This window comes from Cololabis saira, chromosome 15, assembly GCF_033807715.1.
Source record: "Cololabis saira isolate AMF1-May2022 chromosome 15, fColSai1.1, whole genome shotgun sequence".
Taxonomy (NCBI): Eukaryota; Metazoa; Chordata; class Actinopteri; order Beloniformes; family Belonidae; genus Cololabis; species Cololabis saira.
The window spans coordinates 31414116-31546793 of NC_084601.1; the positions used below are offsets into that span (position 1 = coordinate 31414116).

Consider the following 132678-nt stretch of genomic DNA (forward strand, 5'->3'; position numbering starts at 1 on the left):
GCGGGGAAATCAAAACCTATTTATTTGGACTACAAGTCTTTAAATATTTTTAAGACTTCAATTCAACAAGAAGGTCAACGGAGCTTGCCTCACCATTGGAGCCCCCAGTGGTCATTTGATGAACTGCAGCCCCCTGTAGGAGCAAAGTCGGATGTTGCTCCTCGCTTGGCCTTCAGCCAGGAGTTGTATTAGTAAAACACTTCTGAACAAATACAGTTTTCTCAAACTAGGTGCTCCGCATCCTCCCTTAAGAACTCATATTATCTAATTATTAGAAATATGAATTAATTATCATCATAATGACCTTTTAATAGTACACCTTTGACACTAGTTTCTTTTTCCATCCGTACGGGTGTAAAGCTCGTATCCTGCACAGAAATTAAAATTCAACTAGACTAGTAGTCAAGACCACCTAAACCGAGACCAAGACCAAGACCAGAGAGTATCAAGACCAAGACTAGTTCAGCTCAAGACCGAGACCAAACAGAAACCTAGTTATTTCCTGATCCTGCGTGATTGTAGAACATCAGCTCCATCCTGGTTCGGCTAGTAATGAATAGTTAATCTAACTGATTTAAATTGGACTTAATTTGGAGATGAAACCTGAGTTTTAAATATTAAAGATACAATTATTGACTTGAAATTACATTATTTACCATTATAGTAATCAGATTACACCGTATATCAGCATCACTGAAATGGACCTGATACTTAATCAATCACAACGATATGCAAATATTATTCATATATTTATTCAAACAAGGCCGTTATAAACACAAAACTGTAATTAAATACAAACACATGCAGATGCACCAAAACATTAAATCAGATGCAAAATACAAATAGTTTACAAAACTGTACATTAACAAGAGGAAGAACTGCTGATCACCGGATTCAGTCACCTTGGTGCAACGGCATCTCAGTTATCACAGTCCGAGACCCGAGACCAGACCAAGACCACAAAAAGTGGTCTTGAGACCAAGACCGGTCTCCAGAATTACAAGTCTACATTCACCACATATTTCACAGACAACGACGCGGCGAGGCCACGGACGAGTCACGCTTGACCTTTCCTCGCAGTCCCGAGCCAAGAGGAGCAGACAAGGTGAAGAGAGGGAAACCCGAGACGGCAGGCAGACAGACGGAGCAGGAGGAGGCACCGGGGCGAGCGAGGGATGTGGGGGTGAGAGAGAGGAGCAGCTGAGGTGAGGCATGTGAGGAACGGTGTCGGCCCGGATCCTCCCAGTGTCTCTGGAGGGTCTTCCTGGTGCTGCTGGCAGCCGGCAGCACTTCCTCCCCCGATACGCTCCACAAATACGCAGACGACTGTGTCATCTGTCCGTATGGAGGGACGGTGCACGCCGGAGGAAACCGGACCCGTGTGTGTGATCCTGGCCCGGCCCGGCCGGCCCGGCTGGCCCGCTTCGGTGTTGATTTACTACGTTTCCTAGAATCGCTTCCAGCGGTCCCCCGAGGACACGTCTGCACTTGTTGGAGCCCGTCGTATAAATAAAGCCCGGGGTTCATAAATAAATGTTACGACTGATGTAACACCCAGATCCGTGTCCCGCTCGGAAACTGATCCGCAGCAGAATTATGTTGTTTGTTTAAAGGGGACCTATTATGAAAAACACGTTTTCTCTTGCTTTAACATATATAAAGTGGTCTCCCCTCAGCCTGCCAACTCAGAGAAGGAGGAAAGCAACCAAATTCTGCAGTGTCTGTACAGCGTACAGTGTGATGTGGATCTACGAGCCGTTCAGATTCGGAGCGATTTACATAGGTTGGCCTCCGATGCGTGAAACCACGCCCACAACTAACTCCGCCGGCCGGAGCTTCTGCCATTTTTCCGTAGTGGTGTATCGCGTCATTCAGGCAGCCAATCAGCACAGAGCCTCATTATCATAGCCCCGCCCACTCAGAATCCCTCATAGACAATGAGGTTAGCAACTGTAGCCACCCGTGTGCAATAAACTTGTCTCTTTGTAAGTGCAATAACCGCTAAATACCTCACGTATTTTTTAAAATATTTGTAAATATTTTGTAAATATTATCCGTTTTTTGGTGTTTACTATTTTTTTTTTCTCTCTTGTACATACTCTTTTTCTACTTTTTATATTGCTCTTTTTTATTATTTAACTATTTATTGGTTATTTTTATTTTAAATTTATTGTATAAACCGTTGAGCGTGTGTGTGTTTTGGCTGCTGCACGACTGAATTTCTCCTCTCAATAAAGTCTTCTATTCTATTCTAGACTGGGAAGATAAAGACATGGCTCAGAGGCAGAGAATTTCTAATTTATTTAGCAAAAACAATCAAAAGCTTGTTTTTAAGACATTCAAGGCCTGTTTAAAATAGGTATTAGATTCCATAATAGGTCCCCTTTAAATGTTGTTTAAAATAAAAATAAAAGAAGTAAAAAAGAGCGAAAGAAACTGGAGAAGAATTGTAGGATTATAGGACTGATGTTCTGTTGCAGAAGCTTTTGAGTCCATCAGTTACTGTCCTCTCAGTGAGATGCGTCCACCTGTAGACAGGTGTTCTGGTCCTCATGTCCACCTGTAGACAGGTGTTCTGGTCCTCATGTCCACCTGTAGACAGGTGTTCTGGTCCTCATGTCCACCTGTAGACAGGTGTTCTGGTCCTCATGTCCACCTGTAGACAGGTGTTCTGGTCCTCATGTCCACCTGTACACAGGTGTTCTGGTCCTCATGGACAAACGTTTCCAGGTCTCTCAGGTCTGAAGGGTTTGTTCTCCAGCTGCAGGTTCCAGATGTTTCCACAGATGTTCAACAGGAGGTAGATCAGGACTCATAAAAGGACACTTGTGAACAGTCCAGTTCTGGTTCTGAGTTGTTCTAGTTGTCTGTTTTGGGTCCTGTTGGAGGACCGTGACCTGAAACTGAGACCAAGTTTCCTGATACTGGACAGGAGATTTGTCTCCAGAACGTCTTGACGGTCTTGAGATTTTATCAGACCTGTGCAGATTCAAAACCCCCGGTACCGGACGGAGCAAAGCAGCTCCAGAACAGAACCGAGCCTCCTCCATGTTCCACAGCAGATCCAGTCTCATTTGTGTCTGTGAGCATAGAACTGATGGGACTGGTCCAAAAGATGCAGGTGTGTCTCATCTGTCCAGAGGAAGTTCTCCCAGAAGCTTTGTGGCTTGTCAACATGCTTTTAGACAAATTCCAGTCTGGTTTTGTTTCTGAAGTTCTTCCTCGGTGGTCCACCTCGGTTCCAACAGTGATAGATGATCTGACTCTGATGGACCTGGACCTTGGAGATCGTCTTGAATCTCTTTGGAAGTTGTTCTGGACTCTCCGGTTTCCATTCGTATCATCCGTCTCTTCAGTCTTTTCAGTTTGTCCTCAGGTGTCCTCTTGTGTCCACGTCCAGGGAGGTTGTCTCCAGTCCTGAGAAGCCTCAACTGGTCTAACTGTTGTCACGGCAACATCCAGCTGCTTGGAGACGGTCTTCTGGTCTTCAACACGCCGGTCTATGAGGTTCCTCCTGGTCTCCTCTACTGTCTCTGGTCCAGGTCCACATGTCAAGTTATTCTAAACGGGTTTCAGCTATTTTGTCTCTTTTATTTTTTCTTTCAAGGATTCTGTTCGACCACAATTCAAAGTAAATTATTTTAGTCGGTTTCTGGTTGCTCCGGTGACCATTGTGAGGTTTTCATTCTGTAATAGAACCATCAAACAGATCCGTGTAGTTTCGGTTCCTAACAACAGATTTCACCATCTAATAACAGACGTTTAACTCTGGAATGTTCTTTTAACTCTCGTTTTCATTTCTCAGTGCAGACTTTCCACGCCGGCGCTCCAGCTCGCGGATATTCCACCCCATCATGTAGTCGCTGCATTGCATCATGGTAAATTGATGGTTTTAACCCATTTTTAGTGAAATGGTGCTAAAGTAAGCCAGAAGGTTTGAACTCTCGGAAAAGCCCCGCCCCTTTTAGCTGCATTATGGGGTTTCGACTTGAATCCGGGGTCAGATGCCTTCTTGAAGGTCACAGTCCGGGACGCAGGACCTGAATGGTCCGCTTGTCACTCAGCGGGCTCAGTTACATGGAAGCGCTCGCAGTGAAAGTGATGTCTCACAGTGGCTCATTCATGTGATTTCTGTCCCCGCTGACAGCGGAGACACCGCGACAGGCCAACCAAAACACAAACGAGCTGCTTTACTGTTGATTTAAATGTTTGTGGCTTGGATGCAAAGCGCCGGGTTTCGGGCTCGGGAGCGTGTTTTTCCTGCTTCAGCCACTCTGGTGTGTCTCTTATCTCCCGGTTGCTGCTCTCTTTTCCTCAGGTCCTCTTGTGGCTCTGGTCTTCATCTCTCCGTCCCGTTTCCTCTCCTTCTCGTACCGCAGCCTCGGCAGCTTTCTCCCCTCATCCTCGCCGCCGTTATTGTTTGAGCATGTTGTATATGTTCAGACTGACATGTATAGTCTGCCGTCTCGTGCTTTAGGGGCCCGCGAGCTCCGTCTGCGTGTCATCACCCGTCTCCTGAACTCGACGGAGATATCTAGACCAATGGTTCTCCATCCCTCCTTCATCACAAGTCGGGACCCAAGTCAAAGACAATTTTCTAGTTCTCAAATTCATTGAAAAGGTAGTGTAGCTTAAGCCTCAGATTGTAGATAAATAACAGTGTTTTCACGTACAAACGTGTACGGAAGAGTATTAGGGCCAGGCAGGAGAAAAATAAAAATAATAATAATGAGATATTTGGATTGTCACATCAGCTTGATTAATGACTGAATAACTTCACTCCTACTGTATTTGTGCATTTAATTAGTGGATGCTCAGCTAAAGCCATATATTTTGAGAAATATTTTTCAGTTGCAATTTTTTATTTCACGTGTACGGAGGAGTATTGCGGCCATTGAGGAGAAAACATATTTTAGAGGAGGAAGATTTTTTTTTCATTATGCACTTTGAGAAAAAAGTTGAAATGTCGAGAAAAAAGTCAAAATGTAGAGAATACTGTTGAAGTACAATTTCGAGAAAAAAGTCGGAATGTTGAGAAAGAAGTCAAAATTTTGTGAATAAAGTTGAACAACAAGGTTCAGAATACAAGAATTGGCCTTACGATATTGATTTGAAACACATATCAAACATATGCAGTTGCATAACTTCAGAAACGTACCCTTAACGTTACACTCCTAGGATGTAAGTTAGTTAGTTAGTTACGGCTGCTGCTGCATAGCTGTCAGTCGCTCTCCTAACTGGATTTGATGGGCCAGAGGAGACATTTCCACTTTATTCACGAAATTTCGACTTTATTCACAAAATTTCGACTTTATTCTTGAAATTGTATTTCAACATTAATCTCGACATTTCGACTCTTTTCTCAAAATTGTATTTCAACATTATTCTCGACATTTCGACTTTTTTCTCAACATTTCGACTTTTTTTTCCGAAGTGCACAATAAAAAAAGAATCTTCCCCTCTCAAATATGTTTTCTCCTGCATGGCCCTAATACTCCTCCGTACACGTGAAATAAAAAAGTGCAACTGAAAAATATTTCTCAAAATATATGGCTTTAGCTGAGCATCCACTAATTAAATGCACAAATACAGTGGGAGTGAAGTTATTCAGTCATTAATCAAGCTGATGTGACAATCAAAATATCTCAATGGCCACTTTTAACAGACTCAGGTGGTTTTTTTCCTGCAAATACAAGTATATCCAAAAAGGCAGAAAATTATGTAGGTTTACCTGAGAACTTTACCATCATCTGACTGAAGATGGGTCTGTGACTCTAGATGCATTTTTTTCGTTAAATAGATTGAGAGGAATCTTGGATAATGTTTTTGTAGAGAAATAACAGTGTTTTCACGTACAAACGTGAAATAAAAAAGTGCAACTGAAAAGTATTTCTCAAAATATATGGCTTTAGCTGAGAATCCACTAATTAAATGCACAAATACAGTAGGAGTGAAGTCATTCAGTCATTAATCAAGCTTCAAACAGGAAGCTGATGTGACTATAAAAGTATCTCAACAGCCACTTTTAACAGAACCAGGTCTTTTTTTCCTGCAAATACATGAAAAAAGGGAAATGTATCCAAAAAGGCTGAAAATTATGTAGGTTTACCTGAGAACTTTACCATCATGTGACTGAAAACGGGTCCGTGACCCACTTCTGGATCCCGACCCACCAGTTGAGAATCACTGATCTAGACGACTCTAAATGCATTTTTTTCGTTAAATAGATTTAGAAGAATCCTGGATAATGTTTTAGCGAAGACCCATAAAAAACACTTTTACTCTTCATTTGTGGTTTTGAGCGTTCATCAGAGTGTCTGTTGCCGAGTGGGTTTGTGGTTTGGTGTCTCGCTGAGACGCTTTGGCAGGAGACCCAGAGACAAATCAGGCCGCGATACGATCGAGTGTGTGACCTCTCAGCTACGAGACGCTGCCTCTCGCCCACAGAGGGATCCTGCCACCCACAGTCGGGATGATTCCCGCCACTGTTTGAAGTTCCTGCCGCTCTGGAGGCGAGTGTTGGCGTAGGGATGTCTAGAATATAAAATATCAAATGTTGGGGTTAGTGCAGGGTGGAGGGCGGTGGGCTTGGCTGCACGCAGTTACGCTCGGGCGGGTTTGGATGGAGGCTGAGTTTGTCTGAGTCGGGTTGGGATTGGCTGGCGCCGTGTTTGTGTAGGTTTGGGTGGGTTTGCTGGGCGGGAAGCCGCCTATAGGCCCGGCGGCATCCCCGAGTCCTGCAGCCCGGCAACAGACATCACACCAGGGCTGCGGCGGTCGGCCCAGCCAGACAACAACAGCCATCCAGCCGACCGCGAGCAGCCGGCCACCTACCGCACACGCCCTGGGAGCAACGTTTGGTTTCTATAGCTACGGATGGGGGTGCCTGCATCACCGCGGTTACCAGAGGGACTGGAGCTCGGGGAGACGGTCCAACGTCAGACGTGGAGACGTGTCTTCAGATGTATTTACGTTGCAGGCGAGCTGCCATGTGCTCTCACGCAGAGACCTGCGGGCCGGGAGCCAAACCCGGAGGTCAGGTCACGAGTTTCACATGTTTCTGAAACTTCTGGCTTAAAAATAACTCCAGAAACTTTAAATACTAGACTAATTTACCCCTTTTCCACCAAACCGGTTCCAGTGCTGGTTCTGGTTCACAACGCCTTGGTGGAAAAGGGGTCATGGTCCCACTTGATCCCTGAGAAGTACGTTTGTAGGTCACGTATTATTCTAAAAGCACTGTTGAATGGTTATCTGGATATTTAAAGGCACGGTATGTAACCACAACCAATGCAGACCAAAATAGGTTTCTATGTCCGCCAGTAGTGTTAGACACAAAAGCTTGTTGCCTTGATTACAGTGTCTCCACCTTGCTCCATGGGATTCTCTATCGGCCTTTTTCCTGCGCTCTCATTGGGTGTAGCTTAAACGAGGATTCCTCCAGCTTCTACTGGTCTCTGACATGCCAGACAGCCGTTAGTGGTCGGCGACGGTTCAGTAATATGTTGCTAAGCATCTCTGATACACCTGAGCGGTTAAATCTGACTTGTTGGTCTCATGTGAAACCTGCAAATAAAGAAAGTTTCTGTTCCTCTACATGCCAGTAGGGGTCGCTGTTAACCTCCACGTTAAAATATCCAACTCTGCAGCAGAAATAAACATATTAACAGCCTGGTTCAACAAGGTTTTGGACCTAGATTTTGCTCTTTGATAAGTTCTACTTTTTTTAAGCCATGTCAGCGGTTTCCTTGGGTGTTGCTTTGGTAACGACACTTGAAAGTAGGACTTCTGGACATTAGCTAGCGCCATCATTTATCACAAACCCAGCCAGTAACCGATCTAAGGTAGCTAGGTTCCAACTTTGTCCATTTTTGGGTTAACTCGATTCAGTTCTCACCAACGTGGTTCTTTGCAATAATAAGAAAAAGTACTTTTACTCTTCTTGTGTATTTATACTTCATTTTAAAAATGAACTTTGACGTGTTTATTTTCCGGCTTTTCGTTTTTCTTAGAGCTTCTCCACGTAGCAATACCATTTCTGACCTGAGGGGGGCAGCATGTCACAAGAAAGTTGAGGTTTCAGCTCACAAGACATGCCAGGCCGTACCCAGTCAGTAACACGGTATTGTCTATGGCGCTTCTACAGATTCGTCGGCCCCCATGTGGTCGGAAGTGGTATTGGTACATAGCGTGTCTTTAAAGATGTAGACTTTACATCACAGATTGAGGTTTTGCAAAGTGAGTAGGATGCATCGATTCAACCTGGGTCAAGGTTAAAGGGGTTTTTAGATTAAACCCCGTTATAATCTCTGAATTAAACATTTAAGTTTCGTTTCTTGTCATTTTAGTAGCTGGAAGCAGATTACTTTTCTGTAGTATGTTGATTTATGGCGGCTCTGAGGATGAGAAGCACCTGGACATGGTGTTGAGATTAAAGATCAAACCAGTTACTTTTTACTAAATAGTGGCAAGAAAAGACAAAAAAAGGACACCAACCGGTTTAACACGGAAGGATAAAATCTCCATATCTATCAGAGTTTCATCAAGCGAAGCGTGCAAACTTGCAATTTTATGGTTAACTTGAGCAAACAGAGCTAAACAAACACAGACTCAACAGTCCGGCTCTTGAAGGCAGATGGTGTGACCCGTCATTTTAATACTTATTCAAAATACAGTAAAGAAGCGTGACATGCAGCGGTTTTGCAGTGGAAACGGCTTTAACTGTTGCAGGTGGATTTACATGTGAAATGTTGTGAAACGGCACAATGCGGATCTCACATTCAAAACAAGGAAATGCTTATTTACATTATGAAAAGTCCTGAACGGAGAGCAGATAGAGCAGATAATCAAAAAAGTTTGCAGCACACATTAAAATACATAAATTACTTCTTAAACTTGACCAACGAGCGCGTCCACATGCAACATGAATCAGCAATATCCACCTCTCGCTGCTGACTTCTTGATCTTAGGTGACTTTGGCTCCTTTAAAGAATAATAATGGGTTGATTATTGGCTGATTTCTTGATTTAAATGATAGTTTCAAATACTGTATTTGTGCTATTTTTATTCTTATTAATATTCTTCTTATTATTATTATTATGTCTCCTCTCTTTGTCCCAGCAGTCCGGCAGTAAAGGAACGATATACGGCCCAGAGTAAGTCACACGGTGCCAAAACAACAGAAAAACCTATATTTTAGCTGGGGTTTTTTTTTTTTTTGAAAACTGGACAAAGGTTCGGATCAGTTCTGTTTCACATAAATTTTAAAACTATGATTTCAGCTGGACTAATGCAGTAAATCCATTTTCTGTTTTTAAATGCCCTGAATAAGTTTTACAGTCAGATGTGACGGCGTCAGGGTACGTCTGGCTGAAATCAGGACAACGACCACAAACACAGCAGCAAACCTCCGACAGAGAGCAGACCGAAGGCGCCGGAGGTCCAGTTAAAGTCCAGACCTTAACCTGACTGAAATGCTGCTGCAATATCTTAAAATCAGGATCAACCCGGACCAGAATACAGTTGTTTCTAATGATCTGTGACAGCTTCAGAAAATATATCGGAAAATCGCAAAATGCACCTGTTTTTTTGTCTACTTAAAGATTTTTGATTAACTTTTCACTAAAACTTGAAATATGGAAAAAAGTTTTCTCTTGTACATTGTCTTGATTTAAAATTCTGCTATTAAGGTTTCTTGGATTACATGATTGCTGAAGTAATTTATCTAAATGATTTGTAAAAAGCAGTGAAAGCAGAAGTTGTACTAATAAAAAGATAAAAACACCTATCTGCAGTTACAGAAGTAGAAAAAGGCTGTGTTGAAGTCTTTCCGTTGTGAACGGCGCCCCCTGGTGGCGCCTATAAGACCTGCCCCAGTCCTGGGCTGCCCACCCTGAGGTGCTTCCCTGCTGCAGCACGGCAGCTCAGATTAAAGAGTTGTTCACAGACTCATGGAGATGCTAATGCCGAGCAAGAGAGGGGATCCATTCATCAAAGGTGTGAAACCTGCAGGGGGGTCCTGGAGGGCTGAACTGAGAACCTCTGTCTCTGTGAGAAGACGCTCACCGAGACCGGAGGGGAACTTTGATGTGCTTGATGAGGATATTTATCACATCACTGCGTTTTCATGTTTTGTTTCGTCCAAAAATTTATTTTTCCTTCAAAAACTGTGTTTTATCTAAATCAATTTATTAATTATGACCTTTTTCATTGTCTCTGCTGGACTTGTACTCAATTGCATTTATAATAAGACTGTAACTGCACACTATTCCTTTATACTATATTAGTATAACACATTATTTATTATACTGTACTTACTATGTTTATAGTACATTTATTCAGTTTACAGTACACTTGTTCAGTTTCTTTTTTACTGTATTTTTTATTTTCTATTTTTCATACATATAATTTATCTTTATCGTTTATTTAGTCTAAGTTCATAATAATAATAATAATAATAATAATAAATTTTATTTCTAATGCACTTCACATTACTGAAAATCTCAAAGTGCTACAGTTTGATAATTAAAAGGCAACAGAAGTAATACAATCAAGATAAGAGATAAAAGGCATAAAAAGTCAAGACATGGCAGAAAAGAGAATAAAACAATTCAAAAACAGCAACTAGGGAAAAAAACAACAGCATTGTTTAGTAATAAAATGCTTTGCTAAAAAGAAATGTTTTTAGTCCTTGGTTTGCAGGTTGTCCGACTTTGAGCTGTAACACCAGAATTTCCCCTCTGGGATCAATAAAGGACTATCTTATCTTACGATCAAAAAATATATAAAATTTGCCTAAAAAAAACGAACAAAAATGAAAATCACCTTTTTACTTGAGAGAATATTTGGGCGTCTGAAGTGATCGAGATTCCCGGGGTTCTGTGACATCACAGACCTCACCTTTATCACCCATTCAGCTCCATTTCTGCCCCTCTAAAGTGGACGATACGGAACTAGGAATCTGGATTTCGCCCAGATAGTGGATCATCGTGGTCCAGATATTGATCTGGCCTCGGTTTTACATTAAAATGTGAGAAAATTGTCCCCCAGCGCTCAGCATCGGCCTGGTGGTCGGGCCGAGGCTGCGGGTTTCAAGGCTGCTTCACACCTGGCATCTTGTTTGGGTTTCCAAACATTTGGCCGGCTCACATCTGGCTGGCAGGGCGTGCAGAGGTGTCGACATAGAGGTTCATTCATAGTTTACGGGGCGGGGCCGAGGGACCCGGAGTCCGGGGCTCCTCTGCAGCGAGGAACCTCTGTGGGCTGCAGCTCGGTGGTTCCCAGAAGAGGGACCGGCGCTGCCTGGAAACACACGTGTGGACCGGGCCACCCACATCTGAGCCACCCAGCACCAACAGCAGCATCATTCTTTAACGAGGCAAGTGGCTGCGTATCAAAACGAGACTGACGTCTCCTTTCTGCAGTCTTTTATTTCACCGCAGCTGGCAGCTGCGGAAAGAAAACGACACAGAGGAAAAGTCTTGTAACTGCAATAACTAATTATAATAAAAAATAAAATAGGACAAATGAGCTCCAGATATCACACATCATTTATGTCTTATACTATTAGACGTTGACAAACAAGAGCTGGATCCACCAGCATCACCTATGGATGGAATATGGATCGCCTGGTCTGTGACATCACAGATCCTCACCCCATCCTGGATCCAGCTCACAAACATCAGGCAAGAAGCAACTGGAAAGCAGTGGTTTTCAACCTTTTTGGACCCCCTGCAAATTTGTGATCAACTCTTAGGACCCCACCCCCCCTTTTATTTCACAATAAAAGCATTTTAAAGAAATGAAGGGCGTATGCCCACTGAAACTAGGGGGCTCTTAATTTGAAAAGGATGCAGATCGTGTTACGTTTGTATCAACAGTGTCACGCAGTAACTTCAACAATGCCAACAGTTGCAAGATTTCTTATTAAAATCCATGAATTACACTTGTAAAGTGTAAAAGAAGGTCATGTGACACTGAAGTTTAGGTAGATAAAGGTCTCGCCACATTTGAGTAAAATAATAATCTATTTCTATAAATGTCAGAGGATCTTAAAAAAAAAACAACTTTATTATCACAGACCCCTTGCAATTTCACCACAGTCCACCAGGGGTCCACAGACCCCCGATTAAAGGACCATAACGGAGTTAAGACCTACGTCTATTATTAGAAGCTCACAACACTCAGTGATGGAGGGAATAGGGATAAATTCGACTTTGTATGTGTACAAAAAGTCCTCAAAAAGTGTATTCAAAGGACTTTTTGTACAGGCATCTCCTGGTTATAAGTCCGGACAAGTCGACTCCTTTTGCCACGGTAACTACTGAATTCATGGCACCTGCTTCCTTAGATCCTGATCAGCTATTAAACATTTATGAGGAAGAGTGTTAAATTGAGAGGCTTGGATTCACATCATTACTCCTTACCGTCTTAAAATAGGCCGAGGTTTATTTAAGGTCTGGGACAGAAACGTGTTTGTAAAGGTCCAGGAGTTGTGAGGGACAGGGAATCAAGAGCAGCGCCGGGAGGAAGAAAAACACATGTCGGTGTTTTAGAACTAAATTAAACTACTCTTCACAAAAATAAGCAGAAACACATTTACATGGTCACCTGAAAAAGAAGACTAGTTTTACATATGAGGGGATAAAAATGATTAAATCCTTACCTTCTCTTCACATGAAGACAAGCTCAGATGATGAATGACAGTCAGTAGAGACGACGTGTCTGCAGGCGCCCCCCAGTGGCCATTAGAGGAACTGCAGCTTCTTTCTCATTTCCTTGTTGTTTCCTTGAAGTTGGAAAGCTGCTACTTGGTGCTACCTGCTGCTACTTTCTGCTATCTGCTGATACCTGCTGCTAGCTTGTGCTACCTGCTGCTACCTGGTGCTTCTTGCTGTTACTTGCTGCTACTTGGTTCTACTTTCTGCTACTTCGTGCTACCTGGTCCTACCTGCTGTTAGTTGCTGTTACCTGCCGCCACTTTCGGTGCGTCCAAAATGCCATACTAAACAGTATATACTAAAAAGTATAATTAAGTTTGGCACACTTTTGAGTAAATATCAGTAGTATGCATTAATTTGGTCGTACTATTAAGAGCGCACATGTCACTTCCTGCTGTTGGGAGTAAGTGACGTGTCACAGCAGCAGTAGCAGCGCACCGCTCCGTTCCTTCCCGTTTATCCTGGTCTAAACAAGATGACATTATATAATATTATTATATATGAATATTTTACTATTAATATTATATAATAATATTATTATACTTAATATTATACTTATGACATATGTATCTGCGCAGCACCTAGCAACCAAACACTGCTGCATTGCATTGTGGGAAGTTTCTGCTTAGCTAGTGTCCATCAATCCACACTAATACATTTCTCCGGAATGAGTATGGATAGCGCATACTATTGAGTACGTACTAATGTTTCGGACACACTAAAAAATCTCACATACTGTTTTTTGCATACTCTTCAGGGTATGCAATTTCGGACGCACACTTGGTTTTACTTTCTGCTACCTGCTGCTACTTGCTGCTACTTGCTGCTACCTGGTGCTAGCCTTGCGTCATTTCTGTCTTCGCGACACCAACACTTCCAGGCCCCAGGGCGGCCAAAGATGCGTGAAAACAAACAAAAAAGTATACAAAGGAACACAAGATGACTTTGGTCTAAATTCGCACTTTATTTCTAACACTTACAGGTTTGTTTTGTCCCCGTTTCCCAGGTACCCCCCTCCCCAAAACCACAGGCACACAGATAGCGATGAGTTAAGGGACAGTCGTAGAGAACAGTTCGAACCCAAACGTCTCCAACAGAATCGGGTTTCAGAATCAACTCAGACAGAGCGCCTCGAGCTCAAAGACAGCATTTCGTAAGCTTACTTTTAAACAGAACACAGGGAACCCCTCCCACCCCCACCCCGTACCCCCCCCACACCCAAAAACAGTAAACAAAAAACCCAGAACTGATGCTTAAATTCACAGAGTGGTGCTTGTTAACGTCTTCTACGTCCGTCACCACCGTCGTTAGAGTATGGTCAAGAACACTTTTTGGAGTTTACATCATAAAATCGTGGTTGTACAATGCGGAGAAATCAAAGTGAGAAGATACAGTGGAGCTCTTTGGTTTTCACTGTTGAGGTTTTTCTTTAGCAGTAAAATCTATCTTGTCCTCTTAACCTTTGGATTTAAGCTGCATTGTAGAAAAAATAGAAAGGAAAGCATTTTTTTTTTTTTAACTTTCTCCTCAATAAATCAACAACACGGGCCAAATGATACTGTCCGATGTAATTCTCTCATTTGTTTTTCACTCTGACTGGTAGTAAGTTTTACATTTTGTGTTAACAAGTCAAAAAAACCCAACATCTTTTAAAGTTCATGGTGACTTGAGCAGTGTCGTAAAATTAACATTCACAGCCACAGAAGACTTACGATAGAAAAACTGCCAATGCTTGAAGTGCTGTCATCGTCTGACAGTTTATTTATATTAACATCAGACTCTGGATATCCTTTAATTCATCACTTACAGTCCCAATGAGAACCCTGAATGTTTATATACACATGGAATGAGCGCGTGTGTTGTGGTGGTAGTTCAGCGTCTCGCCGCGGTAGTTTTAACTTTGGTATCATTCTCGGTCCACCGCGGACGAGGCTGACTACACAGGCACACATACAGACAGAGCTGCACTGCTGTGGGAGCAAAAGAACACACATGGTTAAATAATAATAATAATAATAATAATCAAGTTGTGTTAAGTTTGACATCTGCTCAGTTTTTAAGCTCCACAGTGGACTTTTTGCACCTGCGAGAGGTGAAGGACACGCTACGAACCACAGAAAGTGTAAACCTGGAGTTCAGACGTTTTCCTCCGACAGCAGTGATGAGTACGCACACACCTTCATCTCGATGAAACGCTCTGAACACGGTCGCGCGCCGCGCTGGCCAGAGCCACCGGAGCGACCGGTTCAGGACTTCTTTGTATTTCCCGCCATCAAACCAACTTGCAAGAGTCAGTTTCAAGTCTCTCACTCCTGAGTTCAGACAAGTCACGTCTTTTTTTTTTTAATGTTAGTATTATTTTTTTCTCCATTAAAGGTTGAGTGTCTATTTGGTTTTTCAACAGCGTTTCAGAGGCGTGTGTTGGAGCCTCCATCCTGCAGTGGGACAGAGGGAATCAGAAATCAAAGAGCAGAGGAGCAGATGTGAGCGGAGGAAATTAATTCACAGGGATGTGCGGTCATCCACACACGCTGCAACGACCCACCGTTTACCCACTGGTAGGAAATATCGATTTTATTAACATTTCAGAACCAGTTCAACGACTACGGACAGTCCGAGCTGCTTCAAGAGCTGAGCAGTGATTACTCTGCAACAATTTACTACAATACGATCATATCTTTTTCCTCGTTTACTAACATTGTTTGGTGCCTTCATGCTGCAGCGCTTAAAAAAAATTATAATTGTCATATCAAACATTGCTGTAGCGCCTGAAATGGCCCATTTATGTTCCCGCCTCTTTAAGGGTCCCTCCAGCACCGCCCAGTTGCTCTCGATTGGTCGGCTGATGGCAGGGAGGGAAAAAGCTCTTAGCAATCAAACGGTCGTTAGCTGCTTCTCAAGAAGTGTAGACCTGTGTACGCATATCAAAGTTTGATCGATGGCGTCACAGCTCAGCAAGGCGACCAACGCGTTCTACAACTAAAAATAAAAAAAATCAAATAAATAAATAAATAAATAAATAAATAAATAAGTAAAACATCTACAGTTTAATTGACCTAAAAGCGTTGATAAAGCGTTGATAATCGTTACTTTGTGTGACGTGTTTTTGAATGGGTTTATTCTGTTGATAAGCACACATTTGAAGTTGGAAGAACTACATTCTTGTATGAAAGCACCTTAAAACTTGTAAAACCCAACAATTTTACTATCTCATATCTAGACAAGTCTCCACTGGACGCGTCCTCGATTAAATGGGCGGAGTGGGAACTCTTCCGGAATGAATTGAATTCAACCGTACCCGACCGGATGCGTGTCTGGAGTTGGAACAGAATATCTACGTTTTTGTAAGTACAGATAAGAAATCATGATCAAAAACGGCTTCAAGGTGACCTCATCAAGTCAACATCAAGATGTTTAGGGAAAAATAAATATTTGATGTGAACTTTGGCCTTTGTAATTTTACAAACATTTTACTGACACCCTGGAGGGAGCACAAAAAAGAGAAAAAGTCCATTGTAAGGCTACAAACTTTTCATCTGTAATTGTTTTTCTCTAACAAGGTCGGCAGGAAAATTAAGCTTAAAACTCTAAATTGTGGGTGATAAAAATATGAGACTTTGATGTGAAAATGTTCCTCCGTCACAACAACCTCCTCTTTCTCTCCGTCTCTGGTTAAAACAGTCGTTTGGTTTTGCTTTTAAACATTCGTCTGGCATCTTCTCGTCTCGGTCTCTCTGCAGATAAAAGCCTCACAACAACCCCTGACAAACTAGTACAAAGATCAAGAAAGATTCAAATAGAATCCAATAAATACATAAATTAAGAATCGATAAATAAATAAAGGTGAAAGTCAAAGAAGTTCATAAAATACAGACTATCTTCCCCCCATTCCCATAACAGCACAAAGCTCCTTCGTACAATAAATACAAATAATTCTCCAACAAAGAGCCTGTGAGAGAGACTTTTAAAGCTTTTGGTTCTTGAATCGTCGTCTTCGGTCTTCGGCCTTCGGCCTTCGGCCTTCGGCCTCTTTAAACATGAGCGACAAGTAAGAGAAGGTGAAGATTATTTCCCATAAAAGAATTAATGTTTAAATTATGTTAACGGCCTTTCCTGTTCCATGTTCCCACCCGTCCACTCCTCCCACGATCACGGTTCTTGCCGGTTGCTTTCATTTTTGAGTCCGTTTAAATCAAAGCTCATCACTAGTTTCAACCCGGGACTTGTTTTCACTTTATCCTATCACTCTGATCAGATCTCACATAAATATCAATGAATGCTTCCCTGCAGATGAATCATCATTGTATAAAATTTCAGACCAGTAATTTAGAATAAACTTTAAAAACTTGTTTTTTATTGCAATGTTTTTAACTGTGTTGAAGCCTATGATAGGAAGATTAAATGAATCACTAGGTTTTTCAATTAAAACAAACCCTCCTCTGATTGGCTGGATCAATATTTGTTTTGGTAGGGGGGCGGGATGACGTTGCTCTGTTTCTAGATTCTAGGCTAGTTTCTGCTCTATTTTCATGCGTTCATACATTAGTCTTTTCCAAATGTTTTTTGCATCACTACCGAATACACGTCCGTGCGTCGTTTGCCTTTGTACGGTTGTTAAACAACACGTCCACTGGGGGCAGCGATGAGACAATCACACACTGGGTAAAATGTTTTATTTGCGCTAATTTGTAACTTTTTTTAAATTTCAGTCCAATGCCTACAACTGACGACTAACATAATTTTCAATACTACTGTTCTCGCATTCATTTTAATAATTCCCTCAATACTGCCCCGATGGCTTATGGTGGTATTGCTCAGTTGTGTGTACATTTGTGGACAGTTGAAAATGACGCAGGATACGGTTTATATTTGAAGTCTTTTTTCTTTCTTTTTTTTTTTTACATTATAGTCAAAAGATGTCCAGCTAGCAGATGGCTAGGATATACAGTACTGTAAAACGTCAAATAATGGCCCAGTCCCAATTATCCGCAGGGTGTAGCAAAATATTTTTTATATTAAACGCCCGTCCCAAATAAAGGCCGGGTCAAACAGCCGGGTCAAACATTGTTTTTCTGGTGGCCAAAAAAATATTCTACCATATGCAAATATAACCAACCTAAACACAAACAAATAACCTTAAACGAATTGAAAAATGTGTTACTTTTTATTTAATTTTAGAGTGACCTCACTGATGATGTGTTATGAAGTTGAGCGGCTCGTGCATCAGAGAGAAACGTAAAAAACAAAGGGAGGGAAAAAGAGGTGAGCTCGTAGCCTATAGCTCCTCGCCCACCTCTTTTCCCCTCCTTCTTTTGCCTCTCTCTTTTCACTTAGCTTGGATACTTCACAAGTGTGCCTGACACCAGCGTGAGTTTCTGAAGATTATACGAATGATGGGAAAAGAGTTGTAATGTGACCACAGCTGACAACGAGAAGCCGCTTGCGGCTAGTGCTAGCTGGCTAGATCAAAGACGAACAATAAGATTTGGGTTGAATAGAGATACACAATTAATAAAGACAGGTCCCTAATAAGCGCCTGTTGATTTGAGCGATTTAAGCAAATAAACGCCTTTATTTGGTGTTTTGCGGTATTAACAGAATGTGTTCTGGATTTGAAATTGCGTAAGAGCCCAGAGAGGGGGCAGGGAGGAGGTCAGTATGAGCGGGAAACTGTGAAAACACGTCCGGGTTAAGAGCCATCATTTACTTTCAAAAATATTTTTTTTAAATACTGAGATGAATCTGTGGGACGAATGTTGGTCGAGCGGTTTGGTCGACACTCACGCATTCATGCTCCTCTCACACTTCCTCTTGTGCATTGGTTTGGTCGTTCTATTTGGTTTGGTTGTGTATCTAAAAAGTTTTGCTTTTGGTTTTCAGTTTTGGCTTTTTCACATCGAACCTTCTGGATGAATTGAAAAGCTTTTTTCTTTTCTTTTTTTTTCTCTTATTTTAAAAAAAGAAGCTACAGTTTCACAGTTATTTCCAAGCGTAAAGTAAGATAAAAAACCCGAAGCACAACCAAAGAGACGAGAAAATATATGAAAACAGATCCTCCAGCGCCCCACCCGAACCCTGCCGTCCTCCGTCCCTCCACGAAAGAAGTAAAAAAGCAATGAGACAAAGTCCATACATCAGGAACAGACACACTAATGAAAGCAAAAACCAAATATATATATATATATTCTCAGTCATTTCGTTGAGGTTATTCATTATTTTATCCATCCAGGAAAAGAAAGTGAGAAAAAAAGCAGAGGATGTTGTTTGAGGGAGGGATGGAGGGAGGGAGCGGTTCTGTCTGTCGATACAAGAACAGCAATCACAGTTAAAGACGGACAGACAGACAGGGCCGCACTCGCCCCTCTCCTCCCTTTCTCTTCCCCTTTCTTCGTATTTGGTTTTGTCACAGTTCAGTCACTCCGTAGAAGTAGCTTTTGGTTTTGGGTAAATTTTTGGTTCTTTTTAAAATGTTATTTTCTCTCTTTTTTTTTGGTCCACGGATTCAAATGCACCTCCTCCTGCTCCTCCTATCCTCCGTCTTCTCTCCTCCATCCTGCGCCCCCCCCACCCCCCCGGTTCCCGCTTCGTCTCCGAAGCTTTTTGAACTTTGGCTCCTGGTGCTTCTTCTTCTCCTCCTCGTCTCTTTGATCTGCTCTTTGGAGACAAAGCAGAGGGGCAGACGGGGGGGGGGGGGGGGGCAGGGGTTTGGCGTTTCACCTCTTTCTTTTGTTCCTTCTTTTTTTTGGTTTTGGTCTTATGCCTACTAGAATATGTGTGTTTGTTTCCCCCCTTTGACACTGCTGAGGTTTTGTCTGGACACTTGTCTCGCGGGCGAACGCGGAGACAACGCTGCCAGGGGCGATGCTTTGGTATCCGAGAGCGACTGTCTGGTGGTTGATGAGCAGTCTGGAGGATGACATGGCCGTGTTATGGGTGTGTATGGGGCGATGATAAATCAAAGAAGGCAAATAATGCAATAAATACATAAATAAATAAAAGGGGAGCTCCCAGATGGCCCACATCTGCCGGTGGTGGAAGTGAATCCTCTTTGTGAGCTCGGTGGATACTGTTGAGTGGATACTTTGGTTTGCACATGTGAAGGTAGCAATGATAATGATTAAAAACAAACAAAAACAACTGATCATCCCCCCCAAATTTGACTAGTTAAATTTAAAACCGGCCTGGGACGGATTCACAGAAAAGCTATCTGGACTCGGCGGTAGATTCGTACTGGGTCACTTTGGTAGTTCCGGCGGTGAAAGCCCCACCGGTGAGTCGCTCCGGGTCTGTCGTCCTGTAAGGCGGGCTGATCGCTGGGAGGTAGATATCCTGCATGTGGAGTCAGCACTCGGTAAGACCACAAAGAGGTACGAAATAATAGAAAAATAGATGTTTTTGTAAAAGCTTCAACTGAAAATGGGAAAATAAATCCTGAGTGAAATGGGAAATGTTTGGCATGAATGAAGAACTACGCTGATCTTTGGCCAGACCAGAAGTCAAAAGTCTTTTTAACTAAAGCTTTTCTCTCCGTTTGTTGGTTGTTTTTTTAAATCTTTTTTTTTTTTGGTTTTCGAGTTTTTGGTATTTGGAGATTTTGGTTTACATCTTTTGTGTGTGTTTCTTTGAGCGTAACCTTCCGGGCTTGTTGAACAAGTCTTTTCTTTGCCTCCCTCTCCTCACACACAGTTCTCGTCCCTGCCCTCGTTAACTTCTCGTTTTTTTTAACTCCAGCCTTTAAAAAGCGTGACATTGGTTTCCCCAACGCCGAGTGGAAACGCTCCTCCGTCTCATTATTTGGTTTCAGGTTCCCCACCTTTGTTCTGCTGTTCTCTCCTTCCTCTCTGTCCCTCCTCTCTCGGTGCTTCCTCCCCTCATCCATCCGGGTTTTATTTTTGGCTTCAGATGTCTTCGGAGGGGGAGACACGCGGAGAGAAGACCAGAGAGGGATCAGAGAGGGAGATGGCTTTGGTTGAAAGGCGAGGTTGTACATTTGGATTTTTTAAAGCTCCTTGGATGCTCGTCCTCCTCCTCTTCCTCCTCCTCGCCCGGCTCCGGCGGGGTTCGGGGGTCACTCAGCCATGGCCCCTCCCAGGGCGGGGGGCGACGCCTCGCTGAAGGAGCAGAAGGAAGCGGGACTGGAGCAGGGGGACACCGACTCCTCCGGGCAGGAAGTGGGGCTCATGAGGTGTCCGGCGCCGGCGGGGGGGGACTGGCAGAAGGAAGGCCTCAGGCCGCAGCCGCCAACGCTGCTGCTGACCAGCCCCATGGTGGGGGCGGAGGTCGTCACCATCGGGAGGAGGCCCGGCCGGTTGAGGAACAGAGACGGGCGGAGGGACGGGGGCATGCCGGCCCCCCCTGGGCCCCCCAGGAGCATGTGACCCGGCCCCCCCTCCAGGCCGGAGATGGGCAGCTGACCGGTGCTGGCTGCCAGCGCTGGGCGGGAAAGAGACAGGCCGAGGATAAGAAGAAGGAAAGGTGCAGAAATACAAGAAGAAGTGAGTTTATTCAACGTCATGTAAAATGCTTAACCTGTTCACCCCGAGGGATTTTGGAGGTGAATTTCATCTAAACAGGCCTATCAAAATATGCATAATCTTGGTCTCAATGGATAGCTACGACCTCACAGCATACATTTCCAGTGTCAGAAAAATTGTGAATGTTCACCTGCCTGAGCAAATTGTTCTAAACCAAAGAAAAAAAATGAAATTTTTACTCTCGTTTAATTTTCTTTTAGTTTGCACAGTGGAAAACACCATGATAACAATGCATATAATTATAAAGACACCACTGTCTGGATTCAGCAACTCCTTGACTACAACTGTACCAAGTTACATGAGAATAGCTTAAAGCACATAGATTTTACAAAGATTTTATAAAGGTTTTAGTGTGGATAATACCAGGGCGACTCTCTTTTTGGGCACTTGGATACCTATACTGGGCCAAAATGTGCCAAATGTGTTTTTTACCCTTTTGGAAGGGAATATGGCTATAAAATACTTTGATAATTTGATTATACATGATTTCGTAAATGTAAAATCTCAATCTAAAAATCACTGGCTCTTCTCTGTGGGTATCGCTCTCTGCGCTGTGCAGCTGTGCGTCACGGAGCCAAGATGGCTGCCGTGCTCCAGAGGCCTGGTGGATGAAGTCTTGTTCAAGTGTAATATCTCGTTTGAAAGCTAGCAACATGTAGAATGTCAACAAAGTTTATGTAAATTCCCAAGAGCCTCGAGAAGTCAACAAAATGGCCGCGACCGGCAGGATATGAGATGACGGGGGATGAAGCAGCTTCACTACTACGAAGGATTAAGTCGTGAATTTTGGTCAAATAACAGTTTGGATAGACTGAAAATGACAACGAAACGCTGAGGAGATAAAATAAACTGCTTTTGGTTGGAATAGTTTTGGCATTTGCTGTCTGTATGACAGATTATACTATCATTTTGCTCACCATGGTTACAGTACAAGAATTACATCAGGAAGGAGGTTCATACTACCGAGGGTGAGAACAGGTTTGATACAGAGAACTTCTTTTTACAAAGCCATGGTTGGCTGGAACTCTATACCAGTTCCTATTTCTCATGCAGGTAGCAAAGATTGGTTTAAGATTCAGTTGAAACTAGGGTTGCCACCCGTCCCGTAAAATACGGAATTGTCCTTTATTTGAGAAAAAAAATGTTGCGTCCCGTATTGAACTAATACGTGACACGATTTGTACCGTATTTTCATTAACTTTTACACCATATTCTAGTTGAATTATTGAAATAAATGAACCTTTACACCATATTCTAGTTGAATTATTGAAATAAATTTACTTATACACCATATTCTAGTTGAATTATTGAAATAAATTAACTTTTACACCATATTCTAGTTGAATTATTGAAATAAGTTAACTTTTACACCATATTCTAGTTGAATTATTGAAATAAGTTAACTTTTACACCATATTCTAGTTGAATTATTGAAATAAATTAACTTTTACACCATATTCTAGTTGAATTATTGAAATAAGTTAACTTTTACACCATATTCCAGTTGAATTATTGAAATAAATTAACTTTTACACCATATTCTAGTTGAATTATTGAAATAAATTAACTTTTACACCATATTCTTCACCTGTAGGCTATATTATACATCTGGGCTGATGTGGACATACGTAGCATAGGAGGATATTTCAGTTACTAGTATGGTTGTCTGTCTGTACAGTCATGCACGTTCAATGCTATTAAAGCACTTTAAACTTTAAATCAAAGCATTTAGTTTTTTCATATAAAATAAACACATTTTTATTCAGTTTAGAAGTTTTGGGGCTTTTTTTTTTGGCTCCTGCGCTGCTGAAATCAGGGCGTCCCTTATTTCTATTTCTGAAAGGTGGCAACCCTAGTTGAAACAATATCTTTTAAAATGTAATGAATTATGATCTGACATTTGGAAGGAACAGAATGAAGTTTGAATAGAATTACAGGTAGTGTAAACCTTATCACAATAAAGGTGAAAAGTGGTCAAGAATTCTAAGATAAGGTCATTTCAGGAAGGTATTGCTTATGAAGGTGTTTTATTTGATTTCATTTCTATGTATTTATGTCTGAGAATGATGGGGATTTAGTTCTCCTCTGTTTGTTTGTGACTAAGGGAGTTGTGTCTATTATTGTTTTGTTTGTCATGTATAATGTATGTCTGTTATATATTAAGTGTTAATTTGTGTGTTGTGTGTATGTCGGAACCCCAGGAAGAATAGCTAATGCTGTTGCTAATGCTAATGGGGATCCTAAATAAAACAAAAGACAAACAACGTCATGTAAAGTGCTTCAGAAGTTGCAGGTTTTTAAAATATAAAGAATAATAATGAAGTAAATGCTAGAATTGAGTCTGTTTCAGAGGATAACAGAGGGAAGAGGAGGATAACGTGTCCATCATCCGAACTCTGGACCGAGCTGCCGCTGCACAGACGCCCGGATCCTTCTATGGCTGCTTTTAAATCTCATCTTAAAACTCATTTTTACTCGCTAACTTCTCACTTCACCATGATTGTTGTATTTCATTTATGTGTTTTATGTTTTCTTTTTCTTTTACTTGTCCAGCACTTTGGTCAACTGTTGTTGTTTTTAAAGTGCTTTATAAATAAACTTGAACATCATCTTACAAGCTCCTGGAGGGAGAAATGTCGGTCGGGTTCCAGCAAAATTAAACAGAATTTAATTAAGTTTATAAAACATTCCCACAAAACTAAAGCTGCTCTAACAAAACATTACAACTTACCTTTTTGTTTCCATTTGTTAGTGATGGATTTTGGTGTTAAAATGGAGACGAATGGAAGTCAGTAAAGTATGAAGATGATTAGCATCGTGATAAGTGAGCGGGGGAACAGGAATAATGGTTTCTGCTCCTGTTGAAGTGTTATAAGCAGACAAATGAAGAATCGATGCTGTAAGGAGGGTTATTTCTTACACGACGAGTTGTCAGAGGTAACGTCTCGACCGCTCGCTCAGCTGAAACTCGGCTCTAACAGAACCTGACAACTTCTGGAAGTCTCCATCCGAGCTGCAGCTTCCCTAACAGGCTGCATCCTCCTCACCAGCGCTCGGCGGAGCTGCGGATCGCCGCTATAGGCAGATTCAAAGCTGTCTTTTGAAGCCTAAATGCTGCGGCTGCAGATCATCTCACTCAGAAAGGGGGGAGTTTTGAGTCCAAACGGGTTATTTTAGCTGTCAGGTGCTGATATTGTGAGAGAGGGGATTGTGTCGGCCGACTCGGCCTCCTAAGCTTCGCCATGAGGGCCCTTGTCAGCCCGGGATAATAGCGGGGGCCATTGTATGAGAATGAAATTGAATCTTTCACCATACCAAATGATTCAGAAAGTTTTGAGGAGGGGGGGGCTGCCGGCTACTGTCATCTGAGCTAATTCATTTTGGACAGAATGGATGAAGGGTGAAATGGGAAGAAGAGAGCTACGAGGCTGGGGTGGGAGATGGGGGGTGGTTGAGGGTCTGCATGCTCGAGCTGCACACACACCTTGCATGGTGGCCAGGGGATTACTGCCAATGAGGGCCTGGCTCATCGCTGTGCTTACTCCCATCATTGTGTTCCTGAAAGGTGGACAGACCGCAAGTTCACACACAGACAGACATCCGCGCTCGCAGAGACACGTTTACGGGGTTGAATCATGCTTTCAAAGCTATTCTGAGCTGGAAGTACATGTTTTAATGCCTGGTGGTGAAATCTGTTCCCACAAGCGCCTCACGGTTCAGATCCACTGGTAGGACAGGAAACACGTTTCTGCAAAAGTCACCTAAACTTTGTCAAGAATGTGTCGTATAATCAAGAGCAGCTTTACTTCCCGACTTCAAGTGTTGCCCAAAGCCACAGAGAACGAAAGGTAAACAACCTTTTCTTTGGAGGTTCAGCTTCCCTCTAAACCTCATCTTCTTCACATCAACCAACCCCAGAAAGCAAATGAGGATAAATCAATGTTGAATTATGGTCAAAAAGGTTGATTTTTGGTTAAAGTCGACAATTGATTGTGGATCGACCATCAATCAATCATCCAATTCTAATTGCTTTAGGTTTTTCTCCCACTAGGGGAGTTTTTACCCGCCAGTGTTTATGTTATGTTTATGTAATAATTGCTCAGGGGTCATGTTCTGGGTCTCTGGAAAGATCCTAATACAACTTCTATTGTAATAGATGCTATATAAATAAAATTGAATTGAATTGAATTAATCAATGTTAAATCAACATACTGTATTCTGTTTGTCGCAGACATGGTTCAACAGGGATTCAAAGTTTCTGCCTGACCGTATTTCAACATTGATTCACTCATATCTTGCTATCCGGGCCTGCACATCCTCTTTCTGTCTCTTTCTATCCAGAAAGCTCCTCTCTGGTCTTTATCATCCTCCTACCGACGAGTTCACATCCCCCCTTTTTCCAAACCATCTCAATCTGACCTGTCTTATCTCCAAAACCTGCAACTCTGGCTGCTCCTCTGATGCGCTCTTTCCCAATGCTGCCCACCCCTGACCCCCCCAAAGAAGGAGAAACAGTCAGAACAGGTTGAAACAAAAGGTTTTAAGAGATTTGAGGTGATTCCATCTCCTAAAACTGGACGCTATGAACAGAGATGTAGAGGCATGGTTAAAGACGGAGCCGTTTTATTTTCCCTGGTATTTTAATCGCAGCATGTCACTGACGCTTCATTAAGACCTCATGAGCTTGAACAGTCGGTGTGAAGAAAAGCACTTTTTACACAAACGAGCAACTTGATCCACAAAACAAAAAAAGAAACCTGTAAACTAACAGACATCAGTCGTGCTCAGTCCAGGAAACTCCAGGATCAGTGTGTATTTCAGGACTTTTGTGGAAAAGGGAGATTTTCAAATAGAAAGTCCCGAGGCTGCAAAGGTTGGATGTGTTTTAAAACAAAGGTTTACGTACATTTCTGAATTTTACCGGCAGAAATGAAGAGAAATGTGACCTGATAGTACTAGTAGGTTCGATCCCAGCCTGTTGCTCTTTCGGGCGAGTCCCCCCCACCCTCTCTATATCCCTTTCCATCTACTTTGAATAATAGGTGGAAAGTCTTTAAGCTTAGGGTCCTGGTACCCCTTCCAACCTGACAGCCATTTCCACGGTAGGGAACGTACCGCGCTGCAACAGAGCAACTTCCTGCGTGAGGCTGCAAGCCAGGAAAGTTTATTTTGTGTTAAAGATTCAAGACAGCTGCTCAGGTTGCAGAAATATCACATCTGGGGCGAGACTCATCACAAGGCCACCAGGGTCTGGTCTCATCGCCGACACTCACCCGGCGTTGATCCCGGACGTCCCCATGCTGGGCGGGGCCGGGCTGGCTGTGCTGTGAGGAGGCGGAGTCGCGGAAGAGGAGATGGCGGCCACGCTGACCGGAGTCATGGGGCAGGAAGCCGACGGCGACAGACTGGCGCCTGACGGGGAGAAGAAGAGGAGATGAAGAAGGTGATGATGGAGGGACTCGGTTTGAAACACGCTGGCGGTGCCGGTCCGGGCGCCGAGCCGCTTCCAGCAGTGTTCATTTCGTTGAATGATTTTTTTTTTTTTTTATTTTGATCTGAAGATTTATTTCGAACATGCATGTTAAAAAAATAATACAAAAAAGTGAAAAAATAAAATACAATACAAATATATATATATATGTATATTGTAGGTTTTTTACGTTGTGTTTAGTTGCACAGTCTTAGTTACGCAGCTTTGCTTGATTTCAGTTGAGCTGACACTCGTTAGCAACATGCTAACGTTTTGCAGTGCATCATCTCATGAACAACAGAAAAGCTAGGTCTAGGACGAAAACCAAAATCATTAAAAGTAGTGAATTTTCTGTTTTTAGATACTATGTGCAATGGCTTTACAACCAATAGTGTTTATTTGAGAATTGCACTTTATTTTTCTTAATCTTTTTGATTTTGCACAGAGTAACAGACAGTAGAAGACAGTGAGTTCAGAGTTATGTGGTTTTCTATTTCAAGAATATTGTACTTAAGCTTGAAAGAATGAAATTACTGAAATGTAACCAGACTTTTGAGCATTTGTATCGCTTGGGCGCCACGTTCACTATTGAATGCTGGCTTACGCATGTTGCTACGCAACATACGTAAACTACACAGAATATGTAAGCTACGCGACGTGCGTGATGACGTCATTTGTGCCCCCTGGAATCGATAAGGGAATCGTTTGCAAAATTTGCAAATGATTCCAAGAAATCCAACATCAGGCACCAGTTCTGAACAAGAACCGGTTCTTGATTCTCATCCCTACTACCTAATATGACTGAAACTAAATGGTGTGTTATTCAAAAGACTAATGGTGCGTCCGAAATGCCATACTAAACAGTATATACTCAAAAAGTATACTTAAGTTTGGCACACATCATACTGACATGGCAAATGTCAGTAGTATGCATTAATTTGGACGTCCTACTCAGAGCCACACGGCACGTCCTGCTGTTGGGAGGGGGAGTTGTTACCATGGTAACAACTCCTGTCACAGCAGCAGTAGCAGCACCACTCCGCTCTTTCCCGTTTATCCTGGGCCAAACAAGATGACATTATATAATATTATTACATATGAATATTATAATATTAATATTATATAATAATATTATTATACTTAATATTATACATATTTGCGCAGCACTTAGCAACCAAACAACGCTGCATTGCATTGTGGGAAGTTTCTGCTTAGTTAGTGTCCATCAATCCACACTAATACATTTCTCTGGAATGAGTATGGATAGCACATACTATTGTGTACGTACTAATGTTTCGGACGCACTAAAAAATCTCACATAGTGTTTTTGTATACTAATTAGGGTGGAAGTATGCAATTTCGGACGCAGCTTAAGACTAAATCAGAATTTGCTGTCAAAATCAACACTGGTTTCCAGCCGTCTCAGACTGGGGAGAAGTTTGATGCTGGAAAGCTTCAGGTCATGAAGCCCATAAATCCCCTGCTGTTTGTTAACCGTCAGGTCATCCGTCACACCTGTGACGCCTGCGACGGATCAAACTGCAGCCCGGCGCCATAAATCAGGAGGATGAGTCATGGCTGGCAGAGGTAAACAGCTCCAGATGAGAGCCGCGCTCCCACATTGTTTTCTATTTCTCTGGCAGAAATCACTTTTTAAGTGATGATTTTCTTTTGTGCTTCATCAAATGAGCAGAAAAGCTCCGGCAAACACAGACACACCGGTTTCTCCCAAATAACGCCGGGACCGGTTTAATCTTCCCTCCGACCAACCTTTGGACTGGAAAACACAGCTGAGAAGCAAAGTAATTACAGCTCACCTGTTGTGCTGAGGCTGCTGGTGACCTGGGACAGACCCTGACTCGATATCTGGACGCAGACGGAGAGAAGAGAGATATTCCTAAACCAATATCAGGTCAGCTCCGAACCATCGCGCAATTAAGTGCTGGACCGGCGCCGTACCATGTGTGGGCTGTAGCAGGGGGCTTTCTGCATCATGATGGGCGACGTCTGCGAGGGCAGGGGGGGGGTGGTGCTGCTGGACGGGTTGATGCGCTTCTCCTTCTGCCGGCGGTTGCAGAACCAGACGCGGATCACCTCCTTCTCCATGTTGAGCTGCTCCGCCATCAGCAGGATCTCCTCCGACGTGGGTTTCTGGTTCTGAGGGGGAAGAGACTCCGGTGAATCTGATATCTGCTAGACGGTTGGAGTTGTTTGCATGTTTATTGCATCGATAACGTGAAAGCTGAAGGTCAGCCGCCACGACCCGGCGGAAACTTTCAACATTTAGCGGCCGTCGTTAGAGAGGGAAATTGATACGATTTTTATGATTCCAATTCCATTTTCGATTCTGCTTACCGATTCGGTTCTTTAACAATTCCCTTATCGCTTCCCATTTGCAAAAAAAGGACAACAATGAGGCAAATGGCGCTAATATGATAGGTAGGCCTGTGTTGAAAAAAATCGATTTTCCGATTCTAAATTGATTCTCATATTAATTCCTAAAAATCGATTCGTATGTGTAAAGATAGATTTTTTTTTCATCATTACATTACATCTTTTGGTATTTTCTTTGTTTATGCCCAAAAAAGGAATGTTTTGTTGGACATGAGAATAACTTGTGCCATGTTTTTGCCTTTAAATATGTTTAAAGGTATGAAAACATTAGTTTTCAGTTATAATTGTATAAATTGTCTATATTTCATTACTTTATATACTGTCTTGTGGTTACATTTGCATAAAATGCTAAAAACCAAATTCTCAAAAATTAAAAACCGAAATAGACCGAAAATGGAAAGATTTTAACGGAATGTGGGAAAAAATAAAACCGATTTCATACGTACTCTTTTTGCTGCCCTGGATCTGTTTGGTAATTCTGCCCCACAATGTTTCTGAAAGCAGTTCTATCAGCATTCTGGGAGCTGATTGGTCCTTACAGCATCATTAGCTGCCAATACTTGCTGTTGAATCTCAATATAATACTAGTAGTAATATGTTGCATAACTACAGTGATATCATTCATGCAACAGCTCAAAAAACTTACTTTTAATACTTTTAATAACACTAACCCAAATCAATATCGGAATCGAATAAAATCGGATAAAATTTTGATAATCGATTCTGAATCTTAAGAATTGGAATCGAATCGATTCTTGACATTTGAATCGATCCCCAGCCCTAATGATAGGGAGTGTTCATTAGTTAATTAGTTATCTGCAGTATTATTAGCCAAGGTCATGCTAACGTTGCTGATGCTACTGGAAAACGCAACATTCCTTGATCGTTATTGCTGCTGTGTGCGCAAATATTTTTGCATGTTGGTAACTTTTCCTCACTTTGACGAAATATTCTCTTAGCAAGTATTGCAAGTATTGCAAGTTAGCCTGTTGTCCTCTTTTTTACTGAAATATAACCATACTTTTGTACGTCTGCATCGCTTGGGCGCCATGTCTACTATCGACTGCTGGCTTACGCACGTCATGCAACATGCGTGATGACGTCATTCATGCTCACTGGAATCAAAGAGGGAATCGTTTGAAAGATATGCAAAACGATTCCAAGGAATTGAAACACTGGGAACCGGTTGTGAACAAGAACCGTTTCTCGATTCCCATCCTTAGTCGTCGTGCAGTGTGCAGGCGGATCCGTCTCCTACCATGCTGAAGTTGCGCTCCAGAGCCACCCGTACGTTGGTCTCGATGCTGGTGCGTTTCTTCCTGCGCCGGCCGGGCATCCCCTCGATGCCCATCATGGGGGAGGAGAGGGAGGACGGGCTGGGCAGCATGCTGTCCACGGCCATCGTTTCTACCAGAGCAGAGACAAATGTTCGCAGAAAGGATCAAACTTTGCATCCAAATTACATCTCCACTAATTCGCAAAGACAAAATAAATGCTAAAAATGTTTGATTTGGAAAACTTTCTTCCAACTACAGTAATCCCACGTTTTTCGTGGGCGTTATGTTCAAAAAAGAACCTGTGATAAGTGAAATCCACGAAGTAGCAACCTTTTTTTTTTTTTTTTTTACAATTATTATACAAGGCTTCAAATTGCGGAGATCAGAACCGCCCCACTGCGACCCGATTAACTGGATTTGAACGGGAGAAAATGAAAAATTATTATGAAAAAACATACAATAAGTAGATTAAGACAAATTGTGACTGGTGCGTATTTCAACGTTGCATCCTGACTTTACTCCGCTCTGTAGCGTCTTTTTCTTCTAAAGCCCGCAGTGCAGGTGTGTTGTTTCGAGAGAAGAACATAATTATGGGCAGTTGTCGCTCTTTTTTCTTCTGGGCAAAAAGATTCTTATGAACTGACATGCCACCATCGATTATATCTGAGAACTGTAACAATGCAAATCCGTGAAGCAGCGAGATGTGAAAGGTGAACGTTATAGCGAGGGATTACTGTACTTAAAAAAAGGACCTGCATCTCGACTGATGACATGTTTCCTTCTGTATTTCCTTCCTGAGTATTTACCTGTTGGTGCTGAGTGAACCTAGATTCTGATGTGCAACACGTGGTAGATTCAGGCATCGGTTTCATGATCACTTTTTGTAGTGGAGCAGCAGAAGTCGTACTGCTTCAAACCACAGGGACTGACTTCAGAAAGCAGGTTTTGTGTAAACTCCGATTAAGTTAAACCCGAAATTATGGAAAATCTGGGTTTTCCATTCAGGTAGTGAGGTAACTTAAACCCGGGGCCGACGGGTAAAATCAAACCTGCTTCAGCCTTGAGCTACCTGGAGTCTGTTGGTGAAGATGCTGCACTTATGTTAGCAAAGGATCTTAATCTCTAAATTGATTGTGTGGCACTTCCTGAGGATTTTTGTTGGAGGACTGGACGTTACATAACTACATACGTGATTTTATCCATCCATGCATCACAAAAATCACCTACACCGAAGTCAATCTTAGCTATATGGAGAAAAGAATCGTCTTAAATCATTTTTGTGTACGTAACTTGGTCAAAGTTACAGACAAAACGTTCATTATTAATTCAAAAACCCTCCTTCACACACAAATTATCGCACAAAGCTACAGATACACACATATGGTTTTGAGACTCTTTCACGCCTCCAAGAAGCCTCACAGATTCGTCAGTACATGGTGCAAGTATCGAGGGAAATAACGGTTGACTCAGATGAAAGCTCAGATGTCCCACGTTTCCACCAGTCCTTAAATGCACCATGTACGAACAAATCTGTGAGGCTTCTTGGAGAAAAGAGTCTCAAAACCATTTGTGCATATCTGTAGCTTTGTGTGTGTGTGTATCCGGTGATTTGTAGGAGGCTTTTTGAATTCGTAATTATCGTTTTGTAACTTCGTTTTGTAACTGTTTCGTAACTTCGAGCACAAATCGGGATAATACACACACACAAATGTTTTGAGTCAATTTTCTCTCCATGTAGCTATAATACACCTGCACTTGTCACTCATGCAACATTATAACATTCATTACATTTTTAAATGTCGTACTCACTTTTTAATTTGCTAAATCTTTTTGTCAGACAAGAAATGTTTATAGAAACAACTGGATTTTGAGTTTTTAAATACCTGACATGTTTCAGCGATTCCTTTCGCCTTCATCAATCACAAAATGTATCATTTGATGGTAGAAGGAGGCGTGACTCACCTGTCAGATCTGACAGGTGAGTCACGCAGGTATTTAAAAACCTCAAACTTTCTTGTCCGACTACAAGAATTACCGTATTTTTGTGACCCTTAGGCGCATATATACGTCTTATTTGTTTAAAAAAATGTGCCGCGCACCCAATGACGCAATGCGCCCATTGTATTATTGTAAGGCGGACGTAATTGAGGCCACCATGAGAAGTTAAAGGGGGAAGGGGGGGCGCGTGAATTGCCTGTGATTGCCCGGTGACGGGCTCCGTAGCGGGACACCTGGGGCGGACGGGGAGACTCGGGCTCGCTACCGAGAAGGAGACGCGGCTCCCGGGGGATCTGCGCTGCAGAGGCGGGCCCGAAGGCCCGAGGAACCTCCCGACCGACCGGCAGCCGACGCGTCCCCCGCCGGGCGGCCGTGCAGTCGGCCGCTTAGTCGGCGGGCTCCGTCGTTTACTGTTGATGGATTGTAGATGCGTGGACTGACGTGTCTGCTGGGACTGTTGTTCGGGCTTTCGCAAAAGACGGCATTTCCGAGGAGCCGCACGGCAAGGAAAGTGACTCTGACAGCGAGGAAAGTGGGACTGGCACAGCGGATTTAGCGCAGCTGTTTAATGCAGAAACGGAGGATGAAGATTTCCATGGGTTTGATTAATGTTATAACTTAAATAAAATACAATCAAACTAAGTTTTGCTCCCGCTCTATTTTTAAATACGCAAACTTGTATGCTTGTGTGTGTGTTTGTTGTTGTAAGGCGGCGCACCATATGTGTGTGTAGACGGCGCCTTTTTGCGTTTGGTGCGCCGTATGTGTGTTATAAATACAGAAATGACACACAAAAGTGAGGGTGCGCCTTTCCACACGGAGCGCCGTATGGTCGCGGAAATACGATAGCTGCAGCCGAGTTACTTTCACACAGAAACACGACTACAGTAAAAGCTCTTCACGTCTAACTAGGGTTGTTTCTGGCAGCCTGTCTCAATTTTAGTCTTAGTCTAGTCTTTGGGTCGAGCTATCATTTTAGTTTTTAATAGTTTTAGTCACGTTCATTCTCCTTTTAGTCGTGTCAAGTTTCTGTCGACTAAAAGTCTGAGAATTTTAGTCAGAATCGTCCAGGACCATTTTAGTCTAGTTTTAGTCAAAGATTGAATTTAGCCAAACCCATTTTACAATTTAAACAAGATTATCTTATTATTATAATATTATTGTTACCTTATAAACTCAAGAAGACATTCATTCCAGATACAGAAAAGACTCTAATTTGAGTTTACAACATATTTATTTTTCTGCATTTCTCCCCATCTTTTTCCATGACAAATTGGATTTTCTTTTCCACGTCTATGTAGGAAAGTGTATCCAAAGATGGATCTTCTTCTTCTCCCAGCCCCAGAGAAGATCCCCACGTTTCTCTATGTAACTTTGTTTTTAATTGACGTGAAACTGGAGCTCTGCGTTAACGGCATCAGCCTCTAACTCTGCAGCTGCATCTTCTGGATCTGATTCCCCGCTGCAGCGACTGGGATTGAGGACGTGACGTGACGTCACCCAGCAGCAGAACTAAACCAGAGGAAACTACTGAAAACATGGAGATTAAGGATCTTTGGTAGAACATTTCGTCTCGTTTCGGTCAACGAATATGAAGACACATTTTAGCAGAGTTTTTATTTTGTAATCTACATTTTAGTCTTGGTTTTTATTTCTCTAGGATATTGCATTATATATTTAATCATCGTTATCGTCACATCAACAACATTTTCGTTGCGTCTCGTCTCCTTTTCCTCAGGTGATAAAGGTTCGTTGACAACGATATTTAGTCATAATTTTCGTTGACGAAAGCAACTTCACGTCTAACAAAGAGAAGTAGAAGGATTTCTTTTGTCTGGCTGAGTCTGTTGAACCACTGCAGGAACTAAAGTGTTCACCTCAGTAGAGGTTGTACGTGACACTAGGAAGTGTTACCCCCCCCTTCAGCTCACCTGCGTCGCTCAGCCACTTCTCCAGTAGCGGCTTCAGCTTGCACATGTTCTTGAAGCTCAGGTTGAGAGCTTCGAAGCGGGAGATGGTGGTCTGGCTGAAGTCGTTGCCGTAGAGTTTCCCCATGGCCACGCCCACGTCGCCCTGGAGGAGGCAGGTGATCAGGATTACTAACCGCACAGGTGTATCTCCACCTGCACACACTAGCCTCCACTACCCTTCACCTGCGTGAATCCCAGCTTGATGCGTCGCTGCTTGAAGGTGCGGGCGAACTGCTCCAGCTCCTCCAGGTCGCTGGGCTCCTCACCCATGGGTCCCTGGCCGCCGCCCGGGGTCAGGCCAGAGGTCAACGAGGAGGCCATGGCGCTGCTGGAGGCAGAGGAGCCTCTCACAGACGTCACAGCGCCGCTGCTGGCAACCATCGAGCCGCCGCCGCCGACATCAGCGCTCTTCTCCCTCTGCCAAAATACATGTTTGATCTGTTAGTTCCCTATGAAGCTCCCAGACCCCTGAGGTTCATCTGGATCTGGTTTGTTGTTTCCCAAGAACCAGAACCAAGCAAGGTGAGGCAGCGTTCAGTTATTCTGCTCCTCACCGGTGGAACAAACTTCCTGTAGACCTGAGGTCTGCTCCAACTAGGGCTGTTCGATTTTGCCCAAAAATAAAATCTCGATTTTTTTCTCTCAAAATCCGATTTTCGATTACGATTACGATTATTTTGTGAATTGACAAAAGGCAAAGAAATGATTTCAAATATGCAGTTTTTTTATTGAACATTTGCCCCATTGGGCTTTAAGTGCAAACTTTGCTCTTATTAAACCAAAAATGAATGAATAAAGTGCAAAACTCTGTAAAATAAGTTGAAAAAAAGTTTTAAAAAATATAATAAAATATAAAGTTTTATCTTTGAAAAAAAAATCAGCAAATCAGCACTTGCAAACATACAGTAAGTTATATTTCCAATTAAATAAAACAAGACATTTTCTAATTAAACTAAACTGGGTCTTTGCATGCTAAATAATAATCCAACCCATGAAGGAGGTAGAGGTGTGTAATGTCAGTCATTACATTTGCTGTTCACATTTGCAAGTTTTTTGCAAGGAACACGAGCCGGTCTACCGCATCTGGCTTGAGGGATGCCCGGTGGCATGTTACAACGCCCCCTCCTACACTAAAGAGCCTCTCCCATGGGGCACTTGTCGCAGGTATTGAGAGGTATTTCCATCAATCATTAATATGGTATCAATCATTAATATGTGTGCAGACAAGGTAAAAAAGATAAATAAAAAAAGTGAAAAATCGATTTTACGAGTTTCACGTTTTAACATCGTTCAAATTACATAATCGCGATTACGATTTAAAATCGATTAATCGAACAGCCCTAGCTCCAACTGTAGATCCTTTAAATCAGGCCTAAAAACATTACTGTTTACTCAAGCGTACTCTGAAATTAAATACTTACCTGCGGTACTCTACTGCCCTTATTTTTAACAACTCGTGCTTTTTATTATTTTACCTCTTTTCTTAACATTTTATTTCATTTATTTGGTATTTAAGCGTACTCTTAAATGAAATATTTTCTGAAAACTGCGGATGAGATGTGTACCTGCGGTACTCTACTGCCCTAAGTTTTAACAACTCGTGCTTTTTATTATTTTACCTCTTTTCTCATAATTTTATTTCATTTTATTTGTTATTTACTGTCTAATTATGTCTTTCCGCTTTTAATGTTGATGTAAAGCACTTTGAATTACCTCGTGTTGAATTGTGCTACAAATAAACTTGCCTTGCCTAAACTGTGTCAGGGTTCCCACTTGTTCCCTGGAATTATTTTCCAGGACTTTTTAAGCTGAAATATTAATTCAGGGTGCTCCTCTTCCCTGTGGTCTCTGGGAGCATTCACTCTGTTGACTTTTATTGGAAATTAATGAGGTTAATTCTACATGAAAAGTCATTAATCTTTTAACACAGTATTTTACAGAATTCATAAAGTTGTTTTTCACTAACTTTCTATTTTCAGACAATAAAACAAGTATGAGATACTTGATAAAGTGCAGCCCACTGAAGATTACCTGTTACCTGTAATTAGCTCCCCTGTGATGAAATCAGCCAATCCAGTAAAGGACACGCCCACTACAGCTCTCCTCGAGTGATGTTTCATACCATTCATTTCCTTTCCCAGCCGATATTGAGTAAAATTCAGGCTGGTATCGGCGATACCGATTCGATACTGACACATTGTGCCTGATAAATCTAAAAAAATTGGTGTATTTTAGATAGTCTAAGAATACAAGACATCAGAGTCACTTATTAAGCTATTTATTTTAAGCTTAAGTATACTGAGGTAGCAGCTGAGATATTACAACAACAGGAAAAACAGTGTTTGAAAAAAGTGTTTCCATCACTAAAAAAGATCTTAAGTAAAATAATAAAACCATTAAAATAAATAAGATAATAATAACCAAAATAAGAAATACTATAAAAATGAAAATGAAATGAAAATGAAAAAAAGTAGTTCCTACCAGCAGCGTGTCATTTAGACAAAAATAGTTTAGTTACTTTCCACCATATTCCTGATAATGATATACATTACCACAAATGACTGAAGTATCAAAAGTAGCCATATTATTGTTTGAGAATCGATTTTAGAGCGTATAGATCTGGTATCGGAAGTATTGATATGTCAGTATTGATCCGGACATCACTACTCTCCTCTGCCTGTCACTCAACACGGGAGAGGGAGGAGCTTGTGGAGAGAAAAACCTCACATCTAACGACACTCTTCAACTTTCAGCCACTAGTTTTGTCTCTAAGTGTTTTGTCCTTAATGGCGTCTGAAAAGTCTCTAAATCCAGCTATCGTCAACCGGAAGCTCTGGGTCGGAGAACCGCGCTGAGCAGAAGAAGCACAGAAGCGCTTCTCCTCCATGGCGCCTGAATGTTGCCTGATCAGGTGACAACAGATGAACATACAAAGAACTTTTAACCCGTTTACGATCACTAACAAGGCCTGGGGGCGCTTTTCCAGGAAAACGTAACCGTTTCCAGGACATTTGACCTTTTTTTCCCATTTTCCAGGTTTTCCAGGATGCGTGGGAAACCTGTGTGTCATATTCTGACCAAATGAGGCCCAACAATTAAAATAAATCCATAATCCTGGAATTTGTATTGAAGGAAAAACAATACTAAAGTGATTTTAGAGGAAACGAGATCTGGAAGGTGGCGATCAGACGAAGCAAACAAGGTTGTCTTTTTCAACAAAGGTCACATGAAGGTCTTTCATGTGACCCTCCCAATCTGAGCCACAAATATAACTGCTGAGGACAGAAGATCCAAACCTCATCGGACCAGAACCATTATGATTGTTGACACTTTTTGCTATAAATTTCACCTTTTTGATGTATTTATAACACCTAAAGTCTGAAAAAAAAAATCAAAAAAAGCTCAAAGTTCCAGTTTTAACTTGATTTACGGGAAGAAAATCGTCTCATGTTGAGGTAAATAGCCCTACCACTCTTTCTTTTTCCTCTTGTAAATGTAAAACACGCAAAAAGAGGTTGTACCTGTGCTTGGAGTCCGATACGAGGCGGGCTGGTCAGCAGTCCCCCTGCGCTCTGCTGAGGTAGCTGGATCAGATTTGGTGTCGAGAGCAAACCTGACCAAGGAAAAGCAAATTAAAAACAACAGCAACAACAACTGCACATTGAGGTTCTGAAACCGCATTTACAAAGCAACACTTTTATATCTCTGCAGAGACGACACAACAAATGTTGGGACATCAGAGCTTCTACCGGTTTGTAACATGGCCATTCCTTCTCACGAGACTTAAAAGACATTTTAGCATTTGACAGCTCAGCACGATGAAGCATTTCAGTCGTTATTTAGTCCTTGAAGCGAGCCTTAACCAACGGTACAGGAGCGTTTTCTGCTGGGGACAAGTGAGGACTGCAGGGAGGCCAGTAGTAAATGGACGTCTGTGGAAATACTGTGGTCGTAAAGGCAGCTTTTAAAATCTCTGGGTATCTTTTCTGTATTAACGCTGCCCATTTCCTCAAAGAGAGGCCGGCGGTATTAACTCAGCAGACCACACTACGACTGACCCAGACGCCTCCGAGCCCAGAGACATCAGCGTCACATCTGGACAAGGTTAAATTAATCCCTTCCTCTTTTGATTGCATCAGCTATTGATAAATGATGGTTGTTATTCAGATTCAGACGACTTTATTGATCCCTTTGGGAGGTTCCCTCGGGGAAATTGACATCTCCATCTCACTCACTCAGCACCGTCATATACAAATAAAACACCCCAAAAACCAAACACCCATATAAAGATAAAAAGATTAAAAAAATAAAATAAAATCAAATTACAATTAAAAATAAAAGATAAAAATCTAAACAAAAGTAGAAATAAAAAATAAAGTAAAAACAAAAACAGAAATAAAAAAATAAAATTGAAATAAAGTTAAAAATAGAAATAGATAAATTAATTAATTAAAATAAAAATTAAAAATAAAGATAAAAATAAAAACAAAAGTAGAAATTAAAAATAAAATGAATAAATAAATAAATTAAAAATAGAAATAAAAAAATAAAAAAATAAAATAAAAATAAAAAGTGCAGTGCCAACTGATGGCGGGCTGCTCACCCTGCTGGGGCTGCTGGGCCTGTGCTGGCTGAGGCAGGAGGAACTGGGCGGGAGACTGGAGGTGATGACCCGGCATCAGAACCAGCTGCTGGAGCTGCAGCAGCTGCTGGATATCCTGCAACAACGACAAACTTCAGCACAGAGAATGCTACCTTTGAAATTATGTGAATGATTAAAACGTGCAGAAAAGTGAGGACCTGTGCGGTAAGCTGGATCGGCTGCGACAGCGTCAGCTGTGGCGCCTGCTCCTGCTTGACCGGCTGCTGCTGCTGCTGGGATTGTGATGCATTCTGCTGCTGCTGCTGCTGCTGGTTGGCCTGCTGCTGCGCCGCGGCGTGGGCCGCGTGGACGGCGTGGGCGGCATTGGACTGCTGGACGGCCGCCGCCAGGAGCTGAGCCTGGGCCTGTTGGAGCAGCAGCTGCTGCTGGGCCGGGAGGAGAGCGGCGAGCTGGTAGAGACGGATGAGACCGAGGCGTAAGCGGGCATAGAGGAGGGCGGCAGGCGACAACCGAATGGCAGAAGGGCGAGGAGGAGACATGAGCGGGGCGAGCGGAGAGGATGAGAGAAGAGAGAAGTGTCAGCCGAGCTTCGCGGAGCAGAGGAGTTGGTGAAACTGCAGACGGTCGCGGCAGCCAGAGCAGGACAAGCGAGAAAAACCACCCACTTGACGTGAAGAACATACAGATCAGACAACTCACTCCGGAGCTAATGATGTACTCTGCTCAACTCAACTCAACTCAACTTCATTGTATTTTCCCCCAGAGGGGAAATTCGCTTTACAGGGGGGGGGGGGGGGGGGTAAGACCAAGAAACATAAAAGGCACAAAAACACAGAGCACATTCACACAGCTAGGACACAGGACACAAAGTACACACAAATACCATGGGGGGGGGTGACTGAGGATGTAGTGTGGAGAGTGGGGAGTGGAGTTCACAGCTGTTCATTTATTGAGTTTTAAATTAAGTTGGGTGATGGCGTGAGTTATAAAATAATTTTTCAGTCTGTTTGATTTGGTCCTGGGCAATCTGAAGACGTTCAGTTACGCAAATGTTTCCCTTTTCTGTGAGGCACATTTCAATCCACGCCCAGTTATTTCTGTTCTGTTCAAGCCTGACTACACACTCAACTCTGGAGTTTGACCCGAGGCGTCTCTTCATGATGCACCTGCAGGCCTTCAACTTTATTCACAACATCATTGTCATTGTCATTAACCTTTATTATTATTATAATATGTATTTATCGTTTCTTCTTCCCAATCTGTTCCTCTTTCTCGTCCTCTCAACCCCTACTGTCTTTCCACAGTCACCTGGCGCTCGCTCAGTATCGTATTGAAGAGAAGTCTTGTGCATTCTGTCCTTTTCCTTATTTTCTAATTGGCTCTGCATTAATTAACTGTTACAAGCTGAACTGGATCCTTGAAGTGACTCAACCCAACTAGTTCTGCTGTGAAAACTCGTTGATTGGAGGCGTTATTAGTATTTCTAGTCTGCCTCTGCCTGTGATTGGTTCGGTACGTTCTGTACCGGTGGAAATGGCTATGAATAAGACGGGTAACAGGCCCATTTCATGCTTAATTAACTGAATTAAGCCTAATGTTCCTTAAATTTAGTCAAAATTGTCTTATTTTAAGCAACAAAATCGTTTCCAATGGGGGAAGAAAAATTTTCCAGAATTCTTTTGTCATTGCATAAAGTCTGCCTCGCCCCGTTGTGATTGGTTAGGTACATTCTGTACTGGTGGTAATGGTTATGAATAAGACGGGTAACAGGCCCATTTCACGCACTGCAAAAAAAGCCCCTCTCGGATTAAGCCTAATGTTCCTTAAATCTAGTCGAAGTTTTCTTATTTTAAGCAACAAAATCTTTGCAAATGGGACAAGAAAAACTTAAAACAGTCATAAATAGTCCTCTGGTCTTCTTGAAACAAGGCTTTTTTTTTTACTTTCCAGGATCATGAGTTTTTGCAGAGGGGTTTTTACGAAGGGCATGAGTTTGGAGCTGCCAAAGGTCAGAAAATGTGTGTTTTTTGTGATTATTACTTTTTAAACAATCAGCATTTTTGCATGTTTTTGCATGTTCTCACCCCTGCCAGCTGACTGCCAGCGAGCATCAGCTGCGTGTGATGGTGTTGCTGCTGCTGCTGCTGCTGCTGCTGCTGCTGCTGCTGCTGCTGCTGCTGCTGCTGCTGCTGCTGCTGCTGCTGCTGCTGCTGCTGGGAGGGAGGAGGAGGAGGAGGCGGAGGCGGCGCAGGAGGAGCGGCGTTGGTGTGCGTCATCTCTGAGTTATCTTTGCTCTTTCCCTGAAAGTCAAGACAAATTCATCTTGGGACTTGTATCACCGTAATTTAATGAGCTGTCTCCGCGTCGCGCTCGTAGCTCAGAGCCGGAGTCTGCAGCGGCTGTCGTCCGTCACCGATAACCGGACCGGCGTTCATGTTTTCCGTTGCTCCACCTCCGTCCGAGGGTTTTATAACCTCACGGTCAGAGTCAGAACATCACTGACAGAGAGTCAATGTCAGACCTGATGGGGAGCCTGCAGAACCCCTTCCTGCGATTTCAATCTTTACATTCACAGACAGCTTAATGCACCAAACTTCCAAAAATGTCGCCATTTTTATACATGAAAATGAAGATGCTTTATCACACTTCAGAAGTTCTTTAAGATCCACTCTGACCTACTTTCACCAAGGAACAGGTTTCCCGAAATGCTGCAGCTGTTTTACAGACTAAAACGTTTGCACAGGGATGGGCCGCTCTTTACGACTCCTCCAGAAGGCCTGACCTCTGACCCGCAGCCGTCGTTACCTGCTAACATCCCTGTCATTACCCATCCATCACGGCTGCAGAGGGCTGTTTACGTCTGCCGATCACTGTCACCGCAGGCACATGCCTTTTTCTTTTTCTCAGTAAAGGAGGCGTGGACTGTGTGATTGAAGCTCGGATGCAGCAAATAAAACGCTATTAGTCCTTGAACATGTAGAGTTGACAAAGTGTTGTAAAGTAGGAAACTTCTGTGAAAGTGAAAAGCAAAAACACGGCTCACCTTGCTGCCGGCCGGCGTGGGCGAGAGGCTGTAGGGACTGGTTTTCATTGTCTGGACCTGCAGAGAGTTTAAAGTAAAAATGAAACTAAATCGCACAAATTTAAAGGATCAACATGTGATGACAGAGTCAGATTAAGCAGAAGCCTGTGACTAAAACAGGTCTTCCATGAATCAGAGTAAACGTCCAAGTCTGCAGAGCTTTTCAGACGAACTGATGGCACTAACAGGTAATATTTACTTAACTATATCTTTAGCCAGGAGTTAAAACAACCCCACGTCTAATATTGGATGTACGGGACCAATATGATGTGAATCAAAGTGGCGTTGGGTCAAACGGGGGTGATTTTAATGTTGTACGTGTACAAAAACTCCAGAAAAGGGCTGTTTGTACGGGACATGGTCGCTAACATGGAGGTTTGGTGTTCTGGACGGTGTTTTTGTTCACAAAGACAAGAGGAAACTGTTCATCTGTGTTCAATTTGAGCCCTTTTCACAACCCAACCTTTAAGGAAACAAACGTCACACAGAGATGAGCGGCTCCAGCTTGATTAGGTTTTACGTGTTTGCAAAGAAAAAGTCAAATAAATCCACGTTGAAATTCACAGTACCCCTCACTTTATCTGAAATAATCTAAAAACTAAGGAAAAGTCTCAAACTTATTTCATGTCTCTTCAATCCATCCAAAAGCCGGAGATTTAGTGCCTTGGATTGTCCATGGTTGCCTTTAATCGATCATGTATACTTGTGAGGACCTGCTAATTGACAACCATTCAGATTTGGAGGATGGAGAGTTGAGCTGAGTTTATAGTATGCTGTCATAAAAATGTAATCATTGTTTTTAGGAAATGCAGCGCTCTGTAATTGTTTTGATTGGTGGCTTTGGAGGCTCACCTGCCCTGGAATATATTTCTGCTGGTTATTTTTGGTTGTTTTGGTATTTTTCAGCATCTGTTAGGGTAGGAGTAACTATTGCAACAAACTGTGAAGGAGCATCACAGCAACTGCTGTTGTCAAACACGGCGGTGGGAGTATGATAATTAGGGCTGGATCCCATGAACCTCTTGGTAAACCTTTATTTCTACTAACCTGCTCATCTGGGCTGTTTCTGTCAGAGTCTGGAAGACAGGGGTACATAGAAACGCTTTATTAGACATTAATGTACTTGTATGAATGTTGCACAACTACAATCGCAACAAAGATCTTTGCTCTCAGAAATAAATTCATTTATTTTAATGTCTGCTTGAGGAAAGACATCCGGGAAACACTTCATGAAAATGTTTGTATAAAAGCACCTGAACTGTCCCCGGGGTAGGCAGCTGCAGGCTTCTCCTCCCCTGATGCTTTGGACATCTTGATATCTGAAGGAAACACAAACACACACACAAACTATTCAATAATCACAATTGACTATAGATCAGACAGTAAATGTAAAAAAATAAATGTTGAAAAGTCATTCAGGGTTACTGGGGAAGTGACGTTTGGACGTCAGATGAAAAAGAAGAAGAGAAAAAGGTCATAAGTTACTCCCATAAGCCCTGTTTCTGTGTCATCATGCAGAAACGGAGGTGTGTAACAAACAGGGACGAGTCAAAGCTACCTGAATCCTGAATTATCGCTGCGGAGCGTGTGTGCAGTTTCACTGTCGGGCAGGTCAAAATCAATGTCAGGGTGCAGAGTTCGGAGAAAGTGTGTGGTAATATCTCTAAGAAATACCTGCGTGTGGGCGTGCAGATGCTGTGCATGAAAGAGGATGATGCATATGTCATTTTAATGGGATACTTTTTCCATTTTCATTAAATATAATGTGATAAAATGAAAGACAAACTTTACATCCAAGCAGTTAAACTGATTCAGAAATGAGTATGTGAACTTTATTGAGTCCGAAGCTGGAAGAAGGATTAAAGATCAACCTTGCGACCTAACAACCCTCACTGTTCTGTCCGTGTTCACGTCTGGGACTGAAGCAGTAATTGGTCCAGGAGGAACCACGTCTGAGAACTGCTTACCCGGCACCAGACATTAGTCAGGATGAAGCGCCTCCTCCTCACCAGCTTCACCACTTCTGCTCCAAACTTCTTCTGCTTCTGAAGCTCATTTCCATCTCACTCGCAGGACTTTATTGCAATAAACGGCGGATTTGGCGCGTGGCGCCACCTCAACCGGAGGGGATTACTGCACACATTCTGTCTTTGGTGCGAGGTTCACGTGTCTTACAGGAGAGCAGATGAGTGAAAATAATCAGACACCTCATAAACCCTCCATCCCGCTGCCATGTAAAGAAACATGCAGAGTGAATGTTTCTGCATGGTATAATGTGGAACATGTCACAGCAGAGGCGAATAGCAAAAGGAGGAAATGATATGTAAAGCGTGTGTCTGTGTGCGTGGTAATCCCATCATCGGGGTCAGAGAGAGGTTCAAGGTGTGTGGAGACGAGAGGGAAGGCTAGGAGGGAGGTGGTGTCAGCTCAGCAATGAGCAGCACAAAGAAAATAGGCATATAAAGAGATCTATAGGTAAAGATAGAAAGATCAGAACTGAGAAAAAGGAAAGAGATAACAGATTTAAAATGATAAAAAGAGGTAGAATATTTAAAATGGACACAGTTTACACGTCTCTTCCACACGTAGAGTTAGTAGAAGTTTAAAGCATATATCTTTATGTGCTGAATGTGACGGTTTCAGGTTAAAGAGGCTGCAGTTACACCCTTGAACCAGGTGGTGGCAGCACTGTCCCAGACAAGTCTCAAGCTGCACGTAAAAGCGTCTTCTATAATAGAAGAAAGGATGAATAAATGTGAAGTCTCCGTAAACATAAACACCCCCTCAAATCTGAGACGAAGCTGGAATTAAAATACTTCAAATGAAACAAATATTTTATATATTAAGCTTCAGATTTGAGCCGATAGATTCCATCAAAAACTATTTCACAGCCTTTTTTTTTTTTTTACTTCTGGCGTTACCATGACGACTATGTTCATTATTGTTGTCAAGTACCTCTAGTGTTGGTGCAGGTATCACAGAAATTACACAAAAAAAAAAAAACCTTCAGCAACACACGATTTGGAGATTAAATCAGCCAAACTTGGGGGTTAAATGCATCGTTCTCTTTTTAAAACACACTTTACTATTTCAGGCTCCTTCATCCTTTCGAGAGGAACCCAATATATTCCTTTTATCATCCTCCCCCCCTTCATAATGCCTTAACTGCCCTGAACCCCTCTGGCCATGGGGGCTTTTAAGCGCCGCCCCCTCCGCCCGGCTCCTGTGTGCCAGCAGAACCTCCCACATGCCCCCCATGCCCCCCCAGCACACATCACTGGACAGGTTGGCTTTATTCTGCAGCTTCACACTCAAATATTGTCCCGTTTCATAAAGTTGCCCGACTGGTTGCCACGGACCCCCCCGATGGAGCCGAGAGGGTGCGTGAGGCCACCGGCAGGTGATGTATCTGTCTTGTGGCGCTGACGTGGGGGTGTGTGGTGGCCGGAGGGGTCCTACCCCCCCTCGCTGCTGCCCACCCACCCCGCCCTGGTCACGCCTGTCAGGGGCCGCTGACAGACGGCGCGTGGGTGACCGGGTGTGTGTGTGTGTGGGGGGGGGGTTGTGCTGTGTGGCGCGTGGATGTCAAAGGTCAGGCACATGGCCTCACACACACACACACACACACACACACACACACACACACACACACACACACACACACACACACACACACACACACACACACACACAGCCTGCGTTCTCCACCTGTCACAAACACCCCCAGCACCGACGAGCAAATCTGCCACGGTGACTAAAGTATGCAAAGATTGTTTAGATTTTAACTTTAAGAAATATCTTCTCTCTGTTTTTTCTCCCTTTTATCTGTTAATTTGTTTTGGACACAAAAATAAAAACAATTTAAATCTATGAAATCCAACGATGTTTCCCAAAAATTTTTTGCTTCCATCGGGGCTCATCTGGTTAAGTAAAGGTTGAATTAAAAAAAAAAGAAGAAGAAAAACATAAAACTGACGATAAAAACAAAACTGAAAGACAAAATACATTTTTTTTTCTTCTTGGAATTTATTTTTAAGCAAAAAAATAAAATGGATAAACTGCAAATTTGAGATGAAAAAAAAGTCTTGTGACTAGAAAGGCTTCAATTGTTTCCCATATTTGTTTATTGATCCGTGTGACTTCTGTGTTTGCTGATAAAACCTTCGGCCCTTTAAAGCGTGAAAATAATAAGAATGATAATTAAAAAATTTAAACAACAAAAACGGGTCACCAGACACAATTCAGGGTTGCGAATAAAAAATTAAAAACCTATTAAAAATCTCTTGACTCCACTAGTTATAAATAATTTTAAAATAAATCTGTGGCTCTAAAATGTAAATAAATAAAGGAATAAAACCCCTCTGACACGTTCTTTGTCTCCGCCCCCCAGCACACCTGGCCCCACCTCCTCACACTGAGGTATTTCAGCTGTAAATGTTTAAATCAACAAATATAAGACCCTTTAAAATATGACTTACGAGTAAAATATATTTATTTATTAGATTATGCTAAATCTTGTTCCTAATGCTTACTTAAAAAAAACATTTATAATGATCACAACGGATGATTTTCATGCACTGAACACAGAAAAACACCAAAGGCTTGTAGGTTGTTCTATAGTGGAAGACTGGACAAATGGGAACGGTTGTATCAGGAAGGGCATTAGAGGCAGGACTGAGACCGGATCAATACGTGGAGAAGCCTGGATCTGTGAAGCTCCGGACATGACGATGTGAAAACAGCCGGCTCGGCTGGGCATGAATACGCTGGGCTTTGACCCCAAAAAGCCCTCCTCTATAGAATATTTCTCATGAAAGAGGGACTCTGATTAAAATGATTTTCCTTTCAGGTGACTCCTTTCTTTCCGAGGGAAGGTGACGAGTAAGGTAACATGTTGAGGTTCGGTCATCATCTAAGAAAAGAGAGATTTTCACATTTTCCTCCCTTTAATTGCAGCCACAGAGATGTTTGCAGCGTGGAAGAGCCGAGAGGCTCTGGACATGTGGACATGTGTTGATATCTCCTGCAGGTATCTATGCAGGTCCTGCATGGATACAGTAATACACAGGTTCTAAACTGGTCTGGCTTTGGGACCCATGAAAAACTTAATAATGAAAACTTAAACAATGAAAAGTTTAAACCTCAAATTGTACAGAACTGATGCAAAATAAATAAGTGCATTAACTGAAAAGTAGTTCCAAAAAAGCTTAGAAATATTTAGCTTTAGCTGACAACCCATTGATTGAATATATAGTATAACAAGCAGTGCACTGGTAAAGCTATTCAATGACCGAATCAAGACATAAAGCTGACGTAGTAACCAAAACATCCTTATTAACAGATTCAGTTGGTGTTGTCCTGCAAAATACGTAGCTTTACCTGAGAGCTTTCCCTTTACGTGCAGAAAAGGCCCGCGACCCACTAAAGACAAGTCCACGACCCACCAGTTGAGAATCACTGCAGTAATACACTAATATATGTGTATATTACTATACATATGTATATTATGTGTACCCTTCTGACATCACCGCCCGTCCCGGACCGTCGTCCTCGTTGCGAGTAGGGTTGCCAACTCCCTGTAAAATAAATAAGGGACACCTCATCTGCCTTCACCCTTCCTGGCGTGGTGATTTTTTTTGCCCCATTTTTTTTTTTAACTATTTGACTCGAACCTGAATTGAATTAGATGCATATTTTTGAATGCCATGAACACATGGAAAACAAATTCCCTCCATCCATCCATTATCTATAACCCGCTGTATCCTTTGCAGGGTCATGGGGGTCTGCTGGAGCCTATCCCAGCTAATTTTGAGGAAATTTTCTGGAAAACAAATTATTATCCAGCAATTCACTTTAATGCAAAATAACAAAATGAACTGAATAAAATAAGTATCTTTCTTAATCAGAAACCTACGGAAGAGTATTAGGGCCAAGCAGGAGGAAAAATAAAAATAATATTTTAGAGGAAGATTTTTTTTTCATTATGCAACTGCGAGAAAAAAGTTGAAATGTCGAGAAAAAAGATCAGTATTTCGTAAATAAAGTTGATATGTTGAGAAAAAAGGCGAAATTTCGAATTTATTCACAAAATTTCGACCTTATTCTTAAAATTGTATTTCAACATTAATCTCAAAATTTCGACTTTTTTCTCGACATTTCGACTTTTTTCTCGAAGTGCACAGTAAAAAAGAAATCTTCCCCTCTTCCCCTTCCCCCAATACTCTTCCGTAGTAACCTGTCCTGCTTAAATTAAAATTGTATAAATGAATATAAAACAATAGAAAGAAAGCAGAACATCCATTCTGTAATAGTGCACATTTTTAGTGCAATAACAAAAGTGCAAACAGAAAGTCTGTAGAAAACTTGTAACATATTTGTGCCTCAAACGCCATGACTGTAGGCTACAGTTGTAGTAAAACAGGAAAAATAACTTATGAACACTACGGCTCAATGCCATTTTCAAGTGGAATTTTATGACTATTTTTGACTCTCACAGTAATAAGGGACAAAGTGCATCCCTTTTCAGCTCCATACGGGATGCGTACTTTAGTTTATAAATACGGGACGATTCCGTTTTTCAAGGGACGGTTGGCAACCCTAGTTGGGAGTATCTTGTTTTTAATGATCTGAATTCAACATTCAGGCAAAACTTGGTTTGTTTTATCCTCTTAAACTCGCCGGTGATGCCAAAAAAAATGAAAAAGAAGAAGAAGAGGTGACTTTAAAGGTCCTGGCACTTGCTCTGCTGGTTATTGTGAGAGCAAACATCTGTCTGTTCTCATGCAGGTCTGTGAAATCACAACTAGTTAAGGCTGCCGGGCCGAAACAGAGTCGTTAATATTTCATTGGACCACTTTAAGCTTTGATTCTGGCACCTTTGCTGTTGCATCATTTCAATAACCCCCCCCTCTCCGTCTGTGCAGAGCTGCATTAACTTTCTCCAAGCGTTTGTATTCGAGATGAAAGATGATGAGAGAGTCGGACTGGACTTTGGTGGCAAATCCACGTGTGCAGATGCCTCCTGCTCCCTGAACCACTCCTTTTCTTTAAATCCAGGCCATAATATCTTTTAATATGCCCCCAGAAACCTCCTGGTCAGTCAGTACAGTCAGGTACTCGGCTCACCTCATTTCTGGGCGCATTAAAAGCTAAACCTGCCGAACTGAGGCGACCTCCGCTCTGATGCAGCCATCAGTCTGGACCCGGGTATAACTGGACTAATCAGACCACATCAGCCTCTTCCTTCGCTCTCCGCTCCAATCACTGCGCTTCCTGGCAAAATGAAGCATTTTGTTGGTGATTATCCTCCCGATGAGGGCTTTCCTGAAGCCACACAGTATTCTGCTTTTCCCCCGGTGGACATGCTCTCAACATCACGTCTGTACACAGTCCTGAGAGTTTCACTGGTGAACAGATTTCAAATCTTTAAGTGATCTCCAATCGACCAAAAACCCGAATCCGAGGTTCAGATTTTCGAAGATGATAGAGTTAAAAGAAGAAAAAGAAAAAGGTTCTTCTTCAAGGTTTTAATAATGCATAGATTCAACAATCCATATGTAGCTTTTGTTGGCTTGATGCAGACTGAGAGTTTGACCCTCCTGAAACAGAATAATATCTTGAGGATGTGTTTTCTGACTAGAGCAGGAAGCTCGTCACCGTTTCATCCCTCCATCATCTAACCTTCTCCTGCCCGGGGTCTGCTGGAGCCCGTCCAGCTGTCTCCATGCTGGAGGACATCCTGGACGGGTCACCGGTCCGTCGCAGGGAGCAACGGCAGGTTCAGAATCTCCAGGTAAAAAAAAACATATTATATATATATATATATATATATATATATATATTAGGGCTGTTCGATTAATCGATTTTAAATCGTAATCGCGATTATGTAATTAGAACGATGTTAAAACGTGAAACTCGTAAAATCGATTTTTCACTTTTTTTTTTTTAATTTTATTTTTTTTTTTTTAATTGGAAATATAACTTACTGTATGTTTGCAAGTGCTGATTTGCTGATTTTTTTTTCAAAGATAAAACTGTAAAACTAAAATTTTACAGAGTTTTGCACTTTATTCATTCATTTTGGGGCAAATGTTCAATAAAAAAACAGCATATTTGAAATCATTTCTTTGCCTTTTGTCAATTCACAAAATAATCGTAATCGTAATCGAAAATCGGATTTTGAGAGAAAAAAAATCGGGATTTTATTTTTGGGCAAAATCGAACAGCCCTAATATATATATATATATATATATATATATATATATATATATATATATATATATATATATATATATATATATATATATATATATATATATATATATATATATATATATATATATCATGCAAGTTAGTTAATTAGTTATCAATCAAACCCTCAAGCTTTTAAATGAGACAATCAGCTTTCTGTAGTACACAGTAGATGTGTTTCATTTAGAAGCTGCGCACAAAATTAAACTGATCTTCACTCATCTGTCTTATTTTATGTGATATTTTCCTCTTCCGGTCTTCTTCTGGTACTTTTCCGGTTTTCTTCCGGTCTCATTCTGGTCTCATTCTGGTCTCCTTCTGGTCTCCTTCTGGTCTCCTTCTGGTCTCCTTCTGGTCTCCTTCTGGTCTCCTTCTGGTCTCCTTCTGGTCTCCTTCTGGTCTCATTCTGGTCTTCTTCTGGTACCTTTCTGGTTTTCTTCCAGTCTTCTTCTGGTCTTCTGCTATTCTTCTGGTATTCGTCTGTGTTTCTCCGACTCAGGGCCTTCTGTGTCTCCGTACTTTGACGTATTTTCTGCCATTTGGCCGAAAAACTGCATTATTTCTGTCTCGGGGAAACGTTTGCATCGTTAAAAGTAGAGTTTGAGTCTCCCTCTCCGGCTCTTTGACTTTTTTTTGTTTCAAACTGTGTCTGTCCATCCCTCCTCCTCCCTCCTCCTCCAGCAGTGGTCAGCCTCGGCGGTCAGGGCGCCGCTGGACTCTGCTAACGCAGGACACACAGCCCCGTTGCCAGGCAACAGCAATGAAAGATCAGTGTGTGTGTGTGTAGGTGTGTGTGTGTGCGTCCACGCCGGTGTCTATGCGAGCTGCTGCTCACGTGTTTGGTGTGTACCTGTGAGAGCGTTAATCATTAAGAATAAACATGTTTCCCTGCCTGTAGCTGTCCGTGTGAGGCGAGCTAAGTGCTGCATGCTGATGTCTGCGCTGGTCTCCTCGCCTCAGCGTTCAACGATCTTTATTTTATTATTTTTTCCAGGTGATGTTCACCGTCAGACCAGAAAAGGGTAAAACAATAAAGCAAAATCTCACATTTATTCAAAATAACATCATGATGAGTGAATTTGCTGAAGGATTTTAAAAAGAAAGGTTGTCAAAAAAGATGACGAAACACTGGTTTACGCGAGTTTGTCCTCAGACAAAGCAGCCTTTTACACCATTCTCTAAAAGCCTAATATATTCAGGATCTATATGACTATCACATCCGAAAATTTCACTTCAGGACTCCCACTCAGGGCTTGCTAATGCGTATCTGGAAGACTCTTGCTGAGGAGTTGAGGACGCTTTTTATACATGAATATCGACTCCCTGCACCTCCCCGGGATATGCATCCACCGGATACCTGCATCCACCTCGATCCGGGGTGGATTCAGGTGGGCGTTGCTTTAAGTTTATGCACAACTGGAGAAGTGCTGCATCCGTGCACGTGCGTGCAGGTGAACCGGGGCCGAGCGCTTTCCCAATATGTCTCCAGAGTGTTTATTATATCCGATACAGTACCTCTTTCTCGCACCACATATTTCTGCGCCGATCGATCCCTCTGACTCCCGACAAGACAATAATCGCATCGCCCTCCTTCTCTCCTTCCTCCACCATTATTACTGCCCTCCCCAAGGAGCACAACACAGGGATGGAGGGATGAAAACAGAGAAACGAAGGGAAGGTGGACAAGGGGGAAAGGAGGAAATGGCCACTGCATGTTACTTCCTTTTCCAGAATCCCTGCGTGGGGGAGTGAAGATGGAGGCGTGTTGGGATGGAAACAAATGAACAGGGAGGGGGGATGAAGGCAATGAGCGGGAGCTGAAAATGTTGGGAATTTGGAGGATAATAGAGGAAAAAGAGATGTAGCAGAGGGGGTTTTAAAGGGAGAAAATGAGGGGAGCGAAGGGGCAGAGAATTGCGGGGGGTGGTGGAGAGAACAGAGGCGATGATGGCGATGGGACGGTGGAGAAGACTCGCGAGACGAAGGTGCAGAAAACAATGAGGGAAGAAGATCAAAAAATAACAGGATAAACAAGCGAGCAAAGAAAATGGAATCTGGGGATGATGGTTGAAGGTGGGAGAAATAATGAGGCCTGCCGACGAGAGAATTAGAGGAAGAAAAACCGGAGAGGGCAGCATGGATATAAAAAAGAGGAGTGAGTGAAAGGATAAGTGGAGGGATGCTGGCGCAAAGCGGAGGTGGGGAGGAAATAAATGAACAACCAAAAAACAAAAACAGACCGATATTAAACACACAGGAGAGGAAAAAAGGAAAAATAGAAACGTAATTAGACATAAAAAAGTGGGGGAAAATGAATGAAATGGAGGTGAAAAAAAGAACGGAGTGAGCCGAGGATCCTCACAGGAAATAGAGGCAAGGAGAAAGGTGGTGACAATCGGACTAACAAAGACACACAGCCTCACCTTGATGGTTCGCCTGGAGCCCCCCCCGGACGAGGAGGGAGGGGGAAGATGGTGTGAAAGGGAGTAAATGACAAAATGAAATGACAGAAAGATGTCCCCAAAAAAATGAGACGGGGAAGGAAAAGCTGTTGATGGAGACGCCGAGCTGCCTTCAGGGTTTGATTCCTAAAGAAAATCTATGGATATAATTATTATAATTCCTCCTGAAATCAAATAAAAAGAAGGTGTGAAGTCCTGCCTCATGAGGACGTTAGATATGAGAAAAGATGCTTTGGAAATTTCTTTAAATCCGTTTGAAATATCACCATATTTTTGCCTTAATTTCAGCAGAAAATCAAAATAAAGTTATTAAGACGAGGATCCGTCATCGGATTCGAGCAAAGATGCTTTGGACATTTATTTATCTGTTTGAAGTATTAAAACATATTTGCTTTAATTTCAGTGTTTATCAGCAGAAAATCAAAATAAAGTTATTAAAACGAGTGCGCGAGGAACTTGACCTCCTGCAGCTTGACCGCCACACCGATGACGGCTGAAAGAATCCGTCATCGGATTTGAGAAAAATGCTTTGGACATTTCTTTAAATCTGTTTGAAATATCACAATATTTTTGCTTTAATTTCAGCAGAAAATCAAAATAAAGTTATTAAGGCGAGTTCGTGAGGAGCTTGACCTCCAGCTTGACCGCCACATCGATTACAGCTGAAATGATCCGTCATTGGATTAGACATAAAGATGCTTTGGACATTTATTTAAACCTGTTTGAAGTATCAAAACCTACTTGGCCTTAATTTTAGAGTTTAACAGCAGAAAATCAAGTTATTAAACGAGTGCGTGAGGAGCTTGACCGGCTGAAAGGATCCCACAAGTCGGATGAGAGTTTTCCTCCACACGGATGTGAGATCATACCATCCCTCCGTTTGGAGTTACGAGGCCGTCATGTGACCGCGGGGATATTTACGGTCGGGCCGTTTGGACCCAGGCTGAAAATCCCGGGACGGCGTCTGAAAGAATAAATCCCCGTAAAACCCTGCAGAAGCCCTCCTCGTTTCTTGTGTCACCGTGATGAACAGCAGATCTCTCCGTTTCTGATTCAGGATCTCTTTTCTTTCCTGCTCGGGTTTGACGAGTCGCTCTGAAGAGGAAAACGAAGCCGTCCTCGGACGCCGGCTGATCTACCGCGCGTCGCTGCCAGCCATTAGACGGCCGGGTTTACAGCTTTATCGATTGGCCCCCGACTTAAATTGGCTCCCAATTAAACAGAGCACTTATTTGACCTCTTTCCCCCTTCCTGTCCTCTCCTTTCCTGTCCTGTTAAATATCCCCCCGTCCTCCCTCACACCCAGGATCTCTCCATCCCTCGGAGTGATACCTCCACTCCCTTCCCCCATCGTCCGTGGCCATCACCCCATCCCCATTCTCCGTTGGAAGCACCCCCCCATCCCTCCATCCCTCCATCCCTCCATCCCTCCGTCTCTTCACAGAGTGCTGCATTCACTTCCTCCCTCTCTGTCCTTTTCCACGGATGTGATCTTTGCTCCGTCCCTCTCTCTCTCCCTCTCTCACTTTCTCCCAGTCAATCCGTCAATCTCCCCCTTAAATAACAAGGATGAATTATTAAGCGTATTTATTCAAACAACATTAATTATAAAATACAAGCAAAGCCTGTCGGCTGAAATGAGGGAGACAGAGAAGAAGAAGAAGAAGAAGAAGAAGGGTTGAGGAGGTTTAGGGTTGGAAACTGGAGAGAGAAAGAAGACGGAGGTAAAAGGGAGGTTAGGAAATTGGTGTGGCTAGCGGAACAGCCCCCCCCCCACCCTCATCCCTCGCTACCTCCTCACCCAGCCCCCCCCACGCCTCCCTCCCCGCTCTGCTTTGTATTCTGTGGAGATGACAGGGGGAAAGCTTTATTGCTCTGAGTTGGTATCGATCGGGGCCCCTCAGAGGGGGTAGCCAGACCCGTGCAGGCGGAGGCCCCTTCGCAAGGGCCGCCGATGGCTGCCTGCAGCCCCCACCTCGCACCGGCCTCCCTTCTCTTCTCCCTTTCATTTCCAAGGCTTTTATGTACCCACGCGTGACTTCCGACGCCGGAGAAACCCGAAAGAAAATCCAGAGCAGAAGGCGTTCCAGCCCAAACGCGCAGAGGTCAAACACGTTTCCCCGAGAGCCGAGTGGATATGCTCACATGAAGAGGGACATAAACACGCTGGCCGGGCACAATCCCCCGGCCGCAGCTGCATCCCAAATCCCTAATCTGGGAGCGTGACTGTCCTCGGCCCCGGCGGGGGGATCAGGACGCTCCGGGCAGATCCTGAAATTAGGAACGAGATGGGATGTGGACGCGGGGGACGGAGGCAGGAAGTGCCCCCGTTTCTGACAACTTCTCCAGGTTTTCAGAGGATACGAATCATTAAATCATTCAATTAAGTCAAATAATAAAATACTGACCCGTATGTGAAGCTTGCAATTGATATTAGATTATTAGTCTTAAGTAAAGCGGGGTTATCCCCGTTTTTTTCTAGTCATTTAAGTCAGTTTCTTCCCCTAAGCTGTTGCTCTGATGAACCAGTCTCAGAGTAATCAACCATTGTACAATAATAATAATAATAATGATCATAACAATCTCAGTCATATTCTGTAACAATGCACCTTTCAATTGTATAAATGTTAATAAAAGCTGTCATTTGCCTATTTACTGTACAGTGAGCGAAAATAACCGAGTCAAATTCCTAAAAACCTGATTCTGATTCTGAAGAGATGACAGGAAGTACGTGAGAGTATCCAGGCCTAATCTCTTCTTTATGTTGAGAAACCTTTTTATTTATTTTTTAATATAAAACACTTCTCCTCCTGCTTTAATTACATTTTCAGAAGCCGTCAAGCATTGTGTTGAACCCCGAACAGAACCTGGAGGATCGGTCCTACAAGACGGCGCCGCCGGGCTGCAGGACGACACACGAGGACCAATAAAACCAGCTCAATTGATGCTTTAAAAATGTGGATCTGGAATCTGGCTGCCCTGCACTTAAACCCCCGAACAAGTTGCCACACCGACCGCAGAGGCGATCAGACGGAGAGGAGGAGAGGAGGAGAGACGACGAGACGGACGGAGCGAGGAATCGCTGCTCAAGGCTGCTCGGTTCTGACCTCTTCCTCCACTCGTTCGCTCCAGAGTGGCTGTTATCTCTCTATTTTTACACTCTTTCCATCAACAGACCGCCCCGGACCCACTTATGTTCACTCACCAAATGACACGTCGACGCGAACGCGACGCTGCAACACACACGAGCTCGGCTGCGGACGACTTTTTACCAGCTTGACCAGACGTTTGATCAGCAGTGATTTTCTCCGACATTAATGTTTCAGAAGCGGCCCCCTCTGAAATGTTCGAGCTTCACTCTGCTGTTATTTATTTATTTGAAAGGCCATATTATATGTATTATATTTGACTCGGCCGTCGGAGGATCTTCTGGAAAACAACAAAAGATTATAGCTTACGCTGCATCAAGGCTGCTTTGTACCGGGCTTTAAAAGCAAGCGGCGGTTTTCCTCCACTACTTTACTTCTTCTTCTTTTTTTCTCAGGTAAGACTGAAGTGGAGGAGTTCCCTGAATCATTCGCAGCCTAACGACGTTGACAGATAAAAGCACTGAAATAATCATGGAAGTAAGATGAAGCTGAAAAACCACGACACGAAGAACATGTGTGTGTCATCGTATGGATCTGCTCTTCAGGGGGGAAGACGGCACAATAACGGGCAATTTAATGTAAAAAAAAAAGAGAAAAAACATGTGTGTTTCTTCAGGGTACAGTGTGTGTTTGTGTGTGTGCAGCAACACACGACGGGGATGTCAGCGTGACGTCGTCACACGTTCACCGACATATACGTGTCATCATTTGCACAACAGTCGAGTCTTTCATTTCGTGTCTGTTTTATTGCAAACTGATCTTTCTTTGCAGCAGATGAAAGGAAGCTGGACCACCGTGGTCTCACACACACACATGCATGTGCACAAACACACACACACACACACACACACACACACACACACACACACACACACACACACACACACACACACACACACACACACACACACACACACTGGCTGGCTGACTGACCTACCACCATTTCACACTTCTGACCAGTACAAATTGGATAAGGGGTCCATTCTCTCTGCACCAACACGCTTCCACACACAGACACTGTGAGCAAAAGCACACATATACACACACACACACATGCACACACACACACACACACACGCACAAAAAACATGTTCGCCACAACAAGCTCAAAATGGCCGAAATGCAGCGGTGCGAGCTGCGCTGCGGTGTGTAAAGTTACAGAGCTGAGGAAGCCGTGTGTGTGTGTGTGTGTGTGTGTGTGTGTGTGTGTTGGGCCTCGTCCTCCTCGTTGCATGTTTAACCATCAAATTAATTGGTTTTAAAATTAAATAAAAATATGCGTTTATGTTAAAGTCGGATCAATCGATCGGGTGGATCAGCAGACGATCAGGAGCATAAACGACGTGTGTTGAAGGAGGTTTGTGGGTCGTGCTGACAGAAAAATAGCAAATAATGTTGGTCAAAATAAATGTCTCTTTCAAGAGTCTGAAAGACTGAAACACGTCCTTCTACTCCTTCCAGACCAGTTGAGGGGATTATAACCATCTAAGTGTACAGAAAGTGTAAAGAGAGGATTGTTTGTGTGGCCAGATCTTCTTCTTGCCACCATATTTCCGTACAACTGAAAGTGGTTCAAGCGAATCACGAGAGTCAGAACTTTTATCTTGACATTAACTGCTGTGGTCCCTATCAAAGGTTTACATTTGTGAGTCTCAATTAAAACAGTAAAATTGTTAGCATATTCTTAGATTGGTGTATAATTGTTTTCCTCTCATCTCCTGCTTGTTTCTTGGCTCATTCCAGGGAGCCTTTGTTATATCTGCAGAACAACAGATGAAAACTAGCCCTCGGCTAAATCTGGCATATTTATATTTAAGCGTTCCTTTGCTTCTTCTTCTGTTTTTTTCTTAAATTTGCAATCGATAAACAATGACGACCGGACTTCCTTCACTTTCACCTCCCATTTAAAAGGTTTTATCAGTTCAAAATGACGTCTTCTGGTTGGGAGGTGAACCATCACCAGGAACTAAGAAATGTCGGTGCAGCACACGCAACGCTCTCGCTTTTATTGTTGTAGGAAACTTCCGGCCTCGTCTGTGCCCTGCAGGTCGTCCTTTTGTTTCACATGTAGTTGTGGCTCTTATCAGTCCTGGTCCTGGTCCTGGTTTTGGTCCCGTTTGTGTGTTTACACATGTGTTATATGTCTTATCCGTTTTATTATGGGCCAATCGGAGTGTGCACATTTCCACAGTAATAAAATAAAAGTGATATCACTACTGTTTCCACACTTCTGCAGGTGCAACTCTGCAGGAACTTAAAAATACCTTTATTCTTTGCTAAGTTATGAACAAATTCTTCAGAAGCTGCAAAGTTGACAAGAATCAATGGGCTAATGTCATACAGTTTCTCCGTGGTTGTGCTTTTCAAGGCAAAACTGCCTCGTCTTTCTCAAGTTTTGTCGACTCCTTTTGTTACAAGCAGCTGTAATTCTGCGTAAATTGGAACAAAATTAAATAACACGGCATATAACAATGGGGAAGATCAGTAAAACTGGGGGGGCTGTTAAGAAAAGCTGAAGATTATCATCTTAAAGTGTGTTTTATTGGACTGGAGCAGCTTGAGATGTCAGACGTCAGTATTTAACACCAAACTAACCCCTGAAACCAGACGAGCGATCTTTTAATCAATATTAATGATTCACTGGTGGACGAGAAGCTTTATTTCATTTGGATTGCCTCGGCTTTTGTCCGCCGCTTGTTCAACGTTCATTTTCATATACAAACTCTGTTATTATAACTTTTGATTCATCCACCAAAACTATGTATTAAATTTGTTGGCGAGTCCAGTCAACTCTTAGTGTAAGAGCTCGCTCTCAATGGCAAATAAAGGAGTCAACGTGGACAATGGAAAGAAAACCGCTCAGTGAAAGCAGAACTTACACAAAAAAAAAAAGTTGTCTCATTCATCAGGTTATTTAATTTACAATAAGGAGCCAAAGCTTTGAAAAAGTGCTGAAAAGTGATTTTCTATTAAGACCATTTGATATTTACTCCAGATTTTCCTTTGCAGGATGTTTGACCGTAAAGTCCAGAGCTGATCTAAAGGATTAATTGATCCTTTTCTACAGGGATCAATCGTAGCCCAGCTCGTTTCCTCGGTCTGGTTCGTTGGGATTCGACTTCCAAGTAGCAGAACCAACGGACGGTCGGAGAACCGACATATTCGGATATGAGTTAACCTAAAGCCCCGTTGCGTCTCATTCAGTGCCGTCTGTGATGAGAGAGGTGGACGGGTACGTTTGAAACCGGGAAACTTTATTCGTCCTCTTCATTTCAACATCTTTGGTCCGGTTGAGACTTCACACAGAGGCAGTGTCACATAAAGATGTCGTTGATACCTTTTTACCTGTAATTGACTACGGAAACGTGCTGTATATGATGCATCTGTTCATTGGCTTCGCACGTTGGATTGTGTGTATCATGCCGCATGAGATTTATAACCAACCGTGGTTCTCTCCCCCATCACTGTCTAATCTACACTAAAGTAAACTGGTCAACGTTAGCTGCTCGACGCCTCAGTCACTGGTATATGTTCATTTATAAAGCCATTCTGGGTAAAATTCCTTCTTATTTATCTTCTCTTTTAACATGGAAACAAGGAGGTTACAATCTCTGCTCATTGGACATTTTGCATTTGGTTGTTTCAAAATAAGAACGGAATTTGGGAAGAAGCTTTTAGGTTTTCAGCACCAGATGCTTGGAATAAACTTCAATCTGAACTGCATTTACCAAACCTCATACCTGTCACTGAATTTAAAGCTCTGATGAAAACAGTGGAGTTCAGACTGTGTGTATGCAAGTGTTTTAATTAATTATGTCTCTATGTAATTCATTTATTGGTTTGTTTTTTTATCTTTTAATTCTGTAATTGTATTGCTGCTATCTTGGCCAGGTCTCCCTTGTAAAAGAGACCCCCGATCTCAATGGGACTAACCTGGTTAAATAAGGCTAAATAAATAAAATGAAAAAATCAGACTACGCAATCACTTTGATCCAGTGCCGTAAACCCCATTAATGTGTTAAAATGCATCCGCTAGCCTTATTTCAGGTGAGGTTTAAATCATTTTTGATGCATGTGTATTTTTGTGTTTGATGTAGATGCTTAAGGCCGCCGCCTCGGCTGGTCCTTCCTAGAGAGAGTGAAGATGGCTCACTTCAGCTCCGGTGTGCGGCCTAATGAAATGGAAAAGCATATAAAGTTGCTGCCGCGTCCATTTACGAGCCGCGTATTAAAAGTCAAGATCCGGGCCTCCGCGGCTGCGTGGTTCTGATCTGTTCAGATATCTGAATACCTGTGTGAGCCCGTTTCCACGCGGAGGCGAGCCATGAGGCCTGCGGTGTTTACATTTGTTGACAGGGGCACACCGGGTGATGTCTCACGGTAATCAATGAACAAGAGAACGAGAGGGGAGGAGAGGTATGTGTGTGGGGGGGGGGGTGGAGGAAAAAAATCGTTAAGGAAAGCAGGTTATCTCCTGTCATTAACGGAGGGATTCCCGCGTGGGGGGGGGGGGCTGGCGGGTAACGTCGGGGAAAGACCTGGATTCATTGAGAAAAAACACAGCGTGTTTGGCATGAAGAGAAAGCAGACAATTATCTATATTGATTAAAGCCAGCCAGCCAGCAAGGAGAAGACAGAAAACTATGGCCGGATCAATAGCGAGGGAGGAGAGGAGAGAGGGAGGGATGTAGGGCACAGGAAAGAGGGATAGCTGCAGACAGATGGAACGGCGACGGCTTCACAAGAGACGGGACGGATGAGAACGAGCGGAGAGCATTACGAGCGGATAAAAGGAGAAAATGAATTAAGGCAAGACGAGGGAGGAGTGAGGGGAGGCGAGGAAGAGATGACTGGCGAGGAATCTGGGAGCGAGGGATGAGAGGTTTAACTGAGAGGCGTCTAAAGTGTTAATGAAAACGACAGCTGGATATTTGATGACTTAGCATGTAATCTAGTCGGAGAGCGGGGCGCGAGGGGATCGATAGGAACAACTGTACCTGAAGACGCTCGGATTTAGGACGAGAGCTGAGGACGAGGCAAAGCTCGGGATGGAGGGATGGTGGCGGAGGTGAAGGAGCGGGTATTTGAGGTCCATTCGGACGTTTCGCTGCGCCCTCCGGAGACAGTGGCTAGCCAGAAACAACCGGGGGCCACTTTTAGCTCTTTTGTGTGCGTTATCTGGCGTCACCGGCCAGGAAAAGTGACAGCAGCGGTTACCGTGGAAACGTGGCTGTTGAATCAGAGCGAGCCCACAAGTATTAAGCTTTATTTTCTGGGGTTTTTTTGGATCCATTTGTAATGGAAAAATAACAATGTATTCTACATTTCGGACACATGGTAATACTTTATATGATGCACTTCGACTCCAGAGTTGTACTTTGAATGAACTCACTGTCTGAGTCTTGGAAATGCAACTATCTTATCTTATGCTCTTTGTTTGTTGTTTAAACTTTATCTGAATCCAGGAAGGAACTACTGATCACCTGTCCATTGTAATTTCTTTCTTGACTGTTTACAGACTTAATGACATTGGGCATTACAAGACACCTATAGATTATTATACATTTACTTCCACAATCTTTGTCTATAAAACACGCCTACACCTTGGAGCAAACCATCAGTGTGCAGTTATACTTTGTTGTGATAGTATGCTGATCCCTTGCAAGGTTTTCATTAAATGACATAAAGACTTGGGCTGGGGATCGATTCAAATGAATTATTCAATTACTCAAATTCAATTATATGACTGTACAGTAGTTATGCAAAATATTACTACTAGTATTATATTGAGATTCAACATCAACTATCGGCAGCTAATGATGCTATAAGGACCAATCAGCTCCCAGAATGTTGATATAACTGCTTTCAGAAACATTGTGTGGGTCAGAATTATCGAACAGATCCAGGGCAGCAAACAGAGATTTGGCTGTATGAAATCGGTTTTATTTTTTCCCACATTCCGTTTAAATTTTTTTAATTTTCGGTCTATTTCGGTTTTTAATTTTTGAGAATTTGGTTTTTAGCAAATGTAACCATATAAAGTAATGAAATATAGACAATTTATGCAATTATAAATGAAAACTTTAATGTTTTCATACCTTTAAACATATTTAAAGGCAAAAACATGGCAACAGTTATTCTCGTGTCCAACAAAACATTCCTTTTTTGGGCATAAACAAAAAATACCAAACGTTGTAATGTAATGATGAGAAAAAAAAAAAAAATAAAAAAAAAATCGATCTTTAGACATACGAATCGACTTTTAGGAATTAATATGAATCGATTTAGAATTGGAATTTTTTTTTCAACATAGGCCTAATAAAGACCATTTGGTTATTTTGTCAGTCTTTATTTTCAGATTTCCATCACACATTAAAACTGAAACACAAATCAGTTTAGCGTTTTTTATAAAAATTTTGTTATTATCAATTCTCTCTTTTCTTTTTCATTCACACAGTTGCGTCCTTCCTCCTCTCTCTCTCCATCCATCTCTCCTTCCGCAGGGTCAGCCTGATGGTCACCGAGGTGCTGTAGTGAGCAGTATGGAGGATTGTAGGTCTGGGGCAGAATGGCCCTTAAATGGCTCTCAAACTCACACTGGCTTTATTGATGCTCTGGCCTGATGCCAGGATGCTCCGGGTGTGTAAGTGCATGTGAGTGAGTGTGTGTGTGTCGGGGAGAAGTGGCACTGATTGCTATGTTGATGACACAGAATAGTCCATCATTTCTCTGAAAGCTTCTCAGCATGGACTGTGTGCACAGATAAGACCGGCAGGTGAGTTTTGGGGCGCCAGGCTTTTATTTCGGAGGAAAAAGGGTTAAGAAGCTCCAGAAAATGTGAGTTCATGTTTTGCACCTTTGAATTCAGGTTTTTATGGACCCGGCGATGGATCATTCTGCAACACGCTGCAAGCGTTGCACCGCTTCACTCCGAGTCGTCTCTGATTATATGATTAATTTAAAGTGTTTCTTGAACACGTTCACTTGCTTCAGGTTGTGAATGTTTCTCTGTGAAAAAATGACCAGTGAGGTTTTTCTGCAGTAAAACAAGATACCACATTTGTTTGGGTGTACAGTGATCCCTCGATATAACGCGGTTCACCGTTCACGGTCTCGCTGCTTCACGGATTTGCATTATGCCTTGTGTTCTGCATTCTGATTGGCTAAACAGTCTCCCTGCTTCTTCACTTCCTGTGTGTCAATAACGTTACGGTTTAATATGTACTTTAATTTAAGTTTGAAAATTTGCTCCAAAACCCATAACGTCGACAAAACATTCGGCACCGATTCTCCCGTTCAAGTTACTCGGGTTGCGGTGGGTCAGTAATGATCCCCGCAATTTGAAGCCTTGTATAATAATTGTAAAAAAAATAAAGGTTACTACTTCACGGATTTCACTTATCATGGCTTCTTTCTGGAACGTAACCCCCGCGAAAAACGAGGGATTAATGTATCTCAAGATGTCGAAGGAGAAAGTAAAATTTAAATAAGAGGCAAAACCTTAATTTTTTTTGGCCTTCAATGACATAATAAAAAAAAAATTAGGCAACAGTCCAGCACGTCGTGTAAGACCACTTTCTCCCACTAGGGTTCACTTCATCGTGTTTTACGCCAAAACTTCTTGGGTTATGCTGCCCCCATGTGATCAGAGCTGGTATTGCCAGATCGAGGAGCTTCGAGATACTTTCCACACGTGCATCCCAGCTACACCCTCAGTGAGAATTCATCTGTAAACATTTTGTATTTAATTAGGATCACCTTTGCGGCTCTTTCGTTTTCACATTTGTTGTCATGTCTCTTGACGTTACGACGTTCACGTCAACCATGTTCTCTTCGGCTTCTTTCAGACGACCCAAACTAATGAACACTTCTGACGTGTATATTTTCCAACAGAAATTGGAAAAGTCAACACAATAAAAAGGATCTCTATCTATTTCCAGTTTTAAAATGTAATTTCCAGATGAATTCATCTTAGTTTTATTTTCGTTCATGCAATGCTCTTCTTTTTGTAATTTTGACTTCTACTTTATACGTCTGTATTTGCTCAAAATATTTCAATCAAGATTGAAAAAAAAACAGACAAAAAGAAGTGCGCTAAACGTTTACAAAACTGAAAAAGGTTTCCAACAAGCTTCTAACAACCATGGTTGTACTTCTTAGGGGTCTTGTGGGATTGTTTAAAGACATTATCAAATATGTGAGAGGGTTTTATCTAACTAAACTGATTGTATTAAAAGCCAAGAAATGCCCCGAATTATCAGAGTTTAATGATGACATGAGAGCAGTATTACCTGGGGACCTGCAGGTGATTTAAAAACGATGCCCTGATGTTGTTGCATTCACAAAGTATAAAGAAAATGTGTTTTACAACCATTTTCTTACATACAATCTTAGATTTATAATGAGTTGAAAGTGCTTGATTGTACACTGCAAAAAGCTTTGAGCTGTGAGACTGAGGAATATCATCAATTATTAAATATATCACCACAGTTCTACTAAGAAAGATGAAGAAAAGGTGGTTAGATGGGAAGAAAATCAACAAATCCCACCTCAAACTCACTGAGAAGTGATGTGGATTTGCATGGGATTAAAACATCCCCAGAGCTTTGTCTCTGCTGAAGGATGCTGGGTAATTAGTTATAATTAGAATGACAATCACAGATGTCCTCCACAATTAATATAAATGACCACGGTTACTTTTTAGAGTGCTAAAAGCTAAAAGCTGGACCAGCTTCATGTTTTATCATCGACAGCAATTACTTCCGCCTTCGTCAAGTAATCACGGAAACATGTCAGGTATTTGAAAACCATAACATTCTTGTCCGACGAAAAGAATCAGCAAGTTAAATTGTAAAGCCACGGACAAAATGAACTTTATTAAATCAGGAAAGCAGTGTGTTTTAGGGTTTAAAAGTCAGAGAATCCACAATAATCTACACTGATTTAATAACAGTAAAAAAGTAAATAAATAAATGTAGCTTGAGGAAAAGTATGGTGAACTACTGCCTGAACTTTTTTAAAAAGCGAGGAAAAATGGAAAATGAAAAGCGACTTTTGAACGGCAAGTTCACTTTCAAAAAGATGCCAGATGGTTCGCTGGACAAGACTAAAGTTATTTGCATGTACTGTCGATTTGAAATGAATTACCATCGAAGTACGTCGAGTCTCAAATACCACTTGCGACCGATGCAGAGAGCGCACCCCCCCCCTCCGTCAAAAGCAGACAACGCTGGATAGCAGCTTGCAAAAAAGCCGCCTGGACAAGTCTACAAACAACCAGCATATGGTTCATTGTTTTACATTGCGCTTATAAAAAGAAGGAATCTGAAGTTAGTCTTTACAAGTGTAAAGTTGGGGACGTTCATTGTGTTTGTATTTATGAAGGAATGTTACATTCAGGTCAAAAGCTTTTTTTTTTGTGGAAAGTTGAATAAACATTGGCATAAAGCAAGCATATTTGCCCTTTTCTCATGTTGTTAACAGTATTAAGAAACATTAAAAATATTCCTTAAGGGAATTTAGAACAGCAAAAAATGTGTGAATAAATGTGCGATTAATATGCGATTAATCGCGATTAAAAAAATTAATCGTTTGACAGCCCTGATTATATACACACACATATATATATATATATATATATATATATATATATACGCGCTGTAAGAGAAAAGAATCTCTGTAGAAGAAACACTGAGGCAGTCATATCTGCCACGCTCTCACGCAAGGCCTCAGTCATCCCTGATTAGGAGTCTCATCCACATTGTGGCTGAACGTCCTCCATCTTTCTTCTCAGCTGACATTGGCATGTTATTGTGGACGTAAGGGGACAACAAAGGCGGCGTACACAAGCACACATGCACACACACACAAATGCACATGTACAACATGGTCACTGTCACCAGAGAGACTAAAGGCTCGATCAAAAGTGCAGGAATCTCAATAGGACTGAAAATACTACTCAGTCCAGGGACTTTAAATGAGGATCTTTTTAATAAATGACATGCAGATATGTCATTAGCGCACCACCTTCTCATTCAGCAGAGAAAGATACGACATATTTTACACCCTGCCATGAAAACAGCTTTGATATTGCTGCTGACGTGCGATTGATGAGCGACTGTCAGATCCAGCAGACTCGACAAACGCTAAGTATGTTTACTGTAAGGGTTTGGGGGGGGTTGCAGGTTAGCTCTGGTTATACACAGCAGTGTGTGATTTTTTTTTTCCGGAGGGGGGGGGGGATGGGGAGATCGTGCTTATGAAAAATAAATTTCAAAAAGCAAGCATTACCTTTGCTCGGGCCGGAGCTTCAGCCTTTGCATTTCAATGCGAGGTGCAGCCTCCATTATTTATGACGCTTTACACCTCAAAACCACAGCCCACCTCACTCACTCGCTCCGGCTCTCTCCTCCACCTCATCCCCATAGTAACCACTAACCCCGGGCCTCCACAAACACCGCGGAGGGAGGCCGACGCCGGCCCGGTGGACGGTTCGGTGCTGGCCGGCTTCCAATGGGTGACGTCACGCAGGAAAACTTTGATTTTGGCATCAAATTTAAAAGTATCTTGTCTCTGATGATGATGAATGATTGATAATGATATCATTACATTTAGCAGATGCTTTTATCCACAGAAACTCTCATGCATGTTTTGGAGAACATCCTCACAGAAAGTCTTCTTTCAGGAATCAAACCGAGAACCTTCCAGCTGTAATTGCAGCAGTGCTCACAAGTACAAACATGAAACTAGATCTGACGTCAATTTCTAAAGCTGTTCAACATGATTTCAGTTAAAGGTGCCACAAAATCTGGGACGCAAAACATCAACGGTGTGTGATGTTTTTCGGATGTAAACTGAAGGGTTATTTTTTTAGAAGTGGTGTGTTTGTTCTCTCAGATGTAAGTCGCTTTGGATAAAGCGTCTGCTAAATGACAGTAGTAGTAGAAGGTTATTGTGACACATTACTAATTTACTAAACCATGAAAATACGTTTAATTTGTGTTTTTGTGTGAAAATGCCGCAGTGAGGTAGCCTGACCAGCTACGCTAACTCTTATCCTTTGTAAAACGTCTCAAATCTGTGATCATTAATTGTTTATTGTATTAATTATTGCTATTTTTAATTGTTGTTGATATCGCATGTCGTGGAATGTTGCTTGTATCTTTTTACTGAGTCTTCCAGGGGGACTGCCAATGCAAATTTTGGCTACAATTGGGTATATTTACATTTTAAAATGTCTACACAAAATAAAGTGAAATAAACTGAAATAATACAAAAAAACAGTAGGTTGGTTCCTCTGAATTTTACCTTGATTTAAGGGGGCGGAGCCAATGGATGCAGAAGAAACGGCCTCTGGATGCATCGGATAGACATCCAACCGATCAGAGAATTGAAGTGTACGACACAAACGCTTCAAGTCGTGACAACAGACTCCCAAGATGCTGTTCAGAGGATTCTGCAGCCATCAAGGTGGTTTTGAACCACAGCTCGTTACGTTCTGCTCGTCTCCTCAGGTGTTATTGAGCTGATTAGGGAGTGGCTCAGCTCTGGATTGCCATTGGCTGTCCCTTGATTACCTGGGAGCGCTGCTTCAAAAGCAGCTCACCTGGGAGTAAAGTTGCTTTTATCAATGAAAATTATGACTAAATATCATTGTCACGAACCTTTATCACCTGAGGAAAACGAGACGAGACGCAACCAAAATGCTGGTCATGTGACGATAACGATAATTAAATATATGATGCAATATCGTAGACGGATAAAAATTAGACTAAAATGTAGATTACAAAATAAAAACTCTAAAAATATTCTTTGACCAAAATGAGACAAGACGAAATGTTCTAACAAAGATCCTTAATATCCATTTTTTAAGTTGACAAAATCACAGGAAAAAATAAATATGTTGTAAACTCAAATTAGAGTCTATATCTGGAATGAATGTATTCTTGAGTCTATAAGGTAACAATAATATAATAATAAGATAACCTTGTTTGAATTGTAAAATTAGTTTGGCTAAATACAATCTTTGACTAAAACTAGACTAAAATGCTCAGACTTTTAGTCGACTGAAACTTGACACGACTAAAAGGAGAATGAACATGACTAAAACTAATAAAAACTAAAATGATAGCTTGACCCAAAGACTAGACTAAAACTACAACTGAAACAGGCTGACGACAACAACACCACCTGGGAGGGTCTCAAGCATCAAGCTCGCGTTAAGCACCGCTTGTGAGGCATATTAAAAGATCTGTACGGGAAAAAAATCATCAACTCTTTGATTCTTTAAACTTCCGCTCATCTCATCTGTATACTTTTTTTTAACCTGTTATTCCTATGTATGTCCTAACCAAAATCCTCTTTGTCTTGGAGTATAATTGAGGCTTATCGAAAAATAAATAACTCCAAATTACTCTCTCAATTTTCTTATTTATGTCCAAGTACTAATTTCAGGACAATTTGCTTGTTATTACGAATGTTGTCCCAACAAGCTTATTTTTCCTGGCATCATACATCCTGAACATTAGCAAATGCTTTAACAAGACCTTGAAAAGTATGTGGAAATGACTCAAAATTGTAGTTATTATGACAGAAGAATGCAGCTTTTTGTTGGCTTTCCACTTTACAACATTAATACTGACTTGACAGGAACCCATTCTGCACACTTCAATAAGCCCAGTATGAAAGCAACAATGCCCTTGAGGGTCATCAGCACTGTGTTTGTGGTTCTTTCTGTAACACATTTGTAATCAAAAATACAAGGAAACAGAATAAAAAAGAAACATTTATGAGGAGAGAATGAACTTTAGTGAACCTTTTGCTGTTTTTCCGAAGTTCAAATCTGGCCGAACTTCCGAGCAACTTCCCGTTTTGTTCGGGAGGTTGCGGTCCACAGAGCGGCTCCGCGCGCGGCTAAATTGTAAAAAATGAAACTAATGTAATAACCGCAGAGCTGAGAAGGGATGAGTCTTTTCACGGAGGAAGAGTTATAGGTTCTGCGCACAGAAGAATTTCCATTTCCTGAATTAGAGGAGAAGTGACCCCGGCCCGGCGACAATAGCTGGTGTGTGGCGTTGGAACATCTGCCAGACATTAGTCAGGCACACCATCGGCTAAATGATGGAGCTGCGGAGGGGATTGTAAATTACAATGAAAACGAGGGGTAGCATCCATCAGTCCATCCATCTGTGTGTGTGTGTGTGTGTGTGTGTGTGTGTGTGTGTGTGTGTGTGTGTGCGTCCAGATCATCGGACAAAGGGCCGGCTGCTGCTATTCGCTGACCAAAAGCTCTGCTGGTCAGACTTAATGAACCTTACCCCATCCCTCCCAAGACCACCACCACACACACACACACACACACACACACACACACACACACACACACACACACACACACACACACACACACACACACACACACACACACACACACACACACACAGATATATATATAAACACCACCCATCCCCCCGCAGCCCCCTACCTTGGCCTGCAGTAGCTGTGTCACTGCTAATATTGACGACACCCCCTCTCCATTCCCTCCCTCGCTTTGGCCCGGCAACCGCTGTTGTCCACATCTCACCTCATCCATAGTAGACAGTATTGATTTTCAGCACAGAAAATAAAAAAGACCATGAATTTTAATGCCCCTCAGTCCGTCTGTCTGTCTGTCTGTCTGTCGCCCTCCTACTCTCTTAGTACTCATCTTTACCTCCTCTCCTTTTATTCAAAGAACCATCTCTCCCTCTCTCTCTCTCCCTTCCTCTGATGTGCCTCTGTCCGTTCCTTTCCCTCCTACTTTCTTTCTTTCTTCCCTGACCAGCGGTCTCCCCTCTTTTTTTTTTTTTTTTTTTACCCCGACCAAACCCATCCACCACTGTTCTCTCACTCCGCTCTTCCTTCCAATTGTTTTCCTGATGGAAAGAAAAGGAGAGGCAAGGAGGTGGGGAGGCAGGTGTGGGGGATAGAGGGATATTTCTAGGGATGTTTTAAGTTATCTGGCATTTCCAAGCTCATGCGACTCCAACTAATGTATGTAATAAATATCTGTTTATCTTTTTAGGGAGTTATTTAAAACCTAACTAATACTGTATTTGACCCGGTCTTTGTACGTTTTGACCGTATAGAAACGTAATTCTCCTCAGTTGTGTGAAATAAGACCTGGAAACAGGCATTGTGGCATAGAATTGTCAAATTGGTTTAATTCACCGTACGGATTGTTATAGATTACTTTTGTAATACTGTATTTGACCCGGTCTTTGTACGTTTTGACCGTATAGGAAACGTAATTCTTGCCATTTTAAGAATGAGATGTGTACCTGCTGGATCTACTGCCCTTACTTTTTAACAACTTGTGCTTTTTTTATTTTACCTCTTTTCTTATAATTTTATTTAATCTTATTTGTTATTTACTGTTAACTTGTGCCGCTTTTAATGTTGATGTAAAGCAGTTGGAATTACCTTGTGTTGAATTGTGCTATACAAATACATTTGCCTTGCCTAACTATTAAAAAATATCTGTATTTGATGGATGATTTGTTGAAACACCTGAGAAGATTCCGATTTTTTGTGGATGTCGAGGTCTGGCTGCAACGGTGTCGTACCTTTGATGACAACGGCAGCAGAGCTCTGTTGGGTTCTCCCTCTTTTCTGAGGGTTATTAAGCCTGAGTGCAGCCACTGGTGACCGTCGCATTAGACGCCAGCAAATGTTGAGTGAAGTGAAAAAAAAAAGGAAATACATCCCTCTGGAATCGTGTGTCAACTTAAATGCATCTTTGCTTTTTTTTTAAAGAAAATAATATGTGTTCTGTGTGTAATTTCATCAAATCGAATGGAAAACCACAGTACTGGAGGGAGAAAACTGACAGGCTGGAGTCTAGTGATTCCACCACCCGGGTGGGAAGAAGAATACGGCATCGATTCCCGTCGGTGACAGGATGCATGTTTCCGTCAGCGCTGATTACGCAGAACTGATGGCGGATGAAAACTATACCTCTTCAGAGAAACTTGGTTTTCAGGAATGGATAATAGACTAATATTTGAATTATTTCAAGCAATTCCATGTCTAAATTTCAATGAGAATTCTGAAGTCATCTTTGATTGGATGGTAAACTTTTAGCTGCAACAATGAACACTGAGGCAGCTTTGAGTGGAGCTGGAACGTGCATTTGCAGCAAAATGGCAACTTACGTCAGGTGAAAGGCATCGCAGATATCTAACAGATGTGTATAAAGTTTCCTCTGGTTTTTGGTCAGATACATCGTTCACTCCTGTAATTACTAATCATGTATTAATGTACCATGTGAGATAAATAGTATTATCTCACAAAATTCTAATGCAAACTTTCAACAACACAATATATTTTGCATCCTCTTGTCTTAGAAAGTACTTTTGGTACGAAGCCAAACATCATATTATAAATAAGATCATTTAAAATTGATTATTTTAAAATGTTCTTTTCTTAAACCAATGAAAAATCTTGTTTCTCTGTCTAGTCGAAAAAAAACGAGATATTTTATCCTTGACACATTTTTCTGAGGCGTCAGTGAAAGGTTAGGCCCCGTTTACACGGGGCAAAAACGGAGGCGTTTTCATGCGTTTTGGCCGTTCGTTTACACGAAAACGGAGGTCAAAGCCCCCAAAAACGATCATTTCTGAAAACTCCGGCCAAAGTGGAGATTTTCAAAAACTTGCGTCTAAACAGAGAAAACGAAGGAAAACGGAGATTTACGTCACATTATGCAACAGAAACGTCACCAGCAGCGTCATGAGTGCGACCTGTGTTTACAATTTGTTTGGCCACCGTCAATATTTTCTTTTATTTTACCTGTTTTAAATTCTCTCAGACTCTCGTTCCGTCTTGGAAGTAAAGCCTGAATTATGGTCCCGCGTTAAATCGACGCAGAGCCGACGGCGTAAGGTACGCGGCGATGCGCGCCGTACGGTGTGCGTCGCCGCGTACCCAACGCCGTAGGCTCTGCGTTGGTGTAACGCGGAACCATAAATCAGCCTTAACTGGAAGTTACACGTGTCATTTGTTGATTTTTTTCCAGGATTCTGATTGGCTGGCATGACGTTAACAGCGTTTTCATGCAGGTCCGTGTAAACAAGGATATTTTTGAAAACGTAGGGGGGAAAATATCCGTTTTTGTAAATACCCGGCTACGTGTAAACGGGGCCTTAGTGACAGACGGATAAAGTACAACAGCTCTCTGTTTGATCACAGCTCTGCTAACAGCAGACGGCTCTGAGGTCTGAAGATGAGAGTCCGCTCAGCTCTAATCCCTCCTCCTCTCTGGGTGGGCCGTATTTGCAATCTGACCCATAGTTTATGCTAATCCCCTATTTAATGCTTAGTCTAAGTCCAGAATTACATGGAGGGAAGTTTCCATTGATCGAAATTTAAACAACCTCACATCCTGTCGTCACATGACCCTGGACTTCCTGATGGTCCGTCCTGTTGTGTTTTATTTTTTTCTGTTTCAGAGTCTAGTGTTAAAAGCTGCTGCTTCTGCAGGCTGGTACTGGTACTGTACCATACTGGTAAAGCAATTTAGCCTCATTTCTTCCCAGTTCAAGATTATCACTGTTTGAGAAAAGTGGTTCTTAATAAAACAAAAAGGAAGAGGAGACGAGTTTCAACTTGGAGCTTGGATATTTGTACTCTGATCTGACTCTGTGACGACCTGCAAATCTGAACGGCTCACTGAAGGACAGCTTTTCAGATCTGGGGGGCCAAAACAAAGACTCGGGGTTGTGTTTTTAAGTTGCTTCTCACTCCTGACATGCTAATACAAGACACCTCTTTTAAGATACGGAACCTCGTTGTGATAAATCAGTAAAAGTCCACTCTTTTCTCTCAAGCTCAAGGCCAGAAATTTGTTCTGCTTCAGCTTAGTGTCAGCAGACCATCGTGAGAAGAGTTAGATCCTGGTAAAGAAAGTTTCCAAGTTAATCCAGCTATTACTGACAATAAATCCATGTTTCAGTGACTTACGTGATGTTTAGGTTGATGACCTTTGGTTTGGCTCAGTTGACGACCTGGATGGTTTATCTATTTCATGAATGTAATTCTTCAGAAAAGGGATTAGCAGCCACACATGTACGCTACTATGACTTTGGCAATAATAGGAAAATATATCAAAATAATGGTAATGTTAAAGTCTAATGAGAAAATGATCAATTCTGAATTTATTCCAAACATTGTAGCTTTTAAAAATTATTTTCATTGTCTCTTCGAAGATACAATTTGGACCCAGAAGTATTTGGAAAACACTGTTTTTTCCTTGTATGATTCTGCCACAACGTTGGATTTAAAATTAAAATTTTAACCATGATGTGATCAAAGTCTAGACTTTCAGCTTTAATTCAGGGAAGTTAATAGGGGAGATGTGGCACATTTCCTCATTACTTCAGGATAAATGAAGTAGATAAGAGGTCTGGAGATGACACCAGGTAGATAATAAATATATAAATATAATGTCCAAGGAGCTCTACATGCACAAGGAGGAGAAGGCATCATCAGGTTTTATATTATATATATATATATATATATATATATGTATCTAATAATATATATTTTAATATATATTTTATATATTATTAGCTCCCCGGCCACTACATGTGTCAAACACGGTGGAGGCAGTGTTATGATATGGGTGCATGTGGTTGCCAATGGATTATGTGATTATCTGATGAATTCAGAGGTGTACTGGGGTATCCTCCCTGCTCACTTTCAGCTAAATACTATGGGATGGAGCTTCACAGTTCAGATGGACAATGACCCTAAACATACTGAGAAAGCAACAGAACAGAACATGATTTTCAGGCCACGACGACAAAACTGAAGCTGAAGGTCTGTGAAAATGTGTCTACACAGAGGAAACTCCATGGGATCTAGACTTTAATTATTGTCTACGAAGGATCCCAGTATTAAAAAAAACTATGGTTATATTTACATTTCCGTCACTTTCTCTAGACATGTTTTAGCCTCTGAAAATAGAGGTTAAAATGGCTGTAAGTCCGAAAAAGTAAATGCAATATTTTTGTGAAACTTCTACGCTTTGAGAATCATTAAAAACTTGACCCAACACTTCTGGACCCAACTGTAGATGACAGTAGCTCATTAGGCCCGTGGAGCTAGAAATATGCACATCAAGCACATAGAGCAGAGACAGGTTACAGCATTCGCAGATGATTTGTACCGCGAGCAGAAAGAAGAACAGGCTCATCTGGAAAATAACAGCAGTGGTGAGCCGCAGCTCCGACTGCGTACATCTCGGAACAGCCATTAGCAGCTGGCCGGCTTCGGCTCGGAGAGGGCAGATGTCATCCTCCATTTGTTGGATAACCTTCAGGCCAGCTCAATCAACTGTCAATTGGGATGCTTTCAAAACAAACTCCAGCCCATTATCAGCAAGAATGTCCACCGACACAAGCAGCGGGTTAAATGTCAGATTCCTGAAGAAATTGTTTACCCACTTAGCGTATCCTTGGACTTTGAGGCTGTGCATCTACTCAAGAAATGTCATTTTAAGCTTTTCCATGAGAAAAGGGAACGAAACAAAAACCAAGCAAGAAAAAAAAACAAAAAAAACCCAACATAAATATATATATAATATATATATAGTTTGTGAGGACTATCTGAGTGGAATGTGTGGAGTGCAATGTTGGGATTCTTTATCCTTTCATTTTATTATTCCCCCCAGAGTGAGTGTTTATTCATGGTGCAGTGTCCTCTGCAGGCAACCAGTGCTGTAATGGGACAATGAAGCTATTTTTCCGTTTAATGAAAGTTATTTTCAGTGGAAGGTTCAATGATTACATTCATTCACTGTTACAACTACAAACTACAAACTGAAGGACAATGTGCATGCATGAAGAAATCTGTGCGTGTGTGCTCTTTATCTGCGCTGCATTTGTTCAGCTGTAAGTGGATGAGCTGTTTCTTCCTCAGAAGGAGGAACTATAAACTGTCCTATTCTGGAAGAAAATATTTTAAAGTTGCAAAAGCTTTATTGAGCTCAAACGCAACAAAAAGGATTCATTCACCTCCTGCACCATAACTAAAACCTGAATGCAGCGTCATTTATTTCTGGTATTCTGAAAACACACACACACACGAAAGGCCTTTGTCCATCACAAACTATGAATGTGAAGGAGGGAAGAAAAACACTTTCAAGTTTTCCTCCCATTTAAACGCAAGAGGCCTTCCAATCTTGTTAAGACACTCATCCACTCAATGTCAAGTCCGCCGTCTGCGCGTCCGTCTGGCCAGCTGAACCAGGCCCCTCCCACCTTGACCCTGACCCCGACCCTGCAGCTCCAACCCCCACCCGTGATCAGGACCATGCAGCCTCTGGGTGAAAATGGAGCTGCTTGAAGGTCGCAAAGGTGATACGTACAAGTTAGGATGAACTATAGTTTTTTTTTTTTTTTAAATGAAACAAATGAATAAATCAATACCAAAAAAACAAGTATTTTTAGTTGGTACATACGTGTTGAAAGTGTTGCAACTTTCACTTTTCAACCAAATCAAAAAGTATTTTAGACTTAATTCATCGTTGCATTATTAAGTGGACGTGGGATGCTTTTTTTTATTTTGTGGGTGTTTTACGGACGTATCTGTAGTTTTGCAATGCTGAATTCATCTAGATTAAAGGAAACAAAGTAAAGAGCGGAGGTTTGATGGAGATATCTGACATTAATGCTTTTTCAATGGAACTTTTTACTTTGAAGGTTTCCTCTTTTTATTTTTCTATTTTGATCAAGGTCTTATTCATTTTCACAAATAATAACATGAACTTGGACAGTTGCAGAAGAAACGGCCCCCCAACCCCGTGTTGAGGACAATGCAGCCTCTGGCCGCTTGAAGGTTGCAAAGATACTGTATGTACTAGTTAGGATGATCTAGAGTTTTATTTTTCCAAAAATGAAAAAAACAAAAACAAGACAAATGAATAAATCAAAACCAAAAAAACTACTTTTTTTAGTTGGAACAAATGTGTTGAAAGTGTTGCAACTTTCACTTTTAAACCAAATCAAAAAGTATTTTAGTACTTAGTATTCATCGTTGCAATATTAAGCCGACGTGGCATGCTTTTGTTTTTTTTTGTGGGTGTTTTATGGACGTATCTGTTGATATATGTTGTTCTATCAGTTGAATTCATCTAGATTAAAGGAAACAAAGTAAAGAGTGGAGGTTTGATGGAGATATCTGACATTAATGTTTGTTTAATGGAACTTTGCTGAGAAACGACTTTCTTGGTCACTGGAAGGTTTCCTGTTTTTATTCTTTTATTTTGATCAAGGTCTTGTTAATTTTCACAAATACCAACATGAACTCGGACAGTTGCAGAAGAAACAGCCTGCCACCCCGTCATTGTAGTGCAAACATGTATGATTTATATACAATAATAAACGACAACACAAAACAACTATTTTAATTTTGCAGAAACAAAAAGAAAAAAAGACAAGAGAAATTAATACCATATTTTCCGGACTATAAGTCGCGTTTTTTTTCATAGTTTGGCCGGTGGTGCGACTTATACTCTGGAGCGATTTATGTGTGAGATTATTAACACATTATTACCGGTTTATCATTTCACATGTTATTTACACACTAGACCCCAAGAGGTTGAACTGTAACTGACGATGAGTCTGACGTAAGCGACGTAGAAGAGGAAGCGCCGCATCTTCTACCTCTGGAGTTAGCGGAGTTGTTTAAAAGTGACACTGAGTATGAAGGTTTCATTGGATTTTAGTTATTTGGAGTGACACGGATGGTTTGGTAACCTTCTTAGCATGTTATTTATGCTATAGTTATCTGAATAACTCTTAATGTGTTATGTTAACATACCAGGCTCGTTCTCAGTAGTGTCATGTAACGTAAGCAAAACGTACAATTATTCAGCCTGTTGTTGCTTCTATTCTATTTTATTTTAAATAGCCTTTCAAGATGACATTTCTGCTCTTGGTGTTGGATTTTATAAAATACATTTCCCCCAAAAATGCGATTTATATATGTTTTTTCCTTCTTTATTATGGATTTTATGGCTGGTGCAACTAGTACTCCGGAGCGACTTATAGTCCGAAAAATACGGTAAATCAAACAAAAAACCCAAACCAAGTGTAAAGTAAAGCTATTTTAACTTTGCATGCTGCATTCTCTTAAACTTGATGCAATAGTAAAAGATACAAAATTATGCATGAACCATTGTTAAATCTGTTCAATCTGCCCATTTCTTTGAAATATTAAACTGAAGGAGTCTAAAGACAATCTGCACTCGGCACACGTTTATTTATTTATTTATTACGGATCCCTATTAGTCCTAGACTATTCTTCCTGGGGTCCAACATTGCACACGTAAAACAATACAAATACAAAATACAATCCTTACATTTAAAACATAACTAAATCTTAACAAAAATGATCTGAGATGTCATGGAATTCAACCCTTAAATTGTTGAAACCAGCCAAAACCAAACAACAAAAAATATTCCGTTTTACAATTTCAGAATAAACCAATAATTTCAGAATAAACCAACTAACTAAAACTGACTTCCTCGCTAAGTACTGCTTTTCTTCATTTATTTTTGAATCTAGCTTTATTGTTTATCATGGTTAAATGTGGTGGAAGCTTATTCCAATATGTTGCTGCTCTATACGTATACATTTGTATACCATATACGTTTCACTTATTCACCCACTGAGACTCGCAGGCGTCACGACAGATGGAAACCCCAGTAACGACAGACATGTTTGCTATAGCGGGACTGACCCCTGCATGTGACCCCAGCCCATCCCCAAACCTCCGGACAGCCACCTCTCACTGACCCCCCATAAAAAATGAGCAACCAAACACAGATCCCCCCCCTCCTCCCGGTCCCTGCTGCCTGCCAGATCTGGGCCGCTGCGGCCCGCCTGACCCCGCGTGGCCCGGACCGTCCCGGGACTTGAACTTGAGACGTGACACAACAGCCCGGACAGGCGAGGAGGATGAGGATGGGCGGAGGGGAAGAATGGACGGCTGACGGGGGTCGCTTGCATATGGATCATCGGGGGGGAGGGCAGGGTTGGGGGTTAAGGGTAAAGGTCAAACCCCCCCCCACCCGTATCCTGGGGTCCTGCTCGGGCTGCTCCCTAACTGCCGAGCAGACAAAGGGGACGTGGAGGGGGTCAAGCTGACGTGGGGCCCGCAGACGCTGATGCACACTTGCAAACACGAGCAGATGCCCCGTGCAACCGCTGCCTGCTTCACGTGCAGCTGAAGGACGATGCAAACACATGGACACGCAGAGAGACGCCCTCACGCACAGGGACAAACACAACGAGGACATCTGAGTTGGTGCGTCTCTCTTAAATGACAGAATCCTAGGGACCCACGGGTTCTGGATCTGGGATTGATCCCAGAAGGAGTTGTTATGAAAGAAGATACCTCTTCAAAATAATGACTACGTTTACATGCAGTCAAAATTCGGGTTATTGCTAATATTCCGGATACTGAAACATTCAGAATATTCCGTTTACATGCGTGAGCAAACAGGGTTATCCCTGTATACATGGTGATTAATCATTCGGGATATCCCGATCAAACCAGCGGAGAACGTCATGACGCAATTACTGTAATTTCCGCTTCTTCTTCCTGTATCCAAATTCAAGACAAATCCTCCTTCGCGCAACTTTTCGCTCACCTTCTTGTAAATCTCGCTATCCCGGTACTTTCTACCATCTACAAAAGCCAAAATGTTCATATCCTTCATTACATTTATGAAGTGATTAGTCTCCTCCTCACTCCAAAAGTGTGGCGTGGTCTTGCGTTTCTCCATGTTTATACTTCCTGGACTCAAAAGACCAAGATTGCTTGTGAACAGAGCATGCGCAGAAAACAAATTCCTGTTCCGTTTGATGGGGATATCCTGTTAGGCTATACATGACCGAATATTTGGGTTTTAAAATAGTAACCCAGGAGCAAATTCGGGTTATTCAAAGGGGGTTACTGGTGTTATTTGTGTTTACATGGCCGTTCAAAACCGGGTTATTGCTAATATTCGTGTTTTAAAAGGGTTATTGACTGCATGTAAACGCAGTCAATGACTGTTGCCTATAAGAAGGCCATTACAAGAAACTGTTTGAAAAGTGACGCTCCACAAACAGGACATTGGATGGACATTATGGAGGAGATCTACGCAATGGAAAAAATGACTTCTCATCTGCGAATCAAAGTAGGTGACTTTACACAAAACTGGAGAAAATGGACATTATTGAAAGACAATGCTCACTCAACTTAATGAGAATTAGTACGCCCCCTCTTGTGCTATTTTACTTTATTTTTTTAAATGTTATGTACTGTTACATGTATACATATACAAAAATAACTAAATAAAGAGTTAAAAAAAAAATTACAGAATCTTTGCTCTGTGTTATCATTGGAAAACGACTCAATTACGCCTAAAACCATTTTCCATTGATCCAACGAAGAAACCCCTGGTTTTTCACCCGTCATCCAATCCTATATTGTTAGATGTAAATGTAGATACGTGCTGGTTTTTTTCCACTCGTCTTCAGATATTTTGATGTAAGTTCCAGCATCAGGTTCACGATTCCTCACTGGACGTCAATTTCACCCGATAATCCGTTCTGCTCACCAGGTGACCTTTGACATCCTTTTGGGTCTAGATCAGGTTGGCCTATCGTTGCTGTTATTTTGCCCCAAAAAATACAACAAATTCAACTTTTTTTAGTTCGGCCATATGTGTTGAAAGTGTTGCAACTTTCACTTTTCAACCAAATCAAAAAGTATTTTAGACTTAATTCATCGTTTCATTATTAAGTGGACGTGGCATGCTTTTTTTTTGTGGGTGTTTTACGGACGTATCTGTAGTTTTGCAATGCTGAATTCATCTAGATTAAAAAGTAAATAAAGTATAAAGTGGAGGTTTGATGGAAATATCTGACATAAATGTTTTTTCAATGGAAAGAGACGTCTTTCTTGGTTCTTATTTTAATTTTTCTGTTTTGGATCAAGTTTTTGTGACTTTTCACAAATAACAACATGAACTCAGACAGTTACAGAGGAAACAGGCTGCCCACCCTGTCACTGTAGATACAACCATGTATGATGATTAATATACAATAATAAACAATTACAACAAAACAACATGTTACTGCCAGGCGCCATCTTTCCAATAAATTATATTAACATCTGCCAAGTGATGGAAAACGTGTTACTGCAACCTCTAATAGCATAGCTGCTTTTTCCCTTGTCCAGTGACCAGTGACATTAGCAGACTTCTCCCATTTAGACAATGTAATCAATCATACACTTTTTTTTTTGGCAATCATTAAGATAAATGTTGAGTGGGTAAAACCAAATGGAGAAATGGGTGGACAGATCCACTGTGGTGGAGCACCAGTAGCCATGTACAGGTCTGTGTTGTCGTGTACTGAGGGGCTGTACTTCACGTGTTGGGGGGGTCCGGTTCTGCCTTCAGACCAGTGCAAACAGTGGACAACTTTAAACTCAATCAACAATTTTAAATCAATCAATTGAATTTTAACACAACTAAACACGTACCTGGAGGGGCTTTAGGGCCGGTTCCTCTCCTATGGACTATAATGGCACTTTTCCACTAGTACCTACTCGGTTCGACTCGGGTCTCCTCCACTCGGTTTGGTTCTTTCCACTAGGGGTTAGGAATGGGCGATATTTTACCGTTCACGATAAACCGTTGTTTTTGATAAACCGATGTTTTTGTGTAAAGTCTGATTTATGGTTCTGTGTTAAATCAACGCACAACATACGTGAAGGAAGGAAGGAAGGAAGGAAGGAAGGAAGGAAGGAAGGAAGGAAGGAAGGAAGGAAGGAAGGAAGGAAGGAAGGAAGGTAGGGAGAAAAGAGGAAGGGAAGAAGGAAGGAGAGAGAAGGAGGAAAGAAGGAAGGAAGGAAATGAGCACGAAAGAAAGAAAGAAAGAAAGAAAGAAAGAAAGAAAGAAAGAAAGAAAGAAAGAAAGAAAGAAAGAAAGAAAGAAAGAAAGAAAGAAAGAAAGAAAGAAAGAAAGAAAGAAAGAAAGAATTCCCGTTGATGATGTTTTTGTGTAACAAACATGGCGGATCTGAGAGCGAGAGATTTATAGTTACAAAGGTCGAGTTGAATTGGTATTTTTTTTATCATCATTTTTATCGTTATCGGGATAAATGCCAGAAATTATCGTGATACATTTTTTAGTCCATACCGCCCATCCCTACTAGGGTCTAACGTGCCGAGTAGATACTTTTTCTGTATCTACTCTGCCGAGGTTCTAAGCGGCTGAGTCGGCTGTATCTGACGTCATCACACTACAGGTCACCGATTGGTCGGGGGGTTGGAGTCAGACACCTGAGTCAGGATGTGACATCAGAGAAAGAGCGACCCTGACGGCTTCTTGTTCATTTTATTCAACAGGCAATGGCAGCGTAAAAGTCTGTTTGGTGATCCAACTCTGAGAGGCAGATGTTCATAAACCTGGTGGCTGAGGAGAGAATTAAAAAGGGATCTAGACGGGCGATAAGAAACGACCAGATCCACCAGGAGCTCTGTCACTTCATAGCTGCTCGTGGCTCCAGCTGACTTTTCAGCAGCGCCGAGACAAACTAAAAAAATTAAAAAGTGTCGTGCTTGAAGCTTCTCTCACTCTCATTTTTTAACTTGATATCAGACACAAGCCACAGACCCAGCAGCACATTTATCATCTACTCCAGGTTCTACATCTTTAGTGTTGTTATCTTCTTCGTTTAGATCACACAATCAAATATGTCACAGCAGCTTCGCTCCAACCTCCTACTTCTGCTCCAGGTGCTGAATTGTTATGAAAAAGAAACCTGGCCGAGTTGAGCCGAGTTGGTACTAGTGGAAAAGTGCCATAAGAGAGTCCGTTTTTTCCTCCATCTACTAATGTTTACGTTGTATGTTGCATAACATCCTTCACCAGCAACAGAGCCGGCGATGTGTCAAGATAATAATAATATCAGAAACATTCTAATAAAAAGTGAAATTCTGTCTTACTAATCCAGTGATTATATCAATCATGCTTTTTGACATGTTACTGGAACTGAGGTGTTCTGGATGCCGTTTGATCGTGCCTGTATTTCCCAGGGGTTCGGCGAACGCTGAGTAAGTGCAAATAAGCCGAGCGCGTTGCCTCCTGCGGTAATGGATGAGTGACGGAGTGTGTGAGCGAGCTGCCATCCGTCCGTGTTCTCTGACCCGGACCAGGTCGGAGCTGCAAAACCTGGCAGCGCCAAGAACCTCGCGCATGCATGTGCATGTGATGGTCTTCGATTATTCCTCCTGGCCCGAGGCAAGACACTCTCAAGATGGACCTCTGCCAGTCAGCGAGACGGCGACACAGCTGGATGGCTCTGCGTCTGCGGGAGCGTAAAAGCCCCGCGTCCAGACAGCGACAACCGCGGTGGTGGTATAGTTTGGAGGATCAGCGCTGGTCAAGGTCCTTTCAAACCCCGGGAGAGCAGGAAGGCAGTGAGTGCTGGGCCTAAATGCAGATCTCCTTAACTCGCACCCCCCGAGGGATGCAGACACAGAGCCATTTTCTGGGATGGAATCGTGCTGCCAAGCGGACAGTGGGTTTACCATATTCATACGGCTCCACGGAGACGCCGAGGAGGAGGGAGAGCATCTTCACCATCGCGCTGCGATGGCTGGATGTGGATCCGCGAGCTGGTATTGCTGTGAAAACCCCTAGAGGGAACCATTAAGGAGAACCTCACTCGCTCCCCACATTGCTCTTCTTCTCCTCCCCCCGTTTCTCTGCCTACCTCTTTCATATGAAGTATGGGGGCCTCTCTCATTCATTCCACATCCCCACTAATAAGCCAGGATGGTTCAACGAAGGCCAAAGCTAAAACCTTGCAATATCGCTCGTCTCTGCGTGCAAGTGCCTGGAATAAAAGGCAATGGGAGGGCGGATGGTGGGGGGGGGGGGGTGGCTGTAAGCAGCGATTTTCCAGACACAGGCCCTGATGAAAGATGTGTCGCTGCTAAAAAGTACAGCTGCTATATTGCTGCGGCTGCTGCTGCAGGAGAAAATGGCTCAGATTGGTATCAATGGCTTTGATTGAAGCGCCGGGAGGAACCCGCCGGAGGACGGCCTGCCGGGGATGTCAACAATCACGTGTGTGTGTTCACGCACACGGCTCGGGATTTGGTGACAGATTTGTTTAGATACCTGTGTGGAATGAAGTGTGTTTGAGTGGCGCTTTCGCCACAGTGTGTGCATGCAAGTGTGTAAATAAGTGTGAAACCTCTAAGTGTGTGTGTGTGTAAATAGACTTCCCACCCTTGTGTGTGTGTGTGTGTGTGTGTGTGTGTGTGAGCTTTGAGGTGGGGAGTGTTAGAGAGCGGGCCACGCAGGCTAACAGATTCATATCCAATATGAAGAGGTTAAAGTGACGAGTCCAATCCTCCCCACAGAGCGGAGGGAGAATGAGATTGAGATGAGGGAGGAGGAGGAGGGACGGCGGGGAGGAAGAGGAGGATGAGCGAGGGAGGCAGGAGGGAGCGGTGTAGTACAACAGATTAATTTCATTTCTGCGCTGAGCACGCCTCGGCTGAAGGAAAAAAGTGCCGGATAATAAAAGAGGATAAGAAGAAGAGAGGGGGGCAGCGATAAGGAGGTGAGAAAAAAAGGGTAAAGTAAAAAAAAGGTATTTTTTTTACCCTTTTATCTGATGTAGTAAATGTGTGTGTACTGTATGTAAGAGAGATTGGATCCACAGCGGGTGAAGACGATTATACGCTCAAAAGTGAGAGTAAGTGCGTCTGGCAACACGGCAAATGCGCTGCAGCGTCACAGTTGGGCTGAACTGCTTTGAATCATGTAGATACTCCTGAACAAGTCCGCAGCTTTGAGGAAGGAGCTTCGTCTTCTTCACTGAAGCAAGAGTCACTGTTAGCGGCTTCTATACACTAATCCCATCAAGCAGAGGCTTTGTCCACGCCAAATATTAGGAGCCGAGTCTTGGCACATGGCAGAGGGGGGCGGCTGCCGTCAGGTGATAACATGTGATTAATTATTATTATTTGCAGATAATTATCAGAGTCTTCTGACTACGACGCACTAATTGCATCTGGAAAAGGAGGAAAAACACATCTTAAGTCACGTAGAAGTACAGCTGATGAACATAAGGTGAGATGGAAACGGCTTCCGCTTTCTGTTTTTTGCAGAATAAACTTTGTTGCTCACATGAAGGAATAACAACAACAGAAAGGAATTGACCCTTTATCAGCCTTCTGATTGGTTCCTCACTGACCAATCAGAAACATCATCCACGTTGCTACATCCGGTTTATCTGGTTGGACAGAACAGCCGTCGCTAAATTTGCTGTGACTGTTAAGGCTGATTTATGGTACCGCGTTACACCAACGCAGCGCCTATGGCGAGGTTGCGCGCCGCCGCATAACCTCGCCGTAGTACCCTATGACGTTTGCTCTGCGTCGTTTTAACGCAGAACCATAAATCAGGCTTTTTAAATCAGGCCCAATCCGCGTTGGCTCACGGCCCCGATGCGTTCAGGACAGTTGTAAATTAAGAATTATAACATTTTATCGTTATTATAGCCTACAATTTATGATGATATATGAATTGCACATATATTTATTGATATGCACAGACTAGCACACATTTAGGTCTGTAATGGAACGTGACTGTTGATATTTATAAGGGGAAAAAAAAACGATGATTGATTTTTTTTTTTTTTTTTTTAACTCAGTCAGACGTATTCGCCGTATGACTGCGTGCACCGAACCGTGACGCCCGTACCGTGACGGGACGGGACGAATACAAATACCGTTACACCCCTACTAATTTGTAATTAGTACTTGGGAACAAACTGCACACAGTGTCGTGAGGGTGCAGCGTATCTTTTATCCCCAAACTGGCAGAAATCTGATCCGTGCTGCCAAAACAAAGCCATAGCTACAACCGTGAAAGCGTTTTACTTATTTATCTTTAAATGGCTAAGCGGTTGTACAAGTGACACCCGCTACCCAAAGAGAATCACAGGAATACATTTAATCCCAAAACCAAGGATACATTTCGAAAAATGTCTGTTTTGGATAATGCTATTTGGACGGCCACACCTTCTACCTTGCTACCAGCGAAACTCATCAAAAGATCTTGTTTTTGCCAAAAAAACTCAGTTTTTTAAAGTACCCGGTACCTGAAGTGTTCTTTTTTATTTATATCTAGTTGCTGTTGTTTTTCTTTGGTACATAAATTAGAAATAAAGTGATGTAAAACCCTGTTTTTACAATGAAAGTGGACGGGAGAGATGACAAAGGGCCAATTGTCTCCATTTTTCTCCACTTCACGGCCAACACAGCCGGTTCTGTTCGGGTCTCCTGCCTGGATGTTTCGTTTCTAGTCTAAAGTCTAAACCTCTTACTGAAGATTCTGGTGCTGGTTCCCTTCCCGGCTTAAACCAGGTGTCACACCTTCAGAGGTTTGCTCGCGTCTCGTGATAATTGGAAACGGCTATTCATGCCACTCGCCGGTGTTTTTGAAGTCGACTCAGATCCTTTTGTATTTTTATTTGCACGTAAACAAGTGCAGAAACAGCTCCACTCAGGGATGATTTAACTGCCACTGTGATCTATTAGCTGCACTCCACATCTACAACGCTGCACCCTTTCACACGTGCACTGTTAAACATGGAGAGTTTAATTTGATCATGAAGCGCTGTCATTTTCCTGTCGAGTGTCCTCTGCATGCTACTTATCTGTGATTTCATGCATTTCGGTGCCTTTTGGCAGCAAACACGGCGGCACCAAGGACGCGTCCCTTTCATGTGAGAAACTCAACCTCACTGCTCATTATTGAGTCTTATGGATAGTGGTTTTCACAGTTTCACTCAAAAGTGTTGAATCATGGTGCAAAAAGGAGTTTTTTTTTCCTCCCCCCCGTCCAGTTGAAAGGCTAAGACCTGCCGCTAACTGTTGACGTATCTGCCAGGTGAAAGAGTTTCTACTTTTAGACTTCAGCGTGGCTGCTGAGGCAATCATCTTTGACGAATTACAAAATGACACCGAGAGCCGGCCGGCCTTTTCTGCTTTAATTTAACAGGCAGCTTCCCAACCGGACCCGGTGCGTCCAGGTAGCTGCGTTTTTTTTTTACGCTTGTTAAAATCGTGCGTCTTCACCGCTCTTTTTTACCTTTCTGCAGCTTGTTGACAGGTGAGGCAGACTGTGAGGAAGACTGTCAACAAAGCAGATGCTCACAAGACAAAGAATGAAAAATCCAAGTTGGTGTTAAACCACCGAATCCGAACGCTTGTTTCTCTATTCTTTTGTGGCGCATCTGCAGCAGCGGCATCAGCTGCACAATCTGGCAAAAACACCTTCTAAAAGCCCTTGAGCTCGTAGTCTGGAGACAATATGTGTGGGTGAAAATGAGTCACAGGGAGCAAGCGCATGATTTGGTAGTGTGCGTCCGTGTGCACGTGTGGGTGTCTGTGTGCGGTGTGGGCCGGGGTTTAGTTGAGTACAGGAGATTGAAGCACTAACCAGAGCACTCAGATTTATTAAAAGGGGCCGGACCCACCGCCTGTCTGCTTCCACGCCTCCCCAACAATTCCTTTCACTCTCCGTCCTCTATTGTTGTCACTTTACTTCTGCCCCCCCCCATCCCCTCCCGCTTCCTCTAAATACACACACACACACACAATCCTGCATGATGAAACTGGTTTCGCTAAAAACCCGTGACAATCACCACTGGCCCCTCAAGACGTGCTCAAAGCAGATAGTTGGTGGCGGCTGGTGTTACTGACGGGTAAAGTTGCTTTCGTCAACGAAAATTCTGACTAAACATTGTCGTCAACGAACCTTTATCACCTGAGGAACACGAGACGCAACGAAAATGCTGGTCATGTGACGATAACGATAATGAAATATATAATGCAATATCGTAGAGGAATAAAAACTCTTCTAAAATGTGTCTTCATTTTCGTTGACCAAAACGAGACGAAATGTTCTACCAAAGATCTTTAATCTCCATGTTTTCAGTAGTTTCTCTGGTTTAGTTCTGCTGCTGGGTGACGTCACGTCCTCAATCCCAGTAGCGGCCCGCGGGGAATCAGATCCAGAAGATGCAGCTGCAGAGTTAGAGGCTGATGCCGTTAACGCAGAGCTCTAGGTTCACGTCAGTTAAAAACAAAGTTCCATAGAGAAAGGGGCCGATGGCCGGCCACGTGGGGATCTGCTCTGGGGCTGAGAGAAGAAGAAGAGACCATCTTTGGAGACACTTTCCTACATAGACGTGGAAAAGAAAACCCAATGTGTCGTCGACAAAGAAAAAGATGGGGAGAAATAAGGAAAAATAAATATGTTGTAAACTCAAATTAGAGTCTTCTGTATCTGGAATGAATGTATTCTTGAGTCTATAAGGTAACAATAATATAATAATAAGATAACCTTGTTTGAATTGTAAAATGGGTTTGGATAAATACAATCTTTGACTAAAACTAGACTAAAATGGTAAATTCTGACTAAAATAAGACTAAAATGCTCAGACTTTTAGTCGACTGAAACTTGACATGACTAAAAGGAGAATGAATGTGACTAAAACTAATAAAAACTAAAATGATAACTTGACCCAAAGACTAGACTAAAACTAAAACTGAAACAGGCTGACAGAAACAACAGTAGTGACAGGAAGGACGAGGTGTTTGTGAGGTAAATGGGTGGGCCCCCTGCCCCCCCCTCTCCAATCTTAAGTCCCCTTCTCCCTGCCCCGAGTTCATTACCATAACTCCCGTCGACCAAATTAAATTGGGGAGGTCTGCCCTCTTCCCCCAAAACAGCGCTGACCACCAGCCCGACTAACCTCACTTTTATCACCCGACTTGATTAGATAAATGTATAAGCAGAGGGATGCACACACACACAGTTGCATACTCAAAAACAAGCACACACATACTGGAAAGGTATTTGCTTCTCTATGGCTTATGGGAGATGTTGGGAGCCGGATCCACTTGTAGCCAACTACCCCTCTGTCTTTTGCCATCAAATATCAGAAAAAGGCTGTTCTGTTTGGAACTGTGATTGCAAAGAAGCTTATCCTCCAAACACTGCACCCACATGTGATTTGTGGCTGAGAGAAATGGCAGGTAAGCTTCAACTGCAGAGACTGAGACTTTGTAAAGAAGACAGGGAAGACATGTTTAAGAAAATGTGGGACCCTATACTGCAATGGTTTCAAAGAAAAGAAGAATGTATCCATTGGAACCTCCTTGCTGTGTGTACTATTTATTTTACTTTTTACTTTGTTCAGTTTTCTTTAATTATAATTAGTTTATTGTAGTACCATACCATATTGTACCATAATATTACCATCGCTGGTATTTCATTATTGTAATATGCATTTTTTGCTCAAGTCACTTTAAACTCAAGTCACTTTAGATACAATCCATACTGCTTTTCAATGCTGCTAAATGTATTTTGCTACTACTGTATGTATGTTTTATGTTTGTTCCCTTGTTTGATTGTATTGTTTGACTGAATTGTTTTTATGTTTTCTGTGGGCACTGCAGGTGGAAACTAGCATTTCTGCTAAAAACCGGTGTATTTACACTGCTTAATATAGTGTTCATTAATATGCATTGTCCCGTATAAATAAACTTTGATTATTGATTATTATTGATTATTAGTGATTGTGACCTTTACTATTTTCTTACGAGATGTGCTGAATCAGTTCAAATTTTGTTTGTTTTGAGGGTGGGTGGAGGGTTTTTCTTTTATCTTTTCTTTTTTCATTTGTCTGTTCTGTATCTTTGAAATTCTGAAAAGCAATAAACATATTTAAAAGCACACAAAAAAACCACCTGAATGAGACGTTCTCTCGATACAAGCCGAGTTGGTGAGCATTAAACAGGAATATTCGCGCTCGCTCTGCTTATCCCTGTCATTTTAATCTCTGCCAAAAGTCCCGCACCTTTGACACGGCGAAAGCATGCATCAGGACGGGTTTGCTCACACCTCCGCTGAAAGGTTTTGTGCCGGATCACACACTGGCTTCATTATGTCAGAAAGCTGTGAAGGAGGACAGAAGCCTTTCCTAAGCCCCTTTCCCTCTATTCATGCAGGCGCAGGAGCGAGATCACTGCCTTCAGATGTGCACAAAGGACCAGCACGTCTGTATTACACACTCCAGCAGCACTCGGTGACAGACATCAGACGCAGGACTCTCACACCTGCTCGGACCGCATCCCTGTTCACAACGCTGGCACACCTTTCTCCATGCATCACCGCGCGCCAGTCGCATTTAAAATCCATACTCGTCAAGTCACTTACTATTATTACAATGCATTCAAAGTTATGGCTGGTGTCCAGCCGGTAGAAATTTAGTATCGGTGGAACCCTGGAATTGATTTCCTGTGTGTAGGTGAGCAAAGTGGTGTTGTTCAAGTGGAGGTTTCTCCACGTTTGTAATTCCTCAGATGGAGTGGGTGTCATCAATCCAGGCAGCTGGACAATGGAGATCTGGGATGTTTGGTCCCTATGTGGCTCATGAGAGAGAGTCCATTTACAGGAAATTTAGATTCCTTAACCTAGCCAATCGTAAACTCTTAAATCCTTTCAGTTCGGTAAACCTGGTGATGGTGACTGATACATTTCCCACTGAAGTGTGAGAAATGGGTCGGCATCCACTGGTTTGGCCTCGGAGTACTTCACTTCACAAACCCAAAAAAAAAAAACAGTTGAAAAACAGGTCTGGCAAATGGGACAACAATAAAATGTGGCTGAAAAGTCACATCTAAATTTACACAATTTATACACATATATGCTTGTATTACAAGGGACAGATACGGTGCAAAAGGGCTGAAATGAAGAATTAAGTACTTCTATGATGTCAATACTGAATATCATCTTTCCTGCAGAGGTTATTCAAATAAAATAAACTAAATACCCCAATAAATCATACCTACTTTGTTTAATTTTGTGGCCTGATGACGACTTAAAATCCTGGTTTAGGACCTGAATAGATGATTATAACTCAGTGGATAACTGCATCAAATCCAGTGAAATAAACATGATCATACAAGGTGTCAACAGAAAATATGCATCAAATCCATAACATGAAGTTTAAGGCGACGATACAGGTGTGAAAATAACATTTGTGTTTAAGTTAAGCTTGGAGAATATGCTGCAAACCATTCATTCACCTGTGCAGTTTTCATGAAAATAGGATAAAGCTCTAAAAAACCCCTTTTCAAACCTTTTTAAATTTTAAGAGCGGTCCAAGCTGAGTTTCTACTTCCATTTGGGGGGGATTTCTACGCTTCTTATGTAAATATCAGCCCATCTGTCAATTCAATTCAATTCAATTTTATTTATATAGCGTCTATTACTGCAGAAGTTGTCTCAAGGATCTTTCCAGAGACCCAGAACATGACCCCCGCGCAATTATTACATAAACATAACATAAACACTGGCAGGTAAAAAGCATCTGGCTTGGTTTCAGATATGAACTTTAGCAGCTTCTCTGACTACATTTTAGGCTCTCATCCAATCACTCGTCTTATTCCATGGTCACGTTACAGGGACCAATCACATGTAAGCAACCAACCCTGTCCGATCTATGATCAAGATCGAGCACGAAAACACAACTAAGCAACCGCAGGATGAACTCTGACCGTTTTCATTGACTGGGAATAATCAGCAGCAACCTGGTGCTTAAAAAGGCTTTGAGTAAAAAACCTTCCTCAAGTCCAGTCGGAGTGGCAGTCAAAGCGCTGCAAATGGAGACAGACTTTTCTTTTTCAAACTAATTACTTACTTAATTAGAGAGTTAGCAGCAGCCCTGACCTCAGTGCCCCCCCAGGCTACACGGCAGGAAGTCACAGCGATGGCGAGAGGTGAAGTGAATGGAGTGAAGGAGGGAAGCATGGAGGGAAGGAATGTAAGCTACAAGGCAAATTAACAAGCACATGGTTCTTTATGGCATTTTTGTGCACCGAGGAAAAAGTCTATCGACAGACGTGCACTAAAGGTAAGGTAAGGCAACTTTATTGATACCCGAAGGTAGATTTGTAAGCAGGTAAAAAGTAGAAAACTTACAACAACACCATACAGTACAGTGACAGTGACACAAGACAAACAGGAGAAACATAAAACAAATTCTCCAAATTGAATAAGCAATACAACAAATAAATAAATAGACCTAGATGGAGGATGGGAAATCATGTCCTATTTAGGGCATTAATAGCTGAGGGGACAAAACTACATTTATACTAGGGCTGGGCGATTTTGGACAAAAATAAAATCCCGATTTTTTTCTCTGAAAACCCGATTTTCGATTTCGATTTCGATTTTTTTGGTTAAAATACAAAAGACAATGGAATAAATTGTTTCAAATATTTTATCTTTATTTTTAAAGAAAAATAGCAAACAAATTTCCCTATTGGGAATGAAGTGCAACTGAAAGATACTGTAAATCCTCCTTGAGTTTAGTAAAGTGACAACATTTACAATTTTCTTGACCAAACAAAGATGACTAGACGAAATCTGTCTGTAATGCAGCCAGCTGTAAAAAAGGAAAATCGATTTTCCGATTTTCCTTTTTTAACATCAATTTTGATTAATAAATCCGATTTAGATTTAAAATCGATTAATCGCACAGCCCTAATTTATACCTTTCAGTTTTGCACAAAGGCATTTTAAACCTACGGCCAGAAGGGAGATACTGGAATTCACCCTATAGTGGATGAGATGTATCATCTAAAACGGACTCAGCTAGTCTCTGTAGCTGTCCTTTAAAGAGGCATTCTAAGTTGAGTTGTGGCTCTCCAATTAGCTTACTGGCCCCACCTCACAATCTGATTGCTAAAGTTAAGTTGCTAAACCAGGACACTAAGTTAAATGAGATTATAGATTCAATAAAACATCTATAGAACATGGTGAGCAGCTTTTTATCAATGTGAAAAGATGACAGCTTCCTTAAGACGTGTAGACGTTGGTTTGCCTTTTTATAGACGGCATCACAGTTTTCCATAAAAGACAGTTTGCTCTCTATAATGGTCCCAAGATATTTATACTTGTCCACACATTCCACTTCCTGACCTTTTATGCTGATTTGTTCCTTGTCATTGGTGAGTCTCCTGAAGTCCACATGCATACTGGTGTTAAACCAAAAAAAAAAAAAAGGTCCCGCTGTTGTCTCCACAATTCATTATTTAGCAAAGTAACATCAACCATTAAGGGAACGGCCGACGTTACACACAATGTAGGTACTTAAGAAGTCCAGCTGGTACTCGTGCTTCCATGGACAGACACATAACGGATGTGCTCACAAATTGCAGTAAATACACGCTGATGTATGACCACCGATTACATACCCAAAGAGGGCCAGACCCGTGTGGCGGTCGCTCGTACCCTGAGTACAGCCAATTTAGCCCCTAATGGTCTTTGGGACCATTAGGTTGCCTGTCCAATGCAGCATGCATGTGTTTTTATGCGTGTAGGAGGACGGCGTTCACCTGGACTCTTCTCCTACTATATGTGTGTCTAATGGCCTATGAATGTTACCACGGTAACGATGGGAGTTTGAGCTGGCTGGGTGGGTTGAAACGTGGACGGCGGCGAGGGGAAACAGAGTTCAGACGAGCGTATTCTGTCATGAGGGGACTTTTCCTTCATATCTGCACAGCAGGTAGCGTCCATGAACTGAAATGACTTTTATTATCTGCAACATAAAAAGGTGTATGTGTGTGTGTGTGTGTGTGTGTGTGTGTGTGTGTGTGTGTGTGTGTGTGTGTGTTTGTGTGTTCAGTGCTGGTCACACAGCCTTGTGAATGTTTAACGCTAATGCACAGGGCATGATGCACATACTGTATATGACAACCGTGCACCTCTATGTTCATCATCCCGCAGCTTTACTACTACTGTTTTACGCAGACGACGCTGTGTATTCCTTGAAGAAAAGAGGATGCTGCAACACTGATGAAGGTTTAAGTGTAAAGAAAACCCAATAATGAGAGTTAATTTTCAGGAAGTACCACACATTTGTCAACAAGACAATGCAAGACACAAACACTATAAAATCATGGCCGAGGACGATACAAAAACAAATGTGACGCCTGTAATTTACTTAAATACCCGGCTGCAAATCGCGCTGCAGCTCCAGATGCATCGCCAGCCGGAGTTTATTATTTGTGTGTCCGCGTGTGCGTTTTCAGAGCCCAGGGTGGGACTGAGGCGGTTTAACGCAATAAAACATGTTGTATTGACATCTGTGTTGTGTCCATTGATTCCCCATTATGGAGCTAACAAACCCGCCTGGACGCTTTGTCATTCGCAATCACGTTAACACCAGGGCTCACCAACAATGCTGCCCCTTTTAAAGATCTGATCCAGACACACACACACACGCACACGCGCACACGCGCACACACACACACACACACACACACACACACACACACACACACACACACACACACACACACACACACACACACACACACACACACACACACAAACACACACACACACACACACACGCACCTGATAGCTGGAATTTGCACACTTCTTGCAATCTTACACATTCATGGCAGTTGTTTATGTCACCACACACATTCCCACATTTGCAATCCGTGCAGAACCACAAGTTCTCATGCTCCAACAACAGTCACACACACACACACACATACACACACACACGCACACACACACGATCGGGGTGCCAGGAGAGAAGTCAATGCTGGCTAATCAATACTGGTGGAAGGTTAAAACCACTCACACAACGTGCGGCTCTGAGCTGCTTGTGGTTTACCACACATGCCGGAAAGATCCATAACTGACCTCAACGTGCAATTATTGAATCATTTATCTATCTGCCTGCTCACACACAGGATGGGTGGTTTCTCAGACGCCCCCCGCCCCAACAAACACACACACACACACACACGTTTGTGCAAAGATGAGAAAAACAAATAGCACGCAGACATTTTCTCTTCTCTCAATAAACATGATAATTAATAACAATTTAAACACTTTTTGTAGCTTTTGTAGCTGCTCATTCCCACGCACGCACGCACGCACGCACGCACGCACGCACGCACGCACGCACACATGGATGAACCTGCTCCTCTACCTGAGCAAAATCCGTCTTCCTCTCGCAGACATGGACACTTCCCCCTGCAGACACAATTGCACAGGAAGTGGGCTTTCACATGCACGCAACACACACACACACACACACACACACACACACACACACACAGAAACACACACACACGCACACACAGTCTCACAAGCACACTGGCAGCCAATTAATCCTAGCACGGTGGCCTCTGCCTTGGTTTAGTGCAGCTCAGACCCCCCCCCCCCCCCCCGAAGGCTCGGCGAGGTGAGGATCCCGGGTGGGAGGAGAGCTAGTTACCAAGCACCGCACTGCGCATGTGCGTGTGCATGCATGTATGTTTCTGCGTCGGTCTTTGCCGTGTGGGCAGGAGGTCCGTGCTTTGAACTCTTAGCAATAAAAGTTCCTGCTCAGTGGCGTCAAACAAAAGAATGCCGCTGCCACGTTACCTGAGCGTCTGGCCGCTCATTTCTAACCTCCCGGAGATTTTGGTTTTGTCTCCTTTGTTGCGTTTTTGATGCCGATTGAATTAGATGTCTTTAGACGGGTGTTTTTGTTTGATCGTGACTTTTCATCACTTGCCTTTCACAACTTGGCAGGAGAGACGAGACGATCAGCTGGCGGTTGGACTAGAGGCTAAAATGAACACTGGGCTGAATAACTCCACCTCGGATGAGAGGCCTGGCGGAGAAGGCAGCATAAATAAAGCATCTCTCTCAATCCAGACTTGGACAGCTCTCAGTTTTAGTTTTAGTTTTTTTCTTTTATGGGCCACAGGGGCCCTGGAGGATTTTACAGCAGTGTACATAAAATAAAAGATCATTTAGATTTTCTTTGTTGCGGTGCAGAGCAGGGACAGAGAGGAGGCAGCTTCACATCTCTCTCCGCTGAAAAACCAAAAAATATTAAAGTATTTATCTGTGAGCGGTATAGATTCGAGAGTTCAGCTGGTGTATTAGCGTCAAGCACACATCAAAGAAGCCCGTGAAGTGACTGGTTCCTCCTTGTCTTTGTCCCCTGCTGGTTTATGACCCGTTCAGCTCGGATGAGATTTCAGGGTTCACCCTCAGTTCTGCTGCCCATGAACTTTTGCACGAAATTAGGAAAAAGCGTGTAAAAATCCAAGCAAGCTGCAGTGATCATGGATGTAGTAGTAGTAAACCTTTATTTTACCAGGCAAGAATTGCTAAGAATACATTCTTATTTAAGGCAATGGATGATCTTTTATTTTATTCAAGCAACTAACTATTCTAATGATCCTAATGATCCTTTCTCCAAAAGGAGAAAAAATGCATCACGGTTTCTTGCAGAATATCTGCAGAACCGTGTCATGTAAATAAATGCAAAAAAAAAACCCAACAGATTTTACATTTGCAGTGTTTTTTGACAAATGTGCAAAAGGAAAATACTGAAATAAGCAAGAACACTTCACATTTGATTTATGCAATTGGATTATTTGCATACTTCATGAGGTATAGGGAATATTAACACACACACACACGTTTTCCCTCACTCTCCCCACACAACGTCTTATCATTCAACGTTCACTTCATGCTGAAAAGAGTAAAGCAAAGGTGCAACAGTTTCAGAAGATGCCCTTCCCAACGAGAAAGGTGGAGCCTAGACCAAGTGGGTGGAGCCAAGCCTTAAAATCAGATGTGAAAAACAAAAAAAGGAATACATATTTATATTTCAAAAACGGTATATTTAAAACTAAATATAGACATATTATATATGTTTTACTTTATCGCTGGTATTTTGAGCAAAGCAAGACACTGACATTTCTTTAAAACATCAAGAGTTTGTCAATTTTTTAAATATGCACCAAATGTGTTTCCACCACTTATTTTTAAGAGAGGGAGAGAGAAATACTAAAACTGACAACGTTACTTGAAGACCATACAAAAGATATATATACATATATGTACACATGTCTGTCTATATAGACTTTTTTTTGGCTCGCAAAGGCACAACTTGAACCAACCCGTCATCTTCCTGGTGACAGTGTGGAACAATCGACCACTGAGATATTTCAGAGGGTATATTTTACATCCCTGAGTGTAAAAGCATCTCATCACATAAAAGTCCCGTGTGCAGAGCCGAGCTGAGGCCAGCGGCTTCTCCGCGGCGGCGTTTAAGAGTCAAGCTGACACAGAAAACACTATAAGCCTCAGTTCAGATCCAGTGCAGAGCCAGTGTCTGCTCACGTCTGCAGTTTGGGACCACTCCCCCTCTCCTCCTCTCCTCCTCCTCCGCCGAGCCGCTCACCTCATCCCAGACTTCTGACACTCTGTTTGCACTGGCTCTAACGCAAACACACCCCCACGTTTACAGGTGCAGGCAATCATACAGGTGACCGCCGCAGATCACAGCGATTTGGGGGCGGGGGGGGGTGACAGACTTTGCTAAAATGGCTTATGGGCTCCGGCCAAGCTGCACAAGCAAATCCAATTCAACAACCTCACAGTGAGTCGAGGACGAGATGCACGAGAGGAAGACGGTAGTGTTTGAGTGTCCAGAGAGATGAGAGAGGTGACAGGAAACCAGGAGAAACAAGGGATGTCTGCTCTCTCTCTCTCTTTCTTTTGTGTGTATTGGCTGATAATTGAACTGATGTATTTATTGGAGAACAAAAAAAGGATCCAGTACGACTCTTTTCTCTCACACTTCTCTTTTCTTACATAATCTCATGTTTGTTGTTGGTGAATCAGTGGCCACTTCCTCCTTTTAGTTTATATACAATTTTCTACTGCACAGAATTTTTATTTTACTGGCTTTTATTTCCTAAAACCGTTTGACTAGTCCTGGAATAAGACCTGGAAACAGGAATTGTGGCATAGAATTGTCAGACTGGTTTAATTCACCGTACGAATTGTTACAGATTACTTTTGTAATACTGTATTTGACCCGGTCTTTGTACGTTTTGACCGTACAGAAACGTAATTCTTGCCATTTTAAGAATGAGATGTGTACCTGCTGTACTCTGCCCTTACATTTTAACAACTTGTGCTTTTTATTATTTTACCTCTTTTCTTATCATTTTATTTCATTTTATTTGTTATTTACTGTTTAATCGTGTCTTTTAATGTTGATGTAAAGCACTTTGAATTACCTTGTGTTGATTTGTGCTATACAAATAAACTTGCCTTGCCTCTTCTGGCCCCCGGTCGCAGCTTTCACTCGTTCAGCTCGCAGAATCTATTAATTTGCTGACACTTTAACCCTCTCATTCATTCGTCATTCATATATGCAGCCACTCATTATGTGGTTCATTCAAACCTTCCCAGTCAGGCTCCCCCTCTTCTTCTTCCCGCTGCTCCATCAGCTCTCTTACTTTAATTTCTTAGAGGGCCAGCAGAGAAACTCACCCTCATCCCCCAAAACAGAGGCCTGTCAGAGCCCCCATTAAAATTTCCACCGTTTTTCTTCTCCTGACATCTACTTAAGGCGATGGCCGGGTTCTGCATGTGTGATGGGGCTGGTTGGATGGATGGATTCTACAGGCCACGCAAACTTAAAACTCTCAGCGAAGCCAAACATGAACTCAAACGTGATCTGTGCTCTTTAATTTCAGATTAAGATCAATAACTTTGGATATTTTTGCATGTTTCCATGTCATAAGAAGATTAGAGCAGCAGAAACACCCATTATTAAACACTGCATTTCACTAAAGCAACATCACGGTGATCATGAGGTATTAAAGCAGGCGTAAAGGCGGGTCATGTGTAAGTATTGATTGCAAGTCCCTCCACTGATTTCTCAATCAATTCCTGCTAAGGAACAACAGTTTTTAAAAACGGTTAGAAAAAAAAACAAAAAAAGGTATATAAAAATCGGTCTCTTAGAAAATATTCCTTCCTTCCGTTTTCACATCATCTCCTGTGTTGCCAAACTGTTTCTCCGTTGACAAACTTGTTTTCTATTCGTAGCCCCAACTCTCTGATCAATATATTCTGATCGATAGATGACCATGAACCCCAAAGCTGGCCGAGGAGGAGCGAAGGACAGGGGAGGAGACGGATGAGACGCAGGATGGGATGGATGGATGTGAAAGGAGGAGGACAAGAGGAGGAGAGGATGCTAAAAACACAAATATCAATGCATCCATTGTGGAGTTTACTCGGTTTTTTTCCTTCTTCTTTTTTAATACAAGCAAGTATCTAAATCAAAGAAAACCTTGGTGATTAAATAAATAATATCCTTATTGAGGAGATAAAAAGATGGAAAAATACAAAGGTTGGAGGCAAGAGCTTTAGTTTTAAAACTTTGTGCAATTTCTAAAAAGGAATAAAAAAAAATATTTTGTTTAATTTTGAGCAAAGCAAAAAAAATGTCAACTCTATGAGAATAAAAAGCGGAAGAAATTAATCTGAATTGTGCACAAATAAATTAAAATAAACAGAGTTTTCTTTCTTCGTGAAATTTCATTTGTGAATTTCAATTTGGCTTCAGATTTGAGAAGAAAACAGAGAGTTGAATATTAAAAGATTAATGATATTTACATGAAGTGAATTTCATTTAATTGCATTTATCTGCATGGAAATTAGAGGTGCAGGAAAAGCAAGTGTTTGCTGTATCTCTGTGTTTGCTGTGCGTGTTTGTGCCGGTGCGGGTTCGGTGCAGCTTACCGGGACTGGAGCGCGCAGCCAGCGAGGATTTCAGTCTCCAGGCGCTGAAGTCGGACGCTGTTCTCTGAAAGACGAAGGGGACCGGCAGGGGGACAAACATGGTCCTCTGTCGACCTGGTGGCCGCCGCTTTTGCTCTTTTCCTTTATTCTAGCCTCACTTTCCCCTCTCCTCCGCGGTTCTGTGGCCTTGGTTCCTGCCTCGGGTCGTGCAGCCGCTGCGAGGATGCCGGGATGCTCGGAGGAGGAGGAGAGTTCTGCCTGCACGGATTCTCTCTGCTGGATGATGTTTGGTCCTTTCTAGTCGAGTCTTTTGCAGCCTCGGCGACGCGCTCAGGTTTGTAGAATAAATAAAGCTACTTCTGTGTATCCAGACAGGCTGGCGCAGTCGTCGTCGTCGGGTTTCTTATCCCAGCAACCGTGAGAATCTCCTCTCCTCGGGATGGAAGGATCGGCGCTCGGACTCGTATTGTGTCCCGGCTGACTGTGCGTAAAGACCGCAGAGGTTCCCCGATTCCTCTAAAATCCCGCTTCTGCTTTGGTTTTTGTTTGGTAAAGTTTGATTTCCACCCCTGAAATGTCATTAAAAGTCTCAAACTCTTCCCACCGGTGAAGCATAAAAACAAAAACAGGAAGAAAAGAACAAAAAAGAAAGGGAAAAACGTCCGTGCAAGAGTGGAGTTGGTGGGGGTTTTTTTTTGGTTCGGCTAAAGATTTGGTTAGTAGCTGACTGGCCCACTGGGGGACACGCGCACACACGGAGACGCGAAATTAACAAGTAAAATCATTATTTGGTAAAGGCCGGAATTAATGCGATGATGAAGTAAGGCTGTGCGCGGCGCCCCGTGCAGGACTTTTGCTCCTCCCTCTCCTCTCCTCCCTCTCCGCGGATCCTCTCCCTCCTTCTCTAGCGGGGCTCACTAATTAAAACAATCGATGGGAAATAAACGAGAGAATCCATATCAGTGGGAACAGCAGTCCTGCGGTTTCCTGCCGGAGTGATGGAGAGGAAAAGAGGAGGGAAGCGGCGCGCCGGACCTTTTCACGCCGTCGCGTCTCCTCGTTGTCTCCGCTGCTCCATCGACCGGTGCGTATCTCTCTCTCTCTCTCTCTCTCTGCTGCTCTCTCTCTCTCTCTTTTTCTCACTTTTTCTTCCTCCTCCTTTCTCTGCTCGGGCTGGTCTCCGCTGGCTGCGTGGATCCCCGTGCGTGGATCGGAGTGGATTTCGGGAACCCCGGTGGTTTCGGTCCGACGCGGCGCAGATCTGGACGCGCTATGGCGCACGGCGCTGCGCTCCGGCCGGGGAGGCTGTGGGATACACCCCCCCCCCAACACACACACACACACACACACACACACACACACACACACACACACACACACACACACACACACACACACACACACCCTCCCCATTTTTTCTTTACCCATATTCCCTCCCTTGTCTACCTCGAACCCCCCCCCACCCTTTTACCCCAACACACACTCAAAATACACGCAGATGAACACGAAGTCACAGCCCCATCCGCTGGTAAACACTTGGCAACATTTTCTCTCCTTACTACTTAGGTTGTAACCCCCCCCCCCCCCCCCCCCACACACACACACACAACAACCACAACCCCACCACGCACACCCTTTTTCTCCTGATTCGCCCAATTGATCTTCTGATTATTGCACTATAATGACGCCAATAAGCACATCATCCCTGGCCTCCGAAATCATATCGATCTCCTGCTCTAATATGCGGACAGGAATTCAGATTTTTTTTTCTTTTTTTGGGGGGGTTGCTTTGATGCATATTTCAGCAGCTAGACTTCTCCCCCCGCCTCGTATAGATCTGCGTGGCTCTGGCCCGCGCAAGGTCACGCACGGCCCGCTCCATTAATAATCACGAGAAGGCCACGAGTGTGCGTAAAGATGTGCGTATACGTAAAATGTCAGGTGAGTTGAATTCAAATTGCATATTTTTCTCCGGATTACACGTGTGCCTCCTCCCCTCCTCTCTGACGCGCACGGCGCGTTTACAATCCAGATTATCACCGACATGGATTTTTTAAATAGAAAAATCCATGCGCTAAATATCGCAGTCGATGAGCGCGGATCGATCGACCGACGCCCCCCACCCCCCCTCCGTCTGTATACACTCCGAGGTGAGACTGAGCTGTTAATAAGTTATCGATCAATTAGGGCTCTCATCGGCAGAAAGGCCTCCGGCTCTGCGCCGATGCTAATGTCCAGGCAGGGAGAAGAGAAGCCCAGAGAACCACCTGCTACACGGATCAAACTTCATCTGAGGCTCCTGTCCTTTCTGTCTGGATTCAAACCACAAGTGCTGCTTATTATGCAGCCAGGGGGGGTCACAAGGCAAGGCAAGTTTATTTGTATAGCACAATTCAACACAATTCAAAGTGCTTTACATCAACATTAAAAGCGGCAAGACACAATTAAACAGTAAATAACAAATACAATGATAAGAAAAGAGGTAAAATAATAAAAAGCACAAGTTGTTAAAAGTAAGGGCAGTACAGTACAGCAGGTGCATCTCATTCTTACAATGGCAAGAATTACGTTGCTATACGGTCAAAACGTACAAAGACCGGGTCAAATACAGTATTACAAAAGTAATCTGTAACAATTCGTACAGTGAATTAAACCAATTTGAAAATTCTATGCCACAATGCCTGTTTCCAGGTCTTATTTCACACATCGGACCAGAATTATGTTTCTATATGGTCAAAATGTACAAAGACAGGGGTCAAATACAGTATTACAAAGTAATCTGTGCCGATTCGTGCAGTGAATCAGACCAATTCTACAATTTTACGTCACAATGCCTGCATTCAGGGCTTATGCATTAGTGTAACTTTGCACGGTTTTCACAGGGAAACATATCCACAATTATTCTTCACTGCTGTTACCTGCAACAATACAACAATCAGTAGGAGCCTCCTTCTGCATCTTAGGAACTAAACTATCTGGGTTAAAGCCAATAATAGGCATAAAATACATAAAACAGCAGACTGAAACAACTACTTTTACCATAATAAAACCACCTCTTTAAGTTTTATGTTTATTAAATATGAATGGGGTCAAAAGTGTCACAATTGTGCTGCTGTGGCCATTATTATCTTTATTTCCAGACATGTTTTTATTGTTGCCCCTTTATGGTGCTACTTTTCTCCTACTGTCGGTACTTTATACACGTTAAACAGAGCAGCATTTGTTCTTGATCTCAAATGTGCCAATTCAGATTCATTTCCGTTACAAGCTGCAGCTTTTGATGTCATCTATGCATGGACACACGTCAGACCACAAAGGAAGAAAAAAAGAAAGAAAGAGAGAGCCCACTCCCCACTTCCCATTGACAGATGACATCCGCGTGCCCAACGAGGGACACAGGGAGCAAAAAGAAAAGGATCTGGAGGAGGAGGAGGAGGAGGAGAGGGGGGGATTAGGGAGGAGGGAGAGGCTAAATAAAGAAGCGACCGGTTGTCCCTCCAGAGCCCCCCTGCTCCTGGAGAGGGCTAGCGCAGAGGAGCCCCGATCCAAACTCCTTCCAGACAAAAGCAATTATTTCTTGCAGAATATAGTGTGTTTTGTGCGTCCATCGCGGGGAAGGGGAGGGAGGGAGGGGTGCGCGGACTTGAAGGAGAGGTGAAGAATATGGCGCACGGCGGGCTTCATCAATAGCAATATGTTCTTTTTCCCTCCTGTAATATCCATCCCTTTATAACTGCTCTGCAACCTGCTGCGGCGGCTGCTTTGTCTGACGTCGCCGGCTTACAGGCCGGAGTGGACTTCTGATCAGTGGAAAAGCAGCTTACAGCCCTTTCTCTGCCACCTTTTAAGAGAACTTGTTATTTCTCAATTCAGAGCAGTCGTAAAACTAAAATTTCAAACTATAAATATTACTAACAATAGTCAGAAAGAAGATAAATTTGATATTTTTGGTGAGAAATTAGATTATTTATACGTCATTCACAGTCTCTGCGTGTTAATGTGCTATAGTCTACTAAAATAGACTCAAACATCTCGAGGAAATGAGGCCAGCAAACAAACACTGCGTGAATCCATCCTGTCCACCACTGCAGGAAGGTTGTTGGTCTCTTTCACTCTGCGGTTTCTGTGCACGCTTGCGTTTGTGCGAGTGTGTGTGTGTAAGAGAGAGTTCATTGTTAAATGGCAGTGTCATGTTGACAAACGAGTTGGTTGAATTAAATTCTCCCTCATCAATAACGGGGGGGTGGTGGAGGAGGAGCGGGGTTGGGGGTTTGGGGGGGGGGGGGCAATCAATACCAGCTTACAATTATATCACCTCGTAGCCCTGTGCTGCTGTAACCACACACACACACACACACACACACACACACACACACACACACACACACACACACACACACCTACAAACACTCAGCAGGAGACAGCAAATGAAACGTGAGGATCATTATGAGCTTTGATTTATGTGACACGACAGCAGTGATTACAAATATTTAAATTCTCACGCATCATCAGAGGGATTCGCTGACCGTTACTAAAAGACACATCATGTTTTTTCCTTCAGCTTCTCTTTTTAAGTCTCTTATTCCGTCCCTTCTTTCCCTCCTGCCGTTCCGACTAAGTAATCAATCGTGACAGATTGTCAATAGGCCGGTCTCGGCGCTGCCAATACTTCTTCTATGTATCCATTATTCCTCTCGGGCCGCAGAGGACAAACAAAAGAGTAAAACACGATGCCGTCGATACGCCACCTTGATACGATCATTGAGGCGGATCGATGCTCTTGCTTACAGCTCATGAGCTCAGCTCGACCCGCGGCGCGCTGGAAACGGCAGCAAGCGGCAAAAATCAGCGTGTGTTTCTGGGGATCATCGCTCTCATGTATATTCTATTTGATATCACCAGGAATGTTATTCCAGCTTTGACAATATATATATATATATATATATATATATATATATATATATATATATATATATATATATATATATATATATATATATATATTCTTTTTTAATCTCCTTCGAATCTGCCAATATTTGTATTTCACACGTGTTCCGCCTCTCGTTTCATCCGGGATTGGTTGTAACGGATTTAAGATGTAAAATGCAGGGCAGCATGGAGGAGAGGGAGGAAGTGAAGGGAAGGTTGGAGCGGGGCAGTATCGACTTTTCTTTTTTTTTCTTTCCCTTTTTCCTGCTTTCATTCTTTATCAAGTTTACAGACAATCCCCCAAACGCACGGCTCCATGGACAGAAATGTAAATGTGCTCTCAGCATCACACACATGCAAAGATGTGCAAGAAAATAAAGAAAGAAAGAAAAGAAAATACAACAAAAACACCAGACTCTGATTCTGACACACACACACACACACACACACACACACACACACACACACACACACACACACACACACACACACACACACACACACACACACACACACACACACACACACACACACTTCTGATTCTTGAGCCCAAACAGCTTAGCTTAGCACAAATGCAGCATCAAGGCTTGAGGTAATGCCCATGACATGGATGGAGCTTTCCAACCCATGCAGCCCCGTGCGTGTGTGTGTGTGTGTGTGTGTGTGTGTGTGTGTGTGTGTGTGTGTGTGTGTGTGTGTGTGTGTGTGTGTGTGTGTGTGTGTGTGTGTGTGTGTGTGTGTGTGTGTGTGTGTGTGTGTGAGCTCATTGCAGAGGTGGGGGTGAGATGAGAGCCTTAAACTCAGAGCGGATCAGACCCGGCTCTCCTGGACACCATGGAATACGATCAAGAGGGAAGACTATGTGTGTGTGCAGAATGATATCGAGACGTAGCTTTTAAAAAGGTGTTTAAACACCATCCTTCCCTTCGCTGAAGTAGCAGATCTGACTGCATCGGCTCTTTTGAATCAAACGCGTCCGGATACGTTTATAATTCCCGTTTGATCGACAGGAAACGTCCTCAGCAGGAAAACTGCAGGATGAAATGATGTCAAAGTTTATATACGACACGTTCGAGAAGGTAAAAGGTTTCGGTTGTTCTCCTGCAGCTGCGACTAATTCTGGAGCAAAAACAAAGAAAATGGGAAAGTAGTGAAGGGGAAACCAACAAATAGACCACAAACAAACAAACAAAATATGCCAATAAACCCCTTCTTTTTCAAGGGGTTCATTCATAAAAGCATCTTAATTCCTTTTGTACAAAAACACAGCTGACTAAACTCTCAAATCTCATTTCTCTGCTTTTTTCTCCTTCCCCTCGCTCACTTGTTTGCGTTAAGACCTTACAACCGCACACACAGCCGTGCAGAGCCGTGCTCGGTCTGCCGGCGTTCGCGGAGAGAGGAGCGCAGACAAACAGAGTGTGTCTCCGTGTGTGTGGGTAGATTTAGAAGTGGGGATCAATGAGAAATGTAGAAATCAATGCACTTAGCGGTGGGAAATCAATGGGGCCTAATCGGGATGCCAATGGCACAAGTCAAAACAATTAAGAGGGAAGAAAAATGTTTAACGACCCCCTCAGCCCCCAACCCGCCCCGGTGCTTACACAGGAGCCGGGGAAAGACACAGGGAGGCGGAGGAGGAGGAGGAGGAGGAGGAGGAGGAGGAGGAGGAGGACGGAGGGATGCTGCCAATGCTGAGAGGAGGATAACGTAGATCAGCTAGGTTAAACGTGTTTGCTGGCTAAACCGCCCGCAAAGTTGCAGGTTTGATTCCAGGTCGCCGGCCCGTGTCACTTCATCTCCTTCTGCAACTACAGTATAATCCGTCACGGAGGAAGAAACGTGGTTTCAGCAACCAATCTTATTAGACGGCGGTGGAATCCTGCTGCTCTGATGTTCCTCTGCGCTGTTTTTACATTTATGGAGACTCGTTCTTCATACTGCCTTTCCAGTTTATCGTAAAGCAGCTTCATCACCTCTTCTGTCACACCGACAGTGTTGGAAGGAGCCGACCTCGTGACCTTCATGCGTTCAACATCTTCGGTGAAGTTGAGGCGGTTTTTAAAGCATTTCCACGGAGGTATGAATGATGGAGGGATGAGTCTGAGATTGTGAGATGAATGACAACGGCAGAGTGAGGAGACCCTGCTCTCTGCAGGCGGTACTGAACTCCACGGTTATCACCACCCTCGGGTTCAAGAGGCCCATGATCTCCGGTCCTCCCTTCCCAAACCCACCATTTAATCACCGGGAATAAATCCCACGAAGAAAACATTTCCACACATTCCCAGCGGACCTGCGGCGGCTTCACTGGTGCAGAACTACTTTACTGAGTCTGACCGGGTCTAACACCCAGAACCCACCTGTCAGGAGAGATCTGGAGTCCAGATTCGCTGACAGAGGTGGGAAACAGTCTCTCCTGCATGTTGAATGTTTAATGTTGAATAATGAGACATGCTCTAACTAGCATCAGTTTAAGAAAGTTAAATCAGAATTTTTAACTTTTCTTCATGAGTTTGACCTGTGTTGCCATTAGGCCTGTGTTGAAAAAGAAATCGATTTTCCAATTCTAAATCGATTCTCATATTAATACCTAAAAATCGATTCGTATGTCTAAAGATAGATTTTTTTTTTCATCATTACATTACAACTTTTGGTATTTTTTTGTTTATGCCCAAAAAAGGAATGTTTTATTGGACACAAGAATAACTGCTGCCATGTTTTTGCCTTTATATATGTTTAAAGGTATGAAAACATTAAAGTTTTCATTTATAATTGCATAAATTGTCTATATTTCATTACTTTATATACTGTCTTAGGGTTACATTTGCATAAAATGTGAAAAACCAAACTCTAAAAAATTAAAAACCGAAATAGACGGAAAATGGAAAAAATTTAAACGGAATGTGGGAAAAAATAAAACCAATTTCATACGTCTCTGTTTCCTCCCTGGATCTGTTTGGTAATTCTGACCCACACGATGTTTCTGAAAGCAGTTCTATCAGCATTCTGGGAGCTGATTGGTCCTTACAGCATCATTAGCTGCCAATACTTGCTGTTGAATCTCAATATAATATTAGTATTAATATGTTGCATAACTACAGTCATATAATTCATGCAACAGCTCAAAAAACTGTTTTAATAACACTAACCCAAATCAATATCAGAATTGAATCGGATCGAATCAAATCTTGATAATCGATTCTGAATCTTAGGAATCAAATCGATTCTTGACATTTGAATCGATCCCCATCTCTAGCTGCCATGTTGGTCTGAATGAGGTTTTTGTCTCAACACTCAGGGTGAGGAAATGGCCTAAAATTAATTTATCACCCAAATGATTGTGCATTTGACACCTTAATGATATATTTTGCAGATGAAACGCTCCCCAAGGTGGTGAAGGTAAGAGTGTGCAGCAGAGACAGCTCAGGAAGTTTGACCTTCGTCAGCAGCGCCGCCTCCTACTCTCCCATCAGCGTCTGGTCTGGATCAGCCACCAAACGCCACCAGGCTGTGAGATCTGCAGAGACCGTAATGGAGGCCGTGCACCTTCCCTCCATCCAGGGGTCAAGAACATCTCTGCAGACTCCTCACATCTCGAACACGAGCTTTTCAAACGTCCCCTGTCTGGACGGTGATACGAAGCAACAAAACCACTCGTATCAGGCGGTTTCCTCACTCGGAGGAACTTTCAGCTTTGAGTACCTTCATGTCTGTAAATATTGGTCTGTTTCAGAACCACTTTTCAGATCTACCGAGGGAATGAGTTGTCTGGGTATAAAACGAATAGGTACGTTAGAGGGCTGGAAAAAAAAACCTGGACGGATAGAAAACAGGTTTAAATGAAGAAAAAATGTGGGATTGTGGCTGACTTTGGCGTGTGCATCCCGGGGAGGTGGAGGGGGTTGATCTGGGGGCCAATCGATAGCGGCAGGCTCTCCTCCGACCCCCGAGCTCCTCCCGGCTCGGCCGGCAGCCTGGAAATCAATGGCCCGGGCCAATAACTCAGGACCAAGTGTGGATTAGTGAACTGTCAACTAATCAGAGAGTTCCTGAATCTGACACCCCGGCTATTAACCTATCGATATGACACCTGGCACTGACACACATCCAGATATACGCGTACGTATGTATTGATGAAGACATGCACACAGAAGCACGGCGCTGCACGTCTGCCGAGATGCACATTTTGCATCGTTTCCTTTTTTAAATGGCTTCATTTAGTTTGTTTTGTGACAGATTTACACATAAAAATGCAACATAGCGCCACGAGAAGTATAGTAATGTCCATTATAATCTTAGATTAAAACTACCTCAAACACATTAACACACACACAGATGGTTAAATGAGTGAAAATAAAATGAAAACAACAACCTTGTACTGCTGCCTATAGTGGAAATATGTCATGACCCCTTTTTTTCCCCCCACAAGCCGACAATCTGATGGAAATGTTTTGGTAAAAATGTCCCAAAGATAAGGTACAATTTTATTCATCAGGTACAGAAGATTGTATTATTTACAAAACAAAGGATCTGTTGGACAAAAAATGTTTCCCCATATTGTATTTCTCTCTTATAAAGCCAGACATGTCATATTGTGTGGGGATTTGGGGGAACACATACAGAACGTATATAGACTCTATGGTTAAACTCCAGAAAAGATTTATAAGAACAATAAATAAAGTTTCTTATCGCGATACTACTAATAAATTATTTATAGAGTCAAGCACATTCAAATTCATAGATATTGTTTATTTAAAAACATTAGAAATATTATTTTGAGTTAAGAATAAAAGCCTTCCTACTTGTATTCAACATTTCTTTAGATTAAAAGAAAAAATTATAATTTAAGAAGGCTATGGGATTATAATGTTAAATGTTAAATACAGATGTGCTTCATTTTCAGGAGTCAAATTATGGAATGGACTTTGTGATGAACTGAAATTATGTAGATCTCATTTTGCATAGGATTACAATGCAAAATGATTTGAATATAATTTAATTACGCAGAGCGATTTAGAGTACATTTTCTTTTCTTTCTTTTCTTTTGTATTACTGATAAACTGGGTTATATTTTGGAAGGTACAGGATGGGTAAAGATATGTAAATATGTATGATAATGTTTTGTCAGTTACATGCACACAAGTTAAGTTGCATATAACCGAAATAAACTATTCATTCATTCATTCATTCATTCATTCATTCATTCATTCATTCAAGAAACTGGGTGGAAATGAAGATGGAGACGCTGACCTGTGCCGGACAAAAGAACGACATCGTTTCAGATTCTTGTCTGAGATTTCGAGACACAGGACTCAAGGACTCGCTCACTGAGAGAAAAACTCCCCTCTGACACGCAGATCATTCAATATTGGCAGGTATCGCTCTGCTTCATCACATTTACTAAGATCAGCGCGGCAGCGTTGACCCCACAACCTCCACGCAACGAGCAGATGTCCATCACTGAAGCACACATTTCAAAACATTTCATTTTTGCGACGGCCCCTGATTGCACCGCACAAACGAAGAGCAACATGTCTCCCCACGTCGCCCCCTTGCAACACTTTTTCTAACTTCAAATTCCATAAAATACCAGTTTAAGTGCTGACATTTTCTTTCAGCGTACAAAAGTGACGGCTGTCCCTCCTCAAAGTAAAAGGTTCATGTGGATTCACCCCGCCCGCTTTTATTCATAGCTTCCATCCAGATTCTTTGGTGACATTCTCTTTTATGCAGACCGTGGGCTTTTCATGTTCCCGTGTCCCTCCAGTCGGGAACTACATGCTTAGTGCCGAGGCCGCCGCTTCATTTTACATTATTCTCCCTCCATTCTTTGGCCCCCTTTCTACTTCTTTAAGAGGAAGCAAAGGGAGATTATTTTGGGGGGTAATTCCATTCAAACCTCTCTGAAATAACTTGACTTGGCATGTGCCTATACAAGGCTCCACAAAAGACCGCAGGAATACCATTCAGTAATGGGGTAAAGCAAGAGAAGGATCAGGACAAAAAGCCTGTGTGTGCATGCGTGTGTGTGTGTGTGTGTGTGTGTGTGTGTGTGTGTGTGTGTGTGTGTGTGTGTGTGTGTGTGTGTGTGTATGTGTGTGTGTGCAGCTGAAATAGGGAAGAATAGGGAGAAAGAAATCACCTGCAAGAAATGAGATGACTAGCGGAAGCAAAAGAGGATGAATTAGCGGCAGAGACGAGTGGAGCACAATCAACTCCTCGAGAGAAAACACCCGTTTATTAGCCCGCTGAGCAGGAGGTGGTTAGGGGCAAATTATTCATGTTTTTTTTTTTTATCTATTCATTTTTATCCATCACATTTTGCCTGTGCCTTTTAGTTTATCAGAAATGACGTCGAGATTTGGGTTGAGTCGGGTTTTTTTTTCCCTTTTTATTCCTCAGTTCTTCGCTGTAATCTTTCACGTTTAAGCGTGGCAAGTGAATTTCCCCGGAGAACAGGCTGGAAAGAAGAAGAAAACGAAAGCACGACAAGCCATGGAGAAGTGAAGGAGAAAAATGTGAGAAATAAACAAAAACCAAAAAAAAACAAAGTGGACCAGGAAAGAGAGGGACGGCAGAACCGGAGGACCGGCCGGCTGTCCGGCGCTGGCGTCTCGTGATAAGAGCTGGAAGAAAGGAAGGTTACCGCATCATAGCCACCCAGAGAAAGGCTGGAGGTGGAGAGGGGGGTCGAGAGGGGGGTATGGGCCTCCCACACACTCCGGATTAGAAAACATATGCAGTGGAGTAGCGAGGGATTAGAGGCTGAACGAGAGCTGGGAAGATGGAAAGAATGCTTTTTTTTGGGAGAGGACGGATGCAGGGAAGGGACACACAAGCACTCGGTCAGGCGTATTCCCCCCCTCCGCTTTTATCCCCCCCCTCACTCACCTCCGTCTTTGAAGCTCTGGACTCGGAGGGCGACGAGGGAGAAGGTCATCTGCTGGAAACATCTGCAGAGTCGGACATTTCCTGCAAAAACCAGATGCATATGAGGGAAAATTGATATGCCTGATGTCTTACATTTTTTATTTGTTTTAAAAAGGTTCCTTATAGTAAGGTGACAAAATAAAAGCCATGGATTTCAGGGAGATGCCTCAATTTTTAAACCGCAACCTCAGTCTTTTCAATAACAACAAAAATAATTATATATTTTTAACAACATCTGTTCATATTGTGTCCCTCTTTTCTAATTTCTGATGTTAATTCTGACCCTTTATAGCATTTATTAAGACTAGCGACCAGAGGAAGAGGCCCCAGACAAGCGAGATCACTGCCAAATAGAAACGTGAAGGATCCAGCAGCTCTCTGTGCTGATTTCAGACTGCAGACAGAGCCGTAAGAGTAGAGCAGGAGGGACTGCAGCGCTTCTTTACAGCAGACGTCGCTGTGAAAGGGACCTCTGAGCTCCTTGTTACCTGTAAAATAGTTTCAGCCTGTTTCTTTTCCCTTTGTAATTTTATTTTGTCACATAAAGTTCATCACACTATGCTTGTTTTACTTTTTGCATCCTGTCAGTCTCTGTGTAAACATGAATCGGGATGGGACAGTATTTAATTTTTAATCGAAATACATCTGATTCGTTTTGGGGAACTTGCTGCAATGTGAGCCTGCAGGCTTGTGTTGACTTGAGTGAGTGTGAGTGTGTGTGTGTGTGTGTGTGTGTGTGTGTGTGTGTGTGTCAGGAGTCAAGGTCAAGTGGAGGTTCAACGTAAAACACAACAATGATGGAGTTAAGCGGAAAGAGGATATCAAACACTTATTTTCATCCATTTTAGATTTGTTATCCGTTTAATACTTCGTTTGAAAAAAAAAATGTGACTTTCATTGGCTACGCTGAGTTTGATTGTGTCCTCAGACGTAAACAGACAATTAAATTAAAGATTATCATGCATATTTTCAGGCCTCACCTACAATTAAATCCCTTCGCTTCAGTCACTCTCACCAGCTCTGATTATTTCAGTTGTTATCACGACTAGATTCTCCTCTCAGCCCCCCCCCCTACACACACACACACACACACACACACACACATATTCCTGGTCCAGAGAGGTCAACATTTTGTGGAAGAGGTCAGGCGTCTGGGATGAAGTTGACCTGTGACCTGCAGGTTGCGATCGCCCTCTTGCATCCTAACCAGATGGGCAATAAACATCTGCCATGTGCGTATATATATCTAGTTTGTGTTTTGGGGGGGTTTGTGCGTGTTTTAGTAACCGCTCTGGTGTTTGCGTGCGTGGAGGAGGTGGGTTTACCTCCAGTTTCACGGGGACGGGGGGTGGTCATGGTGTCGCCGCAGAGTGACGAAGCACAACTTCCCATCTTCCTCCCGACGCGGGTTAATATCTCATTAGCTGCCATTATCTTCACACCAGTCACCACGGCAACGGTGGTCCAGACAAGAGCCGACAATTCCCAGTAGCCCCGAATCCTGCGGATCAGACAAGCAGCGACCAGATTATTGGAAATCAATCCGGGGGAGTTACTGTTTCCCTGACCTCCCAAGCTTTGCTTCCACTATTTACTGAGGAGCCGTGGTCAAATGTCGACTGTTGGGGAGGCTTACACAAATGTCAATACATGCAACGCCAGTCAATGCACCACAAGTGTGACGACCGCTGTTAATCATTCTGCCATCCAGGAATCACAAAATGAAGTTACACGATCTTTGCACCAATTATAACGTTTTTTAAAACAAGAAATAAAAACACATATTAATTGATAGCCGATAGTGCAAACTTAATCTCTTTTCAGACTTGTGACTGTCACAGAGATGACAGGGGGCAGTGGGGGGTGGATGGGGGGGTGGAGGGTCTTATCAGTCACTGAACAGTCCTGAAGCTCATTTTCCATGCCGAATCGACAAAATATTACTCAACACCTACCAGTCAAAGCTTAGAGATACACAACTGTAACTGTACCTGCAGTATATTAACTGCTAAACTGAAACTCCTCCTAAGGACAAGCTCATTTATTAGCAAAAGCTTAATAAAATATATTACCAGCAAATCACTTTGATTTAATCATTTGATTCATATTAAGTTAGCATCGTTTAGGGAGTTTTGAACATTCAAAAGTGTTTAATTCACTTACAATTAACGTTAGCTGGTTGTTGTCCTTCAGGCTCATTGAATCCAGTCACACAATTTCATTAAACACGACCTAAAACCGTCAGGGTGCTTTGAAAGCAGAAACAGATTTATTAACTGCTAAACTTCAGGAGAACTTTAATAAAATAAACAGATACATTAACTGCTACACTTCAGGACAACTTTAATAAAATAAACAGATACCTGCTGATATGATTGCTGATTCTGCATTTAAACATGGAAATAAGTCCCGGCCTCGCGCAGCGGCGGCAGCGGAGGAGGTGCTGCGGTCGAGGCGCGGAGGCGGACGGATCAGCCCGGGGTCACACGCCCAGGTAGGTCCATCTGTGATTTATCTGAGAGATTCTGTGGAGACTTTAAGAATTAGGCCAAGCAACCGATCAGATGTGATCTACTGTTAATTTTACTATGTTTCATGACATGAAAAAAAGAAAGAATAAAACGCTCCAGGCTGGATAATAAATTGTAGAAACAGCCTTGACATATGGCCCTCCTGATATCACATAAACTTGGTTATTATTCATCAATCCATACTAAAGTAAAAGTGGGAGGAGGGAAAAATCCATCGATGACCAGTTTTGAAATCTTTAAAAGTCAGAATGGAGGCAAATTTCTCTTAAGAACTCAGTCTAGTCCTTGTCCTTTACAAAAGTGATATCACAAGAGAGAAAAACAAACGTGTGAGGCTTATTTAAATATATTATTTCTATTTATATGGTAAGAAAAATAAAAAATAAAAGCAGTAAATAGAAAAGAGCCTAATTATAGTTCCAGGACGGAGCAGGTTCCTTGTTGTATAATACGGAACCACTTCAATTTATTTTTAAATGAATTATTGATAATCTGTGCTCTATTTATTTTATTTCCTTTAAAACTATAAGATTTTGTCTGATTTTGAACATATTTATGTAAAATAATTCAAAACTACTCTGTTCCTCTGACGTACGCGAACAGGCCATTTGCCCCCAATAAATAATCAAAATGTAATTAAAGAAAAACAAGAATACCACTCATATACTGTGTAGTACTTTTAAAAATGTTATTTTTATATATTAGAGCTTTAAAAATGTCCTATTCTGAAAGTGTGGCTTATTTGCATACAACCAAATATTATTAATTTGGAGGCATTAAATTCGCTTTTCGTTTTTGTTCTTTGTTTCTTTAAATTCGACAAAAATGCCACGTTCGTATTTGCGTAAAATAATTATTTATGAATATGCATTTTTGAAAATATTTAAATTGTAATATAACTTATCTAGATATGGTATAATATTGTTTGCAAGAAAACAAAACTGATAAAGATTTTTTTTTTCTTTAGCTTTTAAGAAATGTGTAAAAGAGGTAAAATTTGCATGACTGCACAGATTTAGGCTTTTTTACTAATTCAAATATTTGCTGTAAAGAAACTGCAGCCATTTAGAAGTATTGCGGATAAAATCACATTAAAACGCGGATTTTTAGCTATTTTGTCGATTTTTAAAAAATCCGGTAAAACATAATCATTTAGCCTTTAAAATGATTTCATTTTTATATTCATAAATAACTGAATCTAGGTGGGTTTAATGCCTGAAAAGAGGATCCGAAGGCCGGGACAGGAGATAATAAAAGAAACCCCACCGTTATTTATCTATTTTGTGACAAAAATTAAAAATTGAAGCTCACTGTAAATCTGTGTGTAAAATATATATATATTTTTTTGTGACAGTAGAAAATAAAGCGACGCGGTGTATTGATCGGGGCTCGCGGGGGCGAGCGGCTCGTGCCCGTGACGGACGGGCCGCAGATATTTGGACATGTGTCGCATGTTTTAGAAGAATTATAAATCATAAAACTATCTGATGTTTGACATTTGCTTGTTTCTCCTTAATTTAGTGCAAAAAAAAAAAAAAAAAATGAGCCAAAGGATGCGTGTTTCCCACCTTATAATTGATTTGTCATAATGAACTGGCTGCGCTCATCGATCCCCGGGGATCAGATGGCTCATTATTCCCCTGTTAGGCAGAATTATCCCGAGGAAACACTGCGGGAGGAATCCCAACCTGCTCCGGGGGAGTTTCCAGGTCAGATTCACCGAAATCCGGGGGAAAACGATCCCGGCACAGGGTTTCTGAACTATTGTCTGTTTTCTGTACAGTTGAGATTAAACTCAGTCAACCCAGAGATTTGTGAAGACAAAGCGTGACCCGAAGCTGTCGACTGATCGCGGCCCATTTGAGCAATTAAAGGCCGATTTATGGTTCCGCGTTACACCGACGCAGAGGCTACGGCGTACGGTGTGCGTCGCCGCGTAACATACGCCGTAGGCTACGCCGTCGTTTTAACGCGGAACCATAAACAGATTAAATCCTGCAAAGCAAAGCGCCTCCATCAGTTAAATGGCATGTGGTCGGTCACTTGACACTGGAGCATCTCTGTCAGGTTCAGTGGCTGCACGAGGATGAGGGGGGTGATGAGGATGAGGATGAGGGGGGTCAGACCAGGCTGCAGGCGGCCACCTCCCACCACCTCCCAGCTCCATCCAGACCTGCAGGTTTCCTCGCATCACTCTGTGAAATGATGTCGCTTTGATGCCTTTTTACGCTGATAACAGCTCTGAATGTGAGAGAGCTGCTGGGCATCACAGAAAAACATTTCTTCCTCATCCTCTTCATCGGTCTTGTGCTAATATCTGCGCTGCATGGGCATGAGATCTGCCGTAGATATTTATCTGAAAAACTAAAATAAAAAGGTCCCGACCAGCTGATCAGAACGATTCTGATGAACTCTCATCACTTATAGAGTCCCAGAGAAATCAATCACCGTGCAATAATAACAATAACAATAATAACAGTAATTATAATAACAGAATCATATGCTGTAACAATGCACCTTCCAATAATCTACCTTATTCTGCTGCACCTTTCACTTTAAAAAAATTGTATATATGTTTGTAAGAGCTGTCATTTGTCTATATTTACCTATTTACTGTAGAGTGAGCGATAACAACCGAATCAAATTCCATGTCTTGCCAAATAAACGTGATTCTGATTCTGATTCTGATTCTGATAAAAAAAAAGCCTGCAGAAGTAGAAATATTATGATTTTAAAATTCAATATGGTCCAGGAAATTTGAAAAACAGGAGTCACAAAATAGCTACTACTTGTTTTGTTTTTTTATTCTGCAGCAAAAGTACAGTTTTATGCATGAAAATCGATATTAGTAGACGACATTAGAGGAGTGTTTTGATCAAAGGAGAGAGAAAAATAAGAGGAGCAGGACAGAGAAGCGACTGAAGAGGAGATAATAGAGTGGAGTGGAACTGAAGAGGCCGGGAAGGAGGGAAAATAGAAAGAGAGTTGGGTGGGTGGGGGGGGGTGATGGTGTTGGTCACAGGGGTTTAAAGCAAGGAGGCATTTAGAGCTTGTGAATAAAACGCAGTGAGGCCCCGTGTCCTCGGCACGTGCACATGGCCCCGAGAATAAAGGGAAGCTGTGGCCCATCTGGCTTTTCAGAGGGAGGAGAGGAGAAGGAGGGAGTGGGGGGGGGGGCACGGACGCCGTGATACAGACACATGTTTAGGACGCGTTCAGATTCCCACCAGAGGTCACGGATGGCAGAGACGCCTAATGTGTGTGTTTTCACTGTGAGAGGGCCGGCGTTTGGTCACCGCAGGGGGGTCTGGGGGGGGGGGGGGGGGGGGGGGGGTATGAAAAAAGAGAGGAAGAAGAGCAAAAGAAAAGAGAAAAGAAGATGAAACGATTCCGAAATTTGGCCTCTGAAGGTGATGAATCCTTTATGTGTGTTCAGACGCCGCTGCCGATAAAACACCTCTAATCTAAACGTGATTTCACTATAACTTCCTGATAACTCACACACACACACACACACACACACACACACACACACACACACACACACACACACACACACACACACACACACACACACACACACACTGCACTCAGCATCTTAGCTGTTTCCATGGTGACGGAGTTGAGACTGCAACCTGAAAGGAGCAGGATGATGAGGAGGTGTGTGTGTGTGTGTGTGTGTGTGTGTGTGTGTGTGTGTGTGTGTGTGTGTGTGTGTGTGTGTGTGTGTGTGTGTGTGTGTGTGTGTGTGTGTGTGTGTGTGTGTGTGTGTGTGTGTGTGTGTGTGTGTGTGTGTGTGTGTGTGTGTGCCGGCAGCAGCAGGTGTTGCAGCTCAGCTTATGGCCGACGGTGAGCTCCAGCATCTGGAAAAGTGATTTCTCTCCCAGCTAATAAAAGTTATATTAAGGTCACGGACGGAGAAGGGAAAAAAAACATCATTAAAGGAGAAAAACATAGTAAATGAAAGGAGAAGAGAAAAGAAAAGAAATAAAAGACACCTGGACGAGAGTGAGAGGTAACAACGAGTCAGCAGAGGAGGATCCTTAAGCTTCAGCCAAGAGTCGATATGGGAAATGTTGTTTCATCAGAATAGAAGTAATAAACGGATCACGGCGGAGCTCCAGCGGGGAGAAACCGCTTCTACACCAACGTTTCTGCAGCTGCCTGGAAACAGGCTCTAGAAAATCATAATCTCTAGATAATCAGGTGGAGAGATGCTGTCTGGACTGATTCCTCTGCATACAGACCAGCAGCAGGAAAGTTTTCTCACCTGAAAAGAGCAGCACGGGACCACAGCTGGAAAACCAGGACCTCAGGCCTCGGCCATCATTTACACACCTCATCATGCTGCCTGGATGACGTTTAAAAACACTCATTAAAATGTTGCATAAAAAAAACTGCAAAGAAAACATGTTTTTTCCTTTTTTTTAAATTTAATTTACAAAGTCATACTAAAATGACCTAATATGTTCATTACCTGTCATTGCCACTTTATTTAAACCAGACTAATATATAAAATGATATACAATATGTGGGGGAAAATACTTTTATTTTGAAATCAGCCTGAGTTTCCTGTCATATAAAGCTGTAATCTCAACAAGGAAGCAATATACCGGAAAATCCAAACAACGAGCTCCTTTGAATTTAAGTGGAGCATAAAAGCAAAAGAAGGGAATAAAGACAGGAGCAGGTTGGGGTCTGGGGGACATGGAGGTCTCCATCAATGAGAAAGCGGCTCCAGGGGCCCCACAACTTCTAACCTGCCGGTATGAACACCTCCACCTGCTTTCTGCCCTAAACCTGTGGCCTCGCCGTGTTTCTCAGTGATTCCCATCCCACCGAATTGTTCCTTAATAAATAGTAGTGAAAGATGAAATTCATTAAAATGTGCTTATAAATGTATTTAACTGCGAGTAAAAGTCCGTGTGTAGTTTAAAAATCAGTGTTTGTTTACCGCTCAGGCAGTGGGAGCGGAGTGACCCACAGCGACACCCCGTGGTCGTCCTGCAGAACTGCAGCCGGCAGGACGGCTGGTTCCCCGTCTGCATGAAGGCCTCCTTCCTCGCCATGCTCACCCTGGGAGCCATCAGGTACCTGGCTGACACCAGTAACACTCATTTACGGGTCAATTTATTAAAAAAAAATAATAAAAAAAGGTGATTTGAGGAGGCAAAAAGAAAAGCAAAATTAAAATTGTTCATCAGGCATTTTATCGGGATACAGTTTACATTTATATATTTGTATTATCAATTCATTGCCATAAATTAACAGCAACAATTTGTGGGGTCCTTTTTTTCTTCAATCGATGCACCTTGCTTGCTATATACATGTTTAATGCATATATTTAAAAAAATAGTTTAATATAAGACAATAATGTCTTAAATAGTGCAAAAGATGATGATGATAAAACATGCACCCTGATACAGGTGTCATGTGAAAGTGAAAGCAAGTTTTTCCACCTATCCTAACCCTCATTTATGTTAAACATCTCCTCTCTCCATTTCATCGGGATGCAGCTTATATTTATATATTTTTATTATCAATGTATTGCCATAAATTTATTAAAAGCAACATCTCATTGTGGGATCCTTTCCCCCCCCCAATAAATACACCTTGCTTGCGATATATATTTTTTTAGAAACATCATATTCAATCAGACACCTAAATATCTTTTCAACCAATTACTAAATACTAGAGACAGACATAATCATTACACCAGAAATGCCAGCTCTGGATACTTGATACCTCCAACTCTGAGAACTAATCTACTCAGATACTCAGTTATCTATCGTTCAATAATGTCCTGGAACTCTTTAACTCCTCACATATCTCACTCACAAAACAAATTCACTTTTAAAAAACGACCTACGGCTCACCTAACGCTGCAGACCATATGACTGGGAATTTATTATTGATATTGAAATTAGTAGAATTATTATGATAGCAGTGACTGAAAATATTACTAATGTATGGTATTATTAGTGCTATTATAGTGTATTAGTATAATTATAGTGTTATTAATATATGATATTATGCATATATAACTGATGTGTGTGTGTGTGTGTGTGTGTGTGTGTACATGTATGTGTATTATTGTTATTGTTTTTAGTATAAGTGTAGTTATGCTAGGAATGTATGACTGTATGTATTTATGTCTTAGATATTATCATTTATGTCATATTTTATGTACTTTATGGACCCCAGGAAGATTAGTGGTCGTCAAGGCAGCAGCTTATGGGGATTCATCCAATAAACAATAAACAATGCATATGTTTAAAAAAATGTCTTAAATAGTGCAAAAGATGATGATAATAAAGCATGCACCCTGATAACAGTGTCATGTGAAAGTGAAAGCAGGTTTTTCCACCTTTCACCCTCTAACCTTCCTCATTAATGTGCCAATGTCTCTACAGGACACTTTTCGAACTATCTATAACGCGTATTTCTTCTCCATGTGAGTATTCAGTTTAGTGGTGTCACGCTTCCATCAGAGTGAATGGGGGTGACCCCTAACGTTGCCCTCCTCTCGTCCTGCAGACGCCTCCTGGAGCAGAGCGGTGGAGGAAATGTACCGAATGCTTTCGTCTCTGCATCGGAAGGGAATCGTGTTCCTCGCCATCTTCAGTAAGTGAGGTTTAAACCCGGATTTGTGTTTTAAACTCTTCGTCCAGGTCTGGAATCGGCCGTCCAAGCTGCACAGGGACCGTCTGATAACCCTGCAGTGGTAATGTGGGGCGTGGGAGGGGAAGGAAAGGGGGCCGGGGGTCTGCGCTGCCCACAGATTGGCTTTGCACGGACGCCCCGTGACTTTAAGATCCTATTCGGTCCACTGGCTTAAAATCTGAAAAAAAAAAAAAGAGGAAATCTTGGAACTAAGGTGCTTTTGAGCAGATAAGTCAAGCTGGATGTGAATTTGTATTCTGAGCCACAGCCGGGCGACATTATCGCTGCTCTTAACAGCCGAGCCTCCCCCGGTACATTAAGCGGAACTCGGCTCAGTCGGGGTGAAAACCAGCAGCCGGGGTATAATATCATAAACAATGGTCTAATTTAGTCAAATACATCTGAAATGGGAGGAAAAAATGTCAAATAATCCTCATTTGTGTGCTTGTTTGTTCACGTTTCTGCACATAAATGAGGATGGATGGAGATAACAGGGGGCATCTCCTGTTTTACGGGATGAAATGTCCCAAAGATTCAACATTTCGGGGCGTCGGGGTGTTTCTGAGGGGCAGGATGAATTTGCTTTGGTGTCGATGAAGAAGAGGAGGCTGATTTCCGTCTTTGTGCCCCGCAGCCGCCGTCTTCACCATCAGAGTTCTCCTGAAGGTGAGGAGGAAGTACGTTGCCTCACATCAGAGGGAGGAGGAGGTGAAAACTGTCTCTGGCCTCATCCGGCAGGTTTAATCAAACCCAACGAGTCCAAACCTTTTGATTTGATTTGATTTTTATTTGTCTCAAACATGCACAATCATAAAACAAACAGTATATACAATAATGTAAAAAAAAACATTGCGATGAACTGCAAGTTCGAGAAGGAGCTGAAGGAAGCAACATTTGATCTTGAATGTATGTATTACGTATTTGTAAAATTGTACCTTTTTTAAAAAGCAACATCTGGAAGCCTAATAGGTGTGTGTTAATACTGGCGATGCAGCTTTGAATTAAGAAGCTTTGTGGTGGTGTGATGGAGCCGCCGGGTTCAGGCTCAGAAACGCTCCGACCGTGAGGCGGAAACAAAAATCAATCAGCTGTTTCACGTGAAGCGACGCGGCAGCTTCAGAAGAGAGGAATTTATGCTGCGGTGTGTTAAACAATATCCTCCATCAGAGTCACGTGCTTTCTCAGGTGTGTGTGTGTATGTGTGTGTATATGTGTGTGTGTGTGTGTGTGTGTGTGTGTGTGTGTGTGTGTGTGTGTATGTGTGTGTATATATGTGTGTGTATGTGTGTGTGTGTGTGTGTGTGTGTATGTGTGTGTATATATGTGTGTGTATGTGTGTGTGTGTGTGTGTGTGTGTGTGTGTGTGGCTCTGGAAAAGCTGTCTGCTGTGAAAATGCAAAGTTTTATGAAATGAATAAAGTGTTGCTGGAGTCAGCTGATGCTGTACGGCTTCATGTTGTCGTAGCTACACACACACACACACACACACACACACACACACACACACACACACACACACACACACACACACACACACACAGAGGAAGAGTTTCATGGATGCAGAGAACGAGTACACCATTCATTATTAACACACCCAATATAGCTGGACTAGAAGCCCCCCCCTTCCACACACACACACACACACACTCGCTTCCCCATTAACACAAACACACACACACACGAACCCTCCAGGACCCTCCCCCTGACCCCGCGACCTCGGTGCCATGGCAACTCTCTGACCCATCCCGCTGTTGCTGTGGTAACAACCTTGGGGCATGTCTGACCACTACCACCCCCCCCTCATCCGACACACACACACACACACACACACACACACACACACACACACACACACACACACACACAGGCGTACATACATACAGCCCCCCCAGCCCTCCCCCGCCCCCCCCGCTCCACGCCGAGTCGAGGCAAACCGATCGATATTCTATCACACAGAACAGTGGAGCGAGAGAGAGGAGGCCACGGGCCAGCCAGATTACTGGGGGGGGCGGGGGGGCGGGGGGGTCAGCGGTTGACAAAAAGAGAGCCTCAGTGTGTGTGTGTGTGTGTGTGTGTGTGTGTGTGTGTGTGTGTGTGTGTGTGTGTGTCGGAGGAAGCAGAAAAGGTTTTAGGGAAGGTAAGGGGATGTGTGTGCAGAGAGGGGTTTTAGCGTGCGGGTGTAATCGGGTAGGAGATTGAGAGATGGTGTTTGTGTGTGTGTGTGTGTGTGTGTGTGTGTGTGTGTGTGTGTGTGTGTGTGTGATTCGGAGGAGAGAAGTGGAGGGGGTGGGGGTTAAAGAATATAAGTGGGTAGAAGATTGAGAAAGAGCGTGTGTGTCAGAGGAAAGGTGGTGCACGGTGGCTGCTAGGGTGGATAAGAGAGGGTGTGTGTGTGTGTGTGTGTGTGTGTGTGTGTGTGTGTGTGTGTGAGTGAGTGATTGGAGTGGAGCTGCAGTGCTATGAGGCATCTCCTCTCTTTTATATTCTAACAGATGTTTGCCTCTGGATTCTTGGATGCTAGATGAAGAGAATACTTTCATTCAAGTAGCACACACACACACGCACACGCAGACGCAGACGCGCACACGCAGGCACGCACGCAGGCACGCACGCACGCACGCACGCACGCACGCACGCACGCACGCACGCACGCACGCACGCACGCACCCCCCCAAGGGGGCTCACACACAAAAGCACGGAGCACGATCATCCATCCATCCGTCCATCTGCACCAAAATGAAATCAAACGGAGGTAAAGCCGGCGAGCGGTTCTTCTCTTTTCTCCTAAACAATATTTCTCCTCCGCCGGAGTAATGGAGTAATGGAGTAACGGAGTGACGGAGTGACGAAGCCGCCGGGCGGCTGCAGCCCGGAGATGGGATCTAAATTTATCTGTCATTTCCAACGGAGCTGGAAGTCGGCGAGACGTTTCCAGCAGAAAGCTTAGGTGGTTGATGGTTATCGGAGGGAAGGTTCCCATCCCTCCGCTGACCTTCTGTCCTCCTCTGGATGGCAGATGTGCTTTAATAAGACATCCATCCTTCCATTATCTCCCCTCTCGTCCCTCGGAGGGTCAGGGAGCCGACCTGGCTGCAGGAGGGGAGCGTCGCCACACCGGTGGCAAAGAAACTCTTTCTGTACCAGTAATCTTGTTCTGGTCTTGTGAGTTTCTTCTTTAGGTTTCAGTTCCAGTAAAAAGCCTTCATAACTCTAGATTGAGGTTCTAGTTGATCCAGAAATGCAGAACAGCACCGGCTCCTGGAAGATGTGTGGAGCACCCGGTCTTGGGGGGTTCATTCAGCTGCCGGGGCAGAGATGCTCGCCGGGTTCAGGCGGCAGAAACGAGGACCGGTCCGGCCTGGATCTGCCGACTCGTCCTGCAGCCGCAGCTCAGACCTTCGTCAGCAGTCGCAGCCGGCTGAAGGCCGAGTTAGCCGACGCCTCGGCTCCCAGCCTTCTATCATCGAGGCCTGGAGTCCTGAATCCTGGAGGCTGTTAGGTATCTTAAACTCGTCGATATGAGAAGGAAAACACTGAGTTAGAAATAAAAACAAAACAACTTCTCTCAATTAAAGTTTTTCTTATTGGAGATTCAAAGCAAACCTACACATGAACCTTTTCTTTTCGGCAGACAAACTCCCAGAAACACCAGAAGAAGAAGCATCATAGTTTTCTACTGACAAAAATGCAAATATTCAGATAAATGATTATAATATAATGGTCTAAACTGATGAGGAGGAACCGAGGTTGAGGCTAAAGTAACACTCTGTGCTGACTCCTCTTCGCTGTTTGCTCGAGATAAGGGAACTACTTCAAGTGATTAAAGGTAAATTAAAGGTAAATAATTAAACTATTATGGCATCTAATACCTATTTTAAACAGGCCTTGATTGTTTTTGCTAAATAAATTAGAAATTCAGCCTCTAAACCATGTCTTTATCTTCCCGTTCTCTGACCTCATTATCTATGCGGGATTCTGAGTGGGCGGGGCTATGATAATGAGGCACTGTGCTGATTGGCTGCCTGAATGACGCCATAAACCGCTATGAAAAAATGGTGGAAGCTCCGGCAGGCGGAGTTAGTTGTGGGCGTGGTTTCACGCATCGGAGGCCAACCTATGTAAATTGCTCCGTCGTTACATAACGACGGGAGCCGAATCTGAACGGCTCGTAGATCCACATCAGACTGGATGGCTCATCCGGGCGGCTGTACTGACATTGCAGAATTTGGTTGCTTTCCTCCTTCTCTGAGTTGGCAGGCTGAGGGGAGACCACTTTATATATGTTAAAGCAAGAGAAAATGTGTTTTTCATAATAGGCCCACTTTAAAGGAGCTGTGTAAGAGCAATAATTAAACGAATCATAAAATGACCCCGATATGTCAACAGACATTTAAAAATCATGTTCATTTCAAATACTTATGTCACTGACAACAGCACTCAAGCCAGGATATTCCAGTTTAAAAAGAGGAGTTGCAGCCCTCAACTGATGTTTATGTTGTCATTTTTTGTTTTGGCCTGAAGCTCCACCCTCCACCTATCTCCCAATCACCAAGTCAGTATTGTTTCTGAAGCTCCACCCTCCACCTATCCCCCAATCACCAAGTCAGTATTGTTTCTGAAGCTCCACCCTCCACCTATCTCCCAATCACCAAGTCAGTATTGTTTCTGAAGCTCCACCCTCCACCTATCTCCCAATCACAAAGTCAGTATTGTTTCTGAAGCTCCACTCTCCACCTATCTCCCAATCACCAAGTCAGTATTGTTTCTGAAGCTCCACCCTCCACCTATCTCCCAATCACCAAGTCAGTATTGTTTCGGCATCCGGGTTGCCAGCTCGGCTCTAATTATGGCAGCCATGGCAGCCTACGTTCCTGCTGCATTCTGCAGCCTACCTGGCAACCTCTGGTCGGGGGGAGGAGGGGGAGGGTACACGCCGCTCAACAATATTTTGAAAGTGACTGCAGTACCAGTTTTGGACATTTCTTACAGACGGCTCCTTTAAGAGCTAAAATATGTAAACGTGGGCGATATCACACAGGCTTTGCCTGCATAAGATTTGGAGCCAGGCCACAACACACCAACGATGTTTGGGCCTCTTTAATCTCCCAGTTCTTTTCAACTCCTGTAAAGACTAAGGGTGCTTTCAGACATGTGGCCCGTTTGTTTTGTTCCGATTCAGGGGCTAAATCGATACAATGTTTCGTTTTTCGTTTGTTTGTTTGTTAACAAATGCCATGCGTGAACATACTGTTCTCTCATTGGTCAGAAATGAACGCAGGAGTTTCCTCTTCCGTACCCGGGAAAAACAACAACTATGGAGCATTGTAAGCACAGTTATGAGTGAGTTGTGTCGATTGCTGTGTCGATTATGTTCTCACTGCAAACGAACCGCTCCAGGTCTAGAATGTAAGCGAGCCGAGACCACCTCTCCTAGGAGATCTCTGCTCGCTTGTTTTGTCCCGCATCCAAGCGCAATTGCTGTGTTCATATATACCAAACTAATCGATCTTTAGGGGGAAACGCTCCCTGTTTCGGAACAACTGCTCCAAAAGGGACAGGTGTGAAAGCACCCTCAAAATAAAATTATTCCTAACAAGACCAACCCAGAACTGGGTCCAGGTCTGTTAGTGAAGCGATTTCTGCCAATTCTGGATCAAAGGGTCCCACAATCACAGCCACGACACCAGTGGCGGAACTAGACTTTTATCCTTGGGGTGGCCAGGGGGGGGCCAAGGCTATTTCAGGGGGTCCACAGACTATGACAATGAATTTGTTTCTCGACCAATGAATTGCAATCTGAGTCTCTAAATGTTGAAATGTACATACTAAGCACACAGAAGATGAGATTTGTGTGTATAATTTGCAGTTTATTAACAATGTACAAAATGTACAACACAACCTGGCAACAATTTTTCAAAAATGACATCATTAAACAATAAAAATTGTTGTTCTCGTGGAGAAAGGTCAGTGGAGGCGAGGGGTCTTCTTTCTCAGATAGATTTTCAGTTCATAGGGCTGTTGGTTACCTTTTGTAAAGTCTTTGTTGATGCCAAATGTCTTTCTGACATGCTCCAGTCCAGCACTCTTGATCTAGCAAGGGCTCTAGATCTTGTAGGTGCCCTTACAGACACTTTCCAGAACTACAGAACTGAGAATTACTTTGGTGAACAATGGAAAGAGGTTGAGAAGCTTGCTGAGCAGTGCAAAATCAGTGTACAAACACACTCCAAAAGACATCCTAGAATAAGCTCAAGATTTCTTGACTCACTGGTGATGAGCACTTTAGGACAGAGAAACTGTGATGATGAGGGCTTCCCCAGATCACTCTTTTATCAGGTTATTGACTGTCTCATAACTGAGCTGGAGAGGCGTTTTTCAAAGAAAAGTTGTGAGATCATGCAAGGTGTGCAGTCTCTGAACCCAAAGAGTCCAACTTTCTTAAATGAGGAGCCCCTGTTTGCCTTTGCACAGACCTTTGAGTCAGACCTCAGTGACCTCAAACATGAGGTTCACCAAACCAAGCGACTTCTTGACAGGAGAGTGAAAAGTGGATTAGACAAACCATCTACTTTGCTTGATTTTATTGTGTTTCTTGAACCTTACAAAGAGGTTTTCCATGAGATATTCAGACTTTGCAAGATTGCTGTTGTCACTCCAATCAGCACTGCTTCCTGTGAGAGAAGCTTCTCTGCCTTAAAACTTATTAAAACTCACCTCAGGACAACAATGGCTGATGACAGGTTAAGTCACCTTGGAACTCTCAGCAGGGCCGCCGCAAGGGGTGTGCGAACCGTGCGACCGCACAGGGCCTCGTGCCCTAGGGGGCCTCGCGCTATGGGCCGTTTTTTTTAATTTTTAATTTTTTTCAATTTTTTTAATTTTTTTTTTCGTTTTTTTTTTCGTTTTTTTTTCGTTTTTTCCCTTATAAATATCAACAGTCACGTTCCATTACAGACCTAAATGTGTACTAGTCTGTGCATATCAATAAATATATGTGCAATGATGCGTGTGTCTGTTGTTCAATACAACTGATCAGACCAAGCGCGTTGACACAAGCTGCTCTGATCCAGACGATGGAGTTGGAACAAACTGTCACACAATGTCGAGAGAACGAGACAGATTCAGGAAATTTCCAACAGTAGATGAAAAAAGAAAAAAACTAAAGAAAATGGAAGAGTTTAATGCTTCTCTGAAAGGCTTGTTTGATAAATTTGTTACAAAAATCACCGATTCGCCCGGGTCTCAAGCAGCCGTGGGGCCCCGCGTCGAGGCAAGCCCAGATGATGATGAGGCAGGGGAAGGTATCCAGTATTTTGCTAATTGGAGAGTTAAAGTTGCGCATATAGACACCCGATCCGACCCGAAAAACCCAAAAATTTCGGCCCCCCCCGGCTATTTCGCACAGGGCCTCGCAAATCTCCCAGGCGGCTCTGCTCATGGGCCCCCATTGCATTGACATGCATCTCTGATTTTGAGTGGAGTTTAAACCCAGCCTCCTTTGACAACGCCTTTTTCCAATTGAAGAAGCCTGACTCTGAGGCAAAGGCAGAGTCTGGTGCATTAGGCATTAGGCATTAGACGGTGTCGTGACGACACCGTCCAAGATTTCCTCTGGTTCAGTCTCCTACTCCGACACTCGTCTTCTCTTCTTCTCCTCTCATTAGTATGTTGCCCCCTCTCCGGTTGTTTGACCTTCTCGTGGCGCTCACAGCTCTTTTTCCTCTTCTGGAGGTTCACAATTCTTTTATTTCTTCTCTTCATTTCATGATTCACATAATGAAGAAATTCCCACTGACGAATAGTTTGTTTATTTTATTTGGTGGTGTTTCATAAAGCCCAAAAGATTGGATGTTAAGTATAATACTGTCGTGTCATAACCAGGGTCCAGCGTTTGAATTCCAGGTTGATGCCAACAAGGGAACAGGAAAAACTGCAGTTCCTTGACTGACCACTGGAGGCTGCTCGCAAAAGTGAGTCAATCTAGCCCTCCTTAGAACACATTTCTCCATAGCTGGAGTTCACATCCCTGACAACTGTAACCGGGGGGATTAAGGTGGTGCTCATTTGTAAACTGATAAGAGCCGCCTGATTTGGGAAGAATGAAATGACGCCACATCGTTTGATGGAGGTAAAAATGATCAAATAAGAGGGATGGATTCAGTGACAGCCAGACGAAAGGTACGTTTCCATTCGTGGTGGTTCTTTAGGGAACCGGATCAGTGACGTGTTTCCACTACCAGGATATGTGCATAACCGCCATCAGGTGGGAAGCTGTATCGTTTGTTTGGTCACTGGTTCTTGTGTAATGGAGACGCCAGCTGAAGGCGCTGAGGACGAGGGCGGGCCGGTTAGAGGTTCCTCTTTGGTGGGTGTAAGTAAGTAAGTAAGTACATTTTATTTCTATAGCACCTTTCACAGACAACGGAATGTCACAAGGTGCTTTACAAAAAATACATCAATAATGACAAAAATGAAACACTACAATAAAAGTAGAAATACGATAAAAACAAGACAATACCGATAAAAGCTCCTAGAATAAAAGTACATAAATCAACATGGTGGTCATAAAACAACCGCCTCACTACTGATGTTTAAAAGCTCGGAGAAACAGGTGGGTTTTAAGTTTGTTCTTAAAAGCATCGATGGAGTCCAGAGAACGTGGAGACGGAGGGAGATAGGTCCAGAGCCTCGGCGGCCTGGAAGGATCCATCTCCTCGCGTCTTACAGCGGGTACGAGGCACCATCAGCTCTGGTCACATGATCTCAGCCTCAGAGATGGAGTAGTAGGTCCTGGATGTAGGAGGGGCCTGACTATGCAGAGCTCTGAATGTCAGCACCAAGATTTTAAAGTTAAAATGAAAAGGGACGGGGAGCCAGTGAAGATGTGAATCCTTCTATTAGAACAGGTAAGCAGCTTCCTGCAGAGTGTTGGACTTGCTGAAGACGAGACAGTTCCTTTCCTTCTTGTTTAAAGCAGCACAACGTAACTTTCAGCTTTTGTTGAGTTTGGCAGCATCTTTTGGACAAAAGCGGTAGTGTTTTACCAGAAAGAACACTACGTTTCCCATGAGCACCAGCGCGTACTGCCGGAAAGATCCTGTCCCGTCGCGTGCATTTGTTTTAATAGCGAATGAAGACGGGACGGACTTTTCTGTTTCACCAAGTGAACAGACGGAACGCAAAAAAAAGATGTTAAACTGCTGGAAAGGAACTGGAATTTACCGGGATACCTTAAACAAGGAAGCCAGGGAGCGGTATATGGAGAAAATAATGATTATTAACGGTTTAGATCCATATGAAATCCCTACTAAAGAATGGAGCTCCTCGTCGGAGCGCCACTCTTTATAAGGGATTTACTGCCGCAGTTTTGCACAACCCACGTCTCCGGCTACCTTGTTTAGGAGTGTTTGGCAGCTGCCTCGGTAAATGTTTGACTCGCCATGTGTTTCAATGAATTAGTATAATAGTACAACATACAGTACATGTTTTGTATTACTCTTACTTCTCTTTTCTTTTTTTTTGACTGCCATATTATGCTGAAGAGACTCTGAGGCGTGAGCAATATTTTTTTTTTCCTCGTGAGATTATTTTTTTCCTCTGCAGCTACAAATAGAGTTTTTTTTTTTTGATCAAATTTTTATTTTATTTTCACTCAAACAGAAAACCAACAATCAATGATGTAGCTACAAATAGAGTTAATATTTTTTCCTCAACAAACTAGTTTTATCTGAAGATTGGGGTTAATCGCACCGCAAAGAGCTGGCCAGCAACTGCGTTTAGCTGGTGAAGTGGGGAATAAAACCCGTGTTTTGATCCGACCCCCGTCTGTGCGTGTTTGTTTGTTTACTGAGGAACGTTATGTTTGGTCGTTACAGCCGCGATCCAACCGAGCCGACGACTCTTTCACTCTGTTATATCAGATACTCGGCCTCCGTGGTTCTGCCTCCGAGCAGGAAACCGTTGAAAAGTTAAACCATTAGGATCTTTTCCCCAGGTCTGTTGTGTGGAGCTGCTGCAGCCATAACGCAGCACGGGTTACCAGCTTCTGTGGAGCTCTGCGCTCCACGCCCCGCCCATTTTCGTCTCGACTACGAATCGGGAAGGAGGGGAAGTGACGTATGCCGTAAAGCAGTCAAAGCCGTAAAAATGTAGTTTTTTAGTGTGGCAGGGTTCCTACCATGCTCCTCAAAGTTACATAGTGCCAGTGAAGGCGATACAGACCCCTCAGACCATGACAGAGGTTCATTAAACCTGTTGGAAGTTGATGTACCATCACAATGACTCTGGAAATATGATATTAAGGTGGAAAAGTTACATAGTGCTGCTTTAAGCAAGAAAACAAACTGTTGCAGTCGTCCAAACAAGACGACACAAAAGCACGAATAATTATCTCCAGATCGTTTTTGGAGACAACTGTTCTTAGTTTAGATATCGAGGGCTTGGAGCCAGAGGGGCGTAAGTGGCTTTTGACAAACTTTACAGGAGAGACAAAACAAAATTTTGACCACACTTCAATCAACTGTATTTATTAATCTTAAACCACAACATTGCAACCACAGACATACATATATGAATGAGTATTTAAGTAATAAACCTATGACATATTAGCATAATGAACATGTTCTAAAACATTTTAAAATCAAAAAAATATGGCAAAAACATCAGATACGCCTTTTGGGCACCAAACATTCTAAGTCTCCTATGGACATATTGGGCGTATCTGCTGAACAATGCAGACAATAATTGGGGAATAAATTGGGCAACAAAAGGGGAATTGATGGATAATTAACATTAAACCCATTCTGGGCATCTGCTGAACAGTACAGACAGTAATAAAAGTAAAAGAACTTGCTAAACACACTTCTGATTGGCAATTCATGAGTTATTCAATTTATTTCATTGCATTCATTCATTTTTTCATTTCATTCAGTATTTTTTTCAAATACTGTTTACAATAGACAATTTATTTCATGGCATTCATTCATTTTTTCATTTCATTCAGTATTTTTTTCAAATACTGTATACAATAGACAGTTCTCATGTTCTTTTTAATCATTTCACTTTTCTTTTTTGTTCAACCATTTCAATTACTCTGTGAGTCTATTCACTGACCACATCCAAAGAATCATGTCGCATCGTATTTGCTTTTCTGTTCACTAGTCTGTTTAGTTCTACTCACTGTTCACTGTCAGAGCATTGTAGAACTCTGTGTATGTGTGAGGAATACTCCCATTGCTGCACAGGGTGAGTAGATCTTTCTTCTTCAATGTACTGATCCCAGGAGGACTTTCATACATTGAGCTTGGTTTGGACACGGAATGGGTGCTCCTGGTGCCCCTGGTTGCCTGCTTTGCCACCTTCAGTTCACGGAAGGTTGGGTCGGTGAAATCATTCTTGAAGAAGATTGTTCTGGGTTCTTCTTTTGTGTAGCGAAACCATTTAATCTTCTGCCAATGCACTGCTTGTCCTTCCTCATCTTTGGTTTTGTTTTTGAGTATGTGATTGGAGAAAGATTTGAAGTCCAGGAATTCCTTGTGACCAAGTTCATGTACGGTGTATGGCTTGTTCTTTCTTGCCACTCTCATAAGGGTGTAGTAGCCATCAGGGGAGTAGATTGGAACCTTTCTTCTCGCAGTTTCCACTGCAGCATGCACACTGTCACACTCCATCTGGCTGTGACCAGACTCCTGAATGCTGTTTAAGGGCACCAACTACACTTACGCCCTTCTGGCTCTGAACAAACATGTGGGTCCTACATGGTCCTACATGTAATTTTCAGAGCCAGAAGGGCGTAAGTGGACTTACGCCCTTCTGGCTCCAAACATTATTCACACTTTTGTGTTAGGTCTTTATTGTTTTGTTGCTTTATTCAATAAAGTTTGACCTCAGATAGGTCTTTTTGGCACCATTGGATAGAGCTCATCGAGACCTTTAATTTGATATATATAACTCATATTCGCCCAAAATGCCACTTACGCCCCTCTGGCTCCAAGCCCTCGATATATTCCTTAAATGGTAGAAACAGTTCCTCGTCAGCTGTTTGGAGTTTTGTTCTAATGACACCAAGATTTCTTAGGCTTGACTTAAGACACTCAAATCTCTTAGAAACTGGCTGATAGCAGGGAGGTCAGGGTGTCAGGGTGGCCTGAACCCCGACTAAAGGAAAGGCACCCACCCAGATCTGGAGCAGGGCGTCATTCAGGACCGAAACATAATGTCCCAGAGGTGTCTGCTGGGTTTAGGTGGAGCATCCGGGCCAGCCAGCGGTCTCATCACCACGAGGACAGGCATCGTCACCCACCAGGAGGAACCCAGGACATCACCCCGACGCCTGAGGCTGCTGTGGTCTGGCCTGCAGAGCTTCACCTGCCCCTCCAACCACCAGGTCATTCTGCAGGGTTCTGGCGGTGAACAAGGGAGCAGGTACCAGTCCTGCTGATGGGGGGGGGGGGCACACCAGACCTTCTGGTGGGGGTAAATACTGATGCACCATCCTGGACTGTCTGGTCTCTGTGGAGTCCAGCTGTCGCCTCATGCTACCATGCTACCGATCCGAGCCAAACAAAGCTACACTGCAAAAACTCATTTCTTAGAAAATTTAAAAAAGTTATTTCAAGAAAAAACAAGACTGTTTTCAGACTATTTTGCTAGTTTTAAGAGTTCTAGTCAAGAAAATCTTTCTTACTCCATTGGCTGAGATATTGAATGAATGAATGAATGAATGAATGAATGAATGAATGAATGAATCTTTATTTCGGCTTGTAAACACTTTTTTTTACAAAACAAGATGAAAGGGTAAAATAAACATTTCTTTTACCGAAAAGGTGTAGGCTGAAGCTGTAGCTTATAGTGCCTACCCTTTTTATCTTGTGATCAGCTTAAATATGAGACATTAGCTTTACTCCGTGGAAACAAACATTACATAAAGAAGACAAAAATAAGACAAAATATA

General features: G+C 42.6%; 1 protein-coding gene across 1 annotated transcript; it reads right to left on the reverse strand.

Annotated features, from left to right (window-relative positions):
• Positions 1-20362: 20362 nt before the first annotated feature.
• Positions 20363-98770, reverse strand: pou2f2a (POU class 2 homeobox 2a). The gene is made up of 17 exons (XM_061742119.1): positions 98671-98770; positions 43301-43366; positions 43095-43123; positions 42009-42065; positions 41215-41265; positions 41050-41109; positions 39163-39414; positions 38966-39080; positions 37884-37975; positions 34546-34779; positions 34324-34465; positions 30376-30524; positions 28683-28880; positions 28541-28589; positions 26527-26665; positions 24738-24811; positions 20363-21152 (listed from the first exon to the last, which is right to left on the reverse strand). Exons 1-17 carry the CDS (start codon positions 98768-98770, stop codon positions 20788-20790), a joined length of 2172 nt encoding a protein of 723 aa, XP_061598103.1. The 3' UTR covers positions 20363-20787.
• Positions 98771-132678: the final 33908 nt, after the last annotated feature.

What these genes read in the sequence shown, in the direction of transcription:
- pou2f2a (XM_061742119.1), bottom strand. Translation starts at nt 98,770, where the DNA reads ATGTTTGTCCCCCTGCCGGTCCCCTTCGTCTTTCAGAGAACAGCGTCC. An exon ending in GGCTGCGCGCTCCAGTCCCG is followed by an intron (nt 43,367 to 98,670) that starts GTAAGCTGCACC and finishes TGTTTCCTTCAG; the next exon opens with ATATCAAGATGTCCAAAGCA. An exon ending in CTGGCAGTCAGCTGGCAGGG is followed by an intron (nt 39,415 to 41,049) that starts GTGAGAACATGC and finishes CGTCTCTACCAG; the next exon opens with CTCGCCGCTCTCCTCCCGGC.